The following is a 144,179-nucleotide window of genomic DNA, read 5'->3' as shown; positions in this document are numbered from 1 at the left end:
GTAAGACGTTTAGTTGCAAATGCTGTGACTTGAACTGTTTTTTTTTTCTTCCGAAAATTATTCTGGAAGTACTTCAATAAAACGTCGAGTTTGAGGTCTTGTTCTTGAGTCTTGGTGCTTAGTGAATGCTGAAACGCAGGGTCACGTGGCGTTGCCCCACAAAGGGGAGCTGGTCGGTGGGTTGTAAACGTAGCAGGCAACGGCTTCAAAACGCAAACTCTTTATTGTGGAAACTTGTGCATGTCCAGGAAAAGAAAGAAGAATCGAGGGTGCGAGAGCAACAAGCACCTCTGGCACTTGTGCGGACCAGAACGACCGAAACTCTTGGCCGCGTTCTAATTACATAAGGCAGAAATTTTGTAGACAGAGAGGGCATCGTTTTTCAAGGACATCCTTGAGAACGCGCTTCAGTCGCGGTCACTGGGGATGAAGCGAGCAGAGTCGCGGTAATAAATGACTCGATAAATTCTCCAGATGCCGTATGCTACAAGGATCCATTATCCATTTTGTTTTTATGAATCATTTCGTCATTTACGTCAGGTCATTATTGTTCGATGACGTTGCCGTGCCGTTCAAACGTCCGTGGGAAGCGACTTGACTATTGGCTCATTGGCGACCGGACCTCACTATTGGATGCACCTTGCAGCCCATATCGAACCAAAGCGCGCAACGAATGGCGAAGGCTATCGTCAAGGCGGGTATCTGCTGCTTTTCATTTCTGTGATTGGTCGACTGCTGCTTTCGTCTGATGATTCCGTCAGGCTTATTTCACGCGAAATGGAGCGGAAAATGGACAATGGATCCTTATAAAATGCGGCCCCAGGGGAAGCAATGTCCTGGAAATGCACTAGCCAAGTGAACCAGGTGATGATTTTCTGCGCTAGCATACATGATTGAAGTAGCCCGCGCAAGCTGCGACCGAAAATGCCAGTGGAGCCATCTTTCAGCAGGCGGAAAAAACAGCCTCAGAAGTGTGCCCCACCGATGTGTCACGCCGCACCCGCGGAAAGCATCGGGTGACCCACCGGTGGGCCACGACGCACAGAAATCAAAACTATGATAAGGGACTACGCAGTGAACGTGTTAAGGAAGGGCGAGTTGACGGAACTCTTTTGGCTAGCATCGTCTGTGCTTTTTCAGAGGTTGCAGGTACATCTGCAGATACATAATTTTTGTTGTTCAGGTACCTTGATGACACGGCTAATATCTGTACTGGTGGAATGATGGTGGAGGCTCTTTTCACCCTTGACAGAGTCGTCCGCAGACTTGATATCTCATCCAAATACTTCTGGAACGGCTTTGTTCGTGGTGTAAAGCCTTGGGAATTCGGCTCCCTCCCACTCCTCTTGGTATATGGGGGTTCCTGTGATGACCAAGATTGGCTTGGCACAGACTCTGTTAGGGGAGAACAGTGACACATGAGATACAGCAGAGACTAGCCAAATTCATGAAGTGTTTTCTTTTATGTTCGAACCAATCATGCTGACCTGTAAATATGAAGAAAGCTTCATATCATCTGCTACAAACAAATCACATGTATCTCAAGACTAGCAAGCCAATACAGCATATATAGCAAGCATTGTTATTTCTGAACCAGGTGTTGTTTACCTTGTAGTAGCAACCAAAGTCCACACAATGGACTTGTTCTAGCAGGCAGCAGATTCTCCTTAATGCGTGGAGTGTACTGCTTTATACTGGTGCCGTCCTCATTACTGCAAGTCTGGAATAGAAATTTTGACTGCAGCAGAAAATTAAGAAGCAGAAGTTTGCAATTTGACATGCGAAAAGGTGTGACATATATATTGTAATGGTTTGTGCCAAGAAAACGCATGCGAATGTGCAGTGTTTGTTCTTGGGCACTTAAGCAGCATGCTAAATAAATACTGCTACTCCCCATAAAATTGTTGTTGGCCTTACTACAATGCATGTCAACAGCTTAAGTAGTATTAAGATCACAAATGAGAACATTTCTGCGCTCATTTATACACTTGAAGTGATCACACTGCTGGTTTCATAAGCAAATGCATGAAAGACATGAACGTATTAGAAATCATGCATTCTTTTTCTGCATGAACGTAATGCACCGCTTCACTACTGCAAAAATAAATGCCGTCAAGTCAACCAAACTGATCAGCAAGAACGTTTGGAACCAACAAGTACGAAATATGGGTGAATTATCAAGCTTGCAACTGCTTAATACATTAAATTCAGGACTTCAGCTTCACTTTATCAAAGGGTTATCCGGTTCTGCGGACGAACGAAGTTGCCAGTGGACGCGACAAATATATACATATATGTATTGATAAGGCCCCTCAGTCACCCATGGCTACAACGAGACGAAAAATCTGACGCGCGTTCTGATATCGCTTTCCTTTCGTGAATGTGTGTATAATAATTGCCTCGCAACTAAAAGCTTATTTTGGAACCGCAATGGAGGGTCCTGACTTTCCCTATGTAATGCAGCATCTAGTTCGTTAACTTGTCTCGATCTGCGTGTTAAAAAGACGAATATATTACATAGCGATTGAAGCGGCGATGTTAAACGACTCGCCGGTATTGCCGTACCCAGACGCAGCAGGATCCGGCTCCCATTTCGATGCAGAGGTGTTCCACATGGCTCAAAACTGAAACCTAGCTTTCGGGCTCACACCCGAAGCTAAATAACGCGACGTATTGAAGCGCAGTAGACTGGTTTTAGCACGAAATAAGCGAGCGATGTACGAACCAATGAATCCGTACCTGCCATGCACCCAAACATACAGGTAAACATTTTAAGTCCAGGCCAGAGGTCATGTGGAAGGTCGATGATGCTGAACGCTACTTTCTGTTTTAATGTCAAAACAAAACAACAACAAAGTTAGTAATACAGAGTAAAAAGTAAAAATAATTCCGTATACACTTTGTCATGTAATAAAAACGCTTCGTTTATTGTTGAAGAAAGTTTGTAGGCGAAAATTGCCTTTCCTACAGCGCCTCTAGCTGGAGATATTGCGCCACACGGGGGAACCTTCTTAATCGGTCTATTATGCCTGTCTTTTTAGCAACGCCGCGTGGTCGTTTTTTTTTTTTTTGTCTTCTGCGGCCATTAGTCGAACTTGAGAGTGTGTGTGGCCTGCAATGGCAGAAACGGCGGGCACGAGGTGAGGAAACACGCGATCACGCCCTATATCCCTCCTCCGCAAGGAGCGGACGCCTGTAATCGGCTCGCGCTTTGCACTGCGTCTATTTCTTCATGCTTATGAAACCCCGCTTTAAAAGGCGTGTCTGGCAAACCGACAGTGGCTGAACAGTTGACGTGGTGGTCCCGCAAACCGGAGGTCGGCGGTTCGAATCCGCAGCCCCACATGCAAGTTAGTTTTCTAGCGGCTTGAGTATTTTGTGTGAGCAAACACCAACGCCGACACAACTCAGGCAGTACAAGCTTCGTCTGGAAGGGACACTGCTGTCGTGTCACCATTTCCGCATCAGTATGCCGGAGTGACACACAAACTATGTGTGATGAACAGCTGCAGCACACTCCAAATTACCCCCCATCGCAACTGTGCGACTCCAAAGCGGGCAACCTGATAGAGAATATTTACGCCGGTGCGTGATGAAGCGCCGCTACCATCTGAACGACATATCGCACTATCATATTATGCCGATATCATAGGTCAGGCTCACAGCACTTTCCTATGTGGCATGGTGTTCATTTCGACCATGATAAACTTGCGGTTACATAGCGCGCCTGGACGTGCACTCACCCAGACCAATCAACGCTATACGTTAAAGCCTTGGGGCAAATAGGGCAGAAAAATTACTCGTTCTGCATACCACTTTAATGCGAGCTCATACTCATGTAACAGGACCGTAACGACAGTTTCGTGAACTATTCATTTTAAGCGCGTGAGCGCACATTTATAAATCCTGAGGGTCTTTGCCGAGTGGGCGTTGCAACAACAGGCATGACGCCTCTTTAACAAACGGTTGATTATCATGCGGTCTTATGTTAACAGGCTTATATGCCTTTGGACGTTCTGATAAGAGCTCAATATATATATATATATATATATATATATCAAGGAAACGTTCTGTAGGTCCGGTGCATAGGTGGTTGAATAAACGAAGGAGCACACTTACGAAAATTGCATTTTTAATGTTTTAACGTGTAACGTTTAATGTTTAACGTTAAAACATTAAAAATGCGATTTTCGTAATTGTGCTCCTTCGTTTATTCAACTATATGTATATATATATATATATATGGGCATTACGTGGTTTATTGTTTTGTTCCGAAGAGAGCCGAGGTGCGCTCACTGACATGGCCCTGTGGCCCAGGAATTCGCATACCTAGTCCAACGTTGACTGCGTGTTTGTAGTGAGCCTGGTCTTGTCGTAGCAGTCGCACTGTCCTGCATCTGCAAACATTCTCCATGAAAACATTGTGGGACGTTTGGGTTCGACCGACTGTTCATATTATTAACAGGTTCAAGCAATATCAACTTTCCATAAATGTCTCTGCGGCTGGCGTCCACCATTTCTTCTGACGATGGCGTAATTTCAACATAGACGCGTCCCGCAAAATGGTTCGTGGCGTTTCCCTCGGAAAGGTTTGGCATTGAATCTCACACAAACATCAGTGCACCCACGACGCATCATCGGTCGTCATTGGCGAAGAACCTTTCCACTGTCACCACGAGCCACTGGCCGTATCTCATAGCGACCTTAAAGTGACAGTGACCTTGATGACCAAATAATGAAAGGAAAAAGAAAGCAAACGAAAGAAGGTCAAAAATAAAAGAAGTAAAAAGCATTCAGTATTTGATTAAAAGAACAAAAATCGCGAAAAAAAGCGAAATTCTTTGTGGCATATGCCTTCAATTTTCAATCAACATATTTGTTATCAGCATATTTATCACCATATATATGCAGCTCCGCTGGTCATCCACCTTCACAGAGAGGAATTGATTTTTTTTCTTTTTTCGCCGCAGAGGATCAGCTGTGGCTTGTCGCAGCCAAGGTAGGCAGCACCCGCATCTCTTCATGTGGCGCCCGATTTAAAAGCCAGCGCATTCAACAACCTTCGAAGAAGTTGTTCACCCGCGCGACTTGAGTTCTGCACCGATGCATGCGTCTCGCCGCTAATTAGAAATACGTAAGCGTGGCGCGCGCGCGCTCGAGTACCGTTTCTGATAGCGTCGATGCTTATCGAGGAGGCCGTTGGGGAACGTATACGTCGTGCTGGTTGACCCGAATGTCTCGTCAGCCCACAAACGGGAGCGCGCTCCGAGAAAAAATAAGACGAAAGGAGGACGCGGCACCCACGCAACCCTGACACACGGACTGGGCGCGGCGTATTCGCAGGAAGTACGGCTGGTGCTCCAGTATAGCCAGTGCAGCCGGTGGCGTCGTCGCTTTCAGATTCGTAACCGAGAGAATAGCATAAATATTACGTGCGCCGAAAGTGCAATCGGCGTTGTTATTCGTTTCTCTCTTTATATACCTTGCTGTGTGAGAGTAATGCCGCTCCTTGCTTTCTTTGCAGTGCCGGATACGTGCGCGGAGTGCGGCCTTGGAGCGTTGCAATCTTTTTCGAAAGACATGCAACGAACGCGTTGCTCGCGGCAGGAGTTTGCCTTGACGTCAATTGGGCGCGCATGCAGGGCCTGTGTACGAGCTCCGCGGAACGGAATCGCCCATGCGATTCTGCCCAACAGGTGCGGCACCAGCGCAAATGCGGTTCGCCCTTTTCTGCGCAGAAGAGCGGAAAGCGTTACTTCTTGGATCGCGTCTTTTCCACGCTGCTGCTTGACGGGTTTGAGGGGCGGCGGAATAACAGTGCTTCCACTCAAAGCGTAAAATGCCTCGAGCGCTCTGTAATAACGATGATTATCACCTTCCGTTTCTCCTAGGCGGCGAGACACGAAAAGGAAACCAAGATACCTCCTTGTTAATAACGAATAAATGCAGACTTTAAGCAAGGCTTACTCAGCGAAAAGCGTAATAATGCCCCAGAACTCTGTCGAGATGTTTATTTTCATCTATTTCCGACACTGCTACAAATTCGGTCGCTGCTGTCGCCCGTAGTAGAACGTGCGGCATTGGGCTCAGCTAGCATTCGTAACAGTTTCATAACATGCCGCCAGGAAAGTTACGCATAATATATACCTACGTTGATCAGATACCGAGAGACCTGTTTGCAGTAACTAGAAAGGAAAGTGATTATGCAAGTGTTACGAGAAGAACCCTTGAATCGCCGTTCTTTTTTATTCTTCTCATCTGAATGCATAGCACGATGCATATATGTATATACTCTTAAACGTATATTTCGCGCGAACGCTTCGTTCTAGTTTTGCACTTGCCGAGATTAACGGTATCGACGCGTCAGTTTGGGCAACACGGCCAGGAGATGGAGGCTGATCAGGCTGGCCGCGATCGAAAGGGCAGGTTGCGCGCCGCTCGCAGCGACGAGCTTCCTTGAGCCAGTTTTTACACGGCTCGTATATAAGCAGCGCGAGCAGTCCTTTCTCACTGCGGTAGGCAACTGTGTGCGGCGGAAGAATTCCAATGGCCGTGTGCATCCTTTCTTTCGCCTGTGTTTTTCTTTCCTTTTTTTTTGCATCGCACCGATTTTTCAAAAGTCAAACCCGGCCTTTATTCATTTATTATTTTGTTCTTTTTCGGTCTGCCGCTTAAGGGGGACAATACGTGATTTCTTGGTTGCTTCTTCATTTTCACATTAAATCAACATTTTATTTGTTCAATTTGCATCATTCATACAAAAGAGTGCTAAATTATGCGGGGGATGTTCAAGTTAAATAGACAAAGAGTGCATGCCAAAGGATGAACACAAGGACCAACGAAGCACCTGACTTTCAAGCAAATTTTTATTGGGCACAAAACAATACATAAACGACAGTCACACACCTCTATCAGTCTATGTGTGGACCGGCTGTCACACCATATAGAAAAAGGTAGCACAGAAGGCAGGAATTATAGTTCTGTGAGCAAAAAAGAAATTCACCGACGATTACGGCACACCAGCCCTAATGCGAAATTTCAGTCCAGCTCTATCATCATCATCCGCAGCAGCAGCAGCAGCAGCCTGGTTACACCCACTGCAGGGCAAATGCCTCTCCCAAACTTCTCCAACTACCCCGGTCATGTGTTAATTGTGGCCATATTTTCCCTGCAAACTTCTTAATCTCATCCGCCGACCTAACTTTCCGCTGCCCCCTGCTAATCTTCCCTTCCCTTGGAATCCAGTCCGTAACCCTTAATGACCATCGGTTATCTTCCCTTCTTATTACATGTCCTGCCCATGCCCACTTCCTTTTCTTGATTTCAACTCAGATGTCATTTACTCGCGTTTGTTCCCTCACCCAATCTGCTCTTTTCTTATCCCTTAACGCTACAGCCATCATTATTCTTACTATAGCTCGTTGCGTCGTCCTCAAATTAAGTAGAACCTTTCTCGTAAGCCTCCAGGTTTCCGCCCAGTACGTGAGTACTGGTAAGACACAGCTGTTATACACTTTCCTCTTGAGAGATAATGGCAACCTACTGTTCATGATCTCATAATGCCTACCAAACGCACCCCAGCCCATTCTTATTCTTCTGATTATTTCAATCTCATGATCCCAATCCGCGGTCACTACCTGCCATAAGTAGATATATTCCCCTACCACTGGGGCCTCGCTACCTATCGTAAACTGCTGTGCTCTTCCGAGATTGTTAAACATTACTTTAACTTTCTGCTGATTAGTTTTTACACCCACCCTTCTGCTTTGCCTCTCCAGGACACTGAGCATGCATGGCAATTGGTCCCCTGAGTTACTAAGCAAGGCAATATCATCAGCGAATCGCAAGTTACTAAGGTATTCTCCATTAACTTTTATCCCCAATTCTTCCCAATCCAGGTCTCTGAATACCTCCTGTAAACACGCTGTGAATATCATTGGAGAGATCGTATCTCCCTGCCTTACGCCTTTCTTTATTGGGATTTTGTTGCTTCCTTCATGGAGGACTACGGTGGCTGTGGAGCCGCTATAGATATCTTTCAGTATTTTTACATACGGCTCGTCTACACCCTGATTCCTTAATGCCTCCATGACTGCTGAGGTTTCGACAAAATCAAACGCTTTCTCGTAATCAATGAAAGCTATATATAAGGGTTGGTTATATTCCGCACATTTCTCCATCACCTGATTGCTAGTGTGAATATGGTCTATCGTTCAGTAGCCTTCACGGAATCCTGCCTGGTCCCTTGGTTGACAGAAGTATAAGGTGTTCCTGATTCTATTTCCGATTACGTTAGTAAATACTTTGTAGGCAACGGACAGTAAGCAGATCGGTCTATAATTTTTCAAGTCTTTGGCGTCCCCTTTCTTATGGATTAGGATTATGTTAGCGTTCTTCCAAGATTCCGGTACGCTCGAATTCATGAGGCATTGCGTATACAGGGTGGCAAGTATTTTAGAACAATCTGCCCACCATACTTCAACAACTCTGCCGTTACGTGATCCTCCCCAGCTGCCTTCCCCCTTTTATAGCTCCCAAGGCTTTTTTTTACTTCTTGCGACGTTACTTGTGGGGATTTCAAATTCATTTAGGCTATTCTCTCTTCCATTATCGCCGTGGGTGCCACTGGTACTGTATAAATCTCTATAGAACTCCTCAGCCACTTGAACTATCTCATCCATATTATTAATGATATTGCCGGCTTTGTCTCTTAACGCATGCATCTGATTCTTGCCTATTCCTAGTTTCTTCTTCATGGCTATTAGGCTTCCTCCATACTATTCTGTTCTGGAAAGTCTACTAATAACTCTCCCCTGCTATTCCTAGTGCCTATGCCACGTTCCCCCACTGACTTGTCCCCTGCCTGCTTCTTGGCTACCCTTGAAGTCGCCCATCCTTATGGTGTATTTTGTTTTGACTTTACCCATTGCCGATTCCACGTCTTCATAGAAGCTTTCGACTTCCTGGTCATCATGACTGGATGTAGGGGCGTAGATCTGTACGACCTTCAATTTGTACCTTTTATTAAGTTTCACAACAACACCTGCCACCCTCTCGTTCATGCTATAGAATTCGTGTATGCCGACCACTCAAGACGACGGAGACTTCAGTAAAACATGAAGACCTCTGTTAGCCGCTGAAAGCTGTAAATAGAGCAATAAAGCTTTTCCTTCCTTCCTAGCAGCTATATCCTTATTAATCAGGAATCCGACTCCAGCTCACGCCTTCGCCATACACTGCTCCTATGAGTTCCGCCGCATGGTTCCGCTGCACCTTTATACTCCGCTTTCCTCCTCCTCGCTTTCTTCCGTTGCGCTCCGCGTTCGCTCTTTCAGCTTTCGCTGTCGTGCTCGTTCGCTCGGTTAAGCCTACGCTCGCCGCAGGAACGGGCAAGACCTGCGCTCTAAAACAATCTCCAACTATGTGCCGAAAATTTAAAAGGGAGGACACTGGGTGACCTGACGTAAAGCGCAAGAGCATGTAGGGCAACAGAAGAGGAGAAAGACACAGCGCTAGGAGCGGATGAGTCGTTATTACATATGGTTAATACATGTACCGCGCTGTATCTTCGTCCTCTTCTGTTTTCCCACGTGCTACCTTATAAATGTATTAACAACAGTTAATACAAACGTGTATTAACTATGTGCAATAAAGCTTCAGTTGCTAGTGGCGATGTGTGTTCGACCTCTTCTGTTGTCCTACCTGCTCTCTTGCGCTTACCTGAGGCCATGCACCACCAGTCTAGTCTTTCTGGACATTGGCTTACGCAAGCGTGATAAGAAGCACAAACGAAAATTCACCGACGATTACGATACTCCCTAATGCGAAGCATCTGCGCAGCTCTATTCGTGTTTTCATTCCGTGATATACTGAGGCAAAGAATTTGACATAGACATGTTATAGAGTCCACACTCGTCGAAAATCTGGTCTGCGCGTCAAGCGCATTGGCTGTCATACGTGACACGTCGAAAGTTCCAGTGTAATCGCTGGTGCTGCTTGACTTCCAGAAAGTACTACACAATTCGCGCCGCTCATACAATCAGGTTAGAAAACAATCGCAAACCATGACAATCGAAACAAGCGCGAACGATACCAAATCAATCAAACCAAACAACTGCGAGCGAGAGATCACGCGAGCAGAAGATGGTACGTAACAAGCCGTCCGGCTGAGACCAGATATAAGTACGCATCGAGCGGTCGGGCGTGTCCGAATGAAACCAGTTTCCCTGCGCGCACGTTATTGAAGGGGCCGCTCTCATTGGTGTCCGCCGTTCGCGGCTCGCGTCTTTAATCTGCAGCACCGCGTTCGCTCTTTCAGCTTTCGCTGTTGTGCTCGTTCGCTCTGTTACGCCGACGCTCGCCGCAACAACAGGCCATTAAGAGATGCGCTCTAATATTTCGGGACTGCTGCCACAATGTGGTCTAGAAAATACCCCTTCTCCTGTGGTCATTGCTACGTGTCAACGACCACTTCAGAGGAGACGCCAATTTAATGAGGGAAAGTGAATGCACTTCCAATCTAGCAGCGCAATGCTCCTGATCTGGTTCTCGGGCCTTGTTTGATCAGTGCAAAGTACAAAGGCGTCATCGATGCCATTGTGCACGTCAGACGTGTGAGGCTTTCTGCACGGCCGGCAAAAGCAAGCGCGCGAAGCCTTTCCAAACTCTCCGCCATCCATTGGGCAGTAGACCCCAAGCGAGAGCTATCGAAGCAGCGAGCATTGCGAGCATTCTGTCGCAGCGCCGAAGGTGTATGGCATTCCGCTAACGACTGGCGAGCTGGGCGTTTCGACGGATGGCTGGGGCATAAACTCAAGCTGATGAAGGAACTTTAGCGTCGACGTACGTGAGTGGCCTGATCGGTCTGCACGGTCCAGCCACCTGTTGGCACAAGCTTAACCAGCCAAACAAAGCGCTAATATTGTTCTTACTAAGTGTAATACATTTTAAACATTTACAAAAATAACGTGTTGATGATTACAATCCTGCAAAAAATTTACACCAGCAGCAATGAAGAATACATTTTGTTACTGCTACTGTGTGTGGTTGAGCTCTGTGCCACCAGGTGGTTGCACCGTGCAGACCATTCACATTTGCGCTGCTGCTCATGCCGTGAAACGGCAAGGTATAATGGCCAGGCCGTGACCCCTTGCGCTTGCCTTTACCCGAATACTACTACCCTTATTGCGGTAGTGATCCTCCGGTGTAAAGTGACGGCCGCAAACGCGTAAATCCTGGCGCCGATAGGATAGTTACAGTACGATGCGTAGTAAAATATTTAGCTCGCACAATTGACAAGGACACAGTGAAGGGGGACACATGAGCGCTCGTGTGTGCCCCTTCACTGTGTCCTTGTGAATTGTGCGAGCTAAATATTTTACTATGAATTCGTACCAACTCGCCCAACTATCAGTTGATGCTGCAGTACGATGCGCTGCAGCCAGTCCGCTCATCTGCTGCCTTGCGGAGGGACACGATGTCGCAGCTTGACAAACTGCCAGTCGCTGCGTTTGCAGCCCACAACGCAGCAAAGTCGAATCATGGTGCTCGCGAAAAGACTGAGACCGACTCTGATCGATGAAAATGGAGCACGTTGTAATACAAGCAGACGACGGTGGCTGTGAGCCGGAAGTGCTTAAGTGTAGTGAGAAATTGTTCTTGTGCATTCTCTTTCTGTTACTTTCTTTTTATAGAAGCAAATTAACTAAGATTCCAACTATTGCGAACAACATTTGCTCACCATAAAGTTGGCCAAATTATTGATGACGCGCCCTGAGCAGCCAATTGGATGGCTCGCCCTACTAACGCATGTCCAGGAATCCTGGACATTCTCCTTCAGAACTTCACAGCAATGCACAAGTGCAACTCAATGGGCAATTTTTTTCAAAATTATGTTATAGAATATTTGCCGATGGTCAAAAAGTTTCAACTGATTACAACAAGAGGGTAGTCCCTTCTAACAACATATGCATTTTGGCACTTAATCGGAACATTGGTGGTGCGTTAAAGCAGTTAAAGGCGGTCAGACAGGGGCGGTGAAGTCCCGCGACAGGGGGAAGTCGTTTTGCACCCTCCCGGCAGAGGGCACATTGACTTGAAGAGGCGCCCAATTCAAACCATGAAGCGATTTATTGCACTTGGCGTTGAGACGGTAATGGTAGACACAGTGTCATGCAGCCCGTTAGCACGCGCAGATTTTTTAAAAGCAGCCGAGATGGTAGAGAGTGGTTATGCGTTTGCATGTCTTGAGCGTGCCTGGGTGTATGCGCGTGTGCGCTCTGTGTATGAGCGCGCGGGCATGTGCCTCCGTATTTGCGTTTGCATGCGCGCGAGTGCGTGCCTGCGTGGGATTGCGCGTGCGCTTGCTTGCAGTGCATGCGCGGGCGCGTGAGAACGTGTACGCGTGCTAACGTGTTATCGAGTTTCAGCATGCACGATTGCGAACAAATGTGTGCGCGTTTATGTGCTCATGGATGTCAGTGCGTACGTATTGTGTGTGTGTGTATGTGCGTGTGTGTTTGTGTGTGTGTGTCTGTGCGCGCACGCCTACGGCGGATAGATAGAGAGTAAGTGAGTGTAGGGAAAGTGCGTTTGTGTGCGAGGGAGGGAGCGCGCGTGTATGCACGAGAGAGAATGCGCGTGTGCGTGTGTGTGCGTGCAAGGAGAGAGTGTGTGCGTGCGAGGGAGAGAGTGTGCGCGTGCTGGTGCCTCCGTATTTGTCTATGCATGCACGCGCGTATGTGTGTCTGCGCGTTGGCTGCCTGTGTGCATGCCTGCACCTGCGCGTGCATGAGCGCGTGTGCGCGTGCTAGTGCATGTGTGTGTGCACTTGCGTGCTTCCGGTGCACGCATGGCGGCGTGTGAATGTGCACGTGTGCGACCGTGCGTGTCCGTGTTTCCGCATGCGCGACTGCAGACAAAAGTGTGCGTGTTTGTGTGCGCATGGATATCTGTGCGTGCGATGGAAAGAGTGTATGTGCGTGCGTGTGAGGAAGAGAGTGTGTGTTGGTGCGAGGGCGACAGAGTGCGTTATCTGAGTGCCAGCGTGTTTGTGCGTTTGCGGGTGTGAGCGAACATTTTCCTGCTTATACCTACTCTAGGAAACAAAAGTGATGCGGAGACCATTACAACCCGTATTTAAATCCGCGAGACAAGAACGAATGACACTGCATTTGTAGCACTTTTTTTTTATGAAAGCGAAACCGACATAAGAAAGCGCCTTTGAAGTAAATATTGCCGCCCTTGACTGACACGGTATCGTAAGAAGCTGCCAAGCGGTTCACCCTCCGTTATCTTGCTTCCGTCGACACCAGCGCAATGTCTTGAGGGCAATGACGCGCTTAATTTGCACCATGATTGAATCGTGCATCGTTTGTGTGACTAAGCAAGCTTTCGACAGCGCACGTTTGTTGCTACATTGACATTTCAACTTTAAACTGCTTCCCATAGGAAAAACAATGCGAATAAAAATCGACAATCGTCTGGTCGCAAGGAACATGCTCACGGAGCCGTATCATTCATGACAATATCTCAAAAGAGTGGAAGTAGTCAGGTCGATGCTGTCAGGCCGATATTTTCCCGCGTCAGTTACGCTTTCAGAGAGCGCTTAATTACAAAATGTTTGTTCTTAGATCTTACAGCAGCATGTTTAATAAACATGTCTCGCTAAATTAGACAATCTCAAAGACAACCACCAAAGTGCTCATTTGCTTCAGCCACACTAGATCAATTATTTGAGAGAATCAACATACCTTCGTCAATTACGCACACAACTGCTCAGCTTGCTGCGTATCCGAAAGTTACCATCTGAACACTCGAATGATAACAATAATGTCGGGAAGATTTACATTGATCTATTTCTTAAAATTTGGCGCCATTAAAAAAGACCGCCTGTATATTGATAGTGCACTAGGCATCTAATAAAGCAGGTGCGAACGCTCGGACAGGTTTTCTTGAGACAATTCAAGTTGATGAACTTAGAATGCATGCGCCCAACCGTGCACCTGTGTCTACAATGTATTCTCCTACATTCTACAAGTAACGCCTCAGCGCCACGGTGCATCACAAAAGGTGTGCGGCGCATTATTTGCTCTCCCTAATAGATTTCTGAGCGTTCGTGGCATCAGGCTTGGTTTCCTGGCGTCATCAGGAATGAAAGGAGCATACCTAAGGGGCCCAAGCAGGTAGACTAGTTCCGCCACTGGGTCGACGTAAGATTAGATAGATAGATAGATAGATAGATAGATAGATAGATAGATAGATAGATAGATAGATAGATAGATAGACAGACAGACAGACAGACAGACAGACAGACAGACAGACAGACAGATAGATAGATAGATAGATAGATAGACAGATAGACAGATAGATAGATAGATAGATAGATAGATAGATAGATAGATAGATAGATAGATAGATAGATAGATAGATAGATAGATAGATAGATAGACAGACAGACAGACAGACGGACGGACGGACGGACGGACGGACGGACGGACGGACAGACAGACAGACAGACAGACAGACAGACAGACAGACAGACAGACAGACAGACAGACAGACAGACAGACAGACAGACAGACAGACGGACGGACGGACGGACGGACGGACGGACGCTAGCGTTCTCGCATTTCGCCGCAGTGCGAATGCGGCCCCCTCGGCTGGCATTCCATCTCACGCCCTCGGGCTTAGCAGCGCAACGCCAAAGTCGCTGCTGCGGACGGACGGATGGATGGATGGAGGGATGGGTGGATGGGTGGGGGGATGGATGGATGGATGGATGGGTGGGTGGGTGGGTGGGTGGGTGGATGGATGGATGGATGGATGGATGGATGGATGGATGGATGGATGAATGGATGGACGGACGGACGGATAGATGGATGGATGGATGGATGGATGGATGGATGGATGGATGGATTCGAAACGGCTGAAGTATAGGGGATGGGAAACAGTGAAGTAGGGTCTGATTTACTTTGCAGGAGTAATTAACAAATCGCGCAACAGATGGTCCCGGGACTGATGTATGATGACGCCATTCTGCCACTGGCGGACAATGCATGTGATTTAGGCACTTGCGAGTATCTGTGGCACCGCAGCGACAAATCTAGGCCTTAAGTTTAGCACAGGGAAATCGGTGATTATGATCTCTAATGAAAAGACGAATAATTAGATTGTGTCTATTCAAAAGCAAGTCATACCCGTAGTCAAGCAATGTGTATATGCGCATATACAGGGGGTCCCACGCAACTTGAGCCAAACATTAAAAATATGCAAATGCAACGCAACTGAACAAACTCAAGGTAATGATGTTTGCCATTGCTTGGAGAAACTCAGATACTTTTTTTTTATTCGGTGTTATTAGATAATTAGCGTTAATTAATTATTTCATTTCTTAAATATTATAGTCGTATGAAAAGTGTCAATGAGAAAATTGTATAGCAACATGAAAACTCCCGATACAGCTTTCGCTACCTAAATACGTGCTACATTAAAGTGTTTTTGCAAGCGTAAAAGCATCCCACAAATACGCGGTAAATTGCCGCGCGACTGGCCGCTCGAGGCACTTTGCGTGTATTCGTGGGCTTCATTCACTTGCGGAAAAACACTCTTATGTGGCGGAGCAACACAAAGCTGCATCGGAAGTTTTTCATGTTGCTCTACGGTGTTCTCATTGACACTTTTCATATATTTACATTTGAGAAGTTGATTATGAAGACTAATTATCTAATTACGCCGAATGAAAAAACTATCTGAGTATCTCCAAGCGACGGCAAACAACACTAGTTTCGTTTTGTCCAGCTACGTTGAATTTACATATTTTTAATATTTGGCTCAAGTTACGTAAGATACCCTGTATATGCGGATAGGTATTTACATTGTTTGACTATGGGTATGACTTGCTGTTGAATTCACACCATGTACTTGTTCGTCTTTTGAAGAAAGATCATAATTAGCGATTTCTTGGTGCTAAACTTAAGGCCTAGGTTTGCCGCTGCATTGAAGAGTCGCTATGTTCTGCACCAATTAATGAATGAATGAATGAAGAAAATGGAGTACCGAGCACCGGGAGAAGCACATCTTAGAGCATTGCGAAAGGGGCTAGGGACATCAAGAGAAAAAAAGAGTCCTGGCGGCAGGCGGAGTCTAGAGAATACAAGAGGGCGTTGGTAAAACTAGTTGAATTCCAGTGTAGATATGCCATGTGGCGAGCAAAGGATTGCAGTCACCACCCAACATCTCTCTTTTGCAGTGCTATAGGCGCCCGCAGTTCATGGTAATAAACGCCTCCTGAATACCATTCTTAGAAATTATTTCGTCATCGGCCATACCTCGTTGCGTATTTTTTAGCTGCACGCGCTGTGAACTCCGTTGTCGTGACCACTTACAATTGAGAGAACAAGTCATATTTCTGACTCTTGCGATCGTGGGAATACTAGCAATATGGGTTCAGTGAAAGGCTGTTCCAAACAGGCAGTTTGAAATCGCGTATTTCGGCTTAGATACGTAGGAGAGATGCGTTACATATGTTAAACGTAAGCAACACAACCGCATGTTACTGTGCGCGTCCATTCAGGACTGAGTTTACTATACGGGAACGCCAGCATAAAAAGACGTTAGAAAACAGGGTGCGGTCCTGGATCTCCTGACAAACTTATTCAAGTCATCAAAATGCATTTGCAACCATCCTGTAGTTTCTACGCCGACGCGCCTCGTTAGATCTACGGAGGCTGGACACAACGCCTGTCGCTCCCGATCGGCTCCAGGAGCTCAGTATTAACCGCTTCAATGGCAGACTGTGCACGGAGAAAAATGTCTCAGGAACTTCTCCTAAGTACTAATAGATCCTCAAGGCCACAAATACTGACTGTGCTTCTCAAAAACGACTGCAGACTGCATACGAACGCTTGCGAGTGTTAGCGACAATGGTTCTTGAAGTTTGTCGACTCTGGCTATCCCTTCACTATTCTTGTTATTTTTCTTTTTTTGCTTATCTTTCCCTCGTTTTTCCTCTAGTTCGTATGAGCGTGCAAAGCAGGAACTCAAATGACTCATTTTGAAGTAGACAGATTTTGAAATATGCTAAGGATTTTCTTTGTTGAATTTCCCTTTCCTGCCGTCCGGTGAAACCAGAATAATAAGGAATAAAATTTTCTTTTGTCTTGAGACACCCTGCTAATATCCAAGTTCCTCTATTTTGCAATCTACTAGAGGAAAAGTTCGGTTGTTATTTATGAAATATTGTCTTAGAAGAGTAAAAGCAAGTGGAGCAAAAGTGTATGGTCCATTTACCCGTATTCACTGAATGAAAATATAGCATGTCTTTACTGTCACGCACAAGTGATAGTGAAGAACAGACCCAATTAAAAAATTGTGAGTCGTGAATCTAACTCCATATTTCACACATTTTTCCTCTGAAAATGAAGTAACGCTCAAAGCACAAGGATGGCGGCGCGCACCGTGTAGCTTTTACAGCGAAGCTGTATATGGCTAAAGTTCCGTGCATTTTTGTCCTCGGTGTACAAAAACTATCATCATCAATGGCGTATACCTCCGTAAGCATTCACACTCCCGTAAGCAAGCAAAAAATGCAATACCTCATGGCCCCGTAAGGCTGAGGCACACAGCGAAGTGAAGCGAACAGGGCCTAAATTTTTCCTAATCATGCGTAGAACATACAGGGTCTGTTCTCAAAGAGGTAGGACTCATTTAAAAAAAAAATTGTTTCGTGAAAATACTACAAACGATTAGCATTTTTCAAAGTAGCACCCTTCCACATCTACACACTGCTGCCAACGAGTTTTCCAGTTTTCGTACGCCTCCAGGAATGCCTGAACCGGAATGCTGTTTAGCTCTCTCGTCACGGCCTGTTGAACTGCCTCTACCGATCCGTGATGCTTCCCCTTGAGTATCGATTTTATTCTCCCGAAGAGAAAAAAGTCTGGGGCTGTAGGATGGCTGAGGCAGCGTTGCCACCGTGTGCTGGGCAAGATACTCCCCTACGCGGAACGCTGTGTGGCTCGGCGCGTTGTCACGCTGCCGCCGCCAATTGTTGGCGATGGCGGGGTGGAAACGAACAATGCGTTTTCGCAGTCTTTTAGGGACTTTCACGTAAAAAACTGCAATAACTGCTTGTCTGGGTAGTACGAACTCTTTCGGGATGACTACATGTCGATCGAAAAAGCAAATGAGCATGGACTTTTACTTGGATTTGCTAATTCGTGCTTTCTTGGGGCGTGGGGAAGAAGGGGTGTGCCATTCTGAGCTCTGCCGCTTGCACTCCAGGTTGTAATCAAACACCCACACCTCGTCACCGATCACTACATTGTCCAAAAAGTCCGAGTCCTCATTCACATGATGAAGAATATCCTGGCAGATTGCTCCTCTGACAACACTTGCGGCACGAACTTCGCGCACACTTTCCTCATGGCTAAGTTTTCTGTCACGATCTCAAAAACTTTGGTTTGAGGAATGCTCAAGTCATCAGCAGTCATTGTATTGCTCATCCTACAATCACAGTTCAGTAAATTTTTCACTCGCGACACATTTTTGTTGGTCTTGCTGGTCGAAGGGCATCCGGAGTGGTCGTCGCCTTCCACTCTTTGCCTACCTTCTCGGAACAGCTTGTGCCACTCACGAACACCTTCTCTACCCATGGCAGCAACACCGTAGGCCTCCTTAATCATGTGGTGAGTCTTTTTGCCCGTTTTACCAGGCTTTACACAAAATTTCATCGTGTATTGCTTACCCAGTAAACGCTCCATGATTCTCCGTGACGAGGCATTCCGACAGGGATTCACAGCACAAGCGACCTGCTCTCTTGGACGGCCGAGAGGCGGCCATTCCCCCCTTTACCGATCCTGCGAGGACAGACCGCCTCTCGTCCGCCCGTTCGCCCAGAAAAAAACCAGTCTTACTACTTTCAGAACAGACCCTTACAAAACAGTATCTTGAAAAAATGTCACCATCAATGGCTCATGCCCCAGTACGCATGCAAAAATGCAATGACTCGTAGTCCCGTAAGGTTCATCACTACTCACTTTGCGTGAATTAGCCACGATAACACTACCTCTGTTGTCGTTGTCGGTGGTTTCAATGTGTATGTGTGGGTAGCGAAAAGGCAGCGGCTTACGCGTTCCGTGTCGCAGACATATCCCTCGTGATGTCACACCGATCCGGCCCAACCGACTACCGAGCGGCGTACTTGCATCGATTTGACATTCTCAAAGAATGGCATTGCAATTGCGAATGAAATAATGACCACCCATCACGGCAATAAACGAGTTTGTGCCTTTGTCCAAAATTATGTGTCACCTCAGCGTCCTGTGCTAAACAGCTCCGCTGGTCAACCACCTTCACAGAGTGGAATGGCTCATGATTTTTTTCCTTTCTCTCTGTCTTTCTTTCTTTCTTTCTTTCTTTGCTCTCTATTTCGTTCTGTTGTTCCTTCTTTCTTTCCTTCGTTCTTTTTTGCTCTTGTTTCTTCATTCATATTCAGCCGTAGCATCTTTGTTTGCTTACGAGGGCACGATCCATTCCTGATTATGTCGTTCTTTTTTCGGGAATAAGCCATTGCTGCTGGTATTTTTTGTACCATCCATCTACTTTTTTGTATCACTCTTCTTCTTTGTATCACTGGATTAGACGCCGCTTTTTTTTCGGGTATGAGCCATTGCTACGAGCCACTTCAGGCCTTTGCTTGAATACAGCAATGTTTCGCGTGCCAATGCAGCCGTGCGGTTGGGGGCTGCCTCCACCAAGGGCACTAGGCCGGAACTCATGTTTCCCTTGTCTGCTTACGCATATGAGCATTAATTCTAAAAAAAATCGCGGTATTTTTTTATGCGTTAGCAATAGACAATTAAAAGGAGACTTTAGCTCGAGTGCTCCTATCTAAATACATGTAAAAGGAGAATTCGTTTTTCTCGGCAAGCACTGCACCAAACATGACAATGTTTGTTGCATTTAAAAGAAAAACTCAAAATCTAGTGACTGGTAATTTAGGATTTATGATTTAGGTCGTCAATTGTTTATTAAAAATTGGCAAACATCGAACGCTTTCAAAGAAACGAAACTATCAAGTTTACAATTCTGTAACTCAGCAACGAAAATTGATAACACAATGCCGAGAATTGAATCTAATAGTACATCTAAAGCGGACAAAATTGTTATGTTACACATGAATCTCAAAAAATTTAATAATATCGAAATACAGCTTTTGCAGAACCCTTGTAAACAACGTAACAAATTCACGTAAGGTATAAAATGACGTGTCGAATTTGTCCACCTTCAATGACATAATGGATTCCGTTTACCGAACCGCGATATCTGTTTTTATGCAGAGCTAGGAATCTGTCAACTTCGTGCTTCTATATTTTTCAGACTTTCAAATTTGTGACATTTTTTAGCGAAATTCAGGACCCAAATCGAAATTCTGCTACCAGCAGTCACTCGAATTTAACTTTCTCTCTCAAATGCAACAAATCTCATTAAAATCGGTCCAGGGTTATGTCAGAAAAATGTTTTTTTACGTTTAGATGTATTTGAATGGGCCGCGTCGGAGTTGGGCCCGAGCTAAAGCTTCCTCTTAATGTGTTAACAATAGCCAATAGGCGAAGATTTTTACCGAGCAACGCGCCAGTCTAGGAAAAAGCTACTTGATTTTGCTAAGGCATCGGGCCAGCCCTACTCAATACGGCTAAACAAGCAATTTTCGAACAAGAAGTGCTACGTTTATTGTTCTACCAATGACAATGTATGCGAAGTCGACATGCCACGTGCGACATGTCGAACCAAGGAAATGATTCGACATAACTAGCACATGCGCAATGTAATAACAGCACATCAGTTTTTTTCAGTAACGTGCGAAGTCTACTAAATAAACGTGGTGCAGTGTCCTCACTGATTGATTCATGCGCTGCAGACATCGTATGTCCCACCGAAACGTGGCTCTCTGCTCAGATAAAAAAATAGCGAAATTTTTTATTGTGAGAAACTGTATTCATGTTATCGCTATGATCGTGGTGTGCAGGTGGAGGTGTCTTCATTGCAGTTACTGAAACGCTCACTTCGAACACAGTTTCCATAGAAACACCACTTGAACGTCTTTGCGTGCGCGTTGTACTCGACAACAGAGATGTCATTTTCTGCACATGCTATGGCCCTCCAACTGCTTCGACATCATTTTGCGATGACCTTCATGACGCATTAAACAAATTAGTTGTCACATACCCTAACGTGCCCCCTTTTCTTCTTGGTGACTTCAACTTTGCCGATATCATTTGGCGTAACGACACGGCAACGTCCCAGTCTTCTGAGAGTACCCAGTTTATAAACACTTGTTTGGACTTCCACTTCACCCAGCTTCTACTGAAACCAACGCGTGTGTCTGCCTCTTCATCTAACATACTAGACCTGATTCTCACTACGAACCCTGACGCCGTTCCCCCAATTCTTTACTTAAAAGGCTTAACTGATCACCTTGCACTCACTTTTCATATCGACACACGGGCTCCTGCTAAGAAAACTACGAAGGTGATCCGCGATTACAGCAAAGCCGACTTGGCTTCCATTACCGCTGAAATTGAAAATTTCGCAGCTTCTTTCATCGCTAATTGCGATCAGCGCTGTGTTGAAGAAAACTGCTGCATTTTCAAAAATAAATTGTTCGCACTCATCCAACGTTTCGTACTGCAAATCGCTTGCAAGCCACGGTCCCCTTGGTTCAACCCCTTTTTGAAGCGACTTCGTAACAACAACAACAACAAAAAAATCGGTTTTTTCGTGGCGCAAAAGCTTCACGCAGTGACGTTACTTGGTCCGCTAACTGCCGCACTGAAAGTGACTACAACGCAGCCACCCCTAGTGCGAAACAGCATTTTTATTCGGTTACACTTCCGTCTTTATTGCAATCTAATCCTCGTAACTTCTGGACCATAATTAGCGGTACTCCAAGCAAAATAATCCAATTAACATACCCCAATGATGAACATGTTGCTCCTGAAAAATGCTGTACTGTATTTAATTATGTGTTTTCTTCCAATGTTACCGCGATGCCACATAGATTACCGGTTGTATCCAATTCAGGTTTTTCGCCCATGGATTCAATCTCTATTCACTGGGTTGGTGTTCGCCGCATAATTAACAATAAAAAAACGTCCTCCTCTGCCAGCCCAGACTGCCTGAATTCAAAAATTTTGAAGTGTACTAATGTATTTTCTGCTGTTATCTTGTCGTACATTTTCACTCAGTCATTACAGCAGTCTGTTCTTCCACACGACTGGTGCGTGGGAATGGTGATTCCAGTTCATAAATCAGGTAACACACACTTACCCAGCAATTACAGGCCTATCTCAATAACAAGCATTTCATGTAAAATTCTCAAGCTTATAATATATTCAAATTTGGCTGAGTTTTTAGAATCAAACTCCTTTTTCAACCCCTGTCAGCATGGTTTCCGTCAGTTCGTTTCCTGTGAAACACAGCTCTTACATTTACTAACGATCTCTTTGCAATTTCTGATCTAGGTACCCACATTGACTGCGTATACTTCTTGATTTTGCCAAAGCCTCGGACTCTGTGACCCATGATTTACGTCTGCTTAAGCTGGCTGAACTTAACTTGGACGTAAATGTATACTCGAGTGGATAAAAAAAAAATTCTTTCTAACCGGACGCAGTTTGCAAACACTAATAACTGTAATTCTCGGTTTTCTAATGTACCAGCAGGTGTCCCTCAAGGCTTAGTCCTGGGTCCACTACTCTTTCTAATCCAGATTAACCATCTTGCAAACTGCGTTGTTTCTTCTACCATAAAGCTTTTCGCGGATGACTGTGTTCTTTACCGTAAAATTACTAATCCTTCCGATTCCCAAGGGCTGCAGGACGACCTTAACCGCGTAACTGAGTGGTGTTCTAATTGGTGCATGCAACTAAATTCAAATAAATGCAAGGCCATGCGAATATCTCGTTACACTCGCACGAACACGTACTTTATTAATGGTGCATCTGTGACGTCACTTACCTCTTACAAGTATCTCGGCTTTCACATATCAAATAACTTTTCTTGGCACTCGCATACTGACTTGCTTCCTGTAGAGGTAGCATCTCACTAGTGTGGATCCGTACCTGACAAAATTGGGCACTTTGAGTCCATCGAAAAGTACAATGACCGATCCCGACATCTTGATGCGCTTGGCAGCCAGCGCAAGCGGGTTCAAGTCATGCACGATGTTTCTTGTTATCATAGCTTGCGAGTCTCTGATGTCCGCTTTTCGGATGACGCCTTTGTATGTAGCATGTGGTGCCTCTTCGTATCCATTTGCCTCGTATTCCGCTTCCAGAATCGTGAAGGAGTTGATTCTAACGTACTTCTGCTTCACCTGCGGAACGGTCGGGCACCGCTCTGATGTGTGTCCAACACCTGACTTTGTTCAGTGCAGGGGATGTAGAACTCGTAACCCAGGAGATGAACATGTGTGTGTACCTAAGTGTAAATTTTCTGAAGGCGATCAACCTACCGGCGACAAGAAGTTTTGTAAGCAAAGATTTCAAATCACTTACGTCGTACGACTTCGTCGAAGAGAGCGCAACAGGACTCAGTCGTCAACAAGAGTGCAGTCGCAAGTGCTACAGCTGGCGCCCAACCATCGCCCCGAGGACAGGGAGCACTCACGCTCCAGGAGTCGCACCAGATCAAGGCATCGTTCACTATCCAGGGAGAGAAGGCGCTCCAAGTCAAGGGAAGCGCAGGTGCGCTTCGTGCAAAGGGACTGAATACCTGGTGAGAAGACGACGCCAGGAACCACTTGGGCTGACAAAGTAAAAGGTATTGCGAGAGTTGCTGGGGCCGCCTCGGCTGCTGTGGGTGATGACAATGATGCCAGAATAGAGCAATTAATTAAAGAAGTAACTTCTTTAAGAAAAGCTAATGAAGAATTGACCAGGCAGGTAGTAGAGCTTCGTAAAAAAGAGCAGTCGAACCCTGCTAGAGTAGAGATAAATAGACCTGTAAGCAAAAGCAGCGATCCATGGGAATCCAGCTCTCCTGCCCCTAAAAAGAGGGCGGTGAGTTCCGAGGATGAGTCAGTCTTCTCAGCCCTCAGTGAAATAAAAGATACAATTAAAGCGATAAGAGAGACAGTGGAAACGACCAACTTTAAAGTGGACAAATTGTGGAAATGGATGCTAACGGCGGAGAAAAGACTTAGGAAAATTGAGACGCGAGGGGATGACGACGATGAGTAGCTGCCATCGGAGGCGGATAGTATAAAGTCCATTCCTGGATTGTCGGGGGCCATCACAAAGAGGAAAGTAGCGGGTAATAGAAAGGCAGCCTCACCTAATAACAATGGACAGTAATCATGGATTTAACGTGTGACAATGGAATAGTCGCGGGTTCCAACACAAAAAAGCAGCACTGCGACAGGTGATCAGGTCATCTGAGGCCAGGCCAAAAGTAATCATGCTGCAGGAAACCTTAGCGGACGAAATTATGCTTACTGGGTGCAAACTTATATGTAGAGACAAAAAATAACGGGGGAGGGGGTTGGCGACCCTCATTGACAAAAAGTTGCCATACATTGAGCATGATATTCATCTTAGACATTTCAGGTTTGAATTTATTCTAGTCGAGATAACACGTAAAAGGAACAGAGGTAAGACGCTAAGCATTTTCTGTTTGAATATTTACAGCAGTCCTAACGGCAAGGTTGCCAAAAACTACCCGCTCATTATTGCAGGGGACTTTAATGCTCCCAATCACACATGGGGATACACTTGGAACACAAAGAAGGGAGAGGAACTATGGAGTCTTGCCATGGATCTGGGGTTATGCTTGATTACTGTTCCGGCGTATCCCACCCGTTGTGGCACGTCCACAAGCAGGGACTCCACACCAGATCTTACTTTTGTAAACAACTCAAGAGGAGCCAATTGGGAAAATTCAACCATGGATCTCGGGAGCGATAATTACATCATACACATCACCATACGCATACCGAGACAGGAAACTAGAATCTTCAAATTCACTGATTGGGATCAGTTCAGAAAAATCAGGGCGAACAGAAGGAAAGTGGGGCCTCTAGATGCCAAGCAGGATCCCCTTCAGACGTGGGTCATCCAGCTCAGAGAGGACGTCAAAGAGTCCACTAAAGAAATCAGGACAGAGGAAAATATTGAGGCTATGGACGGCAGGCTGGCGCATCTGATTGAGGCCAAACAGTCTATATTACAGAGATGGAAAACACAGAGACTTAACAGAAGACTAAGGAAAAAAAATTGCGCAATTAACAGGGAAATTGTTGATCGCTCGAAGAGCCTCGTGAAGCAACAGTGGGATGAGATCTGTGATTCGGCTGATGGTAGATTCAAACATAGAGGTAGCTGGAACCTCCTCAAGTACTTGCTCAACGAGAATGAAACAAGGACAAGCAAGAGAACAGCTATATTAAGTTGGTTCATCAGGAAAGCCAAGATAAAACACAGAAGGATATCATGGATAGTCTCGTGGCGAAATATCTCCCACTTAAACAACCAAACGAAGAAGACGAGAGCCCCGAATATATGGGAGGCATATGTGAAGAACTTGACCGGGACTTCACTGAGAGTGAAGTGAGGGCGGCTCTTGACAGTCATAATAGTAGATCGGCGGCTGGACCTGACGGAATAACTAACAAGATATTAAGAAATCTGGATGAGGAATCAATTTCTTGTCTAACTGAACATTTCAATGAAGGTTGGAGAAAAGGGGTATACTCAGAGGAATGGAGGGTGGACAATACTATCCTCATACCACTCTGGACTCACTCACTCACTCTGGACAACCTCTATCCTATTTCCTTAACGTCATGTCTAGGCAAAGCTATGGAACATGTCATCCTAAATCGACTCACTAAATATGTTGAGCAGAACGACATCCTCCCATACAACTTGATCGGCTTTCGTCCCTGGCTGTCAACTCAGGATGCTATGCTGCTGATCAAACACCAACTTATACAGGCCAGCCCAGCGCATACGAAAGCTCTTTTGGGATTGGACGTGGAAAAAGCTTTTGATCGTATAAAGCATAAGGCAATACTTGGCGTCCTCTCGGAGATGGGGTTAGGTAAGAGACTTTTTAACATGATTAAGGACTTTCTCAGAAATCGAATTGCATAACTCATACTGGGTGAGCTTAAATTAGAGGCTAAGAATCTGGGAAATAGGGGCACTCCACAAGGGGCTGTGCTCTCACCCATGCTATTTAATTTCGCATTGTCCAAGGTTGCAAGAAATCTGGAGAAAATTGAGGGTATACATTATGTGGTATATGCCGACAACATAACCACATGGAGTGCCAAGGGTAATGTAGGACAGACAGAGACCAGATTACAGGAAAGTTTATATGTTGTAGAGAACACACTGAAAGACATGAGGTTGAAATGCTCGGCAACCAAATCAGAACTCTTGGTCATTAAACATCGCAGAAAAGGTCGCAAACCAAGAAGTTACATTCCGGAAGATGAGCCAAGAGTGTGCTTTTACACTCAAGAAGGATCCGCAGTCAGGCTAGTTGAAACAATCAAGGTTCTTGGGTATCACATAGACGGAAACAATGCTAACTATAGAACAATACAACATATCTCGAATAAAACAGATGAACTCATTAGGTTACTAAGGAGAATTACCAATAGACACAGGCTTAGGAGAAGACAGCGCTTTGAGGCTAATACATGCCTTTGCTCTCTGTCACTTCACTTATGTGGCTGGATTATTCAAATGGAAGCAGGCAGAACTTAACAAACTTCATGTGATGCTCATGAAGCTCGTTAAAGTAGCCTTAGGGATACCCAGTAACGCTGCAACTGACAAACTCATGAGTCTACGGGTGCACAACACAATGGAAGAAATCGCGGAGGCCCAACAGCTAGCGCAACACGAAAGATTGACAAAATCACGAGCTGGCAGGAAGATATTACAGACAATAGGTACAGAACTGAATACATCAAGGAGCCCAGTAGAGGCTGAAGGAGAATTAAGGACTGACGTTAGGAACAAGATCAGAACCAAACCTCTCCCCAGAAACATGCATCCAGAATATAATGTCGAAAGGAGAAAGGCAAGAGCTAAAACACTCTTGCAGGAAATAGAACAGCAGAACCAATTGGCAGCTATAGTTGATATAGCCTGGGTGAAAGGTAAAGAAGCATATACTGCCATTGCCTCAAATTATCAAGGGAAGGTGCAAGATGCTATCACCATTTTTACCAAGGAACCCATGGTGGCGGAACAAGTGGCAATTGCTCTAGCCATCAGGAGTAATAAGTGAGCCTGCATTTACAGTGATTCGAAATCCGGTATAAAGTGTTTTGATAAAGGCTACGTAGCTGGTGTAGCAGCTAAGCGTTTTGAAAACATTGGGATTATGAGAACTGAAATCCGATGGTTTCCTGCGCATATGGAAAACGTGGACGACACTCGGATAAACCTCAGTGAGGTTGCTTATGACTTGGCATGAGGACTTGCTAACCGTGACAGTCACATCGGAGCCGTTCACCATCAAGCCAGGGAATCTAGAGATCATTTAATAACATACAATGACATTACCAAACACTACTATTTAGGACGCAGGCAATTCCCATTGCCACATTCAAAACTGAACAGGGCTCAGGCAGTCTCACTGCGCTTATTGCAAACAGGCCCGCAAGATACTGCGGGGCGCACGAGCGCGTGGCGAGACGACCCTCCTCCTCCTCCGCCAGCGGGCTGGTGTCGAGACCGGCGCCTGCACGCGCGTCCCTCCGAGACCGACTCGGCGCTCAGTGCTCGCCCCGAGCGGACGTGCGCAACGAGAGCTCCGCCGAACTCTGAGAGCTCCCTGTCATCGCTGGGCGAACTTTGGCCCGCCGCACTGCGCCTCGCCTAAACACCGGCGGCCTCGGTCGGCCCCAGCACAGGGCCCCCCGACCCCGCGCCGCACTGCAGGCGCTTCGCCGCCGCCGCCGCCGTGCTAGGCATGGACCCGCCGCCCTCAACAGCTACGACTGCATCGCAGCCTGCGCAATCCACCACGCTGAACCCACAGGGCACGGACTTTGGTGACGCTTCACATGGAGCATTTACGTGCGTGACCCCTTCATCACCACGGCAGGACGAGGCCACCACCATAGTTGTGAAGTTGACCGATGGCTTCAACCTCTCCACAGTAACACCAATCGAGTTGAGCCTACAAATTCGTCGGGCGGCCCACCTTGCCAAGTTCGAGAGGCAGGACACAGTCGTTAAAATTCGAACTACCCAAAACCTCATCGCCATCGACACGTACCGTGCATCGGCCACCGCCAAACTACTCGCCTTACAGTCCGTGGATGTCTGCGGGAAATCGCACCCTGTGAGTGCATACTGCGCCAACGACCCACAGAACGCCCGCGCCGTCCTGCACGGTGTACCACTCTCCTTTTCTGAAGATGCCGTACGGGAAGAACTTTTTATTCCGGGCCGAAAAATCCTGTCTTTTCGGCGACTTGGCAAGACGGCGTCTCTCATCATCACGGTAGAAGGGCCTGAAATACCGAAGAGCGCCATCCTGTTTTCAGCGGTCTACCGGCTTTACCCACCCAAGCCGAAATGCCTTCAGTGCTGGCATTGTTACAGCCTGAAACACAGATCCGATGTCTGCCCCAACGCCTCGACATATTCGTGCTGTAGATCTTGTGGGCAACATTTCCCCCCTGGAACTGACACGTCAACTACTCCTCACGAGTGCGATATGCGCTGCTGCAACTGCGGGGGTGACCACCCGGCTACGGACGCAAACTGCCCACACCGCCGCGCTGCAGAGGAGGCACTTCGCCGGCGCAAAGCACCGACACGGATCAATCCAAATCACCGAGCAGCCCCCCACCTCTCACGACCGCCTACTCGAGAAGACTCCGGCGTGCCAACCAGCAACCGGTTTTCGGCACTCGACACCGACTGCAGCCGTAGCCGTAGCCGCAGTCGCAACCAGAGTCAAAGTCACAACCGCAATCCCAGTCAAAATGGGCCCAAACAAAAACCGAAGCCCGCCCACAAGCAGAAGATGGACTTCAGACAGAGCCAGCCAACTAAATCACAAAGTGATCAACACGATCCGCGCCGTCCTTCGTGGCAGCAACTACCTAAACCCAAGCCTGCTGCTGACGACCCAAACTGGCCTGCGCTACCTAACCAGCGACAGACGCAGTCTACGCCTTTAAAGGTGAGTGGTACAGCTCTCCCAGAAACTGCCCCCGCTCCGCAGCCCTCCCCATTGAGCTCAGACCTTCTGTCAGAGGAGTTAGATGCACGTATTCGTCGCATCGTGCAACAAGCGATCGAATCTACTATCGCAACTATAATTACTGAACAGATACAACGCGCCATTCTGACCGCTCTAACCCCCTTGTCAAACCAATTTGCGCAAATTTCCACCCGCCTCCAACATATAGAGGACACTATGCACCCACACAAACGCCCCATCCCCCATAACCCTTCTGAATCACAACATGGCCACTAACTCTAGGCAAACACCTCCGATCCCAACCCCACCATCCCCATCTCTCACGATATGGCAATGGAACTGTCGTGGTTTCAGACGCAAGAAACAACATCTCCTGCAACATATGTTATTCATGAAAACAGAACCGGACATTCTTGTGTTGCAGGAGGCCCACGGTGCCTTTCCCCTCACTGGCTATGAACATTTTGTTGCTCCTAGTATTACATACAAACAACGGGGCACGTCAGACCCACTTACTCCTACGGTGACGGTGACTTACGTCAAGAGCTCCTTGCCCACAATCCAACTCGACACTACGCATATGAATACACCGACTACTGAGCACGTGAGCACGAGGACAGACGTCCATGGTCACAGTCTAGATATTTTAAACTGTTATTGGACGCCAAACCAAAATATCTGGCCGTTATCAAGCTACAAGCCCTCCCAGCAACGCTTAACACCTCACCATACTGTCCTAATCCTCGGAGACTTCAACTATCGACACCCCTCTTGGGGATATGACCAAACATCAGCGCTCGGCCGCAAGTTAGACACCTTCATGTCAAACTACAAAGTCTCTCTCCTAAACGACATTACCACTCCCACCAGACTGGGGAACTCACGTGAGAAGGACACAAACCCTGATCTCACTTGGTCAATCAGCCGCTACAACATACAATGGGAGAATACCCAAGACACTCTGGGGAGCGATCACACTATTATTGAGATCCGGCTCCCCTTGCGTACACAAAGGTCAAGTCGGACACCCCGCCACAAAACCATCTGTCTCGTTGACTGGAACAAGGCGCGTAAACGACTCGAACTGGATGAGATTGATGAGAACACTGACCCCACAGAGTGGACAAACCATGTACTGCAGGTTGTGTCCCAACATGCTTCCCGCATTGCCGCCACAGAGGATCAACCCCAGGTCGACACTCACCTCTTAGCCCTCTGGGAACGACGCCGCAGACTGGTGAGCTGGTGGCGCCGTGCAAAGAATAATAAGACGCTCCACCAACGTATACACACCATAACTCAGGAGAGCCAGGAATACGCTGACCAACTGGCATCTCAACGGTGGTGGCAAACATGTGAAGACCTCAATGGCCAGCTTCACACACCTAGAGTATGGCAAATCTTTCGCACTCTCATGGGCCAAGCCAAACCTCGCTACGCCCTCCAACGATATCAAATGCAGTCCGGGCGCTCCACAGGAGAAATTATTCAAGAACTGCGAGAGACATTTTACCCGGAGTTCAACCCACCACCACTTGCACCCTTTCCGCAATCACTAACCAAGCCAGAAGGGATTGACTCCGCATTTACACTCCAGGAGCTGCGGTCAGCACTCATGCAGCTCCGACGCAATACAACTCCGGGTCCGGATGAGATAACATATACCATGCTCCGCAACTTGCCCGAAAACCACCAGAAGCACCTTCTACACCTCATTAACCATGCATGGGAGACGGGGAACATTCCACAGTCATGGAAGGAAGCTTTAGTTATTTTCCTCCCCAAACCTGGCAAACCTCCCAACACGCTTAAAAACCTTCGACCGATATCCCTCACATCGTGCGCGGGAAAATTGATGGAAAAGATGCCCCTGACGAGACTAGAATGGCACCTTGAGAGCCAGGGCCATCTCCCAGACACACTCATCGGCTTCCGCAGGCACGTATGCGCCCAAGACGTGGCCCTGCAAATTACCACAGATGTCTACGATCACCCTAGCTCGGCACAACTCCGGACAATTGTAGGCGTGGATATCAAACGTGCCTTCGATAATGTCCTGCACCAAGCCATCATTGACAACCTAGCAGCCACCAAACCCGGGGGACGCATGGTTCGCTACGTCTGCGGCTTCCTCAGTGCTAGGCAAGTGCGCTTCTTGGGTCCGGACACCCAGCCATCCATGTGCTTCCCTATAAACCGAGGGACGCCCCAAGGTTCCATTCTGTCACCGACTCTCTTCAACTTGGCGATGAAGGACCTCCCTGCAAAGCTCAACCTCGTTACAGGTTTACGCCATGCAATATACGCTGATGACATCACACTTTGGTGTGCCACCGGAAACCCAGGCGAACAGGAAGCCACACTTCAAACCGGCTTAGACATCGTCGACACCTACATACACCAGCTAGGCCTCACATGCTCCCCGGAAAAATCAGAGTACGTCGTCGTACTGAATTCCTCTACGCGCAAAGCAGCTGCTGAACGCGCCCACATCACCTTGACTATGACCGGCGAACCTATCCCGCGCAGAAAATCCGTCCGCATCCTCGGATTTCTGTGGCAAGAGAATGGACGTAGTGCGGAGTGGCTACGGCGCATTCTCCATCAGGCAAGTCAGGTCATACACATGATGACACGCGTAAGCAAGCGCCACACAGGCCTGCGTGAACACGAACTCCGTAAAATTGCTGAGGCAGCAATCTACTCCCGAATCCTCTATGGCCTGCCATACGTTGCACTTACACGCACCCAGACCAAACGACTCGAGGCTTCTTTGCGAAGATGTCACCGCATTCAAATGGGTGTTCCCAGGTACGCCCGTAGCATCGATGTTGAACGCGCAACCCTGCACAACACCTTGGATGTGAAGGTCCAAGCACACCGGGAGTCTCAGCATCTCCGTCTGAGCACCTCGTCCCAAGGACGCGCCATCCTGCGAATGTTGGGACACGACACTTCACCACTTCCACCTCTTTCCATCGACCCTCCACCATGGATAACTATCCCTCGAATCGAAGTCCGACCGATACCCCGGAATATGCACTCCGAACGCAACGCAGGCAGGCGACAGGCGCGGGCAACCCATCTAACTGACCCAGCGCATGACACCTACTATGTTGACGCCGCCTTCTCGCCGACCGAATCCAAGACGGCAGTCATCGGCCCTCAGGGTGACATCACTCGTTGGCATAGCGGAGTACCGTCTCCAACCGACGCCGAGATCCTTGCCATATCGGAAGCCATTACTATTCCCCCTCACTCCACGCCAACCATAACCGTTCGCTCAGACAGCCAGGAAGCCCTTCGTTCTTTCGCAAACAACCTACTTCCCCGTCATATTGGGGCATCCCTCGCGCTACACATGCAACAACATCCCTCACTACACGTCCTCTTGGAGTGGGTGCCGGGCCATCAGGGGATACAGGGAAATGAGCGTGCTCATTCCCTCGCTCGCGAGTCTAAAATACCGAGCGCTCCTATTCCATGGCCTGACGCCTATTGCGCCAGAATGCACCGCGCTGAACACCGCAAGCAAAGCCGCGCTAGGCTCCGCGAACTGCGCTCGTCTGCATGTACCCTTCCGGCCCCCGATCTCTCCTTCGCCCGCCACGACGGCTCCCTAATTCGTCAGGCTCAAACTCTAACATTGGCGAATGACGCCATGCAACACATTATTGAACAACGCCGCGGCCATCCGGCATGTCCGGTGTGCGGCGGCTATCCCGACGTTCGCCACACGTACTGGACCTGCCCCCGTGCACAGTCCTCGCCTTACTATCTCCCCACCTCTTCCCTGAGCCCATCTATTCCTTACTGTTGGGAGAGCTGGACCACTCCGCCTGAACCCCACCGAGCCGCTTTTTGGTCGCTCCTTGTGCAACACATAAGGCACGTCCAGGGCGCCACCACACCCCCCGCTCCGGGTGCTACTACATGATCACACGGCACCGAAGCGGCGGACGGCACGGACGAAGAGCCGTTTCAAATAAAGTTTTATTCATTCATTCATTCCGAGACTGCAAGCGTGCATGCTTCCGCGCTTCCTCCTTGCGCGCCGGCGATATCCGAATGCAGCCGCGAGCTCTTGCGATTGGCGCTGTGGCGGCTTCGACGGGCACAACTATGTGAAGCCTGTTTAGAAGCTTGCGCGCGCCGCTGCGGCCGCTTTTTGTCGAGTCACGAGCGCTGACGCATAGGGCCCAGGGGTGAACACAAGTATTTTTCTTTCTGCGCTGCAACTTTTCGTTGCCAATCTTCGTTGTTTCTTTCTTTATAAGAACGGGGCGTTCTCCCGCAGACGAGCGTGGCAGAAAAGGCGCTCTATAGAAGGAGACAGGCTAGACGAAAATCAACTCTTGATTCCTATTGTATAAACCAAGTTTTGCCCGTCGAAGCCAGCATAGTGCCAATCGCAAGAGGGGCACCTCGCGGCTGCATTCGGATACCGCCGGTGCGCAAGGAAAAACCGCGGAAACATGCACACTTGCAGTCTCGGAGGGACTCGCATGCGTGATTGTGTTGGTCTCGACACCAGGGGTTCCCCGCTAGCGGGCGAGGAGGGTCGTTTCGCCACGCGCACCCCGCAATATTTTTTGAGCGAGTGTACATATCCCACACCGTACACCATTAATAAAATATATCCAGAGAGGGAGATTAAGATGGACTGCAACGATTGTAATGGCATCATTAGAATCAGAATTAGAATTAGAATCAGGCGGGGTGTCCCGCGACTCTCCCCAACCTCGTTGAAGAATGGACACAGTGGGAGAAAAGGATTCAAAGCCCATTGTTTCAGGACCAACTAAGGGCCGTCCATAGGGCCCATGATGTCGCTGAAAGGCCTTGCCTGACAGTGCCAACGTGGGAGCGGCCCGCCTTGGCTTAAGAAGTCGAGCTTCTTACATGCGCCGTAATTTTAGCTTTGCCCATTCTTCCCTGAAGCTAACCCTTTACAAAACTTTAGTTCGCTCCAAATTGGACTATGCTTCAGCCATTTTGGATGCGACTCAGTGGTCATTACTTTCAACTCTAGAAAATATTCAAAACCATGGTGCACGTTTTGTCTTATCTAATTATTCTCGCTATGCAATTATCTTTTCAATGAAACGAACTCTTAAGCTACCTGATCTTTCGTCACGCCGCAAATGTTCACTTCTCTTCCTTTTTCACAAAGTTTTTAATTTGAACCCCCTTTTAGAAGAAAACCTTCTAGCCCCTCCGTCTTATATTTCGGCCCGCACTAACCACAGCCTTAAAGTCGGGGAGCCACTGTGCCATACAAACCGGTACAGTGACTCATTCATCCCTAGGACAAGCACGGACTGGAATCGCCTTCCCGCATCAATCGCACTCATCACCGACTCTACCAACTTCAAGACCGCTGTTCAGAATGCCTCTTGTTAATACATTTTGTTAATACTTTTTCTTTGTGTTTTTAGTGCATTACTCTTGTTTTCGACTCCACTCCTTTCTGTAACGCCTTCGGGCCTTGAAAGTACGAGAAATAAATAAATAAATAAATAAATAAATATATTCCGCAAAGCACTCATCCCAATATTTCAGCACATTTTGTTCTAACACACACGTGCGCGCTACTCGATTTGATACAATTACTCAAAAAATTGTCCATTGCTTTCCGCCAGGCAGCTGGCTTTATTCTTAATGACACCAAGAAACCGAGCCTGATGCCACCAACCCTCATATATGTAATCGGGAGCGCGCACAATGTTCTAGCACACCTTGTGTAATAGGAGAGTCCATCGTAAAAGCAGACATGTAATGTTGGGCACATGTGATGAGCGTGAATTGCACCAGGAAAATCCGTCCAAGCGTTCGCACCTGCTTTATCAGAAGCGTACTGCAGCATGAATATCCAGGCAGTTATTTTTTAACGGCGCCAAATTTTTGTAGAGCAATGTAAATCTTGCTGACATTATTGTTTTCATTCGAGTGTTGAAATTGGTAGCATCTAGATAAGGAGTAAGTTGAGCAGTTGTTTGCGTAATAAATGAAGGTACGATAAATAAATTGTTGATAATTGATCTTAGGCGGCTAACTGAAATGAGCATCTTGGAGCAAATCCTCGAGATTATCTAGCTGAGCGAATAATTATTAAACATGCTTCTGTTTTGCACATATGTTTTGCAGATAAACGCTGAAAGCATAACTGATGCTGAAAAAGAACGTCTTTAAGGGCGACCTCACCGAGCCCAGTCTTTTGTGATAATGCGATCAATAGCATCGCTCCGTGAGTACGTTCCTTGCAGCCAGTCCGCTTTCCATGTACATTAGTTGCTTTTTTGAAATCAAGCAGTTTAAAGCTTTAATGTCAATACAACAGCGAACGTGTGCCGCCGAAAGCTTGCTTGGTCGAAGAAGAGATGCGCGGCGCAATAATGGTGCAGATTTAGCGCGTTATTGCCGGGAAGCGAATGGGCTGGCCGCCGAGGCAAGGAAACTAACGAACGCAAACCTCTAGCATCCCCTCGCGGAACCATGCCGATTGTGATGGTGCTATCGAGACAAAATACAGGGCAGCAATACTGACTGCACAGGCGCTTTCACAGCGAAGCTGTGTACCTCTGCCCCGAAATGTATTTGTCGTGAGAGGGAGCGAAAATGTGGGCCGATCCCGTAGGTTGTGCAGCAACGGGCCGTCATGCGGCGGAGGTGAAGCAAGCTTCAAGTTCTCCGGCCATAATAATAATAATAATAATAATAATAAGAAGAAGAAGAAGAAGAAGAAGAAGAAGAAGAAGAAATAAAGATGCATTGTTTGATGTTGATGGGTATGGTGGAATCGTTTTAGAACCGCACATCGCCTCACGTGCAGAAGGCATTGCCATATATGCAGAGGAGGAAATGTATCTACGACCATATAACCTTGACTCGTAAGAGGAGAGGGGCACCGACTGTGGGGTTGTCTGTTCCGTACAAACGAAAGACGGAATTATGATATCCACTGTCCATATATATTCAGGCACACCCAAGTGTGGTATCGCGAAGTTCATCACCACGCACTTTGCATTGGTTAGCCGCGATGATACTATCCTTGTGATTACCATCGGAGACTTCAATGAGGGCATTTCAAAACCAGAAAAGAAATGGTTCACTGAGTTTGAGGAAAAATTATTTGGTTTGAAGTGCTACACTAATCCAGGTAATTCAATTAAGTAACAACGGTCGTGTATAGATTCTACTTTGGCCAAGATTCTGCCTTAGGTTGTAACCGGACCAACCTGTAGATATCACAGCGATCACAATGTTATCGTCACTACCATTACCAAATAGTGAAAATAAATACAAGACCCCTTGTCTAATCCTGTGTGATGTGTTACAGCTTAGTAGGTCATCCATCTTCACCGAGTGGAATGGCTCCTATTTTTTTTTTTTTTGCGCAGGTTTCGCTTTCAGAAAGTGGTAATGGTATAAAGGCAGTGCAATTCGTTCTTGTTTCTGTGGATATAACTAATATTCAAGTAAACTCTATATCCGCGCCACGCTTTCTTAGTGTCTGTGGTGCTCGGCTGCTAAGAACGACGTCGCGGGATGAAATCCCCGCCACGGCGGCCGCATTTGAATTGGGGTGCAATGCGAAAGCACCCGTGTACATAAATTTAGGTGCAAGTTAAAGAGCCCCAGGTGGCCGAAATTATTCCTGAGTCTTTCACTACGGTGTGCCTCATAATCACATTGTGATTTTGACACGTAAATAGCCCATAATTTTATAGGCTATATTTAATTTGCATTCGAGAGTAGGTGCAAGTAAGGAAATGCTACCTTCTCACACATACCTGTACACACAAACAGATATTCACCGCTCTCTCTCTCTCTCAAGCATACAGACACACAGATAACAGGCACGTTCACCTCTATGTAAATTTACACGCGTCCACGCATGTACACACGAAGAAAAAATGTGCGCACGCACGCACACGGAAATGCACGCATACACAAACGCACGTATGCTCGCAGACGCATAAATGCGCTCGTGCGCACGCAGATTCAAATACGCAGACAGAAGCACGGGCGCACACACAAACTCAAGTACACGCGCATGCACACTCAAGACGTGCGCATGCATATACACCCCATCTCCCTCCCTGCTGCCTCTCAAGACGCTGCTGCGTGCAGAGTGAATCACACTTGCTCTGCAATTACAGTTCTAACGCCAGCTATAATAAATCGCCTTACGGTTTAAATTTCCTGCTTATTGAAGCCTGTGTTTTTATCTACATTGGCTAGAAGAGTGTAGCTGGTGTAGGAAGTCGCCATTTTTTTACTTGGCGTAGAATAGTTTAGCTCCGTCTACCTACACGAAATCATTTTTATAGTCATTTTTTTTATAGCGTAAAAACTACACTTTCTACACTGCGCTTTCTGTGAATGCAGGCAGCGCACGTCGAACAATATTAGTGATATAGCGACGATAGTGAATATTCGCTGCAAACACGGTAGCGAAGGGCTTGCGTGACCATGTGTCACGGAAGGAAGTAAGGTAATATTCCGAGAAAGTAAAACTATCTTACTAGTGGATGGTGCAGGCTGTTTCATACTCGGCGGTGTCTTCGTGCACTGCGCACGAAGGAAAGTTGTACACTGGAGTTTAGTTTCATGGTAGCGTGATGCCGGTAGTACTACGATCGTCCGCGTCGTCGTGAGTCCACGATACCAGCGTGTGTGACGGCGATCCCTCCTCCTGCAAGGGAGCAGCTCGAAGCTAGATCCCTGCTCGAAGCGACGCTCCATTACGTGTTTTCGCCGCTAACACTGATATATGCAGCCGGTAAGTGCGAAGTCAAAGTGGTAAGTGGGAGACAAGGTAAGTGCGAGACAAAGCCGGCAGTATCATTACTAATAGGGATGAGATAGTTCAAGCGGCTGAGGAGTTCTATAGAGGTTTATACAGTACCAGTGGCACCCACGACGATAATGGAAGCGAGAATAGTCTAAAGGAATTTGAAATCCCACAAATATCGCCGGAAGAAGTAAAGAAAGTCTTGGCAGCTGGTGAGGATCAGGTAACAGAACATTTGTTGAAGGATGGTGGGCAGAGTGTTCTAGAAAAACTAGCCGCCCTGTATACGCAAAGCCTCATGACTTCGAGCGTACCGGAATCTTGGAAGAACGCTAACATAATCCTAATCCATAAGAAACGGGACGCCAAAGACTTGAAAACTTATATACCGATCAGCTCACTGTCCGTTGCCTACAAAGTATTTACTAAGGTAATAACAAATACAATCCGGAGCACCTTAGACTTCTGTCAACCAAAGGACCAGGCAGGATTTCGTAACGGCTACTCAACAATAGACGATATTCACACTATCAATCAGGTGATAGAAAAATGTGCGGAATATAACCAACCCTTATATATAGCTTTCATTGATTACGAGAAAGCGTTTGATTCAGTCGAAACCTCAGCAGTCATGGAGACATTACGGAATCAGGGTGTAGATGAGCCGTACGTAAAAATACTGAAAGATATCTACAGCGGCTCCACAGCCACCGTAGTCCTCCATAAAGAAAGCTACAAAATCCCAATAAAGAAAGGAGTCAGGCAGGGAGATACGATCTCTCCAATGCTATTCACAACGTGTTTACAGGAGGTATTCAGATACCTGGATTGGGAAGAAATGGGGATAAGAGTTAATGGAGAATACCTTTGTAACTTGCGATTCGCTGATGATATTGCCTTGCTTAGTAACTCAGGGGACCAATTGCAATGCATGCTCACTGACCTGGACAGGCGAAGCAGAAGGGTGGGTCTAAAAGTTAATCTGCAGAAAACTAAAGTAATGTTTAACAGTCTTGGAAGCGAAGAGCAATTGAGGATAGGTAGGGAGGCACTGCAAGTGGTAAGGGAATACATCTACTTAGGACAGGTAGTGACCGTGGATCCGGATCATGAGACTGAAATAATCAGAAGAATAAGATTGGGCTGGGGTGCGTTTGGCAGGCATTCTCAGATCATGAACAGAAGGTTGTCATTATCCCTCAAGAGAAAAGTGTATAACAGCTGTGTCTTACCAGTACTCACGTACGGGGTAGAAACCTGGAGGCTTACCAAAAGGGTTCTACTTAAATTGAGGACGACGCAACGAGCTATGGAAAGGACAATGATAGGTGTAACGTTAAGGGATAAGAAAAGAGCAGATTGGGTGAGGGAACAAACGCGAGTTATTGATATTTTAGTTGAAATCAAGAAAAAGAAATTGGCATGGGCAGGACACGTAATGAGGAGGGAAGATAGCCGATGGTCATTAGGAGTTACGGACGGGATTCCAAGGGAAGGGAAGCGTAGCAGGGGGTGGCAGAAAGTTAGGTGGGCGGATGAGATTAAGAAGTTTGCAGGGACAACATGGCCACAATTAGTACGTGACCGGGGTAGTTGGAGAAGTGTGGGAGAGGCCTTTAACCTCCAGTGGGCGTAACCTGGCTGATGATGATGATGAAGTGGGAAGTCAGGTGCTTTTCGTCTGTTGATGCTGAAGACGACACGCAGTCTGCTGTGATTAGCTGCAGCCCAGCGAGCCAAGTGTAGCACACTGCGTCATAACCTCTGCGGAACACTACACTTGTCTACACGAGCCTGCACCGTATCCTGCTTTTCTGGACACGAGGGTTTAGTTCGTGTGAGTGCCATCACGTGGCCTACTGACCTTACATTTTCAAACTTCCCGCGGTGACGCCTGATGACGTCAACAAAACAAAAGTAAAATAATTAGAAGCTATCCCTGCGCATGGAACCTCGCCACAATGCTTGTCCCACCGGCGTTATGAGTGTTCTTGATAAAGCGTAGCCGCTCGTCGCCTAAAAATGACTTATCATCCTAAGAGCGTTTAGTCGCGACGAGCGACGATGGATTCGGGGCTTTTGACACGGTTTTCTTTTTCTTTTCCTTTCTTTTGATACTCAGGAGTAAACAAGCTAGTGTAATCGTCGGAAGCGTCCCGCAGCAGCGTTTCTTCGGCACACATTCTTAATGTCCGAACATCGAACAACGTCTACGAGAGACGCCGTCGTGGACGGCTTTTGATTTTGACTTATTCATTTCGTTAAGCTTCCTCCAATTATTTCCCTAGCGACTTTGCTATCCGCACTGACGGGCTACCGCAGCAGCTGCCAATCGAGATGTGCATAACTATTTAGATGGATAAATGGATAGTTAGTTTTGCACCTTGAGGCAAAAGGCACGAGACAAGAATTGTAGAAACTGTCTCTTTGTGGTCGTCCGTTTACATGCTGTGGCCGTAGCTGCTAACAATATTACGTCACATTTACTGGCCACCGGGCCAGGCACACCTTTGGGCATTACATATACAGTACTTCCTGCTAGTTGTGAAAGTACTGTCCTGTCAGGGTTATCCACGTGCGTGAAAGAAGACCATTATTTAAGATTATTGTCAGTAATATATGCGGGATTTTTCTGTTCTATATAATATAGGCGTAATGTAGACTAGCAGATATCGAACGCCGAAATGGCTACTCACATACTCAAAGACCTCGCGCACAACTCCTGACACTTACTTGTATTCAAGAGTTGTGCGACTGTCACGTATGTCCTTAACGTATGTTACATAAGAAATTATGGAGTTTTACGTTTCAAAGCCACGATCTGATTATGAGGCACGCGGTAGTGGTGGATTCCGTTATAATTTGGACCAGCTGGTGTTCTTTACCGTCCACCTAAATCTAAGTACCACGGGTGTTTTCGTATTTCGCCCCCATCAAAATACGGCTGCCATGCTTAGGATTGGATTTCGCGGCCTCGTGCTTAGGAGTCCAACACTACATCCGCTAAGCCACTACGGCGGGTAAGGAATGTTGGCAGTTCGGGGAAGGTGACAGTCCGCACGTGAGACAATTTGTTTGCATCGTCATGGCGCGAGAATTGGTACGAGCCGTCAGAGAATGACCGTAGAGTGCATTGTATTTAATGTGACGTAATGTGATGTAACGTGAAATTTCATACCAGAATCACCCTGTGACTGACGACCAGGCATCTCGCTTATATGCGCAGTAGCCTGACAGTTGCCAGGCGCTGGCGTCGGCCAAAGGACCTACTTGACCTCTCTACAACACTTGCCGATATTCACGCCTTATTTCGCACCATGGGGTTTCGGCTGAACTCCTTCAACAGCCAATTTATTTGTCCGCAATATTGGCTACCAACTTTATGGGTTTTTTTCTTTATTTTTGAGTCATCTTTTATAATTAAGCTAGTACTGTCCTGAGATTTCCAGCAGGTTCACCTTTCCCAAAATGCCTGCAGTTTTGTCGGCCGCTGTTCATATTTTGGGGGTATTTTTAATAGACGTTGAAACCATAATGCGGCCCCCTTACCATGCTCCTCAAAAAGTCATTTTATTTTCCTGAGTTTTTTTGTAAGCTTATGTCTTTTTCCATTCATCAACTTCCTTCACTTCACTTCACTTCACTTTATTACCTTAAAGGCCCCCAGGATTGGGGGTATTACATAAGGGGTGGGTAGCTATTAAAATAAATTATATACACAAGGGAAAGAGGTTTAGGTACAAGTTTGCTCGCTGGTAAATATGTTAATTATACAGTTTAAAAACGTCGATGGGCAGGTGATTGCGGCGATGTCGTGTGGAAGGCCGTTCCAGTCCGAGGCTGAACGTGGGAAGAATGATGTGGCAAAAGTGGTAGTGTGCGTACGTGGACGGGCGACTTGAAAGGGATGACCAATGCGGAGTGAAATGCGTGCAGGAGGACTGATGTTGGGTGGATGATGAAGTGAGCTGTAAAAAAACCTATGAAATAAGTACATAGTAGCGATACGACGCCGACAAGTCAGGCTTGTTAAGCCGGATTCTGCTTTTAACGATGATATACTGACATTATATGAATAGCATGAATGGATGAATCTTGTGGCACGATTCTGCATTGATTCTAGACAGTTTGTTAGATATTTTTGTTTAGGGCTCCAGATGGCAGAGGCATATTCCAGCTTAGAGCGTACGAGTGACTTGTATGCAAGCAACCTTAGGTTTGGTGGCGCTAGACGTAGATGACGTTTTAGGAAACCAAGGCTTCTGTTAGCAGATGATATCACTCTAGTGACATGCGCGTTCCAGGTTAGATCGTTAGACAACGTTACGCCTAGGTATTTGTAAGACTGTGTTAATGCTATCGTGACGTGCGAAATTGTATAAGGGAACAGGAGAGGATTACGTTTTCGATGAAATGACATGAGTTTGCATTTATCGGGGTTTAGTTCCATGAGCCATTGGTTACACCAGTCCTGGACGCAAGTTAAATCTCTTTGAAGAGTTAGCTGATCAGAGGGGTTACTGATTGTGCGATAGATAACACAGTCATCGGCAAAGATGCGAATGTTACAGGAGACCTGTGTTGGTAGGTCGTTAATATATATTAAAAATAGAAGGGGACCAAGGACTGATCCTTGCGGGACGCCTGATGTTACTGCAAGAGACCTAGAGGTTTGATTATTAACGTGAACAAATTGGGTACGGTTTGCCATAAATTCTTTTATCCACTGCAGTATGTTATGATGCAAATTTAACCAAGAAAGTTTTAGTAGCAAGCGCTCGTGGGGAACCTTGTCGAAGGCTTTCCCGAAATCTAGGAAGATTGAGTCAGTTTGAAGGTTAGAATCAAGGGCCATGTGCAGGTCATGGACAAAAATAGCTAATTGCGTTTCACAAGATAGGTTTTTACGGAAGCCGTGTTGAGAAGGATGAAAGAAATTAATAGAGTCGAGAAAGTTCATTATGCAAGAATAGATTACATGTTCCATGATTTTGCATGGCACACTTGTTAAAGAGATGGGGCGATAATTAAGGGGCGATTCTTTGTTACCTGATTTGAAGACCGGAGCGACCTTCCCCACCTTCCAATCGCTGGGTATGCTACCTGTGGAGAGTGATTGTGTGAACAGTAATGATAAGTACACTGAAGAAGCATGACGAATGTTTTTTAAGAGTTTGCTGGTGATTTCGTCAGTACCTGCAGAAGATGACATCGTAATATTTTCAATGATACCGGTGATGCCGTGTGCAGCGAATGTGACTGGTGGCATGAGCGATCTTGGTTGGGAAGTTGGGACAAATGTTGGCATATCAGTTTCGTTTGTGAAAACAGATGAAAATGCAGTGTTAAATATATTTGCACACTCAACGTCGCTCACTTCCTCGCCATGCGTGTCGGTAAGTGTGATGATAGGCGCATAATCAGGGTTTAGAACTTGCCAGAACTTTCTGGGATTATTGCTTAGGATCTTCGGCAGGTCAGTATGAAAAAATGCATGTTTGGCATTAGAAATGGACCGCAAATAGGTTGACTCGGCCTCGTAGTATTTATTCCATGCGCATTCGCTTGGGTTTAGTTTTGCTGCACGGAAAAGTCGTTTTTTCTTGTTCTCGAGCGCTTTTAAGGAGTTTGTGAACCATGGTTTATTATGATTGGCACGAAATGTAATGGTGGGAATGAATTTGGATGTTAGTTCGGCAAGCTTGGTTTTAAAAGTGAGCCAGTTGTCCCCAATTGATCGGTCGTGAAAATCTCTTTCGAATTCTGGAAAAAAAGCAAGCAATTGGTTGTTCATTTCATTGTAATTGCCTTTGTCGTAAAGGCGAATTGTTTTGTGGAACATTTGGCGCGATTCCGCGACGAAGGTGAAAGTTGCATGTATAATTTTGTGGTCGCTAACTTCGCGGAGATAAGTAAGATTCGCTAAACTTTCAGGGTGATTAGTTAGTATAAGGTCCAAGATGTTTGACGAATCACGTACGACGCGTGTAGGTTCTTTTACTAATTGGGTGAGATTAAAATTTAGACAGACGTCAAGGAAGTTAGTTATTTCTTCATTGCTTGTTGGTGTGAAGTTCTGCCAGTCAATAGACGGGAAGTTAAAATCGCCAAAAAGAAGAATGCGCGCGTTGGGATGTGTAGTAGTAAGTTGATTTAGGCTATCATTTAGGTAATAAGAAAATTGTGGATAGCTGTAGGGGGGTCTGTAGCAGACACCTAGTATGACGGTTTGAGGTGCGGAACGGCAGATTATCCATAGTATTTCAAGTTCTGATTGGATATTAATAACAGAACAAGGCAATTGTTGGTTAGTGGCAATGAGAACACCTCCTCCTCTGGAGCCCTTGCGGTCCTTGCGGAAAACTTTAAATTTAGGTAGATTGGCAAGAACTTCCGTATCAGTGACGTCATCTGTTAGCCACGTTTCAGTTAGTACAAGTATGTTGCTGGAAGATGATGAAACAAGATTACAGATGTGTTCACGTTTGGGGAGGAAACTGCGTATGTTTGTGAAAATAATAGAAAAAGAAAGATTTGGAAGTCTACCACGAGGGCTGCTACCAGGAAGTTTAGTTACACGACGATGAACCGTATGCTATGAGATTTCTTTTACTGTCTGCGATGATTCGTCGAATGCGTACTGTTTAGGACCGATGAATAATGTTTTGTAGCGCAAGAAAAATTTTGTGTTTTTAGTTTTGGCAAATATAACTAGATTCTTTCGCGCATCTCGGACAGGGCGTGAAAAATCCTCCCCGACGCTGTAATCAGTCCCTTTTAACTTACGGCCATTTGAAAGAATTAGCTGTTTGGTTTTAAAAAATGTCAGTCTGACTATTATTGGGCGAGAGCGCCCAAAAGAATGGCGCCCAAGACGATGAGCCCGTTCAATTTCTTTTGGGTCAATGGTTAGACCTAAGTGATCACGGCAGAGGCGCAGGACAGTTTCTTCAGATTGGGCGTAGTTTTCCAATGCATTGTTATCTGTGATATTATAGAAAATTAAATTGTTTCGTCGCGAGCGATTTTCGGCGTCATCCAGGCGGGCTCCTATTCCTCTGATATCTTTGGCTGTTTGGGTGGTGTTAGTGGAGATCGCATTCATGTCGGTGCGTAGTGTTACCAGGTCTTGATAGCGAGTTTCTAGGTTGGATAATCTGTTGCTGAGGTCAGATATAGCCTGTTCAGTAGTTGTTAGTTGGTTTCTAAGGCCTTGAACCTCGGCGAGTAGTTGTGACTGACCAGTAGACAGCTTCTTTAGTTCTGCGAGTACAGTGTCGGGACCTGGGTTTGACTCGATATCACCAGCCAACAGCAACAAGGTACGTACTACATTATAACGTTCAGCAACAATCGAAAGGCAGCACTGTGGGTTCGGTAGCTGCAGGAGACAGTAGTTACTTCATTTTTTTGTGAAAAGACAATACTGATTACCGACCTGCGCAGCGAAGGCGAACGGCTTAGATGAGTGCATCGTGGCACAGCGACCGAGCCCACAGAGTGCCGCGCGTTGGTGATGGTCTTTTATAGATGGCTCTTCGGTTGTTGTCGATGACGGTGCGTGAATCCAGGGGCAGTTGAGGCACGGCAGCGGTGGCGCTGCCGGGCTATCTGTAGTAGCAGACAGCAGACAAGGGCTGGCGGGCCACTCGCAGCGAAGTGGTTCGCTGGGGCCCGTGGCATCAGAAGCGGCGGGAACCAGGGCCAGGATGAGTATCCGGATGATTAGATGGGCAGACACCTGCGCAGCGAAGGCGAACGGCTTAGATGAGTGCATCGTGGCACAGCGACCGAGCCCACCAATTTCCCTGTCACTTATATCCCATTTTGACGACTGCGATCTAACGGAAGTTGGCAATGATGTAATGGCCGTGGGATTGAAGCCATTCTACCGTGGACACTACAGCCGCTTTTCCTCACAGCGAACGAAAATACTGTATTGATGAGCGCCAATCTTAAGCAAATAAATTCACATTCAATATTTCATAAAAAATTATGCGGATCCCACGCACTGTGGGAATCGATGTAAGCGAAGATTTTGTGTTGTTTGCTTTTATTGACGATAATTAGCAGTATAGCTGACTGCGAATGTATAATTTCTTCAGAGTTTAGTGCAATACGAAAGTAGCGAGTTGATAGCAAATGTTACCTTGCGTGCACCACTGCTTTTCGTCGGCGTAGTAAACAACTTACAGCGATACGTGTTTGCTTGAGGCGTTGTTGTGCGCCATTGTTTATAAAATTTGAGAGGGTTGAACATTGTAATCGTTTCATATGGCACATCGCATAGCGGCATATGCGTTGGCAGAACTATGAGGCTCTACGTGCTAAAACCATAGTAGGATTATGAGGAACGCCATAGTGGCGGACACCGGATTAATTTTCACACCCTGGTGTTGTTTAATTGGCACCTAAATCTAAGACCACGACTGTTTCTTTTATTTCGCTCCAGTCGAAATCTAGCTCCCGCGGTAGGGATCGAAACCAGGACGTCCAGCCATGCCATATAGCCGCACAGCTACCGCGGCGGGCACAGAAACGTTCATTTGACGTGCGACCGCTTCCTTAGTGTTGCATAGGCCCTACGGTGATTTAATGTGGCTCTGCATCTGCACGCCCGGCGTCAATAGTCCGCTTGACGAATTTGTATGGTGTTTGTTTTTGAAAATAGCAGACACGTACAGTGCCGTACCTTCCAGTTGGCCCAACTGTTTTCGTGTCTATAGTAGTAGCGTTTCCTTATCTTCGTTTCGTTAACGTAGCCTTTTCCCTGTCACGACCTTCCCTCCTGTACGGGAACTGCGAGCGAAGAGTGGTAAGGCTGTTATTCACTCCTTTCGCGATTGCGCTGGTTTTACCCGTTCTCTGCCGCATCTCCTTGCTCCCTCTCTACCATTCTATTTACTTCTCCTCAGGACTTGTACGTTAGTAGACCGGTAAGCACTGCAGCTTTTGCAATGCTTTGCGGGGGGTCACAGATAATTACAGCTGTAAAGAGGCTAGTGTAACGCCGCCCAGGGAGCTCCAGAGAGCGCTGTGCACGTGTGACGTGATGAAAAGCTCCAAACGAGTTTCTCGCGTCGACATTCCTCTCTGCTCAGTTCCTTCAATGTATATGCAGCTCCCACCCCCCAATGTGGCGTGCAAGGCAGCAGCAGCAGCAGCAGTGGAAAATTCGAAAGAAGAGGCAAGGAAAGCTTTGCTTTAAAAAAATGGCTTTATGTCTTGGCGTAATGTCGTGTGTCGTCGTGGCGTTATCGCGTCCTTTGCGGGGTTTCTTCACTACGAGAGCCAACTGTCCGATTTGCCCACTAGACTTTCCGCCTTCAGGAGTGACTTGTATCCCGTTGCCAAGACGCGAATGGTCTATCCAGTTTACTACTGATCTACAAAACTTTTTTTTTACTATGTACATTATTTTCGTCATCCACAGGTATACTGTGGAGGCAGTTGCTTTTTACTGCACTGTAATAATGAGTGAACTTGTTTTCGAATTTTATTCTCTTATAATGCGGTATTCTTGCGATGATTGTCGTACGTAATCTCCAAAGAGTACTCAGGCACCCTCTAATGCTTTCCTTACGTCCGCTATAGTAATGCAAACTAACATACCTTGAACTCATTTTCTCAGAGATGAACGCTGAATAAAACACTGGCGTGATGCTGAACAAAATCAAGAAGGGCCGTTGGACTCGATGTTCTATGTCCCTGTTCGTAAGCTCCTTTTTTCAGGATGTGATCTTGTATCGTAGAAATGTCCCTCGGACGTCTCTAATGCGCTCGTTTTTATTCTCAAGCACCCAGTGCAAACTGTCATCGTCGTAACTCCATGATGAACTGGTGGAAAGCAACCACGGTGTGTCGCGCAAGTATGACCACGCTGATTCGTTTGGGTTGGCATATTCTATTTAGCTTAAAAAGGCCGTCCATCTAACGTGATGGTCTTTTTCAATCTCTTATACACCGCACGAGTTCTCTAATTAATCTAATTTTCAACCCACTCGGTCCTATTCCTCCTTTCGTTTTCGCAAAGTGCGTGTCTATGGCTGTGGTTACCCAATACGCCGAACGGTATGCTACCGCTCAAGCCTTTCTGGCGACCTGAGCAATTGAAGTCGCAGGCTTTCTTCAACGCGGCGCTGATGTTCAATATGGCTATCCTCAACTACTTTTCGCGGACTTCGCTCACACCGCTTTCACTTCAGTGTGTTAAAGATAGTAGCGATCCACAGGTCACAGTGGTTTGATTGAATGCAATTTGGTTTATTAAAGGAAAGCTGAAACGGTTTTCAAAGTCCATGAATTGCTGGGGTTGGGAAAAACAGACCTATTAATTTACGGTTCTGAATTCTTTTTCTTCGTTTTGTTAATATAAGGGGCGGAAATCGCTTTCTAAATCACCCCCCCCCCCCTGCGGACACGCCCCCGTCGCTTCCCGGGGTGCCGGATGAGGAGGCTGCCGGAGGAGAGAACCGGCGACAGTGACGTGATTCTCGGGGAGCGTGCCGGCGGACCGGCGTGCTGGCATGTGCTGGCGTGTTTCTCTCCCTCCTGCGCTTGACTAAACGACGCTACGAGACATCTGCCGCCGCTGACGTTTGCTTTCTTTTGCGATTTTCGTGAACTGTGCTTCCTTTCTGTGCTGCGTGACTGTCTAACGCCAAGGGCGCCCAACATGCCTTCACTCTGTGCAGCATTCGGCTGTGCGAACACAGGCGGGCGAGACGATGTGGTGTTTCACATGTTCCCGAAGGACGAGAAGCTTGCAGCGCAGTGGGTCAGTGCGGTGAAGAGAGAAAATTTCGTGCCGACGAAATCAGCTGGGCTGTGCTTGGACCATTTCCGCGACAGTGATTATCATCAGAGCTTGGCAACGATGCAATAGGTATTCCAATTCCGGTGCCCGCATTGATGCACTCGATAAATGCGAACATTTGCAGCCATGAACGTCTGGTAACACACTTTTAGCGTAGCCGGATAGCCTTACGACCAATGCGGATGCGCGTTGTTGCTAGCGTTCGACGTATGGTTGCAGTTACCTTAAAGTTACCATGTTTACCACACGGCGGTGCTAAAACTGCCAAATATCTGTGAGTCAACACTAGCATGCAGCACGCATACCGATTCTTGATCGAGCTACAATCGCAATGTCGTCGCAAAGTCGTCTTAATATTGCACATATAATCCCCTGGCCATCTCGATCTCGATGTGTATGATAAGCAATTTCCATGACTGTACCTCGCAGCACTCTATGTGCGCACTTTGAAACGCGGTACTTATGTTCGCGATCGTCTATCAACACGCAAAAACCACCGAACTTTAGACAAGCAGCAGCAAGGTGCTTGACATCGCGGAATTGCGCCCGTGTTTACAATCTAATGAGAAGTTAGTGCTTCGGCATTCTTCCAGCAGCGAGCTCCCAGTGACACTTTAGCGCATTTTTTCTGCTGTCATTGCAACGTGCAGCTACATGAAAAAACATATGTACCAGCTAATATTTCCAATGCGCGAGAAGGTGCACACATCGTTCTCGCTGTTGGCATACTCAACATCGTCGTTGCCGGCATCGTTTTCAGTATTGGCTGTCGGTTCGAACATGTGGGCGAAAATACAAGCTGTCCGAGATAGCGAGAACGTTCCACAATGCTTACAACACATCTGTGAAACCAGACCAGAACAGCGTGTTACGCTCTGAAACAGCGGCGCCAACCGGTGATCCCCGTGAATGACGTCACAGCGGTCCCGACCAATCACGGGCAACAGCGGCGTTCGCGCGATGCCTTGAGGCGCTGGTGCCTCAGGGCAAAAACAGCCGCTTGCGTTTGTTTCCGCCCTTTTTAAACTAGATATTCGTGTTCAATGGACTAAAAACTGTAGAATGTCGAAGTGAACTCATTTTTTTTTCGACTAGTGCTTCAGCTTCTCTTTAAGGGAACAAAAAAAGAAAGGAAGAATGCTCACAGGGAGAAACGCAGGGGCTCAAGTTTGCCGCACAGGAACTTAGCGCCCGTCGAACACGCACACGGCCTCTCACACTCGCGTAGCCTCGTCGTCGCACGATCGAATGCGCACTTCTTCCGAACATATGATCCCACCGCCACTTAACGCGTCTCGGCGGCAGATCGTGGTGTACAAGTTAGGGAGCGCTTGCTAGCAGCTTGTGAAATAGCCAACAAGTGTCCTCTCTTACACTACTCGCTGGTGCTACACGCAACACATACACACAACGCGCTTAATGAAGCATCACTTACACGCTAGTTGACATGCTGTTGATGTACACTCCCTCTAATTACCTCTAATTACCGAGATAGGAGCGCTATCCTGTCTTTGGTGACATTATCGGTCTACAACCTCGCTGAATTACAGCGCTCGTTATTCATCACTTTTGTTTGTCGATAGGAGCATGCTGCATTTCCTCTGAATATACTTTCGGCTCTGTAGATGCGACTTTGCACGCCCGCGTATTCTGTTACGCTGACAGCGACCGTTGTCGTCAGGCCGTCGCCTCATCCTGAACTTCGTCATCACCAGAGAGCACAGAAAGGTGTTTTCACAAACAACCCACGTGATTCGAGCCCCTGTATCTGCAGCGTTCTACATTTCGGAGCTGGGCACGCGAACCACTACGCTACGGCCTTCCCCCGCCACCTTCGATTTATCGGCCTTCCCACTTCGTTTTCGCCATAGACCAGGCAGAATGGACGCAGAATGGACGCAGAAGCGAACATAAAGTGAAGATTGCGTGAGCCGCTAGGTAACACGTGACTAACTTTGGCAGGCTACTCTCATCGGAGCGCATGTGGACTTGCGGCTGCGTGCAGATCATCGCCTTACCTTTATTAAAAATATTTTTTCACCGAGTCTTTCCGGTTAAAACTAAAATACTGGGCGAAAATGAGACATACCGTTGTATTAAAGCGTAAGGCTTTAGTGGCTCGTGAGTGTCCGGGCGCAGTCCGTGATGGACGCTTGAAAGCGGTGATCACCGGCGAGGGAAGCAAGGAGGGCAGGCGCCATGCTAGTAGCGCTGTGCGAGTGGGGGAGTGGGCCAACGCCTCCTAGATAACACAAGGCCGGTGCACTTCGATCCGTGACGTCATGCTACCTTGCCCGACTGCCATAGTATCTAATGGGGACGCTCCCGATCGAGCCGCGGTGGTTTTGACGTCATCGTCTTCGTCACGCTGGGCTTGGCAATGGAAATTTCGGTCTAAGTAGCATGATGTCACAAATCGGAGTGCACCGGCCTTGTGTTATCTAGGAGGCGTTGAGTGGGCGCGTGGGGGTGCGCGCACATCGGCAACAAACCTCGCAGCCATTTGGCTGTGATTGCATCCCATGCTCGCGGCCACGGCAGCGTCTGTTCGGAGAACAGTTCAGACAACAGCAGCAGAGGCAGTCATAGATAGGCTTTTGGCTATCTCAGCTTAGCTCAGCAAAGTGCCCATAGATTCTTTTGCTTATTTTCTAGGTTTAAATCAAAAACGCTCATTCCAAACTTTACAGTAGCAACAGCTTCATTATCAGCGACTTGAACGCTAATTTAAACAAATAACGATTTTTTAGGAAATGGCATAAAGATACTATATTTCGAGGTCTTGTCGCTGTCAATACGGGCCGGCACACACTGCCGATCACGCTGCCGATGCACGCAGTAGCTTAATGAATGATGAAAACAGAAATTACGACTGTTTTTCAGTTCTCGCAACTTATTAAGCACAATGCACCTGCCACCATGATACATTTCTTTTTTCTACAACAGCGACGAACAACGGCGGACTGATATTTATATATCATGTACTTCTTAGATAATTCTCCAAGGGTGTTCAATTTTAGTTTTCATCGCGGAAATGCAAGTCAAGGGAGCGCAGCGCGTACACCGCGGCCACGTGTATGCTGGAGCCGCGCTCTTTTTCTTCTAGCAATATGGCCGCCGGCGGCTTCACGCACTCCCGTAGGCGGCGGCTGGGACTGGCGCTCCAGAAGTTTAAGTATATAACTTCCTTGCATAGAAACGACAGCATTGTTGCTAATATATTGTTGGCTTGGATATGTTTGGCATGGGGCACGAGACGGCACCCTGTTTTCTAACGCGCTCTTATGTTTGCGTTCGCGTCTTTGAGCCACCGGGCACAGCGGGCCAGCGTAGACGCCACTGCGCATGTTGTACCACGCATGGTCACCGGCGTCTACGCTAGCCCACTGGGCACGCTGATCTGCTGGCTCGCTGAGCTATAACTCTCTTTTGTCTGGATGAGACGCGAAGCGAACAAACTGCAAAGGTGCTTGCGTTGAGCGGATGTAAGGCGAGAAACGCTGTTCTAAACTGTCTGTTCTCTAACCTGTGCAATAAACCGATGTTTATAGTATTCCCGCAAACGCAAGGGTAATCATTAGAGAGCTTTAGCTTGTCCGGAAAGCCGCCGCGTTAGCGTTGGGGCGTTTTACCGGGTGCGAACTGCGCATGCGCATGACTTTACCGGATACCGTATTGCGTTACCGTATTGCCGGATCCCGGTACCGTCCGCTCCGACCCAGGTGGCCAGATTACCGCGTCTACACCGACGACCAAATAAGCCGAGTCAAGACAAGCCAAAAAAAAAAAAGAAAAAGCACTACAAAATGGCTGTCCCTCCCGTCGTTCGTTCGCGCAGGCGATTCATGCCGAGCGACGACATCATTATATTAGAAGTCCTTGCAACAAATCCGTTCGACGATCCCGCAATGTGGGGGAAAATAACCGAAAAACTTTGTGACCTCACACAAGTGGCTCGTAATGTACGAAGCATGAGGGAACGGCTGGACCTCCTCCTGGCGCAGTTCTTGCGGGAGGACATAATAAACTGGAAAAAGTAAGTGTTCCAGACGTTTATTACTCGTAGACATCCTAAGCTAACACGTTTCGGCCAAATTTTCTAAATGCGCCTGTTTGCTTTACTAGATCAGGGACGGAGGAAGATTATGAGGTGGTGCACAGGCTGCTACAGCAGGTAGCAGACCTGGCACGTGAGTGCAGCTACCGCCCGCCAAGATCAGCGGTGCGGAGCCACCGCGGCACTAAGGCCAGGCCTGTCTGCGCTGCTGCGAGCGCCGCACGGGCAAAGCAGCGCCAGCCCAGCACCCGCAAGACAGCTGCCTTGGACAGCTTCACTGCCTCTTCTACTGATTGTGGTAGGAGACTTGTTACTTCACTTTTTCTTTTATTCTTCTTTGGGGGGACGGGGGGGGGGGGTGACGGGCATGAGTTGAGATGTTAGCACTTAACTTGATTGCTAAATACAATGCTGCGTGCCCTTCTGCCATACCATATGTATTGCTATCTTTATTCATTTCACACCTAAGATTGGTCGCTATATGGCTTCCTGAAAGCTTGCATTCAAGTATGCATACCATGTTCATTTTATTTAGCCGTGTAGCTGCAGTTTTGAATCATGAGAGCCAAGTAATTACTGTAATTATGATAATCTAAACGCCTCAAGCCTGCTATTTTTTATGGGACTGCATTTTAAAATGTGTAAATCATGTAGAACTGTGCTGCTGCTTCCTCTTGAAAGTGCAGTTTTCTCCCACAAATTCTTTAGGCAAACATTTCACCACACGCGCCTCCCTATGATTGAACTGTTAGGAACCAGTACAAGGAACCTGCCCTAAGTGTTAGCAAAGCTACTGTTTTTGTTTTAAATTTCATGAAATTTTATGCTCTTTTCTATCTGTAGGGGAGAACAGCGACGTGCACGTGTTCGAACCGGAGCCGGAAGAGGAGCCCGACGACCCAGGCACGTGGGCCTCAAGTGGATGGCCTGCGTCGCCTGAGCCATGTTGTCGTATGTAAAAGTACCTTATTCTCAGTGCATATGATAAAAGCCCAGTAAAATAGTACCGCTTGTATCGATTCTTCAAGTAATCTGTTACCTGTTGTCTTGAGGAAGACATTGTTAATGTGCTCATATAATGGGCGCCACTTCGTGGGTTTCCGCAGAACTCATTTACTCTATCAGTATCCTGGTGCTTTGAATTGTCAATTAATCCTTTCTCATCCTGTCTTCTGGTTAGCTTAGTCGGTGGAGGAACTCTCCTGGAAAGGCATTAGTCCAAGATTCCAAGGCCAGGATGAATTTTCTTGGAACTGTGCAGCTTTCTTTATAGAAAAAAAGGGGGGGTTTCCTAGTAGCTGTAGGCTACTTTCAGATGGATAACACAATTCTTCCTTTTCATGAAACTTCCCCCACAGTGCTGATTTCCACAGAACAGTGCATTTGCTCATACTGTGTACTCATCAAACTGTTCAGTAGTGGTAGTTCACCAGCCAGTTCATTGAATGGGCTGGATGGACAGCATTTGACCATTGTGAATTCTTTTTAGGTAGTTTGTGCTATTTCTGGCTGTAAGGTTATTTTGCTATCACGCAAACTTTTCAGATGCTTCTGGGCCTACATGTAGAAAGCTGCATTGATTGTTTGACCTTAACATAAAAATTCACGGTGCACCATTACATGGCAATCTGGAAACGCAATCAGCATGATTTTTATTATTTCAGCTTTTTCTCTGCAACTTCAGCTTGGTGTACTTGTAAATTCGTCTCTTTGCCGATGACAACTTTACCAAAATGTATTCTGTAAACTTAACCCTTCCAATCGATGCAACATTGTTTATGTTCTTAAACTTTTGCACAGGAGTCATCGGTTTTCACACCATCTTGTTGCAAACGTGTCTTTTCCAAACGTTATGTCATAATCTGGTGAACATACAATTTTCCCCCAAACAAGTGCTTCTGCCATCATTCTAGCGGTCGTTTGGCAGTCACGGAACGCAAGAGAAAGTAAAGAACCAAGGTTTCCATTTCGCACGAGGTGGAGTGGAATCCATATCTTGCATCGTCCTAGGGGTCTTCAAGGCCTTCCCCCAAAAATACTGGATCCACTCGAACACAGACCTTTCCTTTAGGGCGTCATTTCCATGCGCGTCTTCCAACTTTTCATGAATTGCTTCTCCATTCTTGGCCAATTTTGCAAGTAGCTTGACATTCATTCTTTGGATTCATCTGCTCTTCAAACTCAATTTCAACAACAAAAAGAGCGAGTTGGACAAAGAAGTGCTCACACAAAACTCTTGATGGTCTTACGCGGTTTAGTTCGTACCAGAGGTCCACAGGGTGTTTTTGACTGGAGAGAAAAGGAGCATGGTGCCACTAAATGCCGTCTCCCACTTTGTTAAAGAATGTGTTGCTGGACTATCATGTTTTCGTGACTTTATGCTGACTCACTGCATGAACTTTTGTGATGGCAACGCAAAGCACAACACAAAACAAGTTAAACACACAAATTTCATAAAGCCCTTATATTTTAATTTTGTTGTCAGCCAATTTAGATGTGAACATTACCACGGCGTTGCAGCGTGTCAAGACTCGCATTAAGTAAGAAGCAGATCTAAGCAATGCCCAAGCAGCATTAGTAAAATTGCCTTTGTTATGAAGAGCTCGCTGGCAAGCTTGTTTTTATAAAGTCTGCCAGAGTGATGGTTTGTTGGCCATTAATGCAAGCCGAAATGAAGATTGAGTGTAGCATGTATGTACATAGCCCCTAAAAGTTTGCCAATGTGAAGAAGTATGACACGGCAAAGATACAGCTCAAGGAATTCCATGTTACAAGTTTGAAACATTTTAACCCTCTAGCATTTAGCTTGCTTGTATACATTGCTACAGGTGGAAGGACATGGTTGTAGAATATGTATGGTTAAAGGCACCATACGAGGAGAATAAAACATTTCCAGGAGTTAGACCATGAAGTGTGACAGTGTGTATATTATTGTAATATGCAAGCCTGTGCATTGTTTTTGTATAACAGTGCCGTATTCTCATATTTCTTAAAATGTAAATTTATTCCAAGTTATGTTCAAGCAATGTGGATTGAGTTAATTTTCACTTAATGATGATTTTGTTTTGAAACTCAGTCTGAATGAGATGTCACTATGTGCAGGGTTATTGAAATTCACTAATAATGTTTAAAATAATAGTAATCTTAAAACACGTTTGCAAGAAGATTGTGCATGTTTTTAGTCCTCAGGGATAATTGCCCACAAACTTTCTCATCCTTTACTGTAGTTCATTGCAGAGCTCATGCAAGTACCATTGTTTACTTGTATATAGGTTGACTCCTACATACTGATTTCACTGCAAAGAAATAATAAATTGACCAAAGGGAACTCATATTTTTTTTTTTAAACTAAGAACTTCGAGCATGACACCCCTTTCTTTACCGTAAGTTTGGCTACTAAATCTTGGTAGTCGATGCCTTAAACTGCATCCTTGTTGGGACTGCCGGAGAAGTCATCCGCATTGTATAGTTCGCAGGTATCCTCAGCACCCCAAATAACGTACTCATTGCCATCGAGTTCGTTGGATAGCAGCATTTCTTGAAGCTAGTCTGGATAATCTCCAAACTGACTTTATGGCCTGCGCGTCGAAGGAACTCCATTAGCAATATTGTTAGCTTTTTCACGAATGTAGATCAAAATGTTTTGCATTGAGTATGAGGCAGTAGGTCATTTTGGATACCATTCCAGAAAATAAAGGGTGACCTATATTGAAATAAATACGGTAGTCCCGCATAAATGAGAAAATTTGCCAGACACTGCAATTATTAGTTGTCAGTCAGTAACATAGAACTGCTGATGTGAGGGGCAGATTTAGGACTTCTGAAATATCAGGGAACAATTTTTTAGACCCTTAAACATGCAGATAACACTAAAATGTTAAAACATTAAACAATAGAAACAAACAACATCGATTATATTCCTGAATCTATGGAAGCCACATAGAGAGTTTGATTGTACTCTGCAGATTTGTCAATGACCTGATTCCCATGCGTAAATCTTGCACTCCATTTTATTACACCTCAAGGGCAGCCGGCAAGTCCCAGTGACTTCACACGTGAAAACCCCACACAGAGGTCACCAGTGGGCACAGGTGGCAATGACGCCCGTTTGCCATTGCAAGGTAACTATCTTATTCGTTTCACTCCCTCTTGCACCATAAATAAGGTATATACAGTATATATATACTGTATATACAACTGCTTGTATGTATATACAAGCAGTTGTGTGTACAGACTCCCTAAATGTCGTGAAAGCCTTGTTGTCAATCTGTAAGCATAAAAATCCCGTACTTATTAAGCTCTATTCCGAGCTGTGTAAAGCTTATCTTGCTAACCATCATATCATTATATGTTGTGTACCCAGCCATAGCGGAATCAAGGGTAACGTTCTGGCGGACCAGATGGCCACATCAATTGCATCACATGCTGTTAATCCTACCGCTGCTGTCCCTGTCACAGATCCGAAGCCTTTCTTACGAAGGAAACTGCGAAACCACTGGCAATGCATGTGGAACATAGAAACAAATAATAAACTGCAGGTGATAAAGCCATATAAGGTTCTCGGCTCTCTGCAACAAAAACACGGCGAACAGATTTCCTATTCTGTCATCTCAGAATAGGACACACATTTGGGACCCATAATTTTATACTTTCTAGAAATGAACCTTCAACCTGTGGTAGATGCTGGGAGAGGGTGACCGTCCTCCACATCTTACTTGAGTGTCGGGAAGCCAAAGCTGAGACAAAGAAACATTTTCCTCTGGCATAGCGCTATTGTATCCCGCTTCATCCGGCTAAGTTTCTTGGCAAAGAACTGCATTTTAACGCCAGAGCAGTCCTCAGTTTCTTCAATGATGTTGTCCTACAAGTTATTAGTCCCATACATTCGTAGCACTCCCTATCTCCAGAGGATACCGCTGTGATAGCAGCATTGCATAACACATGCCTCCAGGACCTTGTGTCTCAAGGGCTCTGGTGAGGCCATAGTGCTGCGGCCAGTCTTTGATTCTGACATGCTTTGTATATCATCATTTTCGTAATGTACTTTAAGGCTGATAGTACACGTCGTTAGCCATCGCCATAATCTTACTACACATAGATTTTACGGACTTTAGAGCGACTATTTTTAAGACCCTTTACAGCCATGTCACATCAACTTCGTAGAATGTATCACTCCACTGCGAAATCACTAACACTGGCATGGCACTCTTTGGCCATACCTGGCCCGTGCGCCAATAAAAACCACACATTCGTTCATTCATTTCCCTCTTGCACCACAGAAACGCTGTATACATTGTGGTACTAGGAGTACAGCCAGTAATAGGAAGGTTAGCATTTTATGCTTCAATAATATAACTGATTGGATGCTGCCAACTGCCTACTTAACACATTCCTAATGCTTTCTGTCAGCACTTACATAAATAATAATCATCAAGTGAGGCCACATTGGTAATGATGGTAGTTTTTAAACACACTATTGGTGTTTGTCATATAACTGTCCCTTTGCCTATAAAAGTATTGTCACACCTATATGGTCATACTGTTTGTAGTATGCACAATTCAGCAAAGCTGCATTAGTCCAGTGAATACTGCATGTCTGAAATTCAAGTGAAAAGCCAATTTTCAGAACTGGTTTACTGCAGTTAGTGCCAGTACTGCCTGACGTTACAGAATTCCTAAATGCACACACAGGCAATATTAAATTTTGCGTTTTAAGAGCTTCCTGCAAATGCAACTGGCACCAGTCATGCGACCGTGCATGGCAACAGCAGCAGCAGCAACAGACCATTGCCACCTGCTGCCCCTGTACTAGCGACCCCTCGTGTACGAAGGACACCACTGAGAGGTAAATAACTTTCTTCACAAAGAACCTGGCGTCACAAGCGCTTGTCTGCCTTACTGAACAAGTCTGGCAGTGGGGTGCAGTGGAATGCAGTGGAGGGCTTCATGTTACGCTCATGTATGTTTTGCGCACTGTTGTAACCGCAGTCTTCGGTTCCGATGGCCACTGCAAACTCGTCAGTTGGATTGGCGCATAGCGTAGGCTCGTGAATTGCGCAGTTCGGCACTTGTTTGCAGATAGTTGCATATTCCGACCATGGTCGAGCTTGTGGTTCTGCAGTGTTACACCGGGTGCGAACTGCGTGGTGCTTTCTTTTGCTTTCATTGTAGCAAGTGTGAAGTGTTATTCATATATGAGTGGACAATTCTGAAAATTAGTGTGAATGCATTAAAGATTGGGCCAGTTCCATGACATGACTGTTTGGTTTTCTGCATGCTGTGCACGAAGGAGCTGCCACTCAAAAAATTGCAAACGAGAGCAAAACCGAGCCATGCAGCAAGTAAGGAACATAGAATCATCACGTAGTTATCGTTTGCGACCTCAAGAGGAAGGTTTAGCTCAGGAGCTTCAATCTAAATCCACAGAAAATGAGATATCATTTTTATTAGCAACCATTGCACCGAATTTGGTGAAATTTGTTGCATTCCAAAGAAAAAGATTAAATCTAATGACTGTTGGTAGTAAATTTTTTATTTACGCTGTCAATTTTAAAAATAAAAATGGCTTAAAATCCAAAATTTTCTGAACTGGTTACCGTGAAGTTTACAGCGATGTAGCACAGTAAGGAAAAATTATATAACTCTGTGAATTGCATCTAACTACATTTAAAGCGGACATAGTTGACATAGTATGCATGGTTCTGGAATAGACCACTAACATGTGAGTAGGACTTTCGCAATACTCTTATAAACAATGTAGCAAATCCACGCACAATATAAATTGATGTCGAATTTGTTTTGAGTGCTGTAATGGGCTTAGCTTACAGAACTGCGCATCTGTTCTTGGTGCAGAGCTACAAAGTTGTAAACTTCGTGCTTTTATTTTTTTGCAAACTTACCAAGTTCTCGAAAAAAAACAACATTCAGGCCTTAAATCATAGTTTCGCTTCCAACAGTCACTAGACATTTTTTTCTCTCAAATGCAACAAAATTAATAAAAATTGGCCTAGTGGCCGATTGTAATACATGGTTTCAATAAGCGTTCCTGCGTTTCACGTTCTGGGACCACGCTAAAACTTCTACTTTACATTTTTGGGTGAGCTAAACAGTGGTTACTGGCCCGATGTGGCTTCTGATGCATTCAGAAAGGGGTGTTGTATTTAGCATGCGACAGAAGGAGGGTGGTGGGGGTTTGTACACCCAGATCAGGCTGTTCTATTATTTTTTTCAATACGGCCATTTATTTGTTTTTAATGGCACCTTCAACAATGTTGCACGTCGACCCCATAACGAACTGTACACGAGGCATCAATGCATCTGTTGTGCAGGTGCCAGTATGTCGTGAATATGTGGCACGGGGCACCTGTCGGGCATTGTGACACTGTTCAGCCCTCGATAGTACCCGCAAGGACGCCAGTCACCGGATGATTGCTTAGGAACCATGTGAAGGGGAGATGCCCAAGGACTGGAAGATGGTTGGATGATACCCAACTCCAACACATGGTCGAATTCCTGTCGTGCCACCACCAGTTTCTCGGGCGACAATCGACGTAGCCGAGCGTAAACCGGTGGTCCAGTAGTGGTGATGTGGTGAAACACGTCGTGTTTTACTGGGGATCCCACTTGGCGCTGGTGTGTCTGGTCAGAAAATTTGCTCAGTATGGAAGTGAAACGAAGAGGGCCTGCTGGCTTGATCAGCATAGGGCTGAGCAGCGTATGTCTTGAAGGCTTGCCTTTTACATCGCTTTGTGACACAGGGTCGTGTAACTTCCGGTTATGCACGTCGACTAACAGTCCGAAGTGGCGCAGGAAATCCGCCCTGAGAATGGCGAATTTCACGTCGGCTACTATGAAAAACCATTGTAACGTTCTCTGCAGGCCCAGACTGACAGTTAGGGAGCGGTTTCCATACGTGGCGATAGCTGTGTTGACTGCTTGCAGAGGCGATGTGTTCGGGCGCTTGCGGTCTGCGGGCAATGCTGGGAGTACGCTCACTTCAGCGCCTGTGTCGACGAGGAAGCGGAAACCGCTGTTGCGGTCGGTTAGGAAAAAGACTGCTGAGCGATGTTCTTGCATGACAGAAGCGCTGGTCACCCTCAGCGCCTGCCCGGGGCATTTCCCGAGAGCTTGCAGGGTGGTACGCATTTGCGTGCAGCATTGCCACTTGCAGTGGTACCAACATAGCTTTTGGCGTTTCATAGGCGACTGCAGAGCACTCTGACTGGTTGACCGTGACGCAGTATGGAAGGCGGCCACGGAATCCACGAGACGCGAGATTTCGTTCTTCATCTCTTGAAGCTGCTCATGTTGAAACTGTTAGCTTGTGACGGCCGCGACCGATGTGGGAGCTACCGCCATGAGCTTGTCGGCTAACTCGGCCAGTTTGGATAGATCGTTCTCATTTGAGGTAGTCATGATCATTCTGACGTTCGGGGGATTTTCTGTAGAAATATTTCTCGGAGCAGCAGGCTGTCAAAGCCATCCACTTTGCTGCCCAATAATTGCTGCATATGACGCAGCAGCTAACTTGGTGTTCTGTCGCTGAGGTTGGCTTCATGGAGAAGCTGTTGTAGCCATTGGCTTTCAGAGGGCGTGATCCTGCGAAAGAGTGTTGCCTTCAACGCCTCGTAAGCGTTGTCTGCTGGTGGGAAAAGCAACAGGTCTTAAATTTCGCTAGTGGTTGACAGAGGCAGACTGCTCACCACATAATGGTATTTCGTGGAATCTACTGTGATGCGCCGTGCAGCTAACTGTGATTCTACCTAAATGAACCACAATGCAGGATCCGCAGTTCAAAACGGAGGCAGCTTGATGTCGGCGCCTGAGAATGTTGGAATTTCGGTGCCTTGAGGGGAGATTCCATAGCACTTGCTGCGTCACGCCCGGGTCACCAATGTTGTGCGGGACGCGAGCGCGGCTGGAAATCACCAGATAGAAGTGAGTAGTGCGTACCTGAAGAACAAGCAAAAACTGACTTTATTTTGTGATCGTCCAGCCTCTACAGCTCGGTTGCGCACCCTCGCACCACTTCTCTTTCCCGCGCACAATGCGATAAGATTTTACAGAATCAAAAAGGGGAAGTGGCAAGCGCTCCGGGCCAGTCATATTGGCAGCTAGAAGCACAGTTATCCTTTGCTTGCACTTCTTGCCACTTATGTGCGGGTCCCCTTTGAAAGTCCCCGTCTTGTCGGGCAGAGCTCTGAAAAATAGAGCAGATTCGTCTGTATTGAACTCGTCGCTCAGGTTCATATGCAGCAATGTGCTCAAGCAGCTTCACATTTTTCCACTGGGTGGTCACGCTTTCGTCAATGCTGGCCTTTTCGCCACACACCCTTCTGAAGCCCTGAACGATTCAACGTTCATCATTGCAGCGTACTTGTCACCTTTTGCCATGATGAGAAGTCCGCTCAAAGGCAGATGTGCGTTGCAGCAGTCAGTAACCTACTGGAGCAAAGCTTCTTTGAGCTGGGGATAAGCTGCGGTTCGCAACCACTTTCTTGATGCTTAAAGCTCTTCGCTTTCGAAGGCTTGAAGAATCTGTTCATTTTCACGTACGTTCCCAACGTGCTCTGCTTCACGTTGTACTTGGTCATTATGTGGTGTCGTAATTCGCCGTTCTTCAAAGCCTGCAAAATTTCCACCTTAGTCGCCAAGTTCTAGGCTTCGTACTTCTCCCGCTTTGCCGGCGTTGCCATCACCGTAGCACAGGATGGTGGTGGCACGCAAAACATGGTCACAACGAAAAGAGACAACTCCGCAAGAAGAGATGATGCCGACTCGACAACACAAGGAAAAATGGCATCGAAGGCGCAGTGGAGCAAAGAAAGAAGGCACTGACATTCGGTGACGCTGCGCTGCTTTACCACACTTTTGTGTAGCGGCAACCGTCAGCATTTGTCTGAATTAAGCTGTGCGGGGCCAAATTCTGACAAATTAACGAAGGTTTGGGCCCATAGACTACCATGCACTTTGGCCGGGACCAATAGAGCCATCCGAATTACCCAAATTTCCAAATTAACGGGTGTCGCACTAATGAGCTTTTACTGTAGTGTCCCTGAGTACAAGACACACGTGTGTGTTCTTGTACTCAATGCTGCGTTTGTCGCCTTCAAAAAAGCGCTGCTTGTGCTTCAAAGCATGAAGTACAGAAACGCTTCATAACATTTCTTATGTTCCTTGTTTGATTTGTGCAGGCACACGAGGGCATAATGAAGCCACCCTGGCGTATCTGGAGGCCCGGTCAGACCAAGAAATGCAGATGCGCATGCTCGGTCATGGACTTGACCGGGAGAGACTGGCCCTCCAGATACGCCAGCACGACGACAAGATGCAGCTCCACATGCGCCAGCATGACGACAACGTGAGGCTCAGGGAGCAGGAGCTTGAGCTGCGAAAGACTGAGCTGGCCGCACTTCTTGAGGAAAGACGGAGCAGCCAAGTGTACCAGAGTGCCCAGCTGGAGCTGATCAAAGCTTTAACGGAAAAGCTCCAAAAACGGTGTTAATCATACCTGATGCTCCAGTGTCTTGTTCAGTGCTCTTTTTTCTTTATTTTCTTACTCTCAATTCACATGCATGACGCTCCCATCTCTTGTTCACTGCTCTTTTTCTTTCTTTTCTTAATCTCGGTACATACAGATCATGGTGCACTATTTTAAAACAATTAAATTAGGGGGTTTTACGTGCCAGAACCAATATTTGATTGTGAGGCACGCCGTAGTGTGGGACTCCGGAAATTTGCACCACCTGGGATTTTTTAACGTGTACCTAAATTTAGGTACACAGTGTTTTCGCATTTGGCGCACTGTTTTAACATGCTCTGATCGGATAGTGAAGGGTACACTACCTTGTACAAGTTGAGGTGTAGTATCTTTGCTGTGAAGGTTTTAAGCCATGAGAATGAATGCTCGGGTTTTGTGTTTAATTCATGTGTTCCTCATCAGCCACACTAATTCTGCTCATTTAGCGATGATTTATTTAGTTGCCATAAGTGTTCAATGTTTTGCTCACGCATAGAGGATGCCTTGTCTTCAGAATGCACGATGCCCCAATTTTTATTCAATATTTCTTTTCTTTTTCTTTTGTTAGTCAGTTCTTACAGATTATGGTGCACTGCTTTAACTGGTTTAGTTTTAATAGAAATCGTTGATGCGCCACTTTGTCAGACAATTTTTCATAGTCTAAGAAAATGGCATCAGTTTGTATGTTGGTGTCAAAGTTAACATGCAAATCATGAATGAAAATGGACAGTTGTGTCTCGCATAAGAAACCCCTTTTGAAAGCCACGCTGGGATGAATGAAAAGTATTTTTATCGAGAAATGCCACGATATGAGAGTAAATGACATGCTGAATGATTTCGCACGGGACACTTAATGACAATCACCACCATCAAGCAGCCTATTTGATGTCCAATACAGGACAAAGGCTTCTTCCTGTGATCTCCAATGACCCCTGTCCTGTGCCAATAGATTCCAGCTAGCGCCTGCGAATTTCTTTTCATCATCCCACCTAGTCTTCTGCCGGGCTCGGCTGCGCTTCCTTTCTCTTGGTGCCCATTCTGTAACCCTAATGGTCCACTGATTACCTAACCAAATCATTATATGGCCTGCCCTGTTCCATTTTTTTTTTCTTAATGCCAATTAGAGTATTGGCTACCCGTTTGCTCTCTTCCTGTCTCTTAACGTTACACCTAACATTCTTCATTCCATAGCTCTTTGTGCAGTCCTTAACTTGTTTTTGTTTGATTGTTGTGTTCATATATATAGGAGTTCATATAACTTGTTTTTGAGCTTCTTTGTCAGTCTCCCAAGTTTCTGCCTCATATGTCAGCACCGGCAGAATGAACTGATTGTACACCTTTCTTTTTAATGACAATGATAAGCTTCCAGTCAGCATCTGACAATGCGTGCTGAATGCGCTCCAGCCCATTTTTATTCTTCTATGAATTTCCTCCTCATGATCAGTGTCCCCTGAGTAATTGACCTGGGTGACCATACTCCTTCACAGACTCGAGAGGCTGACTGGCGATCCTGAACTCTTGTTCCCTTGCCCAACTATTCATGATCATCTTTGTCTTCTGCATATTAATCTTCAGCCCCACTCTTATACTTTCTCTGTTGAGGTCCTAAATCATTTCTTTTAACTTGTCCCCAGTGTTGCTGAACGGGACAATGTCATCTGCAAATCGAAGGTTGCCGAGGTATTTACCATTGATCCTTGCTTCTAAGCCTTCCTACTTTAATAGCTCGAATACTTCTTCCAAGCACGCAGAAAATAGCAATGGAGAGATTGTGTCTCCTTGTGTGACCCCACTCATTATAGGTATCTTCCTACTTGTGTAGGATAAGGTAGCTGTGGAATCTCGGTAGGTATTTTCCAAGATATTTACATAAGCGGTCTGTACTCCTTGATTACGTAATGCCTCTATGACTGCTGGTATCTCTATGGGATCAAACGCCTTTTCTTAATCTATGAAAGCCATATAGAGAAGCTGATTGTGCTCTGCGGATTTAACCTGATTGATGGCATGGATACGATCCAATGTAGAGTTCATGGAACCTGCCTGTTCCCTTGGTTGACTGAAGTCCAGTGTTGCCCTTATTCAATTCGAGATTATCTTGGCGATTACAAAATACTGGAGGTAAGCTAATGGGCCTATAATTTTTCAATTCTTTAATGTCTTGTTTTGTGGATTAGTATAATATTGCCATTCCTCCAGTTCTCTGGGACCCTTGAAGTCCATAGACAGTCAGATAAAGGGCCGCTAGTTTTTCAAGCATTATGTCTCCTTTATCGTTGATTAAATCGACTGGTAGTCCATCTTCTGCCGCTTTTCCCCATTTTATGTCTTGCAAAGGCCTTTTTAACTTCTAATTATATAGGGCAGTACTTTAGTGGGCAATCTTATTTTGCCATATTTGAAAATAGGATCGACCTACTGCACTTTCCAATCATTTGGCATGTGACCTACAGAGAGTGAATGATAAAAGAAAATACACAGATATGTAGTAATGGTATGTCTGGTGTCCTTTAACAGCTTGGAATTAATATCAATGGCGCTTGTCGATGAAGAAAGCTTAGTGTTATATAACAAAGATAAAATTCCATCATGAAATATTGCGATAGTAGACGAAGTTCTGGCCGGTGGCGTAGGCAAATATGTGCTAAAAACGATGTTAAAGGTGTTATCACATTCGAGATCTCCATTGGTTTCTCCGAAGTCGTCAGAGTGACAACGTGATGCAATAGGGTTGACGACCTTCCAGAATTTCCTCGGCTTATCATTTAACAATTTTGTCAAATCGCACTCGAAAAATTTGCGCTTAGCCTTGCTCAGGGCAATCAGGCAGGAATTCTCAGCAGTATAATACCACTGCCACGCATTAGACGAGGCTCTCAGCTTAGCAGCACAAAACAAGCGCTGTTTTCTGCCTTCTAATCTCTTTAGTGCCTTAGTGTACCATAGCTTTTGGTGGTTTTCATACAAAATAAATTTCGGAATGAATTTGTTGGATGCTCACATGTTCTTAAGGATGCCTAGTCTTCAGAATGCACGATGCCCCAATTTCTTGTTCAATTTTTTTTCTGTCTCAATTCATACAGATCATGATGCACACTTTCAGAATGCACGCACAGGGCAGCAAAGTGTACACTACCTTGCACAGGTTGAGATACAATATCGTTGCTGTGATGTTTTCAAGCCACGAGAATCAATAGCCACATTTTATGTTTAATTCACGTGTTCCTCGTCAACCACCCTATTGTAATTCTGCTTATTTAAAGATTATTTATGAGTCATCGTAAGTGTTCAGTTCTTTGCTTACGTGTTGAAGATGCCTAGTCTTCGGAATGCACGATGCATCAATTTTTCATTCCCTGCTTATTTCTGTCCCCTCTCTTTTCGTAATCTCAGTTCACGCAGATCATGGTGCACTGCGTTAGAATGTTATGGCAGTTAAGTGCACAATGTGTTGCACAGGTTGAAGTACAATATCTTTGCTGTGATTTTTTTCAAGCCATGAGAATGAATAGTCACATTTTATGTTCAATTTTATGTTCATCAACTGTTACTCCAGTTCTGTTTATTTAAGAATTGTTTATTGTGTCGTGTGTTCAGTGCTTTGTTCATGCAAATTATGGTACAATTCTTTAGAAGGCAGGGCAGTGAAGTGTACACTGCATTGTAGTTTGAAGTGCAATATTTTCACTGTTAATTACATCTCTATTAAAATATTTGTCTGTGTATTCTTGTCCGTTGTCGTGCTGTCATGTTGCCAGGAGGCTTAGTTTTCATGACATGCGAAGTCCATCTCTTGTTCTCTGGTTTTTCTCTTTATTTTGAGTTTGTACAACTAAATGTAAAACACGCTACCTTGTAGTCCTTGCATGTCACAGATGCTACTAACATGTGGGGCACGAACGAAATAGCTCATTAGCGAAAGTCGTGTTGGAATCAATCGTTATATTTTCCTCTGCAGATTAACATGTTACTATGCAGCCTTCTCTGTGTTAACACGCCTGTGAACCTTAATTCTAATCAATTTCTGTGGACACAATACAAGCAACATACGGCATTCAGAACTTTCTTGCTACTTCTGTGTTGCAGATTATGAATGTTTCAGTAACTTGCCGACATTCACTCACCTAAATTCAATTTAGCTTTATTTTCATTTGAGACAAAGGTTTCTGGACTAAAAGTTGCTTTTTAGCAGCTTCACTAGGTCCAGAAACACAGGCAATGCACAACACAAACGTCCAAAGAAAAGCCACACAGTAAACACAGTAACACAAAAAAAACATAATACGCAAAGGGTCTCGTCCTATACATGCCGAAGTGCATCATACACAAACAACAAAGAAAAAATTGTACATATTGTTACGGGGTTAAAAGCAGTCAGACGTATATTTACAGGATATTAACGATAATCGTAGCGGCTGACAAGATGGTAGACAGCGCGCGAAGTCCAGAGCATCGTCTTCCGACCAAGCTGACATCTTCGCCAGCGTGTCACATGATCCCCGGCGGCGGAAGCACCGGCTCGGTGCTGGTAATTAGGAGGCGGGCGAGTGATACAACTTAAGACGTGCGACATGGAGCACGTCGGAGCGATGCTGAGCCACGGTTGGCTCAAGAGGGGTGATTTTGTACGTGACATCAGTTACTTCACGCAAGACACGGTAAGGGCCAGAGTAGCGTGAAAGTAACTTCTCAGAGAGGCCAATGCGTCGCGACGGTGACCAAAGGAGAACCAGGGTGCCCGGTGTGTAATAGACGTCACGATGGCGGGCGTCATATAAGCGCCGCTAATTGTCCTGCGACTCCACAAGTCGACGTCGGGCAATTGGCGTGCTTCTTGAGCTTTGCGTATGGCTTCACGGGCGTACTCGGACGTGGAATTCAGGCTAGCAGGCAGAATGGTGTCGAAAGGTAGCGTAGGGTCGCGGCCAAACAACAGGAAGAATGGACAGAAGCCGGAGGTATCATGGCGAGATGAATTATAGGCGAAAGTAACGAACGGCAGCGCAACGTCCCAGCCGCGATGGTCAGCGGAGACATACATGGACAGCATGTCAGTAAGGGTGCGGTTAAGGCGCTCGGTTATACCGTTCGTTTGTGGATGGTAAGCAGTAGCAAGTTTGTGTTTAGTCGCGCACAAGTGCAGAATGTCGTTGACAACTTTAGAAAGAAAGTAGCGGCCGCGGTCAGTGAGGAGCTGTCGAGGGGCGCCGTGGTGAAGGATGACATTCTCTAGGAGGAAGTCGGTGACATCGGTTGCACAGCTTGTCGGAAGAGCCCGTGTGATTTCATATCGGGAGGCGTAGTCTGTTGCTACAGCAATCCACTTGTTTCCCGAATCAGACGTAGGAAAAGGGCCTACAAGATGAACACCTACAGGGAAGAATGGTTCTGATGGTACGTCAAGTGGTTGAAGGAGACCAGCAGAGAGTGTGGTGGGCTTTTTTTCGTCGTTGACAAAGGTCACACGCAGTGACATAATGGCAGACGTCACGGTATAGACCAGGCCAATTGAAGCACCGACGGACGCGGTCATAGGTCCGTGACACGCCCAGGTGACCGGCAGTCAGGACATCATGAAGCTGGGCGAGAAGAGTCTGACGCAGATGCTCAGGCACAACGAAGAGTCGGGCAGGGCCGTCCGGGCGCATGTTAGAGCGGTACAATATACCATCTTGGAGTTCAAACATGCGAAAGCAAGGATCGGGCGTCGTTGAAGTGAGCCGTGGAATAAGGACTTGTAAGGAGGCGTCCCGACGTTGTTCGGCTCCAATATCGCGAAAAGCAGCCAGAGAGAGAACGGTGACAGGTATGCCAGCTGCAGAAACGTCAGGAGGGTCGACAGGATGGCGCGACAAGCAGTCCGCATCTTGATGTAACCGGCCGGTCTTGTATACAACTGAGTAGTTGCATTCTTGAAGGCGCAGAGCCCAGCGGCCAAGGCGCCCTGAAGGATCTTTCAGGGACGAAAGCCAACACAGAGCGTGCTTATCAGTGATGACTGAATTGGCAGCCGTACAAAGTCGCATCATTTAACATGCGAGCAATGCAACAATGGCAGGCACGTTACGTTTTCAAATTTACAAATATACTGCAGCAGTCATTCATTTGTGAAAACTATTGTGTGATCATACCCAGTCAGAATAAAAGAATATTAGGTTGTAGTGACTGAAATTTGCAACTAATTCGAAAGTGCGGAACGAAACACGTTCCTTGTTTATGTGTGCACAATTTACTGCTGTGGTGCTAAATTCAATATGGAAGCTAGGAATTTCATAAATTTGAGTCGCAAAAGAAAAAGTTCGCACAATACGAGAATAGAGAGGTTTAGCTTGTCCGGTATTTGGGTAAATGCAGGTGGGCGTTGGGGCGGAGGCGTAAACGTGAGCGGCCTGGACGGTGCAGAGCTCAAACAGACAAAACAGCTAATATTGCCTTAACCAAGTGTATTCCACTTCGATGCTGGTGCAAATTTTGGGCACTGGCATAACCGTGTTGCTGCCAAAAATTTACACCCGCAACAATGTAAAATACACTTGGTTGCTGCAATATTAGCATTTTCGTCTGTTCGAGCTCTGCGCTACCAGGTGGCTGCACCATGCAGGCCGCTCCCGTTTCCGCCTCCTCGCCAACACTCCGTCCACCTGCGTTTACCCGAATACCAGACAAGCTAAACCTCTCTAATAATATCACTGTTCTATTTTTGTAGAAAAAGAATAATTGTGCACCGACTAAACATGTGGGTAAAAAAAAGGGCGTTGTAAACGCAAGGGAAAATGGCTCGGTGTCTGACTTCTTGTGTGAGCTCAGTTTCCTTATATTTTCGAGGCCGAATACCCCATGCACAACACTACGTTCCTTCACACGATTCAAGGGACCTAATACTCGACCACTTCACGCTGCGGGTGAGAGGATCAAGAGGCCGACGAACACTCCCAAGCATCACCAAGGAAGCCCGACGCCTGTGTACTCACAGCTGAAGAGTTTCACTGATGGACCATCTAAAGAACAAGCGGGCAGCTCGACATGCCCAGAACAGCAAGCAGCTGCAGAGGGGTCCAAGTGCTGCTCAACAACTGCAACACTGACATTGCCAATCTCACACGTATTCTTCACTGCCTGAGTTGCAGCAATCTTGAAATTCAAGTCTTAATGCCAGTATTCAAGGGCACGTTCCCGACAACGAGCTTGAGGCAGAATACAGCACTGCAGCAGATTACGACAACCAGGTCATGGTATGCTGGCCGAATTGCTCTGCCAGACCGCCACTTTGGAACGACTTGAATGCGACCCGCAGTGCAGTTTCTGCTCAACCTTATCTGGCCGCAACTAACATGGCATTGTCGCATTTAGGATTATGACTGCTTAAGCTTGGCATTCCCATTTTTAGAGGAGACATTCCCCAATAAGCAGAATTTTTGGAACAGTCTGAAGAAAACTGTCCAACGCAGTGCGACATTATTGCAAAAGACCAAGTTCGACTACTTGTGGAATTACCTTGTAGATAAGGCAGCAGCGTCGATTGCTGGTTTACTGACCACAGAATGTTATGTGGATGCCGTCGAGTTTCTTGCGTAAAGGTTCGGTGACCAAAAGAAGACTGAACAGTGTCACTTGTCAACCCAAGAAACTTTTCGCATGTCATGTCGGGAACACGATGTAAGGTCTCCAGAAGTTGTATGATGCCACGTAACTGCATATTCATTGCCTTACTGCATCGAACCTACCAGCCCTTAGTTTTTCGGGAATGCTGGCAGACGTCATGCGGAACGCCTTGTGATGTAACATGTACTTGATCTCCTGCAAGAGAAGTGCAGAGAGGCGCTAAGGGGACTTAGCATTGCCAACCCTCTGGGAAATGTTTCGGGACAAATGGTAGCAGCCAAGTTGAAAGAGCAGCTCAACTTTACCAGGGTAGAATTAGAAAGCCAGGTGAAGTGCTTCACATAAGCGGCATGCGTTCGGAAGGTGTACATACATCGAAAAGTCACGAGACCGCAGCACCACTTTTGCATAATGCGCCTTCGGTGAGAAGTGCATTTCTTCTGCTAATCAAAGAACCATTCCACACGAACTTGTGGTGCTAAGCTCTCTCTGGCTGAGAAATAGGAACAGCTAGTTTAGGACAATTGTTGCTTCAGATGTATGTCACGAGTTCACCAGTCTTGTCATGTAAAGCTCACTTAGTCTCGCAATAAGGTTACGACCGAAGGTTGTTGGTGAGGCAAGAATCGCTTTCAACACTGGTCCGTGCGTTTCAGCACTCCATCAGGCACTGAAAGGCGTAGAATCGTGAAAGTTGCTTTGCGTAACTAGTACAATGCCCAAGTCTGCACAGTGCAAGCAATCATGGTGCCATGTGCCACTACGTTTCTGCACCATCCATCGAAAACAACTTTGTGGGACAACTAAGACTTAAAGGCAAATTTCTTGCAGATAAGCGGCGTTTCTTTGAAGCAAATGCCAAATTGGGACTTTGTTTGGTCATCGGGTCAGAACATCTCTGGAAGGTATTGACCGGAGAGCTTGAATGGAGCACAGATATCCAAGGATTAGTCGCAGTAAATTCCACCTTTGGATGGACACTCCAAGGACCAAGTCAAAGCAAAGCATTCATCGAACGCAATACGAACTTGATGGTCTGTGCACTGTAAGTGGCAAGTCTTTCTGACCACGAAACGTTACAGATGTTGCAGACCTTTTGGTGACTGACTCGAAGCAATGGGTAGCGCTCAGCAAAGCGACTCAATCACTTACAAGTCTCTAGAGCTATTTGACGAGACTAACAGCAAATCTAATGGCAAATGTATTGTCGCGCTACTGTGGGAAGAGGGCAAGAATTTATTCAGAGATAACTGTGATACAGCTCTCACTTGCCTTAGTAAGCTGGTTAAAATGCTATCGCAACTTGACACAACTACAGCTTGAACAAGACCTCACATTGAAGAAAGCAGTACTTTGCGGCAAGCAGTTTGAGGAAGTCCTTAAGCAGCAACCGCACATTCATGCTGCCGGCTCATCGGAAACCATCGATCTCTGCATACAACTCGCCCAACGCGAGGTGTCGACAGGAAACGCAAAACAGTTGAGCAACCTCAGACTAGCATTCCTGTCACTGGTGTGGTAGACAAGGAACACACCCCAAATAAGAGCCCAGCATCAAAAGTGCTGCAAAAAGGGACGTTTCACCACTGTATGCTGATCATCACGCATGCTTCATCATCTGCAATTAAAGGCACACTAAAGGTTACTATTAAGTCAACGTGGACTGTTGATATACCATCCCAGAGGCCTCGAAACGCTTGTTTCCTGCCAAGGAGAGACTTATTTTAAGAGAAAATACGTTCTGAAGCGTCCGCGTACCTCTAGCGCAGTTCAAATCGCCCGCCCTCCGATCGAGGAGTACTGACATCATGGTCTCTTAGTGACGTTGCGCCGTCGGTGAGTAGAACGGCGTCCGCAGACGGTGCTACGGCTTTTCTGCGCAAAACGCAAACGCGCGGCCAGAAACAGAGCCAAGAAAGAGCCGACAGCAGAGCGAAAGCGGGAGTATGGTGGCTGGCGGAAAGGTAGAAACGCGCGACCATAAGCTGGTACTTCATTCTATGACGTAAACTTCGACGCTCGTCGCAATGGACCCTGACAACGACAGATTGTCTCGCGATGCTGGGCTCAACTTCAGCGATTTGAGCACAGACGAGCGCGACCTGCTGCTGAGGGCTCGCGCTGCCGGCGTCGTTGCGTACTACGACGGCGGCCTCGACACCGGCTCTCCGGAGCGGGAAAGCAACGAGGGCTTCCCACGACATCACATGGACGTGGCATTCTCGCTGCTTGTTCCAAATGAAAGTTTCGCGAGCCAGCAGAACCCGCACAGCACGCCGCGATAACGAAACTACTGAAACTCCAAAGCGTGCGCGGCGCAGAGTCGAGCGAAAACGAAACCTTTCGACCACCCATACTACTGAAGGGCGTCAAAATGTTATTTTTTCTTAGAATCGAATAGACGTAGACAAGTAGCATTTTCTTCCGTCTTATAATGGAATGAAATATTTTTAATACAAGTAGTTGAGTATTAGTAACACAAATTATGAGGAGTGCTTTCGTCATCGGGCTAGTACCGGAATGTCGCTGGGGGTCTCAAATCGTGTCGTGCATTTACCTCAATTTCTCGGTTACTAAAGCTCTGTTCGCCATTATAGTGATGCCTTAGACGTTCTAGAACATTGCTCTACCACTTTAACTTGACTTTCTGGTAACCTTTAGTGTCCCTTTAAGCACATCTCCGGAAAGTACAAGCTTCCTGGGAGCGATCACAGATGGCGCAACAACTCCGTGGACATAGAAGCCATCGCTAAAATGGCATGAAATGATAGAGCTCAAGCACTTCCAGAGGAGGACCGACTTCCTATTGGTTCATTCCAAACTTCTGTGACACCGCACACCCGCTGATGGAGCACTCGCATAAATCCAACCCGCATTTCATTTGGGATGCCACTCAAAAGCAGGCTTTTCAACAAATTAAGAAAGCCTTGACTTCACAGCCTGCCTTAGCTCTCTATGACTCAAGGTGTTAACTAGACTAGACTTTGCAGGACCGCTCCACATAAAGCAAACAGACCATCAGCGCAAAGGATGACACACACACTACAGAGCGCTACTTGTAACTATTGTTTTATTCCCCCGTCAATGGAATAAATGCAGGAAGATACTGGGGGGAGGGGGGGGGGGGTAGCGACTAAAAACAAATAAACAAACAAAAAATTTACAAACATGGCCATCTACCAATGCCAAGCCGGCTTTGTCATGTGACAATTTTTTCTGCAGTCAACATCCCAATAAAGGAACCAGGATACAAAATTTCAGATTAGCGAGTGAGGAAATCTATTTCCTTTGCACTAAGGGAGGCTGATGGCATGCTCACGCACATGCTTCCCAAACGCGCAATCTCAGCGGCTTTGATTATCTTTTGCGTCATTTGCCTGCCATCTTTGCTCACAATCTTGCATTTCTTAAAGAATGCCCGACATCTGCAATCTCTACAATGTATCCGAAGGTGTCTGGCAACTGCTTTTGAACGAAAGATTAAAAGAGCATGATTATAACTTTTCAAAAGCAGTAGCCGGACACCTTGGGATACATTGTAGAGACTGCGGATGTCGGCCATTCTTTAAAAAATGCAAGATTGTGAGCAAAGATGGCAGCCAAATGACGCAAGAGATAATCAAAGCTGCTGAGGTTGTGTGTTTGGGAAGTATGTGCGTGAGCATGCCATCAGCCTCCCTTAGTGCAAAGGAAATAGATTTCCTCACGCGCTAATCTGAAATTTTGTATCCTGGTTCCTTTATTGGGATGTTGGCTGCAGAAAAAATTATCACATGACAAAGCCGGCTTGGCATTGGTAGATGGCTATGTTTGCAAAATTTTTTTTGTTTATTTGTTTTTAGTCGCTACCCCCCCCTCCCCCCTGTATCTTGCCCCATTTATTCCATTGACAAGGGAATAAAACGATAGGTGCAAGTAGCGCTCTGTAGTGTGTTTCTCTTCTGTGTGTGCCGTCAAAATGTTGCGCAATCGAACCTGTAATACACTATCTCGGGCAACTTATTCGGAAGGTACCAGATATCCTCTGAAGGAGGGTGGTGCAATGCCAAAGTATGTAGACACTTGACTGCCATACATGCAAGTACGGCAGTTGGACAGCAGTGTTGCAACTTTATACATTCGCCCCACCCTCTGCTGAGTCATTTTTTTATTTTTGTGGAAATCAACGAATGCGAAGTCCGCTGCCACCTTGCCAAACCCCCATTCTACAGCCTGCCGCACAGTGCTCATGCGCTTGTTGAAATGAGCCTCGTAGGGCTGCAATGATGCACCTCCAAAAGGCTTAAGGAGCAGGAACCGGAGTGGATAGGCTGGGTCGCCATAGATAACATATTCATGGCCTCAGGCGACTTTCTCCAGGTTCCGGTAGAGGGCCGTCTTCTTCAAAATTCCTGAAACAAGGTTACAGATCTTGTGAGAGTAGAAGTAAAAGACTCATGCAAATGCACTTGTTTTGCACAAACAGAAGCAGTGCGTGAGCTAAAGAAAAGTTAAGGGACCTTATTAGGGTATACATTTTCACCATTAAGCTGGCAAGGTGCTGGTAGCTTTGAAATGGGTGAGCAGAAGGCGTCTCTTTGAAAACAATTTGTTTGTGAAAAAGGTAACCGTGCACCCTTGTGAACTTCATGCGTCGTCCATGACTGAAAAATTTAGCTGAAATGTTCAGAGGAGTGTATGCTATCCGCTGACTGTGTTTTTTTTCCAATGCGCGAGGGGTGGTTCACGACCTCTTTAATTCTCGGTCAGACATACCTAAGTAAGTAAGAAAATCAAACAACACAAACATGTATAGTTTGATATTTGGTGTAAGTGGTCCTTTAAGTGTAAAGTGGTTCTGAAAATATGGAACACGCCAGGGCAGGACATTCATAGGCAGCTTGGTAGCAATTATAACATTGAATATTACCATACTAGATTTGAGTTATTGAAGCTAATCGCCATGGCGCATTAGAGAAGCAATTAGAGGCAACCTCACGCACCAGCATCGTGGCGCCGACCATGAAATGGTCCATCCATTTTGCATATGAAGCCATTGGGGCACATCACGGCTTGATATTTTTGCACGTGATGCCGTTTGTGGCCAGAGAAATGATCCTGCTGTCCAACTGATGGCCTGCAAATTCGTCGCGCTGTGCCATCAACGAAGCCGCAGCAGTTCTTCAGTGGAGCGCGTTTCCTGTGAATGGACTGATAAAAAAGAAAAAGAAACAGCGGTAAACAGCTATCTATAGCAAGAAACTCTTACGTATTGAGAAAAAGATCATAATAGGATTAGACCACAGTGTAAGATACACTCTTTAGGTGTGGACATCGTGCCTTGCTGGAAGAGCTAATTATGTCCCTGTTTCGAAATCGTGCCAGAAGATGTATCTCTGACCATACGCGTGTCACGTCAGAGGTGGCAATTCTTGTATAGTAGAAATGTCCGCTGTTGTGGCGTCGTTTCATGCATGCACTTGTGTGCAACAAACAAATTTACTTGACTGTTCTTTTGCCAAATCTTCGTCATCTGCACATGGTTACGCGCGAAGTACAAAAACAACTATTTTAGAAGGTAATGAAACGACACACTTCTTCATAACTATTACACACAGTGTGCACTAAAAAACACGGATGAAGAATAGACAAACACGAACGCTGACTCACAACTAAAAGTTTGTTGCATTTAAACTCGTAAATATCTTCTTGGCTCACTATTTTGTTTGCCACAAGTAATGAATACCACCCTGCCACTGATCAGGCAGAAATATCCACGTTGGTCCTGGGCGTGATAAGAGAGCGGACTGTGTACCAGATACCATGGCAACAAGACCATTTCCTTTCACTCTTCTTTTTGCTCGTGCAATGTACCGGTTTCTCACCGGATGATGCTTTGACCGGTATGCACAAGCGCAACATGAAGGTACATTAGCTGGGAGCGCTCGTGACTACATTCCTAGTCATGTGCACACACCCAAAGAGTGTATATATGCCTTACAGCGTGGATTAGAATTCATTGCTCAACCAGCACTGCTGCTCAAGATGCAACAAGCATACCTCTGCCTGCAGTTTTGACATGACTTCAAAACTCTAGCACCACTACAACAGAATAAAGCAAGGTTCTCCCTCGTTCTCTTAAACACAAACCCATACAAGCACACAACATAGGTGAAAAAGCATGCATATCCCACATGCTATGGCAATCAGTTGAAGCAAAGCTTACTTCAATTCTGGCACTGCCTGACCATTAATTAGTGCCGAATTTTTATGTTCACAGTTTTGTGAAGTTTGACAGTGTGGAAATGATATTAAACATTATCTTGGGTGCAAAATGTGTTTGTCTACGCAGTAGACAGAATACACAGTGAGATGTTTTATTGCGGTTTGTCCTGCACAATTTGTATCCAGTGGGAAGTTGTGTACTGTCACCACCTCACACAGCGCACTGCATCGTGGCACAACTGTTTATGTGCTGGACTGCACCTTGCACATTAGTGTCACCTTGATGTCACGGTGTGGTTGTGAGCAAGGGCTGTGTAATGGAAAAGTATGGAACATACTGTGTGAGGTTTAGCATTTAAGTACCCCTTGTGAAAACAATGATCGTTACCACCACTAGCTCTGAATGTAGGCAAAGGTGTGTTCAAGTGTCAGTGCACAATGTTTGCACCAATGGCCTCGTCCATAAAATTCGGCAGCCAGGACATTTCGGCTTTCCTTAAATACAATTTCCTTGCCGTCCATTAAGTTAGCACTGCCCAGTGCGCATCTTAAAATTAATACTCTCACAGCTCTCATTTCCGATGAAATGAGAGCTGTGTCGAATTCTGAAATCCCATAAAGGACATCCAGATGACACCCATATTCACTTGCTTTGAAGCATTCATACATTTGCAGTTTCGCCTTGCAAACTGCCGTGAGCAAAGAGCAAAGAGGCTGTTCACTCATTTCATTACTACATAGTTGAAATTGAGGACCACACTGATCACGTGGTGTGCCTGTTCGCGCCATAGTACGACACGTGTTAGCAACGGTGACAGGACAAGCGTAAGACACACACTGTTCACCTGCAGCGGTCTCATACGGCTGGTTAAATCCTGTATGGAGGCAAAAGCTGTAGTGCAATGTTCTTTGGGATTACTAGAGCGAAATTTAGAATAAGGCTTTCCTTTACATCCATAAGCTATCAGGTTCCTTTGCTGAGAAAGAACATGGCATACCTTATGAAGCTGTAATTTTTCTAGTTCTATATGGCATGTGGACAAGCCGCATTGTGCATTGGCACGACGACGTCGACTCGCGATGTATGCAGGCATACTTCTGCTCGTCGACAGCGAATTCGTCAAACCCTAAAGCCTTCAGCCATATGTCCCCGAGCTGCTTGCTTCGAGAAGCTACCGCGTTGCATTTTCCAATGTTGTTGGTTAGGTCGTTTCGTTACCCGTTTTCAGAACAGTAAAAAAAAATGCGTCGCTGGCCTAACTGAACATGCATATTTTTTTCCCCTTTAACTGAAGAGACCCCATACAGGGCATGCTTCCTGGCGTCGCCTTTGCCCCTCTAGCCTGCTGCTCATGTGTATTCTGCATGCTCTCGGCTATCCCCGCGGGAATGTCGAAGGAAGAGCAAAGGTGGCTTCGCTTAAATGAAAAAAAAAAGTACGCACAAAGGAAAGTGGGGGTGGGGGAACAGGAAGGATGTGTATTTTACACTTCTGCTGAAAGCGTTCTCTTACCTGGGAAAACAGCTGCAGGTTTTGTAGGTTGAGCCACCTGTGTTCCGTGAGGTCCGCTAGGAGGCGTCCAAAGTAGTATTCAATGTGAGATAAAACTTTAGACACCACACTCGATATCACCGAACTGTGGCGGCTGAAGAACACCTCAAGATCACACAGGCGGTTGGGATAGGCGAGACGCCGCAGCGTCATGCACAGCGCCTCGCGGCCTGGAACTCGAACCCGCTGAGCGCTCTCTACCTCTTCCGGAATCAGGAGGCCGGTCACAAGATCGTCCAGGTCCGATTTCTCGAACCTGAACGACCGGTAGAACACCGTGCTGTCCATGGCATCCAAATTAAGCAGGCCATGCTTCCGAAGATCCCGTCGTGGTTCCACTGGGAGCAAGTGCACATCTTCTAATTCGTCCCAGTGCAGAGATCGCAGCAGCAGTTCGTCGTGAAGCACGCTATACGGCATCGCTGATGAACGCAGACACAATTGTGAGCACAATTCAAAGGCAAATGACCGAGAGTGTTTGCTTATAGCCTGGGTAGGTCACAAAGGAGCACTCAACGTTCAGACGCGGCTCAGGCTTGTCTTGACAAGGCTTCATGTTGGCTACTTTGGCGCGTAGCAAACGCAAAACAAATGTTTGTTTATTGCTTCGTTCAAATAATAAAGCAAGCAAATTACTTACTTCATAAAGAAAAAAACACGACTTAACATGGCTTATTGAGTGTCAGTTTTTGGCAGTAAATCTGAGCTAGGAACGTAGCTACGCGGGCGTTGGGTCGTGCGGGCGTACGGAAAGCATGCTAAAACTCGATTGCTCGCTTTCCTCCGGCAACCCGGTAAAACGGTCACCGGGAATCCGGTAATACGCCCACGGGGCTGCTTTCCGGACAAGCTAAACCTCTCTATTATGGCAACCGTAACCGCAAGAGTCAAAGTTCGGTCGCAAGTTGTCGCGACAGCGCAGTGGTAGCATCCCTGTCACTAAGGGATACGCGGCGAGGTATGGCCGATGAATAAGTAATTGCCAAGATTTATATTTGGTAAACGTTAATCACCAAAAACGGCGGGTGCTTATGCTGCCGCAAAGGACATATGCTGGGCGGTGACTCTAATCATTTGCTCGCTACATCACACATCTAAGCTGAAATTAAACCGGTTTCAGAAATTCCCGCTTATATTCTCTCGACCTTTAACTGCGACTTCGCCTGCCACCTGGATTCCATTTTTTTTTCTCTTTTTGTACGTCGCTCCTTTCCCAATGTACGAAGTTCCATCGACGTTGGGTTCTCCTTTTTTATTGAATTCATTCACTCATTCATTTAATCCTAAATTGCCGCAGAACATAGCGCCTCTTAATCTCCATAATCATCCTCTGTCTCACCTGGAATCTGCCATCGCAAAACAGTGCTGCTGTGTTGCATATGGCTGGGCGTCGCATTACAGTTTTCAAGGAATGTTCAGCAGCGCGCATGCAATTTTCGTTGGGTGATGAGACAGTATAGAACACCTTCTCTGCCACTTCCACACTCAGCGCTCTGCTCCGTGAGCAACTATTACCCGGTTCGAAGGCATACCACTATCGGAGAAAAATATCCTGCGAACTTGGTCGAAGCATTATTCGATTCACAAGGCCATAAAAGACCAACTGTGCTTCTTGAAAGTGTCTGCACTTTGTTTACTGCAGGGTTCACTCTCGCTACTTCATTCTTTTCCCTGATATCTCTGTTGATATTTTAATGCATAACATTACGATTTTTACACTGCAAAAAAAGTGTACGCGTGTGAAGTTTGGCAAGCTGATCCCATGGGACAGGAAGGAGATGGGACCGCTTAGAAGAAAAGTATATATATATATGCATGGTGGTATGCTCCAGACCCCACCGTCAGTTACACTTCGCTCTTAGGAGAGACAGGACGTGTGTCGAGTGAGGTACTAAACAACACTGCCATTCAGTAAACTTGGCATAAATCATGGATCCGGGACCTCACAGAGGTGCGACGCAATGCTTACCTCATTTCTCTCGCATCTACCACTACATCACCAATAAATTTTTCCCTCCCCATATCTACGGTAGCCAACCAGGCACGTCCATGGTTAAACTCCTTGCCTTTCGCACTTCCATTATCTGCCCTTTTCTTTAGTATGTTGCACTTTTTTTTTTGTCGGTGGCCTGCCTCATCTTTCACAGGACGAACTACAAAATGAAAGAAACCTAGCTGCGCTAGTCGAGGGCAGCTTTTTTCAGATTCCTGACGCGTCGATTTAAAAGATACATTTCCTATCCAAGCCTAAATGACAGCGATACAGGTGAGGTGAGTTGCGGTAGCTCGTGTGTTTGGACTAAGGACGCCACTCACGCAGAACTTTCGCCTTTTTCGTGGTTGCGAACCGGAGTGAAAGGCTGGAGGGTAACACGCCTTCCCGAAATGAAAAATTAGGAATGACCCTTCGTTCAAAGGTTGACCGTACGTCAAAGACCCGCAATACGAAACACCTTCAAGTGGGTATCAGCTTACAAAAGGGGAACTCAAATGAAACGTTTTCAACTGGATAGGCTTTAATTTATCCTAAGGGTATATTTATTAAAATTTCCTTCCTTGCCATCAGCCGAAAGCAGACTAATAAGCATTTAAATTTTCTTTATTCTTAAGACCTTCTGTGAGTGTCCAGGGTACTCTCATTTACAGCTTCTTAGATTAAAAAGTCAGTTGTGAATAATAAATTATTTGTATAAATAAGTAAACGGACACGCAACAAACATCCTAGTCTATTTCTCTGCATTCACTCAATGAAGATGTAGCACGTCTACACAGTCAAGTTCTAGTGAAGAACAAGGCTGTTCCAAAAGAGTAAGTCACGAATATAACTCATTATAAGGGGAGCTTGCGCTGGAAAAGAAAATAACAATCAAAGCACAACGATGGCGCGCAAAATAGTGTTTCCTCTGAATATGATCTACGAATCAGGACATCGGTTCATCAGATTGGAATGGTCGTACATTGCAGCGCAATCGCTGGCGCTGAAATGTGACCGAGAATGTATACGACGCCAGTACTCGCTGGACGCGCGCAATCTGATTAGATAACTCTCTTTCGCTATTGAACCGGTGACGGCATTCTGGATACTTGAAATACATGCAGGCGTGTCTTGAGCTAAGCGATAACTTTGGAACGGTGGGGAGACACTAAAGGAAGCTCACCCGTAAAAAAAAAATAATGTACTGTTGCTTCAAATATTAGCTGAAATATATTGCGCTTGGAAAAGAGGGCCTCCAAGACTGCACAGCGGCGCAAACATACCAAAAATTCCATAGCTAAACACTTTCAGATTACTGGTAGTTAATAAAGCAGTATTTCGTGCGTCAATGAAGCCCTGTAGTCCATACGCCAGTTCCATCACGGGCAGTGTGTCGGAGCTCAAATTTCACGTTACTTTACATATGTCAGTAATAAGTGTCACAAAATCACGGTATTTACTGTTTTAGGTCTTAACATTGGACAGCCAAAATATATGCCGCAAACACTCATCCAATACATTAGTACTTTTCATTCTAACGTACATTCAATTTGCCTTGGACTTCCCAGATGTGCATCCACGGCAGCAACAATAGCCATCGCGCATGACCACCCTATCGATACGTATCTTCAAGTCGACGCTTTAAGGATGCATATCAGGCACTTCGCGCGACTTCCATCGCATCATCTCGCCTCCCTTCCTGCCGCTCGTCCTCGTTCAGCGTTCAGCAGGATTATTGCCGCTAACCACGGAACTTTACCATCAAACTTCACGCCTGCAGCACGACCATCTCTGCCGCTCTGGTGCCTCCATCCACTCCAGGCTCTTCTTGTTATGCCCGGTATCAAAAAGAAAACGGAGATGTCACCTTTCGCCCTCAAACAAACCGTGCTTTCATTCCTACATGACAAACACAAAGCACGCATCCACGTTTACACGGATGGTTCTGTCTCCTCTAATAGTTCAGCTGGAGCAGTGGTAATTCCCGCAGAGTCTGTCACCCTCAAGTTCAAGACGTCTCATATTACATCATCGAGGGCTGCAGAACTCGCAGCTATCCGTGCTGCTCTAGAGTTTATTTGTCACAAACCGTCACAGTCATGGTCCCTCTTATGTGACTCGAAGGCAGCTCTCCAGTGTATGATGTCCCCTTTCAACCACGGACCAAATATGCAACTAGTGGCAGACATCCGACTACTCCACCATCACGCAATCAACAAGGGGCACAACATCATCTACCACTGGATGCCGGGTCACTGCGGAATTTCGGGCAATCACAGTGCGGATGATGCCGCCCGATTGGCCCACGATGGTGCCCACGTTATACCCATATCGCTGTCAAGAAAAGACGCAGCCACAAGTATTCGCTCCCTGGCACGCGAGCTTACGCTAACTCTGTGGAACCCCAGTGAATGCACGAACACACGCCTTCACAGATTGGGTCCAAGTTTGCAACTCCCTCTTCCACCAGGGTTGCCACGAGCGGAAGCAACACTTCTGTGCCGCCTGTGGCTCGGCGTGGCATTCACGAACTTCTATTCATTCCGCATTGGAATGACCGACAGCCCTACTTGCGACACCTGCGGCTGCGAGGAGACGATTGAGCACCTCCTTTGTGACTGCCCCAGCTACAATGTGCCAAGAACGGTGCTCGTGACCGCGCTCGAAAAACTGGACAATCGTCCCTTTACAGAGGAAAAAGATCTAGGACACTGGTCCAGACGGGCTTCGGCACTCAAGGCCTTAAGGGCTTTGCTGAAGTTTTTAAGGACATGCGAATTGTGCGATCGCTTTGAGTGTTGTATCGCGTACTATCGCGTTAATGCGTGAATTTTCCGATTTCTCTTTATTTTTTCTCCTCTTCTTCTTTCTCCTTTTATTCCCTTTAACCCTTTCCCCAGCACAGTGTAGTCAGCCGGTACTTACACTGGCTAACCGTCCCGTCTTTCCTCCTCTTTGTCTCTCCTCTCCTTCTAACGTACATGTCCGCGCTGCTTCATCTGTTGCAAAGTATACTGAAGAATATATACAACGCTTTCCCCCAGGCAGCTGTTTTAACGAGAAAGCGTTAAGGGCCTCGTGTCTCAGAAAATCTCGCGTAGGCGGTGTTGTCAGTGAGCAAACATTTTCGTACATATTTCGGCACATGTATATGCCAGGCCTTGCTAGATCGACAGTGCGTAACTTTTATGTTAAATCTTCTAAGACTGAGAAAACGGGCTGTGTTTTCTGACTCAAAACCGGCATGCAGTGCACGCAGTCAGTTCTCCGACGCGGTTGTTATGAACAGCTGACATACGAAATCGTGAAACTTCACCATCACGCCAAAAAAAAAAGGTCACGAGGTTGTCTTTCAATGGGTACCTGGCCATTGTGGAATCAGTGGCAATGATTGCGCTGATAACGCTGCTCGCACATCACTTCAAGAAGAGCACATCGTTCCAATTCCTCTTTCGAGGACAGACGCCGCAAGGCAGCTTCGACACCTGACACGCAGTCTCTCACTGACCGAGTGGAACTCGCCAAACTTAAGACTTACACGAGTGGATCGATTAAACTCCTCACTGCACCTCCGACCTCCATTCAGACTTCCTCGACGTCACCTTTGGTTAGGAGTTGCCTTCACAAAGGCATACTCTACATTAATTGGAGTGACCGACAGTGCAGCATACGAGGTCTGCGGCACCGAAGAAAATATCGACCACCTGTTGTGCCACTGTCCACGATATGCCCCGAAAGACTGTGTTTTTGGAGAGCTAACGCTCTCCAAAAACTGGACAATCGGCCGCTTTCCGTGCAGGAGCTGCGGAAACACCGCCTCCATCGCTCATCAGCCCATAAAGAGGTGAAGGCGCTTTTGTGCTTCTTGAGGACGACGGGCTTGTGTGAACGTCTGTGACTATTAGTGCAATTACTATTAGACCACACGCATCAGCGAACTCACGGCTAATTTCATTCTTTCCATCCCTCCTTTCGCTCCCTGGCATCTTTGTTTACCCCTTCCCGATTCCCCCGTTGTAGGGTAGCCAAACGGACATAATTCTGGTTAACCTCCCGGCCTTCTGCTTCTCTTTTTCCTTCCTTCCTTTCTTCTAAAACTGAAATATTAAAAGTGCGAAACAAAGTTAGATACCTGAAAATGATGCAATTTTCTTGGCTGTGCACTACCTCCGGGATCGGAGGACGCAAGAGGCCGCCACCAGAACACTCGCCTTCGTGCATAGCGTTCGCCGCCAGTGTTTTCCGGTAAACATTACATAAGCTGCAGTTGCCACGAAGCGGGAGCAGCAGTCGGGGATCTTCGAATGCTATCGCGTTCCAATCTTAAAGGCAAAGCTCAAGCGTCCCCCGGCTTTTTATTCCTAATGACACCAGGAAATCGAGCCTGATGTCAGCAACGCTCAGAAATGTAATCAGGAGCGCACACTATGTTCTCGCACATCTTCTGCGATGTACCGTAGCGCTGAGGAGCTTCTTGTATAATGCAGAAGAATCCATTGTAAAGGCAGAAGTGCACGGCTGGATACGTGCGTTAAGCTCATTTACGCCAAGAAAACCTGTCCATGCTTTCACACTCTAAAACTGATATAGCGCCACATATAAAGGAAGAAACAAGCCGAGCAGGCCAGATACAGGAATAGAGCGCTGACATCAAAATGTTTCTTCCTTTCTATGTTGCGCTGTACACGTTTTAGAATGCAATACCAACTCGCCCAATCCTCCACCTAGTGAACATGCTTTCACACTTGCTTTATAGGAAGCCTACTGCACCAAATAAAAATACTAACCAATATAAGTCTTGGTGAGATCATTTTATCATTCGAGTGTTCATATTAGCAACCTATAGATACGTATAAGTGGAGACGTGGTGTGCCTAATTACCGAAGGTACGTTAATTATATTTTCAAATATTGATCTTAAATGGCTAAATAAAATGAGTAGTTCGGAGCCCGTGGTCAAGATTATCTAGCCGAGCGAAGACATTTTGATTAAACATGCGTCTGCAAGAGCTATGCGAACAAGAATTTTCCAATTAAACGGTTTGGGAACGCGTAACTGACGCAAAAAAGAAAGTAAGTAAAGTCAACCTGACCGTACGTAGCCTTTTGTGATGTCCATAGTAGGGCTCCGTAAGCGTGCTCCTGGTGGACAGTCCGCTTTCGATTTTTATTAAGAGGAAGCTTTAGCTCGGGCCCAACTCCGACGTGGCCTATTGAAGCACATGTAAAACGCAAAAACGTTTTTCTGAGATAACCCCTAGACCGATTTTAATGAAATTTGTTGCATTTGAGGGAAAAAGTTGAATTCTAGTGGCTCTTGAAAGCGGAATTTCGATTTAGGGCCTGAATTTTATGAAAAGAATTCTCAAAAATTCGAAACTTTGAAAAACATAGAAGCATGAAATTTATAAAATAATGGCTCTGCATCAAGAACAGATAACGCAGTTCTAAAAACTCTATCCACTACATCATTTAAAGCAAACAAATTTGATGTGTCATTTGACATCTTACGGAAATTTCTTACGTTATGTACAAGGGTTCCGCAAAAGCTATGTATACATATTCTTAATTCCTTTAGATACGTGTTTAACAAATCATTTTTGTCTGCTTTAGATTTACTATTAGATACAATTCACATATTTGGTACATCGTTTTTCGTTGCTGAGTTAGAGCGTTGTAAAGTTGATAGTCTCGTTTTCTGAAAATTTTCGATTTTTGCCACTTTTTAATAAAAAATTGACGGCCTAAAAAAATTCGAAACCAACAGCCACTATATTTTAAATCTTTGTTTTAAATGCAATAAACCTGCGCAAATTTGGTGCTGTGGTTGCCCAGAAAAACGAATTCTCCTTTTACATGTATTTCGATTAGAGCACCCGAGCTAAAAAGCTTCCTCTTAACGCTGTTTATTCCAAGGCAAGTAGTTCACAGGTTTAATATCATATACCAGCGAATGTGTGCCGCCGAAAGCTTGGTTGGCCGTAGAAGCAACGCATGATGCAATGATGGTGCAGGTTAAGCACGTCGCTGGCTTGAAGACAGTGAGCGGCCGTAGGAAGGAAGATAGTGAAGGTGAACAGCTAGGTAGCGGCTCACGGAGCCGTGCCGATGGTGACAGTGCCATCGTGACGAAATCTGGAGCGGCGATATTAACGGCGCAGGCGCCTTTTTTTTTTCTTTTTTTGCCGTGATTTCGCTTTCAGAAAGAGATAGTGCCATAAATGCAGAGTAATTCGTTCTTGTCTCGTAGATTTAAATACGGGTTTAAATAAACTCTATATCCGACTCATCCTGGAGAGTAGGCGTAAGCAGGGAAGTGCTCACGCACACACACATACACATGGACGCACACACGCACATGCACGTACACACACACACACGTACGCACACACACCCGCATGCACACACACACATACACGCACGCTCGCTCGCTCACATGCACACGAACGCGCGCACTCGCTCACTCGCACACACATGCACGCACGCACACACACACACACACACATGCGCGCACGTACGCGCACACACATGCACGCACGCACACACACACACACACACATGCGCGCACGTACGCGCACACACATGCACGCACGCACGCACACACACACGCTCGTACGCACACACACGCATGCACACAAGCACACACGCACGCACATGGGCGCACGCACACACACACACACATACGCACGCACGCACGCAAGCACGCGCGCACACACACACAGAGAGAGAGAAATACGACACACTGTCGCCCGCATTTACATTTATGCGCGTCCACGCGTCACACATGCAGAAAATGTAGGCACGCAGGCACACGGAACTGCAGGCACACACAAATGCACATGTGCTCACACACGCACACTCGCACTCGTGCACACGCAGACTCAATAACTGAGACACAAACATGCGCACACACGCAAATGCAGTTACATACGCACGCACGCTCAAGGCATGTACACACATATACACTCCCTTTCCTTTCCTGCTGCCTCGCAAAAACATGCGCGTGCCAACAGACTGAATGACACTCGTTCTGCAATCACCGTTCAAACTCCAGCTGTAATAAATGACTTTATGGTTTAAATTTGGCGCTTCTTCAAGTCAATGTGCCCTCTACCCATAGAGTACAAAACCATTTGCTCCTGTCGTGTGACATAACCGCCCATCCCCGACCGAAACACTGCTTTAACGCACCACCAATCTTCTGACTAAGTGCCGTAAATGCATATTTATTTATTTATTTATTTATTTATTATACCCTCAGGGCCAAAGGCATTACAGAGGGGAGTGGGTAATATAGGTTACAAAGACAATAAATACAATACAGTGAATTTTGTTAGAACATAATTTCAACATTCTCCAAAACAAACAAATGTTGTAAGTGCATCACGAAATCGTTGATTATCCTCAATGGCTGCAATATCGGGAGGGAGGCGGTTCCATTCGACAGATGTCTGGGGAAGGTATGACTGAAAACAAGCTTTAGTTTTGCACTTTTGGATGCCAACCTTGTGCCGATGATCAGTGTGATGGGAGATGTATTCTGGTGGTGAAATAAGATCGTCATGTAGCGCGACGTGATGATATACCTTGTGGAATAGAGTGAGGCGACTGATTTTCCGACGAGATTTTAAAGATGGGAGAGAAAGGTTAGTTTTCATGGCTGTGATACTTGCAGTACGGTTGTAATTTGAAAAAAAAATGAAGCGAACGGAGTTATTTTGTATAAGTTCAAGAGAATATATAAAATTTTTATGCCCAGGGTCCCATATAGATGACGCGTATTCAAGTTTAGGTGGTATTAGTGATTTATAAAGTAGGAGCTTTAAGGACGAAGGAGCAGCAGAGACGTTGCGACGTAAATACCCTAGCATGCGATTAGCGTTATTGGCAACATATTCAGTATGGGCATTCCATGTTAAGTTTCGTGATATATGTACGTCTAGATATTTATATGACGCGACGGAATCAAGAGGAATGCCATTAAGACAATAAGAAGAAGGGGGAGTGTTAGAGCAGCGAGAAACACGCATGAACTTATATTTGTTAATATTTACTTCCATTTTCCAAGTTTTACAGCAATTAGAGACCAAATTAATATTGGTCTGGAGAGTAATAATGTCGTTGAGGTTACGTATCTCACGGAGAATTACACAGTCGTCAGCAAAAAGGTGGCTGGCAGAAGATAGGGTGGACGGAAGGTCATTAATATAAATTAAGAATAGAAGGGGTCCGAGGACGGATCCTTGTGGTACACCAGATAGTACGTTAGTAAGCGGTGAGGTTGTGCCATTAGTGAAAACAAACTGCCAGCGGTTGAGAAGGAAAGATTGAATCTATCTAAAGACATGTGGATCAAGATTAAGATGACTTAATTTATAAAGCAACAATTGATGGCATACTTTGTCAAAAGCTGTCGCGAAATATAAAAAGATGCAATCGGCGCAAGATGACTGGTCAAGAATGCAATGTAATTTATCAGTGAATGAGAGTAACTGCGTTTCGCAGGAGTATGTTTGACGGAAACCATGCTGCGCAGAAAAAAAAATACAGTTATCATAAAGAAAGGTGGCGATGTGCTTAAAAATTATATGTTCTAGTAATTTGCAGCATGTGCTAGTGAGTGAAATGGGACGATAATTTTGAGGCAAGTGCTTATTTTGAGGCAAGTCCGTGAGGCAAGTGCTTATTAGACTGGCTACGGGATCTGTGCTTCAGCTTGAAGGGAACGGGCCCTGCAGGCTTCCGGGCTCTCAAGGGTTACCAGGCCCTGGCCCAGTCATGCGCCGAGTTCCTTTGGAACACGCGGCGACGGAGTTTACCCAAGGCCCCCAGAAAGCAGGTTGGTGCTGTTCCGGTGTTATACCTCGGAGGGGCGGTGGTTCCACAAGAAGTTGAGAGTGTCCTCAGCAAGGGACCGAAGTTCAGCCTGGAAGTCCCTCTGCGCAAGCACGAGGCTTTGGCGACGGCGCATAGGATTGCTGACAAAGTTCAAGGCGAAGAGAAAGAACGTTGCCATTTAGAATGCGTTGATGTGATCCGCAATACTTTCAAAGGCACGAAGAAAGGAAATTCCATGGTGAGATCGGTGGCAAGCTTTTTTAGGAACTCAGATCTCGCTTTGATGACGGCCGATAAGGAAGGAGGCTTTGTGGTCTTACCCCAGAAGCTTTTTAGCGATAAGGCCATGCCCGCTGTCTTAAAGAACTTTAGGATTGTAGATCTGAAACCGTCTAAAGTGAAGGCAAAGGCGGTTGCACTACTAAGGGATCTGAAACTCGATCGGCTAAAAAGTGAAGTGGTGAAAAACAAGGTCACTGTGCTCTCAGTGTTCTTCAGTGCCAAGAGCCACAAGATGGAGTGCCCTTTCAGAGCTATTGTCACGTGGTGGTGACGTTAAGAACACAGTGGCAATACTGTGAAAGGCAAAACTAGATTTTATTGGGCGAACCTGTGCCCACAAAACAGGCTACACTTATAGCACAACGAAAGCGGCGAACACAGTCGGCGATCGTCGAAAATCTGATCAGCGGGTCAAGCGCGTCGGCTTTTATACAGAATCGTCGAATGTTCCAGACTAATCGTTGGGACCCGCGTGCCTTCCACAAAGTTCTACACCATTCGCGTCAGGCGAATAAATCAGATAACACAAGGTTCCGCGACAACAGACTGCGGATAGAAGCATCGATAACTTTCCAGAAACTTCGGATACATGCAAGCGCGTCCCGCGCTGTGCGATAAGATTTGTTAGACGGCGAAACGTGGTCGCCCGATAAATATAAGTACACGTGTCAATACCCCCCTCTTAAAAAGCATCGTCCCGATGCTACAAATATAAGAGCGAAACACAAAAGGACACTTATTAAACATAATTAACAAAACAACGAAAATAAAGCAAGTCCAAAGGTCAGTTACGCGAAGTCCCAAAGTTCGTCAACGCTGGTGGTACGGCTTGAGTCGCACAACGTGGACAACTTCAGGTCGTGAGCGGCGTCGCTGTGACAGCGAAATGCCGTCTGGCACGACCTCATAGTCCAGTGCGCCAATACGTCGGATGATCTTGTACGGTCCGAAATAGCGACGCAAGAGCTTCTCGCTCAGTCCTCGTCGGCGTATAGGGGTCCAAACCCAAACGCGGTCACCGGGCTGGTACTCGACAAAGCGTCGTCGGAGGTTGTAGTGTCGGCTGTCGGTCCTCTGCTTGTTCTTGATCCGCAGGCGGGCGAGCTGTCGGGCTTCTTCGGCGCGCTGGAGATAGCTAGCGACGTCAAGATTTTCCTCGTCAGTGACGTGCGGCAGCATGGCGTCGAGCGTCGTCGTCGGATTCCTGCCGTAAACCAGCTTAAACGGCGTGATCTGTGTTGTTTCTTGCACCGCCGTGTTGTAAGCGAATGTTACGTACGGCAGGACGGCATCCCAGGTCTTGTGTTCGACGTCGACGTACATTGCTAGCATGTCGGCGAGGGTCTTGTTCAGGCGCTCCGTGAGACCATTCGTCTGCGGATGGTAGGCAGTTGTCCTCCTATGACTTGTCTGGCTGTACTGCAGAATGGCTTGGGTGAGCTCTGCTGTAAAAGCCGTTCCTCTGTCGGTGATGAGGATTTCTGGGGCACCATGTCGCAGCAGGATGTTCTCGACGAAAAATTTCGCCACTTCGGCTGCGCTGCCTTTCGGTAGAGCTTTAGTTTCAGCAAAGCGGGTGAGATAGTCCGTCGCCACGACGATCCACTTATTCCCGGATGTTGACGTCGGAAACGGCCCCAACAAATCCATCCCAATCTGCTGGAATGGTCGATGAGGAGGTTCGATCGGCTGTAGTAACCCTGCTGGCCTTGTCGGTGGTGTCTTGCGCCGCTGACAGTCTCGGCATGTCTTGACGTAACGGGCGACGTCGGCGGTCAGACGCGGCCAGTAATACCTTTCCTGTATCCTCGACAGCGTCCGGGAGAATCCGAGGTGCCCAGCGGTTGGGTCGTCGTGTAGGGCGTGCAGTACTTCTGGACGCAGCGCTGACGGTACAACAAGAAGGTAGCTGGCGCGGACTGGTGAGAAGTTCTTCTTCACGAGCAGGTTGTTTTGTAGCGTGAACGAAGACAACCCGCGCTTAAATGCCCTAGGGACAACGTCGGTGTTCCCTTCCAAGTATTCGACGAGGCCTTTTAACTCCGGGTCTGCTCGCTGCTGTTTAGTGAAGTCTTCCGCGCTTATTATTCCAAGAAAGGCGTCGTCGTCCTCGTCGTCTTGCGGCGGGGGATCGATGGGGGCACGTGATAAGCAGTCGGCGTCGGAGTGTTTTCTTCCGGACTTGTATATTACCGTGACGTCATATTCTTGTAGTCTGAGGCTCCACCGGGCCAGCCGTCCTGAAGGGTCCTTTAAGTTAGCTAACCAACACAACGCGTGATGGTCGCTGACGACTTTGAATGGCCTGCCATAGAGGTAAGGGCGAAATTTTGCTGTAGCCCAAATGATGGCGAGGCATTCCTTTTCAGTCGTAGAATAATTGCCTTCCGCTTTTGACAACGACCGGCTAGCGTAAGCTATCACGTGTTCATGACCATCTTTTCTCTGGACTAGCACGGCACCGAGCCCTAGGCCACTGGCGTCAGTGTGGATTTCGGTATCGGCGTGCTCGTCGAAGTGCGCAAGTACGGGCGGCGACTGCATGCGTCGTTTGAGTTCTTGAAATGCGTCGGCCTGCGGCGTTTCCCACTTGAACTCGACGTCACATTTAGTTAGCTGTGTCAGTGGCTCAGCGATACGTGAAAAGTCCTTGACAAAGCGCCTATAGTAGGCACACATGCCAAGGAATCTGCGCACTGCCTTCTTGTCGATTGGCTGCGGGAACTTTGCGATGGCAGCTGTCTTCTGCGGGTCAGGGCGTACTCCAGATTTGCTGATGACGTGGCCTAGGAATAGAAGCTCATCGTAAGCGAAGCGACACTTTTCCGGCTTCAGAGTGAGCCCTGATGACTTGATGGCCTCTAATACCGTCGCGAGCCGCTTAAGGTGATCGTCGAAATTTCCGGCGAAGACAACGACGTCATCTAAGTAAACAAGACACGTCTGCCACTTCAATCCTGCTAACACCGTGTCCATCACGCGCTGGAACGTTGCAGGCGCCGAGCACAGTCCAAATGGCATAACCTTGAATTCATAGAGGCCGTCTGGCGTGATGAAGGCGGTCTTTTCGCGATCCCTTTCGTCGACTTCTATTTGCCAGTAGCCAGACTTGAGGTCCATCGATGAGAAGTATTTAGCATTGCAGAGCCGATCCAATGCGTCGTCTATCCTTGGGAGGGGGTATACGTCTTTCTTCGTGATTTTGTTCAGTCGACGATAATCGACGCAGAAGCGTAGGGTTCCGTCCTTTTTCTTCACTAAAACAACTGGAGACGCCCACGGGCTTTTCGACGGCTGGATGATGTCGTCGCGCAGCATTTCGTCGACTTGTTGTCGTATAGCTTCGCGTTCTCGCGTCGAAACTCGGTAAGGGCTCTGGCGTAGTGGTCGAGCGCACTCTTCGGTTATTATGCGATGCTTTGCGACTGGTGTTTGTCGAATCCTCGATGACGTCGAAAAGCAGTCTTTGTATCGTCGAAGCAGACTTCTGAGCTGTTGCTGCTTAATCACGGGGAGACTTGGATTTATGTCGAAGTCTGGCTCGGGAACCACGGTCGTCGGGGTAGATGCAACAGAATCCGAGATGACAAAGGCATCGCTGGTTTCCTGAATTTCCTCGATGTATGCGATCGCCGTGCCCTTGTTGATGTGCTTGAACTCCTGGCTGAAGTTTGTCAGCAACACTTTCGTGTTTCCTCCGTGCAGGCGAGCGATCCCTCTTGCGACGCAAATTTCACGGTCGAGCAGCAAACGTTGGTCGCCTTCGATGACGCCTTCTACGTCAGTGGGTGTTTCGGTGCCGACCGAAATAACAATGCTGGAGCGAGGCGGGATGCTCACTTGATCTTCGAGCACACTCAAGGCGTGGTGACTACGAGGGCTCTCCGGCGGTATCGCTTGATCTTCCGACAGCGTTATTGACTTCGACTTCAGGTCGATGATTGCGCCGTGTTGGTTCAGGAAGTCCATGCCGAGAATGACGTCTCGTGAACACTGTTGCAGGATAACGAAGGTGGCGGGGTAAGTCCGGTCATGAATGGTAATTCTTGCCGTGCAGATTCCACTCGGCGTGATGAGGTGTCCTCCAGCGGTCCGAATTAACGGGCCTTCCCATGCAGTCTTAACTTTCTTCAATTGGGCTGCGATGGGTCCACTCATGACGGAGTAATCGGCTCCTGTGTCTACTAAGGCGGTAACTGCGTGGCCGTCGAGAAGCACGTCGAGGTCGGTGGTTCTTTGTCTTGCGTTACAGTTAGGCCTCAGCGTCGGATCACGGCTGCGTCGAGTTGACCTGTGGTTGGTACGTGGCGTCGTCAAGTGGTCTTTCGTCGGCGTGTTCTTTCCTGCCAGACTTCGTCGGGACGGCGGTGTGACGTCGTTGTTATGTCGTCGAGGTAGTCTTTTCGGCGTCTTCGTCGGCGGCGGAGGATCTTCGTCAGTTCGACGAACAGCAACCGCACCTCCATCGGTTGCTGCTTTTAGTTTTCCGGATATGGGCTGACGGACCGACCCCGGGCTGGGCCAGTGTATGGTCGGCGCTGTGGCGACAGGTAGCGGCCTGGTGACGGCGAACGGGACGGTCGTCGAGGGCTCCACTGAGTAGCGGCGAGGTAGTCGGCGATGTCACGAGGGCGTTGACCTTCCCGAGGGCGCGGTGCGTCGACGGCGAACCCTCGCAATCCCAGGTCGCGGTATGGGCATCGGCGGTACACATGGCCGGCTTCTCCGCAGTGATAGCAGAGCGGGCGGTGGTCGGGGGCTCGCCAAATGTCCGTCTTCCTCGCGTAGGTACGCTGGGCGACGGGTGGGCGTGCTGGCGGCGGCGGCGGCGGACGACGGAATTGCGTCGTTGCAGGGCCCTGGCGTGATCGCGGAGGGGGACCTTGACGGCGTGCGACGGCGGCGTATGTCATCGCTTCTGGCTGGGGCTGCGGTAATTGTGGTTGCAGCTCGGGAACTCCAAGCGATCGGTGCACCTCTTCTTTGACGATGTCGGCGATCGAAGCCACTTGGGGCTGCGACGAAGGCAGGACCTTGCGCAGTTCTTCGCGCACAATGGCCCTGATGGTCTCCTGAAGGTCGCCGGAATCCAGTCCTTGGATGGCGTACTGCGGCGTGAGCCCCTGGCGGTTATATTGCCGGGTGCGCATCTCCAGAGTTTTCTCGATCGTCGATGCCTCTGCCGAAAACTCAGCTACGGTCTTCGGCGGGTTACGAATAAGTCCTGCGAAAAGTTCTTGCTTGACGCCCCGCATCAGGAAGCGGACTTTTTTCTCTTCTGACATTTCCGGGTCGGCGTGCCGGAAAAGACGGGCCATCTCTTCCGTGAAGATCGCGATCGTCTCGTTTGGCAGCTGCACTCTGGTTTCTAGTAGTGCTTGGGCTCGCTCTTTTCGCACGACGCTTGTAAACGTTTGCAAGAAGCCGCTTCGGAACAGGTCCCACGTCGTTAAGGTGGCTTCTCGATTTTCGAACCAGGTCCTGGCGGCGTCTTCCAGTGCGAAATAGACATGCCGCAGCTTGTCGTCGCTGTCCCAACTGTTAAACCTAGCGACCCTCTCATACGTCTCGAGCCAGGTTTCCGGGTCCTCAAATGTTGATCCGCGGAACGTCGGAGGTTCCCTGGGCTGCTGCAGCACGATGGGGGACGCTGGGGCTGCCATTGGGGTTGCCTTGTCCACAATCTTCTTGGTCTTCTCAGGTAGAAGTCCGTGCTCCGGGGGCAGCTGTTGAAGACGGCGGCTTGCTCGATGCTCCGGGACTACGTTGGTGTGCTCTTTGCGGTCCGGGCTTGGATCACGGCTTGTCGGGGGCGTCCGGTACATGAACGAAAAGCACCTCCACCAGATGTCACGTGGTGGTGACGTTAAGAACACAGTGGCAATACTGTGAAAGGCAAAACTAGATTTTATTGGGCGAACCTGTGCCCACAAAACAGGCTACACTTATAGCACAACGAAAGCGGCGAACACAGTCGGCGATCGTCGAAAATCTGATCAGCGGGTCAAGCGCGTCGGCTTTTATACAGAATCGTCGAATGTTCCAGACTAATCGTTGGGACCCGCGTGCCTTCCACAAAGTTCTACACCATTCGCGTCAGGCGAATAAATCAGATAACACAAGGTTCCGCGACAACAGACTGCGGATAGAAGCATCGATAACTTTCCAGAAACTTCGGATACATGCAAGCGCGTCCCGCGCTGTGCGATAAGATTTGTTAGACGGCGAAACGTGGTCGCCCGATAAATATAAGTACACGTGTCACTATCGTTACGGAAACTGGTTCTTGGCAAGCTGCGGTCAGTCAGTACCTTCTGCGCCATCTGGGAAGTCTGGCACCTGACGATCCGTACAAGGTCAGCGGCTCAGACCATGTGGCGCAAGTACTAGGGGATAACCTTTCTGCTGTTAACTCGGGCTTCTCGGTTAACATTGAAGAGCTGTTTTATTCCCTCCCCCACGAAGATCTGTTCTGCGCAGTCCGGAACTGTATTGAACGATCCGGCGCTGTGTCTTTCCAGAATGCGTGTGGTATTTCTGTGGAAGGTTTTCTAGAGTTGCTTAAGGCATATCTTTCTTCAACCATTGTGAATTTTCAGGATAAATTTTATGTGCAAAAACGTGGCATTTGTATCGGGTCGTGTGTAGCCCCTGTTTTGTCTGAGATTCTTTTAGCCGAACTTGACCGCTCGCTATCGCGGGTACTTTCTGACGACCGCATCGTTCGTGTGTTCCGATACGTCGATGATTTTTTAATTCTTTTAAATTTAGACCACAACGACAACTTGACACTGGTGGCATCGGAGGTTTTAGCATCCTTCAAGTCTGCTTTTGCCAGTTTTAATTTTACTATTGAACTTCCTGAAAATTCTTGCTTGCAATTCTTAGACTTAAAATTATTTTTTATTGACCCTGACCACCTCTGCTGGGCTTACATGCCTAGGTCGAAAAAAGCACTTCTACCCTTCAACTCGAGCCATTCGAAGCTGGCCAAGAGGGGGATTGCGTCAACGTGCCTCAGGGCTTCGTTAGTGGAGTCCTGCCCTCATAAGGTTCAGTCCAGTTTTGATGCCCAAGCTGATCGCCTTCGGTCGGCCGGTTTTCCGTTGGCCCTTCTTCGGGCTGTTGCCGAGTCCCTGTTGAAGTCCTGCCGATTAAGTTCAAAGCCTCGTGGGGCGGACCCACAGGAGAGGAGGAAGTATGAAGTTATGCCCCATGTCCACAGGGTCTCGCACGGCCTGAAGAGGGTCGCGGGTAAATTCGGCATGCAGGTTCTCTTTTCGGCACCTTGTAAGCTGTAAGACCTGATAGGAAAAAGAAAATCGAGTGCTGCACTAACCACAGGAACAAGTTTGCGCCCTGTAGAGCGAATGTCATCTATGAGATTCCGCTGAGTTGTGGCAACGTGTACGTTGGACAAACAGGCCGCTGCATTAATATTATATGGTTAGAACATACCAATTCCCTAGATGATTCTAGAGGACAGCATCTTCGAAAGCATTGCAAGACCTGCAGGCATGACGGCAATGCTTGTACCCCACTTTTCGGCAGGACTAAGATTATCGGACGCGCAAGGGATAAGAAAGAGCGTGAAGTAATCGAAGCTTTAGAAATCGCGAGATTAGGGCCTGATAAATGTGTTAGCGAAGCTTCCACACATTTGTACCACAAGGAGTTGGCGTTTCTAGGCTTGACCACATGATAGCGGCATTGGTCTTTGTGGCTGGTGCGCATGCGTTCTGTTGTTGGTGGGAAAGAGGCGTTGGAGCATTAAACCAGTTGTTAGTCTGCGCCCGTGTCGTGTGGTTCTTTCCTTGTCTTGTTCTTTTTTGCGCAGTTTTTCTTTGTTCTCATAAAGTGCTTTTTACCGGATTTGTGAAGCGGGACCACCTTCCCGATTTTCCAGTCGTTAGGGAGGCTTGATGAATCGAGCGACTGCTGGAACAGTTTTGTTAGTATAACTGAACTATAAGCGCAGGTACTCTTTAGGAATTTACAACTAATTTCATCACACCCCGGAGATGAATCGTGCTTCAAAGACTCGATTAATTTAGCACTGCCAGGAGCATCAATAGTTATTGGTGACATAATGGAAATCTGTGATGCGGCATATCTGGAAGATCAACTGTCGTGCGCAAGGAAAAGCTTTCAGTGAATATTCTATTCAGTATGGTAGCACAAAAGTTATTTGGGATTATGTTGCCGGATGTATCTTGCAATGTAATTAGGGGTCGTGTGCAGGGTGTATAATGCGCCAGAACTTTTTAACATTTGTTTTCAAAATAGATGGTAAAGTAGAAGACAAGAAATTGTTTTTTGCAAGTTTCAGGGTTCTTACGTATGTGTCGGAAGCAGTCTTGTATGTCGACCATCGCTCAATAGAAGGTGAAAGTTTGGCAAGACGGAACAAACGTTTCTTTTTGTTAGATAGTCGCCTGATGTATGAATTGTACCAGGGTGCTTGAGGGTTAGAGGTGACGACACGCTTAGGAACATATTTGTCTGATAGTTGGTGTACCTTCGTTTTGAACAGAAGCCACTTTTCTTCGACAGAGCGGGTATCGAAATTAAAAAGAAAATGATCAAGAAATGTAGATAGTTCATTATTAATAGCGGCAAAGTTAGCCCGTTTGTAATCTAGGATGGTTTTCTTTATTTTATTCGTTTTAGGACGTGGCGTAATAATGACGAAATTGAGCACAAGGTGATCACTGATACCTGGCAGATATGTTAGATCTGTAGCTAGCTCTGGATTTGTGGTTAGGATTAAATCTAGAGTATTTGCAGTACTTGTTACAGTCCTAGTGGCTTGCGTTACCAACTGTGTTAGCGAAAACAAAGTACATAGATCTAAGAATTCTTTAGTTTGGGACAAGGGCGGCGATGAATAAGGTGGATGAGCAGTCCACAAGATAGTTGGAAAGTTAAAGTCTCTGTGTATAAAGAGTGGTGATGTAGGATAGCGTATGCGAGCCAAGTTTAAAGCATCATGGAGTTCGTTAGTAAATGTGGAAAAATAGGATGGAGGGCGGTAGCATACACCAATGATTATTTTCAGATGATCGATGACTACCAAAGCGAAAACTAGCTCCAACTCGCTGCAGATTTGAATGCATGTAGAAGGAATATCTTTTGGAATGGCAAGCAGACCACCACCGCCACGTCTTGCCGTCCTATCGGAACGATACATCGAGTAAAGATGAGCGTCGTGAGAGATTTCAAAATCCGACACGTGCGTTGGGAGCCAGGTTTCTGTTAGTGCAATAATGTGAGGTGTACATGTATCAATGACGGAAGATAAGTTAGTGTGTTTATTAAGAACGCTTCTGACGTTGGTATAAGGGACAGACACATTAGATAACTTCCCACTGCCCTTCGCGATTCCCTATGATACAACTTGCGATGCAGACTCGTTATGTAATCCACTGGCTTCGCCACGTGTGACATCCCCATTGGCAGTGTCACCGGTCACTGTCCCCTGCACACCATGTTCGCCACGTGTCACGACCTCGTCGACAGTACCGGTGATTGCGTTATACATAAAGCATCTGTTATTGAAGCAAAGCTTGTTGTATCGCACTTTAAAAGAGCGAGGGCCAGCGTGGGTGCTACCGAATTCAAACAGCTTTTTTCGAGCCAAGCGTGTTGCAGGCGAGAAATCTTCACTGGTAGTGATGCCTTTTGATTTGAATTCATTACGCAAGGAGAGTATCTTTTCTTTCATTTTTGATTCGGTGAATTTGGCTATGACAGGACGACACTTATCATGTGAAAAAATGCCCAGGCGGTGTGCACGCTGGATTAAAGTACCAGAGCACGAGTCGACGACCTCAGTCAATGCTTCCAATAGCTTAGATTCGGTATCTGCCCAGGACTCCTTAGCATCTGATATACCCCGAGAGATTAAGTTGTCACGGCGTGATCTATCTTCAGCTTCGTCAAGACGAGACTGCAGAGAATTATTTCGATTGTGCTGTTCATCCATTGATTTCTTTAAGCATGAAAGTTCTTGACAAATTTCGTGGCCCTCTCATCGATTTCATCCAGCCTCTTGTGCATGCCAGCTAACTTTGATTCGACGTTCTTTTGACTATTTTTAATAGCTTTTATGTCCGCAGTTATTTCCGCCTGACCTTTCGAGGTTTGCAGCATACGAGGTTTGCAGCATACAGCGTACCTCTTTCAGGAGCTGAAACATAACCTTCATTTCATCAGGTAGGCTATCTGCATGGTATCTACATTTCATGGTAGGCTATCTACATCTAGAACGACCTCGGAGCGAGTTGTAGGACCCGTGTTCGACTCAATGTCACCCGAGCGCAATAGCAAGAGAACCATCGAAAAACAATCACAAGCAATATCACAGCAAACCCGTGGGCACAGGAACAGTAACAAATAGCGATCGTCGCTCCTTTTTGTGTGTAAAGAATACTGCGTACAGACCTGCACGACGAAAAAACGAAGTATTGGAGCCATGCCGTTGTCACTGCTCCCATGCCCACTGAAGGGAAAGCAGGCGCGTCGGCTTCTTAAATCCGGTGCGGGTGGTGATGGCATTGTCGATGACGCTGGCTGGCTGTGGACGAGCCACTCGGCGAGCGGATAACCACAGCCAGACGTGCAGAAGCTGTCGGTGTTGGAAGTTCCGGGAAATTCAGCAGCCGGGCCAAGGTCAAGCGGCGAGCCACAGGGTGCAGCCGAGGATGGCATCACGATGTTCGACAGCACTGCCTGCACGATGAAAAAACAAAGTATTGGAGCCATGCCGTTGTCACTGCTCCCATGCCCACTCCCATGCCCAATATGTTGTTACAAACGACAAACTATTGGCGCAGATAGTTGAAGCTTGTTGATACTCGGCTATTATATTGAAATAAAATTCTTTAAAATTTTGCCCACTCAGTTACGCATGTGCATTGCCGTGAAGTTCCACAGGATGGTGAAGATGAAATGTCCAGAATTCCTGAGTATGTTCACGCTACAAGGCACGATAGTATCGTTTTTTAACGTAACACAAAGACATGCGCATGCTTCTTATTATGTTGTCCAATGAATAAAATCTGATAATAAAAGCGATGACTTGACAAAATAAGCAGCCTATTAGCACGTTTTAGGAATCAAAAATAGACAATATAATATTTGAAGGGCCTCCTGAAAAAAACAAAACTGAAACCAAATCTTGAGTTTTGTGTTAATGCCATCTGGTGGAAGACTGTCGAACTGAGTCCTACGCGTCGTTAAAAAGAAAGGAGTATCACGCAGTACGGCATCCAACTACTGCCAGCATGACGCAGAACGACAGGCGCGAGCGATTAAACGACTCGACCACGGCTACCATCGTTTCATCGAGTGATACGCTCGGGTTTTTATAGATACCACGTGAACTTGCAGGACTGCGTTTCAAAAATTGCTTTCGGGAATAGTGTTACTCCATGTGTAGAGAGTCGAGACAGACATCAATCGAAAGCTAAGTCTCCGGACTACGTACGTTGCAGTGACTTTTACGATAGACGCCGTAGTTTTATCACAGGTGCCGTTTTTGTCTCAAAAATTGAGCACAAGTTTTCGTCCTTTCCATAGGCCTCCATTGCAGAATATTTAACCGCTCTGGGAACAGAATTCTTCCTTGCTGCAGAGTGATCACTGCATTTGGCTCGTGTAGATTGTCTTCGAGAACATGTCTGTCACCTGCCTTTTTCAATAATCGACATGCATCTTTTGTTATTCGCGAAAAACCCGTTCGTTCCATTGAAAACGCGCTAGCTTCGTGCCGGGGCCGCTTGGGGCGCTAGTTGGTACGCGTCCAGAAAAGCTGGATATGCGAAGTGAAGGTAGAAAAAAATAGGCCTAGCTTTCCCTCTGCCAGGAAGGTGCAAAATAATTTGCTCTTGAAGCATAATGTGACTTCACCGCCGATCCCTGGCCAAAACACCGCTTTAATGCACCACCGATGTTTCTACTTAGTGCCATAAGCGCACATGTTGTTAGAAGAGGTTGCAACGCCGACAGTCATCTCGTCGCATTCCTGCGACCCAGGAACGGTTTACGGGATGGACAATATTGATGTCAATGAGCAGCTCCAAATGTACAAGAGGATCAGCGCCCACAACAGGTGGTACAAAACTGTTATGATGGCTGACATAATTTTCTACATGAAAGGAATGGCATGGCTCTGGTTTCTAAACCACAAGGAAGAACTGACGAGCTGGTAGCAATGTAAGCAAGAGCTACACGAGTTGTTCGGGAAACCTGTTGGCCGTCAGCGAGCTGCGCAAAGGGAACTTCAGTCCCGCGTAGAGGCGTCGACCGAAACATGTGACATACATCCAGGGAGTTCTCGAGCTTTGCGGCAAGGTTGACGAGAGCATGTCAGAAGTAGGCAAAGGAAACCAGGTACTGAAGGGCATAGCAGGCGACGCTTGTAATCTTTTCGCGCATGAGATTTTTTCCACCATAGCCGACGTCATTAATGAGTGTCGTCGCATCGCACACCAGTCGATGCGTCTTCGAAATCGGCTGCTACGTCTTCGTGCCAGGACTTTAACTCCGCGCAATAGCCGTCAACGCCTGAAAGCCTCGTCCGTATCGTTAGCTGGAAGATTGGAGCCGCGGCAATGGTTGCCTTCCTGACCTCTTCGAACCAATCTCGACTGACGATTTCCCTTGTGCAGTCTGTTGTGCGCGACGAGTTGGCGAACCTTGGAATTCAGTGTGTCTATTCCGTCAACCGAGCAGACACCCACATTTTCCTACGATCTCTTCTTCGCGAGGCCAGTACCCCTGTCAGCCTTTTAGCAACTCAGCGGAATGGCGAACATCCGATGACCAGTCGATATGTATCAAGTGCCGGCGCGTTCGCCACATTTTCCTCCACTGCCGCAATACCTGGACGTCAGGCAAATATCAGTCTGCGCTCCAACCTTACCGTCACTCGTCAGGTACTTGTCTATCAACTCTACTTGTCTAACAACTCTCCGTAGGCGTCCTCATCTACACGGCAAAGTCGTTCACCCTCACCACGACAACCCCTGTCTCGCCCACCCACTATTTGCCGTTCTGCGTCCCCCATGTACCTGCACTCTATGGGAAACTGACGTGCATGGGCAGCTTCGGGAGGTGACGCTGCTAGAACGACCGGGATCGCAATTGCTCTACTGACCTTACCGACGGAAAGGAATTTACTTGATGTGACGTAGATGGTGTCCCTGTCGCTGCTCTGCTTGATACAGGCGCTCACATCTATGTGATGAGCGACCAGCTTCGTAGAAAGCTTACTTACGTCCTAGCACCTGCGGCGTCCTGTCTTGTGCGATTCGCTAGCGGAACACTGGCCACGATAGGAATGTGTGCCGCTCGTGTTGGTGTCTCTGGCCGCCAAACATCTGTTTGGTTTACTGTTCTTTAAGAGTGTCGCCGTGACGTTATTCTAGGCATTGATTTCCCATCCGTTCACTCCACCCTTATCTACTGCTCCGCTGGACTTCTTCCCCTTGATTCACCTTCTCCTGACCCTCCTGCGGAAGTTCCCAGCAGGCTCTTCTTCGCTGAGCACATTCGACTCGCCAAACAAGCCATGACCAGCGTCCTGCTTTATACAGCTCCACCTGTGCCTGATAGTGGCTGTGTTGTGTCTCCTCTCGCGGAAGTCCTCATTGCTCATCACGTTGCTCTTCCGCAAACCGTCGTCAGTATCACCAACAACTCTGCCAGCCTTCATCTCGTCAACTTCGGAATGAGCGACCACGTCGTACCACAAGGCATAGCCTTAGGTACGCTGTCTTCCTCCCAAGTTTGCCTGTTTTCAGCCTCGTCTGCTTATATTACGTCATCTGCCGTTGACTCTTCTTCTTTGCCGGCTGTCCTTCTTCAGCTCACAAACGTTATTGTTCCGGGACTTCCGCCTCACCACGCCAACTACTTATGTCAGCTGCTCAGCGGGTTCAGCGACATTTTTGACCTGGGTCGCCTTTTAGACCAGACCTCTCTCATGACACACTATACTGACATTGGTGGCGCACAGCCAATTCACAGGCGACCATACCGTCTGTCCTTGCACGAACAAGTCATTCAAATGGATGTCGAGAAGATTCGCTCTCGATTAATCGTTGAACGATCATCCATTCCATGGGCGTCCCCTGTCGTTCTAGTTAAAAAGGACGCCAGCTGGTGCGTATGCGTGGATTACCGACACCTCAACAAGATGACCAAGAAATACGTTTATCCTCTACCACACGTTGATGACGCCCTCTACTACCTCCACGGTGCGAAGTACTTTTCTTCCATCGATCTTGTTTACGGTTACTGGCAGACTGCGTCGACGATGTGGACTGCGAGAAAACCGCCTTTATAACACCCGATAGCTTATACAAGTTCAAATTTATACCCTTTAGTTGATGTAATGCTCCATCTACTTTTGAATGCATGATGGACAGACTCCATCATAACCTCAAGTGGTCCATCTGTATTTGTTACTTCGATGACGCCGAGTTTTTGCTCCTACATTAGCCACGCACCCGGAGTGCCTCTGGTTCGTTCTTGCTGCTTTTCGCAATGCTGGCCTTGAACTTAATTCGTCTAAATGTCACTTCGGACGCCGCTAAATTACTATCCTCGATCGTCTTGTTGATTCGTCTGGTATGCGCCCAGACCCGCGCAATGCTCGTGCCGTAAAGAAGCTTCCTGTGCCAACATGTGCTAAAGATGTCCGGAACTTCGTGCGCCTGTTGTCGTACTTCCGCTGCTTCATGCACAATTTTGCCTAGGTCACCCGCCCTCTGCAGATGCTCCATTTTCTTGGGGACCTGAACAAGCAACTGCCTTCACGAAGCTTATCTCTCAGCTACCACCTCCGTTCCTTCTTGCGCACTTCAACCAGACTGCTCCAAGAGAAGTGCGCACTGATGCCAGTGGTCATGGAATCGGTGCCATTTTTGCCAAAGTCAACGACGCCACGACAGCGTGATTGCCTACGCCAGCCGACTGCTTGCTCCAGCTGAGCGGAATTATTTCATTACTGAAAGTGAGTGCCTTGCACTTCTCTAGGCAGTGGCGAAATCTCGCCCTTACCTACGTAGTCGGCCCTTTACATTCACCACAAACCGCCATGTGCTCTGCTGGCTTTCGTCCCTCAAAGACCTTACCGATCGCCTAGGTCACTGGGTGCTACGCCTACAGGCATAGTCGTACACAGTTTCTTACAAGTCTGGCCGTTTATAGAAAGCTGCCGACGGCTTGTACCACAAACAAGACGATGTTCCTGCAACCGATGATTCTGCTCTTTATTTTCGCTAACTACTTAGCTGACCTCGCTACCGAACAGCGCCGAGATCCAAGCACACCTGGTATCATGGAAAAGTTCACATCTAGGTCATGTGGTCCTTCTCTTGGCATGTTTCTATATACTCAAGGACGACACTTTATATCGGCGCAGCATGTACCCCAATGGATATAAGATGGTGCTGGTCATTCCCCGGCATCTTCGCCCCACTATTCTGCCCAAGCTGCTCGATTAACCAACTTTTGGTCACCTCGGGGAATCAGTACGTACGACCGTGTCCAGCGACTATTCTTTCGGCCTGGTCTGTACAGATCTATTAGCCGCTACGTCGCGTCTTGTGAGTTATGTCAACGCCAGAAGAAGCCACCTGTGCTTACTGCTGGTTTACTCCTACCTCTTGCGGTTCCTACCGAATGCTTCTATCGCGTTGGTGTAGACCTCTTGCCACCTTTCCCCACATCTGACTGATGCAGCAAGTGGATCGCCATCGCAACAGATTATACAACTTGGTTCACGTTCACCAGAGCCCTTCCAACAGACGTAGCCTACTACGGCCTCAGTCGGCGAAATTGTCAAAGAAGAAGTCCAGCGATCGCTGGGAGTTCCCGAGGTACAACCACAATCACCGCAGCCCCAGCCAGAAGCGATGACCTACGCCGCCGTCGCCCGCCATCAAGGTCCCTCTCCACGACCGCGCCAGGGCCCTGTAACGCCGCGATTCCGTCAACCACCGCCGCCGCCACCAGCGCGCCCACCCGTCGCCCAGCGCAGTTACCCGAAGAAGACCGACGTTTGGCGCGCTCCTGACCACCGCCCGCTCTGCTACCACTGCGGGGAAGCCGGCCACGTGTACCGCCGATGCCCGTACAGCGACCTGGGATTGCGAGGGTTCGCCGTGAACGCACCGCGCCCTCGGGGAGGCGAAAGCCCTCGTGACATCACCGACTACCTCGCCGCTACTCAGTGGAGCCCTCGACGGCCGTCCCGGTTGCCGTCACAAGCCCGCTACCTGTCGCCGCAGCGCCGTCCATACACTGGCCCAGCACGGGGCCGCTCTGCGAGCCCATATCCGGAAAACTAAAAGCAGCAACTGATGGAGGTGCGGTTGCTGTTCGTCGAACTGACGAAGATCCTCCGCCGCCGACGAAGACGAAGAAGAGACCATCTCGATGACATAATAATGACACGCCGCCGTCCCGACGAAGTCGGGAAGCCAAGACTACACCGACGAAAGACGACTTGACGACGCGGCGTTCCAACTTCAGTTCAACACGACGCAGCCGTGATCCGACGCCAAGACCTAACTGCAACGTCAGACAAAGAACCACCGACCTCGACGTGCTTCTCGACGGCCACGCAGTTACCGCCTTAGTGGACACAGGGGCTGATTACTCCGTAATCAGTGAACACATCGCCGCCCAGTTGAAGAAAATTAAGACCGCATGGGAAGGCCCTCAAATTCGCACCGCTGGCGGACACCTCATCACGCCGACTGGAATCTGCACGGCAAGAATAACCATTCATGAACGCACTTACCCTGCCACCTTCGTTATCCTCCAACAGTGTTCACGAGACGTCATTCTCGGTATGGACTTCCTGAACCAACGCAGCGCAATCATCGACCTGAAGTCGAAGTCAATAACGCTGTCGGAAGATAAAGCGATACCGCCGGAGAGCCCTCGTAGTCACCACGCCTTGAGTGTGCTCGAAGAGGAAGTGAGCATCCCGCCTCGCTCCAGCATTGCTATTTCGGTCGGCACCGAAATACCCACTGACGTAGAAGGTGTCATCGAAGGCGACCACCATCTACTGCTAGACCGTGAAATTTGCATAGCAAGAGGGATCGCTCGACTGCATGGAGGGAAAACTGAAGTGTTGCTGACAAACTTCAGCCAGGAGTTCAAGCACATCAACAAGGGCACGACGATCGCGTACATCGAGGAAATTCTGGAAACCAGTAATGCGTTTGTCCTCTCGGATTCCGCCGCATCTACCCCGCACCTCCACCAGATGTCACGTGGTGGTGACGTTGAAGAACACAGTAGCAATACTGTGAAAGACAAAACTAACTTTTATTGGGCGAGCCCGTGCCCACAAAAGAGGCTACACTTACAGCATTACGAGAGCGGCGAACATGGTCGGCGATCGTTGAAAATCTGATCAGCGGGTCAAGCGCGTCGGCTTTTATAGATCAGTCGTCGAATGTTCCAGATTAACCGATGGGGCCCGCGTGTCTTCCACAAAGTTCTACACTATTCGCGTCGCGCATACATGCAATCAGATTACACAAGTTGCGGTGAAGGACAGTGGACGGAACCATCGATAACACTCCACAAACTTCTTTTACATGCCGGCGCGTCCTGCACTGCGCGATATTATTTGTAGGCGGCCAAACGTGGTCGCCCAATAAAGATAAGTACACGTCAAAATACTTCCCCTCACGTCATTAACGTCAGCCGCTTAAAACGCTACCTGTCCTTTTCTGCCTAAAAAGCAGCGGTACGACGCTTGCCCGCCAAGTAGAAATATGTTGCGCAGCTCTGTACAAAGCTGAGCAAGATGAGCACGAGCTTAGGTCTGAAGAAGTGAACGCTTCAATGACTAGCCTTCTGTAGGCTTGGCTTTGTCAATTACTGTAAATCACTGTACATTCTGTAACTAAAAAAATAAAAAAAATGGGGTTTTACGCACCAAGACAACGATCTGATTATGATGCACGGCGTAGTGGGGTAATCTGGAAAATTTCGACCACCTGAGTTTCTTTAACGTGCACTTAAATCTAAGTACACGTGGGTCTTCGCATTGCGCCCCCATCAAACTGCGACCGCCATAATGTAAATACGCTACCCGTCTTCCTTATTCTCTCAGCACCAATATTTTTCTAAAGCTAACTTAACGGGAAGCTTTAGCTCCTACATGGGAAATGAGCAATCCTTTCTTATGACAACCACTGCCCGGCAATTCGTGAGTTATGTTGAACTTAAAAGAAACAGTTAAAATGAGATTTAGGAAAGCGAATTTTTATTTAGCTTCCACTTTTTTAAATCCTAATAAAATGCGAAATTTTAAGAAACAATACTGGAAGTATACGACTCTGTACCTCAGCAACTAAAAACGATATCGGAATTTTGTAAGCTGGACCTAATATTTCATTTCATTTGGACAAGAATGATATATTATATGCCACCCTGAAGTACGCCACTAAGTCCTGAATATGGCATTCGCAAAATTTTTACAAGCATTGTAACAACTTCACCTCAGTTATAAATTCATACATCCAATTTGTCCGATTGAGATGCTCCATGGGATGAATTTTATAGGGATGCGATATCAGTTTTTGTTCCGAACTAACAGATTTGTAAACTTCGTACTTCTTTTTTTTTCAGATTTACCGATTTCCGACAATTCTTGTCAATAATGCCATCACCTAAATCAAAATTATTCTTGCAGCGATCACTGTGATGTGACATACTTTATTGAATGCAACAATTCTCATTCAGATCTTTTGAGCGATTTTCTCATAAAATCGTTGATGCGTTTCGCATGTATTTGAGCAGCCGTCAGAGAAAAAGGGCGCGAGCTAAAGCTTCCTCTTACTGAATCACACCGGTTCTTAGGAAACCCACGAAACATAACGCTGACTATACGGAAGCCCGCGGCCAGAGTCGTGCACAAATAACAACAAAAAACAATGAAGATTGGAAACCTAACGGAAGCTCCGCAGGAGCCGTTATCTCGGCCAGACATCTCACCCGGGGTGCCGATGAGCTGTCTGGCAAGGTGTGTAGCAATATCGTCGATTGATTGCCAGTCGAGCAAGTAGCAAGTTGTCTTCAAGATAAGGCTGATACATAAGCGCGTTCGTTTCCAAGTACCGAGGTGAAGCAACAGGCTCAGTGTGTGTGTGTGTGTGTGTGTGTGTGTGTGTGTGTGTGTGTGTGTGTGCGTGCGTGCGTGCGTGCGTGCGTGCGTGTGTGTGTGTGTGTGTGTGTGTGTGTGTGTGTGTGTGTGTGTGTGTGTGTGTGTGCGCTTCTTTTTATTATGTTTGCTTTAGTGTTGCGTTGTGGCGTACGTCATGGCGCGAATTTCAAATCTTTAAGGTGGATACACCACGTGGTGGCGGAAAAAGAAACTAAACGCATGTCCCGAATTCTTAGGTATGATTGGGGTAAATGACGTCAAATTGGTAGGGGCGGCTTGAAATTCAGCCGAGCGATGTGCTGCGATCGGTAGCGATGTACATTTTTTAAACCTTATAATAAATTACAGGCTTTACGAGGAGCACTTAGATGCGTCAATTAATGATCAGAAGGACCTACTCTAACGATTCGGTGCGTTTGTACAAAATCGTAAATATTTGACGATTTTAACGAATTTTTAACGATGTTTCTATAAAAAGAAAGTAACAGAAAGAGAATCAACAAGAACGATTTCTCACTACACTGAAGCACTTCCGGCCCACAGCAAGCATCGTCTGCATGTGTTACAACGTGCTCCATTTTGAAGAGAGCTCCGCGGTCATAGTCGGGCTCAGTCTTCTCGCGAGAGCTATGATTCGACTTTGTTGCGTTGTGGGCTGCAAACGCAGCGACTGGCAGTTTGTCAAGCTGCGACATCGTGTCCCTCCGCAAGGCAGCAGATGAGCGGACTGGCTGCAGCGCATCGTACTGTTGCTATCCGGTCGTTGCCAGGATTTGCGCGTTTGCGGCCGTAACTTTACACTGGAGGATTACTACCGCAATAGCGGTAGGAGTATTCGGGTAAACCCAAGCGCAAGGCGACAGGGCCTGGCCGTTTGACCGTGCCGTTTCACGGGATGAGTAGAAGTGCAAATGTGAATGATCGGCACGGTGCAGCCGCCTGGTGGCGCAGAGCTCCACCACACGCAGTAGCAGCAACGAAATGCATTCTTCTTTGCTGCTGGTGTAAATTTTTCGTAGCAGTGTAATCATCAACACCTTGTTTTTCAAAATGTTTAAAATGTTTTACGCTTGGTTAGACAATATTAGCGCTTTGTTTGGCTGGTTAAGCTTGCGCCAACAGGTGGCTGGACCGTGCAGACCGATCACACCACTCACGTACCTCTACACTAAGCTACCTTCATCAGCTGAGTTTATGCCTCCAGCCATCGGTCAAAACGCCCAGCACGCCTATGGTTACCGCAATACCAGAGACGTACGGTGCTGCAGCGGAATGCTCACAACGCAAGCTACTTCGATAGCTCTCGCTTGGGGTCGACTGCCAAGCGGCTGGCGGAGAGTTTGGAGAGGCTTCGCGCACTCGCTCCTAGGGAACCGGAAGTCGTCGGCACGACGTGCCATCATGACGCAGAGCCAGTGAAGGCGGAGCTTAGCTCCGATCACTCGGTGAACGAGTTGAGGAGAAAATGCATGACTATGGAGGGTTATAACTTGTAATCATCCGTACTCTCTTAATATGAGACGCTTCACACAAATTGTGGTGCGGACGATTAACTTGAGGTGTACCATACACGTCTACAAAATTTTCCCGAACCGTTTCAGGGGCCGTCTAAAGTAAATGATGGCCCCCATTTATGAGTTCGGCTTTTTGATTTCTGTTTTTTTTTATAATTCTCCTGCCACGGTTTTTTATTTTGCCTTGTAGTTCGCTGCCATGGAGGAAGGAAACTGAGGAGACGCCCTACCCCCTCCGCGCGCTAGGAGAAAAGTGTGGAGGAAGTGACGTAGTAGCTTCTCCTCTTTTTTGCTGATTTTTTATTTCTTTGCCGTAGCGGCCACGCCTTTCGGGTGACAATGGCGGCTCTGATCTGGTTCTGTGCGCTCACACGTGTTGCTCCGTAGGTTTCGTACCGTGGCAAAGGCGCCGTGCGGGCAGGTTTGCGTTGGTCTCCGTGTTTTGCTGCGCTGCCTTATCTGGACCATGCTCTCGCGGATGTTGCTGTGGCCAGGTAGGACAGGAGGAACTAAAGTTCGTGTAATGAACGGGCATGCAACGCTGTACGCAATGTACCACGCCACGGCAATGGCAGCGGATGAAGGAATATCCGCGGGAAATGTTGCCCTCTTTGGCGGAATCATGCTAACGTGCCAACGATTCTTTACTATTGCTGCGGAGCGCTAGGGTCCGAGCAGCACGGTTGCGCGCAGCGCGGCGCGGTTTCGCGAGAAATGTAAACAAGAGAGGAGAGCTGGCCCGATAGGCGGAGAAACGCCATGAGCAACGCCAACTTCCGGCTTCACTTTAGCTTCACAAAGAGTGATGTCAGGGCCTCCCCTGAGTTTCCTTCCTCCGTGTTCGCTGCACACTTATATATTGCGTTGTGCGCCATAAAATTTGGCAACAAGTCAGCGCTCCGTCGGTTTTCTTTTGCTCATCGTGTCTTCTCTTCATTCCTTCTCCCGAAAGAGTAGGCAGGCGTCGTGCCCCTCTTAGCGGCAGCTTGCTCCCTCCCTCTTTCCTTTGTGTGCTTGTATGTTTCCATATCTCAAAATAATAATAATTGCTCTTCGTGTCTCACGCTCTGCTTTCATCACTGATAGCGCCCACACAGGGAAAGTTGACAGTCGCTTTCCCATAGGCCAAAGAGGACGAAGGAGAAAGTCTGCGCGCTCACGATACATTCATTAAATTACTTTGACATTCTCATTCGAACGCGTTGTTACTTCCTATTCTTGTTGTCTCGTTATTTGTTTTTCTCTTGTTTTCATTTTTGGTCGCCTACACATCGTCACTGGTTCTGCAGGGTTAATGGCACGTTAAAGCGATCGTGACTAGCCTATGAAGACAATTAAGACACAAACGCAGGTTCACTTAATGATTTTTATTTTATTTTCACACTCTAATCGACGACGGTAGCGACATGGGCTTGTATATACGGCGTCTTCTACCTTCCTGCAGCGCAGGCAGAACTGAGAGGGCCGCGGAAAGGCCCATTAGACAAACGCACAGCGCGAACGTTCCACGGCAGAGTTATTTCCAGTTCTCGCAGGCGTACGTATACTCCCCAGACCGCCATAAATTAAGACACGCACGTGTACACTGTTTGGCAAAGAACAAAATAAAAAAAACACACACGGAGACACTTTTGCGGCCTCGCTTATTATTTAGAAAAGTGTCCGTTCAACGCAAACACAGATAATCGAGCTCTTTCATTGACAAAGAAATTCTAGCGCGTGCGCATGAATTTTGGTGCCATAACGCCGGAGAGTAAATTTTTCGACCCTTTACCCATATAAGGCTTTCACCTTAATAAAATGAATTCTAGTATTGACGTACCAATACAAAGATTGGATTCTAAAGCACGCCGGTGCCGCAGCGCTCCAGGTGGTTAGATGGGATTCATCTGGCCACAATAAGGCGGCACAGTGAGCTTGAGCAACTTCTGTTAGGCATATCTCGTTGGCATTCATATACACCAATTTATATACACCATGTGCACCAATTAGTTACACCATTTCATGGCGTAACCAGGAGTCGACGGTGACTTGACGGTACAGAACAACGCGAGGATTAATGTTGCGACACTGTGGTGACGGTGGAGAGCACAGTAGGAAAACTGAGTTACGCAACGAACTTTTTATTTGGCGAACTTTTGCCCCTAAAAGGAAGTGGCCCTCAAATCACAACGATAGCGGCGAGCACAATCGCCGATCGTCGAAAATATGATCAGAGGGTCAAGCACGTGGGCTTTTATACACGAGTCGTCGAATGTTCCAGAGTAATCGCTGATGCCCACGTATGTTCCAGAAAGTACAATATTCGCGTCTCGCATAGAACCAAAATGCGAAAGAGTGGAACGCTCCATGAAGTGAGCTGAAATGCTTTTGTGCATCCGCCCGTCGTAATTTTCATTTCTTTTGTGACTGGGGGCGCCTACTCGCAGTACACCGATGCCAACAGCAACTCTGGCGTGACTCACAGCCTCAAGTCAAGAAAATCGGACGACGGGTTTTCGTGTAGCTGCGCCGAAACCAATCCGGTAGGGAACGAATACATTGCACCGTACCGCAATTGCCGCAGCGCCTACGCTTGTATTCATATTATTCCTATTTAGTCGTGCCCAATACGAATCGAAACATGGTTCGGAAGTTGAAATGCATCAACTAGAGCACTCGCCAGCCGCCCACATCAAGTTCGAGCCGGGGTCGATTGCGCTCGGTGGAGCTTAGCCGCGTCGTAGCAGCCAACTTCCTGCATTTGCCAAGGTATATACAGATTGTCCAACATAATTTGCGCCAAAGTTTTAAAAGTGAAAGGCACTCCGGACGCGAGTTGAACCGAATGCATAATGTTGGCACTTGGCAGGTTGTCTTTTATTTTCCCCTTAACTAAGGGATTAGTTATGTTTAATTAATCAACTTTTTAGGTATTGGCTGCAGACCCCTAATGTGATACGCAGAGTTATAGAGCAGCTTGAGAAACCTCTCAATAAATTGTTTCCAACATGATATATCTCACGTGGTCCTTTTTTTCTGCGTTCAAAAGAATACTCGCGAAATATGAAAAGATACCACGTGATGGGGCGCTTGCACACTGTTATTGTGCTGCTCTCAAGCGTGCGATGGATGAAGAAGGTCGGCTGCAGCGATACTGCCCGTGACAGGGCCTTGTCCCTGGTGTAGGTATCTGGGCATGCGGCTCTTATCGCATGACGGTGCAAATGCATGTTGCTGGGCGAGCGTTGCTGAAGCGATAAAGAGTCTTAGACGAACGAGAACAACAACATAGCTTTATTCTCTGATGCATTAAATGGGCAAGAGCTGGCCGACTGCCGACGGAGTGTAATGGGGTTGGGTAGGGAGGCGGTGTTAGGGACGGAATGATTTTAAAGTGACCTTCAACACAAAACCGCCCTTTGATTATAATGCCTGTTCGAAGAGGTCGCCATCTGCTGCAATGTACAGAGTGCAATGTGCAGAGAAAGCCTACCGAAGCCGCTTCATCTGCTGCGAATAAACCCAACAGTGCGAGATAGCATGGGCAAATATAAAGAGTGGGTCGCGCACTGGCATTCCAATGACCTGTTGCGCACGGATAATTCCCGAGTCCAGCAGACGAGACGCAGCAGCGATCCCTTGCCTACGCGTCATCGTGGTCACGCGACAGAAAGAACAAAATGTATAGGGCCTTCGGCTTTAAGGTGGTAGCCGTCAGCTGCAGCGTGAGCTGGCGCAGAGAACGATCGCACCCCCGACAACCCATTGCGGCAGCGCATCAGGCGTTGCGGCTGCAGCGGCGTCATCTGGCGCTGCTCCCTGCGATTAAATGGCGCTCAGCCGATGCTAAGGGTTTGGAGAGCCTGCGAGCTAAAAGGGACGCGAGAGCAGACGTCTCGACACCAGGCGCCTTTTTCACTAGTTGGCAGTGGTCCGCGTTTTTTAACCGAAGCCATGCTTCATTTTATTGTTTCCGCGACTGCAAATCGCCGACAAAAAAAATGTCGAGTTTTGGTTCCTTCACAGCGCTGCGGTTTGTTGCCGGCGGCCGTCCGCTAACTGCGCGACAACGCAAAGTGGTCAACTACTGGCGGTTCACGCGCCCCTTCGTCCCGACCGCCAGCAGCAGAGCAGCCGATCGCCGCACTAGATATTTATCAAGCATGACAAGCACCAGCGCGAGAGCGAGGGAGCGGAGAAGTTTAGGCTGTTTCACATGCTGCGACTGCAACGACGAAAATCGGTGCTGTCGCACGCGTCGCAATGCGATTTTTTGAGGGCTCATTTCACATGATTGCGATTTCAACATTGCGACTGGTGCGACGCCCAGGGTTGCTTACTGCCAGGCTTCGTGGCACACGCTGCATAATTCTTTATTGTAGTGAATAAAACTTTTACACTATAATATTAGTGACTTCTCTTGATTACAAGCAAATAATATGTACGTTTACTAATTTAAAAACGTTAGTTAAGATTTGTCTTGGGGTGCGCGACGGCGGTTTCTGTAGTTCAGTGCGACATGGCGCACGTAAACAGCTGTTCGCAGGTCGTTCAGCGCTATTTGTTGTCTCATCTACATTCTATGACCGTTTCGTTCTGCCTGCGCTACAACAATCTACAAGATGACCTATCGACAAGTTCATATAGCTACCCTCACCGTATATGCAGTATTCGGAATTCGGCTGCCACAAAGTCGTCGTGTCAGCCCAACAAGATCCTCGCGCTACCCGTGCTCGGCGTCAGCTTCTGGAGAAATGATGCGTGTATATTGCCCGTCATTGCGCATATGTGGTGCCTGCTCCTAGCCATATTCATACGCCAAACGCAACAAGAAGCACCAACCCGAACGCCCGCGTGTGCCCCTGAACGAAGCCTCAAACGATCTGTGTGATTACGACGTGGAATGAAAATCGTGTTGTGAAATTCAACCTTAGCGCTAGCCTGGTTCGTCCATCGCCGTGCTTGCGCTGCGAATAAATATATGGGAGCCCTCCATAAATATTTCTAAAGGCGCAAAAGCCGACGCATCAAATGTTTCGAGCAGTTACCGTCACTTTTGTAGAAACCTGTACGTTGTAACATAGCATTCTAAAAGACACGCTTCTCGTCCACTTTGTTGTCCCGTGTCTCGCGCTGGTAGTATACTCGGAACTTCTAACAAGAAGACCATATCAATACGCGCTATTCGTAATGCAGGATCGTAGGCCCACGGCAGGCGCACTTGCCGTAGAATTTTTCAGCTTTCTGCTCAGCCTCGCACGCCTCTCACGGTTAGCCTATTTTGTGGAAATAAATATTATTATTATATTATTAATGTTATTAGATATTATAGTTTCTTCACTGTAATATATAGCAATCATCCAGATTTCTTAAGGTAGTCATGCATTTAACCTGTATTAGATCAACATTGTTTAGACATGCTTATGGGAGTCATTGCAAACTAGATTGCTCAGCCAGAGAAAGTACAAATGCAAGCCTCAATGTTTATTCCAATTTGGTATTCCTAAACAGATTATATTGGCAGAATTTTATGCCTGCTTGCATTTCCTGCAATTCAATGTTCAGAGCTGGAAAAACTGATTCCTTTTCTAGCTGTCGAAAGGCTGCTTCAATGTCGATAGCAAGCTATAATTATTCATTTCGAAAGTGTGAAGCAATGACTATATGTCTAAGCTTATCAATGCGTTTTTGTTCCACGCACAAAATGAATGCATGACGTGCTTATGTACTTATTTATTTATATACCTCGCAGGCTGCAAGGTTGGAGTATTATGCAAGGGGGAATAAAAAAGTTGTTACAAAAGGAAGAAGGGCACAACATTAAGAAAAAAACCAGCAAAAAAAGCAGTACCAATACATTGCACCAACTCGCCCAACGTGTTTTACGGGCACAACATTATACAATACTTAACAAACAATAACAGAAAAAGTTACTGCCCATGCACCCTGTAGAGACGGTGAACCAGCAAAGCTGAAATGTGCAGCGCCGGTGTTTATCACTGGGTTAATTCCAATGGTTTATTCAAGTCTTTCTATATTATTGGTTATGTCTGCGTTTCTTAATGAGGTTATGCACATGTTTGGCTTGGGTTTATCACATTCTTTATTTGGAATGCCACACATTGCACTTTGCAAGATCACCATCATAGAAAGTGCAATGGAGTGGTTCATTGTGTTAATCCAGCGGGTCCATCAAAGTCTTTCTGAATTATGTTTCGCACTTGTGTTTTGTAATGCGTTAATCATAATGTTTATGACTCAGGTATGCACTATAGTTACGAAGTGACACACTGGGGCTGCACATTTCATTTAATTAAATGCAGGGACACATTTTCGAACCTATTGGGAAGTCGGAGAGACTGCTGCACGCGCGCTCTGCTGCTAGAGAGAAACGACGTCACTATCTGTCTAGCCAATGGCCCACCACACCTTTGCTGTGATAATAATGACATCATGATCTTGTCTTAACCCCATCCCCCTCTGTGTCCCATCCCTGCAATATTACGCAGATAAATGTATGTTTGAAATGCATAAGCATTTCTATGTCTACCCAACAAGAAATGTCTCCGTCCATCATGCAAGACGAATGCAATGGCTCATACCCCTACACTAGGGTTTTTGGGATCGGACCATGAGTGTTTCGCCTAGGCATATACAGCTTCACTGTAAAAAGAATGAACGCCTTTCTGCTAGAGACCAAGACAATCATGAGGTGTATTAACAAATGAAAGTTTGTTGAACATGCCGAGTAAATGCTGTTCGACAAGCAATAAATCGAATTTACACAAAAAGCAGAAGCAAGATCTGATGTGTGTCCATACTGATCCCAACAGGAAACGCATCCATCTCTGAAAGTGTAACAGCGGCCATGCTGACACAAGATTCTCCCAGTGTATTTGCATCTACAGCATCCATAATTTCTCTAGGCAGCCGATCTCCACAGAGTGCTAGCTTCTTCCTCTACAATGCACTCTCCACATCTGAGCGTGCATTGTAGAGGAAGAAGCTAGCATTCTGTGCAGATCGGCTGCCTAGAGAAATTACGGAAGCTGTAAATCTAAAAATGCTGGGTTAATCTTGTCAGCACGGCCTCCGTAAGAAATGGATGCATTTCCTGTCAGGAAACGCACATGAATTTTTGCTTCTCCTTTTTGTGTATGTTCAGTCTATTGCTTGTCAGCGAGCATTTACTCGGTGTGCACATTAAACTTTTGGTTGTTAGATCATCTCGGTTTTCTTGTTCGTCCTATGTGTTCTCTGGTGCCATTTGCAGCCAGGCTATTCATTTTTTTTTTTTAGACTGCAAGAAGTCACTTTAATGGCCCTCATGATACCTTATAAAATCTTTTATTTGGCCAATGTAGCAAGAATGTACAGTGTGAAGCAGTAAGAACAGGGTATGCTAACATCTAATTAAAAGGTTTATTGTGAAAATGCAGTGATCTATAAAGGTTACCACAAAGTAGTACAGCAATAAAACCTGATAAAGACTAGTGCTTGATGAAACCAAACATAAAAGCGGGAAAAGGAGAAAATACATATAGATATACAAGTCCAGGGGAAAAAAAACATTTTGATCACCAAGTGTGCATGTGGCTACCTTCCAGGAAACTCATTTTTTTCCCAATGGCATGGAACTGGAAAAATGTGCTTGCATAAGCAAGCTGTCAGTCTGTCTATTGGAATAACAACAGTATTTCTTTAAAGGTGCCGGCATGCAGGATTGGCAATTGTAATGATTTTTTCCTGCACTTGGAATTTTTGTTTATTTTCTTTCTGTAGCATATTTATTTATGTTTGGCTGCATCAAGCACCAATTTTTATCTATCCTTCAAAGATGTCTTTCTTTTTCTGGGGAAAACTCGGGGAAGGCAGGAGATGGAAATTCAAGACGATGAGCAACACGAGAACAAGGTGAAAGTAGGAGCCAACGTTTCCACACGTGGACCTTGAAGAAGACAAGTCCACTTGTCGAAACGTTATATGGGGTTTAAGTTTATGTAGTGTCATGCTACTGTTACACTGCTATTGCCAGATCAGTGTACTATATGTGCCTCATGTTTGCTTGCATCTTCATGATTAGCAACCTCCTCTGTGTGTTTAGCAGTTGCATACAGTCTCCTGGCCTAATTGTTTGCCCCCATATTCCACGGTATGGGCCTGTTATGTTTCAAGTTCAGGTACTCCCGAGGTTGTTTCTGAAGGGAGGGGTAGTCGTCTTTGCACCTCATATGCTAGCTGGCATAGTATCTTGGGACAAGGTTCTGAGCTCTTGAGACAAAGAATTTGTGCTGCAGGCTGCAACTCTACTCTGTCTAGGTGCTGGTTCGTTAGCTCTTTCTCATAGAGGTCTTCAAGCATGGTACAGTTGGAAAGACCTGTTATTACTACCCGATGGCTGTATTCGATGAGTTGTCTTTTTTGTGTGCTGCTGGTAATGCATACCGTACCACACCTTGGACACAAGCACAGCATCTGTGATTTTCTATAGTATCCACTCGTCCACCCCCATTATTTCGAGATTATTCTTTTCACCAGGGGTGGAAGTTGAGCCCAGGCATTGCATAATTGTTTCACCCACGTGCTGGCTCTGCCGTCATGGGCTTACACTAGCTGAGGATTTGTGGATGTTGACTTGCGGGCATATTTGTCCAGCTATGTGGATCACAATGTGCAATCTGGGGTAGTTCTTGATTCTAGTCTTTCTTTTTTTTCCAACGTCGATATGAGCTGACTTATCAGAAAGCGAGAGGCCAGACTGGCCAAGAAAGTCTGCAGTGTTGTCGAGGGCTTGTTGCATCATTCTTGATTTCTGTATAAGATAGCTTTCCCATAGACTGTAATACACCCTAGGCTGTAGTGTTTCTTGTAGTATGCCTGTGTTGTTGGTGTGTGTGGGCCTAATGTACCTCCAACTCTCACCTGGAATTTTCTGTCTTTCAGAAAGTTACTGTTTAAGTGTTCTACCAGAAATGTTTTTGCTCATCGTTCCTCTTATTAGAGCAGCATGAGCTACTGCTGTTAAAAGCCTCTTCACTCTCTTCATTCTTTCATAAGCGGTATTACACAATGTCCTGCAATAAAGTTTCTGCTGCTTATGGCCCACTCATATCTGCCAGAAGGGACAACTCTTTAAAAAGGTTTTGTTTGTGCTATGTGTGCGACGTAGTATGAGCATTCATGCCTTGACATTTATACATCTGTAGAACCACCTTCCTGACAGAGTACTTGCTATACCTGATCATGCTTATTTGTGCAGTGCTGTTGAACAATACGTATTGATGCAATGAATATTTACACACTCGAATTATCACGAAAGATGGTTGTTTTACAATTCTGCCCTTTGCTTTCTATTGGTGTTAGATTTTGCATAAGCATGCCCCCTATGCAATAGCATTTTGAAGTGTAAGGGTTCAATAAATGGTGAACTAAACCTAAGTGCAAGAGCTTTTTTTCTCACCTACGACTCCCATCGAAATGCGACTTCCATGGCTGGCAAATCAACCCCTCGCCTTGTGTTAGCAGCAGATTGCTATAGCCACAGTAGCAGGTGAACAAATTGAAGAACAATATTTCTGTCTATAATTTTTTTTTCTTCCCTATATGTAAGTAAAGTTTGGAATAAGTTTGTCATTGCAAAAAAAGCCCAATTTGTGGTCTTTTATTGAATAAACAACATATTGTGTATAGTTGAAATGCAGAAATTTGTTCTAAAATCCTCGGGTGATGTATGTTCTTGCAAGTAGCATGGTATTTCATTACTTCTAAAGATAGTAATCACAGCGGATATCGTTATATGGGTTTACACACTAATATATGTGATCACAAACTTATTAGAAACTTACTAGAAACATGTAAGGCATGAATGTTTCTGCACACTTGATCAGCTGTGAACATGCAAGAACTGCTTGTACTGGCTGACTTCACTGCACAGTTTTGATTTACTTTTCTTCAGCGTGTCGTTTTATACTGGTTTATCCCCACAAGAACAGGCCGTTTGCCTGCTTTTCGCAGTGTTTCACGAGTTCTACATAATTGTGCAGGAGGGTACGTCGTCACTTTGCTACTATAGCAAGCAATTTAATTAATCTACTAGCTGTACAGTTAATTACCTTGCAGAGCAAGTGTTCATACAGATGCAGTAAGGATACAAAGTCCGCAACATAGTCTATGTTTATTGGTTTCTGTGCAAGAAAAAAAAAATTCTCCAGAGAAGAGGTGCAACTTAACGTGCATGTAATATTTTATTCAAGCCACGGATTTAATGCTATCGTAGCAAATTCATTACGATAGCCTACACTTTTGCTCTGTCAAATTTAATAAGAGGCACGATAAGCTTTCAAGATGCATCGGGAAATTCATGCTTGAAAACCGACAAGAAAATGCAACTGAACGGTACGGCGTTCAGCGCAACGTTGAAACTTCGGGTACTTTGCTGTCTTGTCATTTGCCCTTGCCGAGGTTGAAATAATTCAAGCTGCTCCGTAAGCGCGATTTTACAAAAGAACATTGTGACGACCTCGTCGTCTGCTGGGGATCGAACACCTCCTTGCACTGACAACTCGCAAAGGCGTACGAAGCAAACGTGAAAATGCACTTCATTTGCTGTGTAGCGTGTCAACAAACGCATAGCAATCGGAGAATGCAATCTGCGGTACAAGTTTTTTTATTCTCCCTTCGCGTACGTACCGAATTCGACGATCCACGTCTCCGCGCATTGCACTTGTCGTACGAGACGCCATTTTCCAAAACAAACCGGCGAAATAGCTCCGTTGACAGCTCTCCGCGCAATTTCGACGGAAAATCGCAGCGATCTGTGCGACCAACCGGTTGGTCGCAGCCGAAAATCGGGGGGTCGGCACTGCGACTGCGATTTTCATCGCAAACGACGGAAATCGCACTTCCGGTGCGACGAAAATCGCATCATGTGAAACAGGCTTTTGACGTCACTCGGGATACTCGAGTCGTGAGGCCCCGCAGCCGCTGCGGCCGCCTCCGCCATGGTCCATTTTAATTTGTTCGCGACTGTATATTTGGCACTTCATAGGCACATATTCCGAAGCGTTCTTGACATGGTATCAGGGATGTCTTATTTTCCCTTTAAAGTTCTCTGATCTTTCGCTTGGTGCCCAGTATATTTCATTCTTGACGTAGTCCCAGACAAATAAATCAAGGGGATTTAAATCTGGCGACCGTTCCGGCCAAGCAATATACCCATGCCGTCCAATCCACTGCTTCGGGAATACTTCATGCAGCCATTTGCAAGCTTTGTTGCTGCCGTGTGCGAAAGCTCCAGCATGCTGATACCAAATATCTTTCGTATTCGTCAGGAGGGGCCACGAAAGACTTGTCATCGGCGAGTGCTGTGGCACTTGGCGCTGCGGGTGCTGCGGCGCTGGTCCCTGCGTGTAGCGTCTGATAAATACGCTGGCCCTCCACCCCCAAACAACGCAAAAGAATAGCCTTACGTTGCTCCGGCTTGAATGTGGCGGCTCCGGATGCCAGCAAGTGCGCGTTGAACATCTGCTCCCATGGCAATGACGGACGGCCGGGCGTCGGAAGGAAAAACGGTGGCGGAGCAAGGCCGGTGAAGCTCATGGTGGGCGGATACGGACGGCGCAGATGGGCTGGGGGTACGTTCACGACATCCTCGTCGCTAATGGGCTATTGACCGAAGATGGAAGTCAGACTCCAGGCGTCCCGAAGTAAAAAGCCGTTTATTCAACATGTACAACCAATATATATAATGAAGAACAGAAGCGCCCCCTGGGGAATAAAGAACTGAAATGAATAACGAAACTGAATACAACACAGTTGTCCTCCTGTGGCTTGCTTGACTGTATTGTAGAATGAATTGGGTGAGTTCCGCTGTAAAGGCCGTTCTTCTGTCCGTCATGAGGACTTCTGGGGCGCCATGTCATAGCAGGATGTTCTCAACAAAGAATTTCGCCACTTCGGCTGCGATATCTTTCGGCAGAGCTTTCGTTTCTGCGAAGCGGGTGAGGTAGTCCGTCGCCACGACGATCCTCTTCTTTTTAGATGTTGACCTGGGAAAGGGTCCCGAAAAATCCATCCTGATCTGCTGAAATGATCGGCAAGGAGGCTCGATCGGCCGTGAAAATCCTGCTGGCCTTGTCGGTGGTGCCTGACACTCTCGGGCGACGGGGACGTAGGCGGTCAGGCGCGACCAGTAATACCTTTCCAGTATCCTCGATAGCGTCCGGGAGACTCCTAGATGTCCAGCGGTCGAATCGTCATGTAGAGCGTGCAGCAGTTCTGGACGCAGCGTTTAGGGAACAACAAGAAGGTAGTGCCCACAGACGGGTGAGTTCTTCTTTACTAGTAGGTTGTCTTGAAGCGAGAACTGAGACAATCCTCGTTTAAAAGCCCTAGGGACAACGTCGGTGTTCCCGTCGAAACACTCGACGAGGCATTTTAACTACGGGCCTGCTCGTTGCTTTTCAGAGAAGTCTTCCGCGCTTACTATTCCAAGGAAGGCGTCGTCATCCTGGTCATCTTGCGGCGATGGGTCAATGGGGGCGCCTGTAAGGCAATCGGCATCAGAGTGTTTTCGTCCGGACTTGTAGATTATTATTGCAGTCTGAGGCTCCACCGCGCCAGACGTCCTGAAGGGTCCTTTAAATTCTCTAGCAAACAAAACGAATGATGGTCGCTGACGACTTTGAACGGCCTGCCGTATAGGTAAGGGCTGAATTTCGCTGTAGCCTAAATGATGGCGATGTATTCCTGTAGCCTTCCATTTTTGACTGGCTAGCGTAAGCTGTCACCCGTTCCAGTCCACCTTTTCTTTCAACAAGGACGGCACCGAGGCTTAGGCTACTGGCGAAAGTGTGGATTTCTGTATCTGCGTCCCTGTCGAAGTGTGCAAGTTCTGGTGGCAACTGCATGCGTTGCTTCAGTTCTTGAAATAAGTCCGCTTGAAGCGTTTCCCACTTGAACCCGACATCACATTTAGTTAGGTGTGTGAGTGGCTTAGCGTTGCGTGAAAAGGCCTTGACAAAGCGACTGTAGTAGGCACACATGCCAAGGAATCTACGCACTGCCTTTTTGTCGATGGGCTGCTGGAACTTTGCGATGGTAGCTCGCTTCTGCGGGTCAGGTTGGACTCCATTATTGCTGATGACGTGGCCCAGGAACGTGGCTCATCGTAAGTGAAGCGGCACTTTTCCGGCGTCAGAGTGAGCTCTGATGACTTCATGGACTCTAGTACAGTCGAAAGCCGCCTAAGGTAATCGTAGAAATTTCCGGCGAAGACGACGATGTTTTCCAAGTAAACAAGACAGGTCTGCCACTTCAATCCTGCTAACATCGTGTCCATAACGCGCTGGAACGTTGCAGGCGCCTAGCAAAGTCCGAATGACATGACCTTGAAATCGTAGAGGCCGTCTGGCATGATGAGGGCGATCGTTTGAATAGCATAGCATGGCAGTCAGATAATGCCTCACTCACAGGCAACGATGCCCTCGAGCAGCACAAGCTTGACTTGGGCGCGTTGGGGTAACATACTTGAAGAAAAAAGGGCGCTACAAAGACGCCGACTAAAAGAAGGACATGTACAACGGACAGGTGCCTGTCCATCGCACACGTTCTTCTTTTAGTCTGCGCCTTTGTAGCGCTGTTTTTTCTTCAAGGATGCCCTATACAGACGCAACACCAACGGCCAGTTTGGCGAGCACGTGTACAATACTACGACTTCAAGGCACTGCTTTGAATCCACTAGCGCCAATGTTTCTCTTTTTTTTTAGGTAAACGCAACCTTCAATACACAATCAAACTCAAAACGTACAGCAAATTGTAGCTACTCGGCAGACGTAGAAGACGCAATCCTAGGTCTAGTCAATTGGCGAAACAATAGAAATCTCTTGCAGCCACCGCTTGGACGCTCAGTCGCTCACTTTCTCACCGAACAGCAGACACTGTAGAACGCTTCCTGCCGCATCGACTACAGCGGAGTCCTGTCTTGTTGGGGCAGGCAGTGGAAGAACTGCGCATGCGCGCTATGCGAGCCCTCACATCGTTTGCTACAGCCATTGCACGGTCGCCCGTTTGCTCATCTTCTCAGTCTCCCTCTTCAAATAGTGCGAATGCGTGTGGCGTGATAAACGGTATCTCTCCATTTTCTCACTACAGGCATAGTACCGTAATTATGGCAGGAAAGAATGCGTAAGAACGGGGACTTTTTACAGTGTACACCTCGAAACAGAGCCCCCCCCCCCCACCGAGAAAGCTGGAGCCCACAAAGGGCGCAATCCTCGGTCAGATTCGGATGGTTCACAAAACTCCCCATCAACCTTGTGTGGCCAAATGACTAAATCACCAATAGGCTCTCTCCTGCAACGAGTTTGAACTGGGAGGTCCGCACACTAGAAGGCATGGTAATTTCAGACTGTCCCCCCTTCGCGCCTTATGCGGTGGGAATGGAGATGTCGAGCACTTTGTCTGGTTGTGCCCACAGTCCGAAGCGATAATCGGAGTCACTTCACGGTCTGGAGAAGGAGGGCTCAACCACGCGCAGTCTTTCTTGACGTCATCATCATCATCATCATCATCAGCCTGGTTACGCCCACTGCAGGGCAAAGGCCTCTCCCATACTTCTCCAACAACCCCGGTCATGTACTAATTGCGGCCATGCCGTCCCTGCAAACTTCTTAATCTCATCCGCCCACCTAACTTTCTGCCGCCCCCTACTACGCTTCCCTTCCCTTGGAATCCAGTCTGTAACCCTTAATGACCATCGGTTATCTTCCCTCCTCATTACATGTCCTGCCCATGCCCATTTCTTTTTCTTGATTTCAACTAAGATGTCATTAACTCGCGTTTGTTCCCTCACCCAATCTGCTCTTTTCTTATCCCTTAACGTTACACCTATCATTCTTCTTTCCATGGCTCGTTGCGTCGTCCTCAATTTGAGTAGAACCCTTTTCGTAAGCCTCCAGGTTTCTGCCCCGTACGTGAGTACTGGTAAGACACAGCTATTATACACTTTTCTCTTGAGGGATAATGGCAACCTGCTGTTCATGATCTGCGAATGCCTGCCAAACGCACCCCAGCCCATTCTTATTCTTCTGATTATTTCACTCTCATGATCTGGATCAGCAGTCACTACCTGTCCTAAGTAGATGTATTCTCTTACCACTTCCAGTGCCTCGCTACCTATCGTAAACTGCTGTTCCCTTCCGAGACTGTTAAACATTACTTTAGTTTTCTGCAGATTAATTTTTAGACCCACTCTTCTGCTTTGCCTCTCCAGGTCGGTGAGCATGCATTGCAATTGGTCCCCTGAGTTACTAAGCAAGGCAATATCATCAGCGAATCGCAAGTTACTAAGGTATTCTCCATTAATTTTTATCCCCAATTCTTCCCAATCCAGGTCTCTGAATACCTCCTGTAAACACGCTGTGAATAGCATTGGAGAGATCGTATCTCCCTGCCTGACGCCTTTCTTTATTGGGATTTTGTTGCTTTCTTTATGGAGGACTACGGTGGCTGTGGAGCCGCTATAGATATTTTTCAGTATTTTTACATACGGCTCGTCTACACCCTGATTCCTTAATGCCTCCATGACTGCTGAGGTTTCGACAGAATCAAACGCTTTCTCATAATCAATGAAAGCTATATATAAGGGTTCGTTATATTCCGCACATTTCTCTATCACCTGATTGATAGTGTGAATATGATCTATTGTTGAGTAGCCTTTACGGAATCCTGCCTGGTCCTTTGCTTGACAGAAGTCTAAGGTGTTCCTGATTCTATTTGCGATTACCTTAGTAAATATTTTGTAGGCAACGGACAGTATGCCTGACGTAGTATGCCTGAAAGGAATCGGGAATAATCAGGAAGCAAATTGTAGACCCGCTGATTGGGCTATTTAATGGCATCGTGTTAATTAATGTTTGGTGAAACAGCCGTGATAATAGTGCGAGAGGCTCAGGTGGAACAATTGCCAGGCAAGCGTACGAAGCTAACCCCGCCTTTTGCACAAGCACCACCATCAGCATTGTTTCGAATTTACACCCCGAATTTAATTTTACGGATTATTTAGTTCATTTCGGCGCATGGTAGCTTGATGATTGAATCATTTATGTATAGACTGATTGATTCGTCGAGTTTCGCTGATGAATAAAACAATATATAAATAAGAAAGTTGATCCAGCTTCTCAGAATGCGAAATAATTTGCGGTACGCCCCCTAACAATAGATTGAAAAAGAACGTCAGAGTGCAGATTCTATTATCCTAAACAGCCACTACTAATTAAAACTGAAACAGTTTGAAAGCTGATCACTGGCGTCAAATTGGAGCACATATTGATTTTTCATCCATGAGTCTCTTTAATGTGTGTGTGTGCGTGTGTGTTTAAAAATAAAATTCGAGGAAAAAATTACGCTATGGTGACGATTTCTTTGCCTACTTTTCCGTGGTTGGCGTGGCTGCCTGACTGTTGTTGTGTCTGTCGCTATATCGGCAGATATATATATATATATATATATATATATATATATATATATATATATATATATATTGTCACGAGCTCTGTCAGGAACCACGGCTGCCGCGCAGGCAACCAGGTGAAAGAAAGAACGACGTTAGCGAAGCTGCCTCGGGACCGCTCTCGACAACGCGCCTATCAACCAGATTCATCTGGTTTTGCATTGAACACCTCGTGTGTAACAATATAAAGGTCCCAGCGAAATTGTCGCAGGAAATTGTTTCACCTTGGTTTCTTCCCCAAAATTTACCATCACAGCACGAATCTTAAACGCGAGCTCTTTTCGGCACCTTCATACCTACCTTCACGTACTGATCATGCGCACAAAGTAAATGTTTCTTTCGCCCGTGGCAATCCATTATATTACTCGTTTCTTGTGAAGATGTCTACAGAATGGAATAACGTGCCGTCCTCTATTGCAAATCTTGCCGATAGTGCTGCTTTCAAAACCGCTGTCGAGCATTTCTTTGTATCTGATTAACCGTGTTTCTTTTTATTTTGTATGTTGTAAAATTTGTGTGACGTGTTTTAGTTTCCATGACTGATTTTGTGCTTTTGCTGTCATCGTAATTATCAATTTTCTCTGTATTTTACCAGAATTGTTTTATTCCGTAATATGTTGGTGAACATCCACTCTCTTCTGTAACACGCTACGGGCCTTGAAGGTATTGAAATAAATAAATAACGAAATAAATAAATAAATAAGTGGTTAAGTAACCCTTAAATAACTTAAATAAGCAAGTATGGACACCTCGGTTCGGTATAAAAAGTGTTAAACTTACTAGATATAAAACCTGCGCACATGATGTCTACTCACAGGCATCTCTAGAGCACACCATCTCTTAATAAAATTGCTAATGCTATCACTCTTAGCACGGTAACGTTTATTAAAGGGGCATATTCTCACAGATTTGTGCACCTTTAATTTATGAGTTAAACATCAACCTTTACAAATTTAACTTCTATTAAAGGTAAGTAGGCGTGCACCTCAACTAGAGGTTACAACACTTTAACTTCTAGTATAGGCATACAGTATTGAGCGCCGTTGCCTAAATATAAAGGTTACTTTTACAATATGCCGGTTGAACGATTAAAATGTTTACACAAAGCGGCTTGCAGGAGGTCCCAGATGGACACCGTGCTGCGCATGCTCTGTATATAGAGCTGGTGTCACCTAGCAACGGGGACGCGGCTCTTCTTTCTTTCGGGCTTCTTTCTGCGCTATGCTTCATAAAAGCCCGTTGCTCTGCGCATGCTCCGCCCAGGCAGTTGTCGCCTAGCAACAGAGGCGCGTCTCTTTCTTCTTTCGCGCTTCTTTCTGCTTGCGCCTCTTCTTTCTCGCGCGCTTCTTTCCGCGGTCGGATTAAGCAGACTACAACAGTGCGCGGAGAAATGTGAGCCTTCGCGGAGGACACCCCTCGGCCAGTCCTTTCCGGACGCTGCCTTTACATGCTCTTGCGTTTCGAAATAGTTCACCTGCCCACCTCGTGCGGTTTTCGGGACAAAGGCTGTCCCTGTGTGTCTCTCAACCTAAGTGAAAAAAAGAAACATTGCGTTTTGCAGGCAACCTAGACCTTACGCATACCGTAACATCTCTTGTTTGACCTAAAAAATATGAAGACAAAATGCCACCTACTACCCCAAAAAGCACAACAAAGGTGAGTGCGGGAGCCACAGAAATTTCTTTACTTTCGAATAGTATATTGTAAGTGACATCATATTCTTTTGGGTTACAGTTCTGTAGCTGCTGATCAATAAATGAGGCAAATTTTCGCTTTGCCAACGACAAGTGTTCAGACCTTTGGCTCGCGCTGTTGCGGTTTTTATACTCATGCACATGCGTTTGTGTTTACTCGGTGGATTGTTCCTAAAGTATCATTTAGCATGCGAAAATAAAAAAAAAATGAATTTCACCTGACTGATTTTCCTTTTTAATTTTTGCATGCTGAATTATACCCTCGGTACAATCCACACAGTAAACGTAAATGCATGCGCAGGAGAAAAACAGCAACAGCACGGGTAAAGGGTCTGAACACTTACCGTTGTTCATAAGCAAAGCAAAAATTTGCTTCATTTATTGCTAAACAGCTACACGATTGTACCCCAAAACAGTATGCGTATGTCACTTGCTATGCCATTCGTAAGTAGATATCTGTACTACCGCGCTCCTCGTTGTTGTGCTTTTTGATAGCTAGAGCATTTATTGACTAGATATCGTTGCAGTCGAAGAGATGTTACGGCTTGCGTAAATTTCCAGCTAAACGCAGTTTTCTTTCCCTTTTTTTTTTTTGCTTAGGCTGAGAAAGACACAGGGACACCCTTTCCTGTGGAAACCACACGAGGTGGACAGGTGAACTATTTCGAAGCGCAAACGCGTGTAAAGACAGTGTCCAAAAAGGACTGGCCGAGTGGCGTCCTCCGCGAGGGCTCACGTTTCTCCGGGCATGGTTGTCGGCTGCCTAATCCGACCGCGGAAAGAAGCGCGCAAGAAAGACGAGGCGCAAGGAGAGAGAAGCGCGCAAGAAGGAAATGACGCACCTCTGATGTTTGGTGGCAGCCGGCACGGTGTACCATGCGGAGATTTGGCCTTTCTGGTACAAAACCCATGAGGTGGCGCCTCCCCGTTGCTAGGCCGCACCCGGGTCGTCGGACCATGTAAAGAGCGGGGCTCATATGAAATTCCCTGAAAAGAAAGAAACGCTCAGCTGAATGTGGTATCAAAAGTTTACTTCCATTTCAGTCATTAAATGGTTGTATTTCAGCCAACAAAGGGCTACTATGATACTAGTATACTAGTATCCCTTGGGATTTCTGGCGAAATGAAGCTCCCCGTGCGACATATTTTGAGCAAATATGTAATGGTAATGTTCCCAAAAATACAGTTCAAAACACGATTTGAACGCCTGAAGTGGAGGCACCGTTAGCTTGTATAAATAATTTGAGTATAAACCGACAGTTCCTCAGGTAGTATAAGGTTAACTTCAGAATGCAACATTTTTATTTGCATATACAACATAGAATACACAACAAATACAGAAGGCCTTGCTGGCACATGACTAGATCTGAAAATTCAAGAGAATACTATCACTTGCATCATATCACTGTGTTTCAGCCATGCATGTCGTCAATAAATTCGTGTTAACTGTCCATGTAAAAATTTGTACTGCTGTCAGGAAACAAGAAAACAAGGCAAAGGTTAAATATATGAGATTGCAGGAACAAAAACTGGACACTTGTGTTCAGATCCACATTGGACACTACATAAAAAAAGTTTTACACATCCTGTGCAGCATTAGAGCAGGTCAATAAAAACGCTGCCAATGCAATGTAGCCAGTGCAAAAAATATACAAAGTATTGGCTATAGGTGAAACAACCTAAAAAAGAAGACTGGACCACAAGGCCATGCATGCATGCAGCCCATCTATACCTAAGCAACGTTTCCTTAGTGTTAGCATTTGCCACCACTGGCATCCAAACACAACTTGTTGCTCTTACAAACATCATACAAAGCTTAACAAGGAGATGTGCAAAGTGCTGGCTTGTAGGGCCAAATGACAAAAGGCTGGAAGTGTTGATGCTTACAGCATAGTGAATTCTCAGTTTAGATCCTTGTGACAATACGAACATGAAACGTTTTTTTATTAAAATTACTACAAGACATATGTTACTGTGTAGCTAACAATGTCAAGGATGGGATTCAAACTTCTTGAATGCACTACCTATTTAAAATCAATAATGAAAAAGGTCATTTGGACACTGCTATGCATAGTACTGCACAATTACTCTATCATCTAGAGGCTAGAAGTTAGAATAACTCAGTGACAAAATAAGGCCACCATAATTCACATTGCAGGAATTTAAGAATTTTGAGCAGCTAAATAAAATACTTGTGCCCAATACTTAGTGCCACTTGCATGAATGGATGTATTACCACAGTAATTTTCAATAAAACAGTTATAAAAACGCATGCAAATGTAATGCACAAAATGATGCATCTGTTCACCACTTCCTGGCAACAAGCGAACATTAATGCAAGCTGAAAATTGTTAACTAGACTTTGAGTCAAAGCACATTCTTTTTCTTCAGAAGGGCAAAGAAACACTTTCATCTGTTATTAACGAGCCCTCTAGGCACAACATTGCTGGGAAGCACCAGTTTCTACATCAGCGCCAGGAATGGTGCAAATGCATATGGATAATCGAGGTTCTTGATGTAGTAGGTTAAAATACAACAAATTACAGCTAGCTCCAGGCTGCCGTTCGAGATCCAGATTATTTCTTGCCTGCTGCCAGCATAAACACACGTATGCTCACTGCATGTGTAGACGTTGGGAGCTGCAATCTGGATATCACCACTGGGCAGTGGAGCCTACAAAGACAGTTAGAACTTATAAACATTCGCCTATCAAACATTAAATATGCACAGTATAATGTGAACTGATGAAGTAAAATTTATCAAAAACGTGCAGTACTGCAGAGCACAACTCAACCCCAAAGAGCCCAACCATTCTACATCAAGGAAAATTAGAACTAGGTCACCTTTAGCTCTCATTATAGTAAGCATGCAGGAAAAAACAATCAGATGTTATTTTATTAAAAGTAATCAGTATAATACTAATTTTCGTTTGTTTGCTGAACTATATACAACTGAAATCTCACTCAAGGATAATAGGAACGCTCCTGGAGGCTTTTCATAAGTTGACCACCATTAAATCCTAATTTTCGCGTATCCAGCCAAGTGTAATAAAGATATGTTTGAGCCTGTGTAGCTTATTTATACTTTCATTTTAAGCGTACACTAGTTAGAGTGCAATTTACGGTTACGTTGTTTAAAGCCCAAGTCGTACAATGCGGGCCTAGCTCTGTGCAAGGAACCTTATGGGACAAATTTTCTTAGAGGGCTGCCACACGAAGGCACATTTTATGCCTTGAAATTGAAAAAAGAATACATCTTATTCATTCTTGCATATTTGTGACCTTTAGCTCCGCACATCAGCTTTAAAAAGAAAGTGAAAAATTATAACAGGAGCATGCAACAGTTTGTTCACATACCTCAATGATCAATGTGTAGTCAGAGCAGCCTTGCAAGTGCTTGCTGATGTCCAGCAACGAACACGTTCGCTGCTCCTTCTGAGAAAACACTTCAACAGCTGCTTTCAGCTAATTTTCGAGCTTCCCAACCTTGCATGCAAAACGAAGCTCCATTTCAACGCAGAGCTGGAAAAGAATAGTCATAAGATAAACTGAATCTCAAAACCACTAGCAATAATTACTGCAAGGTCACATTAAGCAAAGTAAATGTTCTAAATCATGGGTAAGTGTACTGATGCTTGCTGGAGCACCAAAGAGGTTATGCAATAAGTATCGCACCAAAACTGCTCACTCATACCTACAGGTTTACATTACTTGTTGCAGGAAATATGAAAGTGTAGAAGCAGTCATATGAAACTGTTTGCACCATGTATCCAATGGAAAAGCGCAGCTACCAGGTAGATACTTTCACTTTTATGACAGAAGTGAAATCAATACTACGGTGCAAAAAAAAATGAGAAAGATACACAGATATGCCTAACACGCCTTTGGTAGCCAAATAAACATCACCTTTGTGCAATACCTCCTGTTAGCTGCACATACATCGCTTGTATACAGGCACTATGAAGAGGCATGTTGGAAAGCTTATGTTGCCGAATCGGAATTGTTGCATGCACCTAATTCAATGCAAGCATATAAGGAAGGTACTCTTGTGGCTATGCCCTTGCTTCCGCCTTCCCCATTCCGCTTTATTGTTAATGTTTGTGCATGAGTACAAAGCATAGGCAAAACAAAAACAAAAACGAAGTTATTATCATTTACTAGGCGCAACCACCGTATTCCAACTTCGTACGTAATATCTAATAACATAATTGAACTTACAACTTCATATAAGTACCTTGGTGTTCACTTACAGTCTGATCTAACGTGGCATCATCACATCCGCCTGACGTTGGCATCAGCTAACCGCTCTTTAGGCATCCTCAAACGCAACCTTAAGCATGCTCCAGCTAAACTACGCAGACTAGCATACATCACATTAATACGCCCCAAAACCGAGTATGCATCAGCTATCTGGGATCCTTTTCAAACATATATCACCCAAGAAATCGAATCATTGCAAAACCGCGCGGCTCGTTTCATTTTTTCTGATTATTCACCCTATACTAGCATTTCAGCACTAAAAGCTCGTGCTCAGCTTGACGACTTATCCCATCGCCGCAGAATTGCCCGCCTGTCGCTGCTGCACAAACTTTATCATCATCCGCACCTTCACCGTATCTTCGAACCAGCGACAGCCTTGTTTCCACGCACAGACCATATCTTCAAGATAAAACGCATCAGTTGTCGCTCAGCTAACTATGCTAACTCCTTCGTTCCCCGAACAATTGTTGCATGATATAACCTACCATCACACATTGCTACTCAAACCGATTTCGCCACCTTTCAGGAACTTTTACGCAATAGTTACTTGTAAATATTCATCATGTACTGTTTCTTCATACGTTGTTCAGTGTATATATTGTTTTGATCATTTGTCTTACTGTTCTGCGTGCACATTGTACAAGTGTATTTCATGTCTCATTTATTTGTTAAGGTGACAACTGACGCAGTTTCCAGCAACACCTCGTTTTACTTCTTTTACATTGTGCCTATTTAATTCCCTTAATTTGTTTTCTCAGGCAGTTTTGTATATTCTATCTAAGTTTCACTTGACTAATGTATTTCGTATATTGTTTTACTTGTGTATTTTGCTAGGTATCGTACTTTTGTATAACTTTTGTGTTTTCTTTTGTAAAAATTTTGTATAACTTTTGCGTAATTTAGTTGTTTTTTCCGTAACGCGCAAAGCTCGCATTTCTTCATGTATCGGTTCCTCCTATGTAATACGCCTTCGGGGGCCTTTAGAGGTATTATGAAATAAATAAATAAATAAATAAATAAATAAATAAATAAATAATTAGGCCTCAGAGTTAGTGCCACCAACAGCATGAGTTATTTGTGCTAATTTTCAGGGCTTTATTCAGCACATGTATTGAAATATCCAAAAATGTATACTGAAGGACAGCGCCTGACATATATAAAACCTCGCTAATCCGTATCTGCTTAAAGCGCACTAACGGTCAAAATGAAGTTGCGACGAATTGTCGATCCAGTCTTCATAGAGCCAAAATCGGCTGACCGCTTAAGCCGTAGTAGCTTGTCCTATGCTTCCCGATTAGAGCGTACTAAGAGTACTCTTTCTCGCATAAAGGCACCGCCTTATTTCGCGGTGTCGCTGATGCCATGATGTGCCGCAAAAGACGTCACGCCTTTTCGGAAAATGTACAGACTAGTTTACCAACGATTCTGACATAGGCGCGAGTCATACGATTCCTATGCAGATAAATATTAAAAAATGCACCGAAACATGGTGGAGACCTCAGCCGAGAGTAAACATAACCACCGACGAGCGCGCCGGTATGGGTTATCGCCTCGGACACTATCGCGTAAAGCATCTTCAACTATCTGCTCGGCAACGCGCGCGGTGTAGTGCGTAGCGCCGTTGTAAGTGTACTGCACGCTTTTAATAGGCGATAACTGAAACGCGCCACCGTTCTCTGCCGCCTCTCTTAGGCCTTCAACTGCGCCGCAGTTTGAACAAGGAAGCCTTCGCCACCGCTGGCTCAAGCAGATAGGCGCGGCCAGGAACGGCGCGGGCACAAAGTAACTACTTTGGACTCCCACGATACGTGGCTGCAGGTTTGCCGGCTAACACACACGTGTACGGTACAGCAACGTTCCCGGCACAGTGACGGTGTGCGCGTAATGGTCGAGGCGCTGCACAAAAAATGCACGGCACGATAGGCAGGACACGGCATCAGGAACCGCTTGTAAATGAATCAGCGCCGGTTTTCCCTAATTAACAAATCGATCATCAAACGCGCACACAGGCATCGAGGAAATCGGTAAGACATTTGCTCCATCTTGTTGTTTACATCTGCGTTCTCTGCCAAAGTTGCTTAATTCTCATTGATGTCACCTTAGAGATAACGCACCGTCTTGCGAGAACGCGCACGAATTTTTCAGCGCTAGACAAAGGAGCAAACAAAAAACCCTGTAGGATGGAATTGTGGCATTCCATTTATTTCTCTGTTGGTAACAGTGACGCACGTAAAGAGAGGCATATTTTACATGGCGGTTAGTCCGTGGCGGTTAGTCCGTTTAGCGCGTAATTATGCCACGTTCCCACAAGATAAGCATTAACGAGATTTCACCAAGTAAATTGGTGCAACATCGCACACTTCATGAGCTGGCTGTGTGTACGTTCTGTCCGGCAGGATGTCTTTTACGGTTTTTGCTTACCTCACCTTTATTAACTTTCAAATGCAGTAAAACACATTTAATTTAAATTGTGAAGTATAATTTATCAATTTCATCTAATTTCATCAATTTGTTCCTTCTCTACATTCTGTGCCTTCATGTGTTAATTATCCTGCAATCAAGTTAAACGGAAGGAGTGAATAAAAAATAGCACCAAAAGACTACCATACCTCAATTTAAGCGCATATAAAGTATGAGCCATCCCTAAATCCTTAGTATAATTTCAGGCGAAGAAAATCTAAGGCGACAGCATTAAATTGTGTAGTGATGCTCCGCTCGACTCGCACCACTGACCAATACAAATGATAATGCTACAATATAAGTACTGAACAGGGACACAGATGTGAGTACAAGTAATCACAAGGTGAATACAGAGAGCTTTCTAGACAATATGTGAAAAGTTTACAAATGAATGTAATATTTAGCATCGTTACATTTGAGATGTTTTCCTTATGAACTAGTAAATTATCTTTCACATTACACACCTTGGCCGCATTCAGTATCGCAGATCTCTGTGTCCATCGCAACCACTGGGCTGTCAATTGGGAGCTCTTCCACATGGGGCCACGGTGCGGAGTCTAAAACAAACAAGTGATAACAAAGCACCCAGTGAAACCAATTATTTCCTGTATGCGCTATGCATTTACCTTTAGAGCAGCCAGGCTGTGATTTTGCACAGGCATGCCGACCGATTCATTTTCTATGGAGGCACCCACTGGGACAGTCTTCTCTAAAGCAAAAAGAAAATATATAGATGTCACGCACTGTGGGAATCGATGTAAGCAAACCTTTCTGTGCTGTTTGCGTTCAGTGGCAATATTTGGCGGTGATGTTAACGGCCTACGACAGTCGTGATGCGATGTTAAATGTTACCTTACGTGCACCACTTGTGTTTGCCTACGTAGTACACCAAACAGCGAGGCGTGTTTGCTCGAGGCATTGTTGTGCGCCATTGTTCGTATGCTGCAAGGAATTTATCACTGCCATTCCTCACACGGGCGCATGGCGTCGTGGCTGAAATGTTCATTTGCTCGACAGCTGCTTGCGTGCTGTCGTCTTGACGCTACGGTACTGAGTGCAGCTTTGCATCTGCACGCCTGCATCAGTTGTCATCATGTACAAACTTGCAGGGTGTTTATTTTTCAGAAATAGCAGAAACGTGCCGTTTCATTCTTAGACTAACATTTTTACAGTTTCTTCGCAAATGTTGCCATGTCTAGTAGCGACGTTTCTTTTACTTAAGCGACCCCGAATGAAGCATGCTTTCTGGTGGCGTCTTTCCCTTCGCCCGCGATCATACTATGTATGCAAGGCGCCACGAGCGAATAGCAGCTATTATTCATCCGTTTGGTCAGGGCGTTGGCTTTACGCATTCTCTGTATCCTCTTTCCATCGACTATCTCCCCTCTGGAAATTTGCACGTGAGTACAAAAGCGCTGCAGCTTCTACAATGCTTATACCCCAGGCTAACGCGTAATTACAGCCCTCCAGAGGATATTGTGTCGATGGCCGAGGACCTCCAGAGAGCATTGTGACAACGACTAAAGAGCTCCAGAGGGCATTGTGGCGACGCCCGCGCAGTTCTTGCTGGAAAGGGCTCACAGACGCCGCTCCCGCGTCCCTACTATGTACACGTACATTGTAATTTCTCGTAGATTGCGTACATTATATACATTACGTACTCAACCACTTCCCGACGCGGCGTGCAGGTCAGCGACAGCAGTGGAAAAGTCGAGAGAAGTGGCAAAGAAAGCTTCGCTTTAAAATATTTGATACACTAGGCAATCAAAAAAGCTTTGGCTAACATTGCACATTATACCAACCATATTGCACTGAGGAGAGACTAGATGTACAAGCTTCCATGGTTTCATCTGACACTGAGGCCTCGAACACGGTGCCTGGCACATTGCATTGCGCCTTTGCCTCGGCTGCATTTTTCGTTTCTGCAATTATAGACGCAACGAAAGAACGCAATTAGTGTTCACAAAGTAATGCAGAGCACATTGCAGAGCTCTTGGCGAAAAAAGAAAGACGCGTACATAAGCAAAATTCGTGCGAAAGCTATACAACATGTATTCTCCGGAACAACGCTGTATATAATTATATATCATTGTGCGAAATTTGAATGCGAGATGTAAGAGAAAGGGTGACGTTGCGGTAAAAAGAGACTTGTGTATTCTTCGCAGTTAGTCAATGCTAACCACCGATTCCCATGTTAAATTATTGGCCCGTTTGAGTAAAAGAAAATAGAAAAAACACGCATTTTCACCCAGAAGGCGAAGCACTAATATCGATAGCAAAGCATTAGAGCACTACTCAAACTAAGGTTCGTAGTTTTACCTGCAGTAACAGTAAACATTAGCTTACTAATAACCATGGTGTCACGCGAGCACAGGCACAAATGAACATATCTCACTCGATGACCGCGAACAATCGCTTGAAATTGGCTCGAAGAACGCAGAGGGGAGCAAACGTTTCTTTTGTTGCTCCCTTCAACGCGTCTCCGAGCTTTTGAGATTACGCGACCTCCAGCACTACGCGCACCGAAAGAAAGCGGAAATGCAACCACGAGCCACCTCGGCTTGCCCGACCTCTGCACACACCGGCGATTACCTCCAGGCCAGGTCGCGGGCAGTCAGGCACCACCACAGCATGGCTAAGGGAGGGTGCGCGCGGCGAGCTGTATAATACTGAACAATTTCTGTCAACTACATCAGCCCAAAGCACGGTGCCAGTACAAGAAACGTATTGTTGAGGTCATTTAGTTGCACTGACACGATTTATCCCGCCGAAAAGCTCAATATTTGAGAAAGGTCTAATCCAATATTTGCACAAAATGACAAGATCGAATTTAGCTCAAAGTTAATCGAAGAGCATAAAGAAGCAAATATATCAACAATCACTTCTTTCAGAAACACTTACGCGCAGCGAGAACATGTACTATGTCAAATGTTGAATTGCGAACTATAAAGAATTCACGTACTATCCACCTAAAAATAATTAAAAGCAAAAGTTCTGCTTACCGAGGTCACATATTTTTCCGTGTGCATTTGGGACGTGGTCACAATAGTCACACCTCACCCGGTTGTGACTTTCCGACAGGCGCAGAATAGTGTATCGCTTGCAGTCACGACCCGGCTCGTTGCAGCGACCGCGCAACACACCGAAAAGGTGACTGCTGCACAAACGCATGAGGGGCCAGCGGATGGCGCAAGTTCCCAGAAGAAGCGGTAATAACTACGGCAGGCTACAAGTGGTGGCAGCAGACAATGGTGATCGGATGGTATCCAAAGAAGTCAAACATAATGGCCGTCTGGTGACATCAGAACATCAACTGCAACAACGACTGGACGACAGCTCGCTAACCACTCCCGCCGGCTCGGAGCCTTGGCCGGACTCCCGCTTCCGCTTAAAAGCTTCCCAGCGTGCAACTCGAGTTATCTCGATTGGACCGAGGAGGAGAGATGATAGCACGGTGGATGTCCGCACTCCAGTGTGGCTGATGCCTGCTCGCGTCCGCCATGTTAGAAAGAGGCGCTTAAAGGCAAAGCAAAAATGGAAAAAAAATAAAAACAAGCAATGAATTACAGAAATAAATGTCAAAGGTGCCAGTGATGTTATTGGTGTGATGGTGGAAGCATTTTGTGTTTGGACAGTGACAAAGATTTCATTTCTCAGTTGGCGGCTTCACTCATTTAAAGCTCTTTTCATCTGTCTATGTCTCCTAAAAAGACAGCGGAGCGGACGGCGCTCGCTTTTATGTGAGCGTAGCGGCATCCTGTTGATTTCACTAAACGTTTGGCGCGTTTCGTGTCTGCTGTAACTTAAATTTGCTGTCGTGGTAGTGCCAATCTTCGGAACAGCTTAAAACGCCCAAAGAAAGCTGGCAGTGGAATCATTTGCTACAAGTTTTATTAGAAAGCATCATACGTGCAATGCAGAATGGTTCGCCGACATGTAGGTTGTTGTCTATTTCCGCGCCGGTCGACTAGCGCGTACCGCATCCCCAGCTCATACGCCGCGCGTTTATACTTATGTACGCACGCTGCCTAGCTGGTACCGCGTGTCGGCATGGTTTTCGTAGGCACGCGCTTCTTGCACGCTAACTATTAAACTCAACTTGAGCGCTTATGGTTGAAGCATGGGAAATTTTTGGTTGACAGCATCAAGGCAGTGCAGGGCATGAAACGAACCCGGTTAAAGGCAGAAAATGTATGCAGACAGCTGAAATGTTCTGCACAGGGACATTTTAGTATACAAGCTGTATTATATTGATATATCTGATAGAACCATCCAATGTTTTCAACAAACTTTTGCTGAAAGACCCATTGCGTTCGTGTGCTTTTCTTCTACTGCTCTTTCTCGCCTCGTACATGAAATTTGTTAAAAAAATATTCATTTTTCTAAGGAAACTCGCCCGCTTTTGTTTCTCGTGTTGAAATACCGATGTTCCATGCCTGTCTCATGGTGGCTAGAATGCGTTCGAGAGCAGGGGGCTTCCGTCACGTTCGACCGCTCAGTTTCGGCAGGCAGTGCACGCCACATCATTCGATGACACAGTCTTCGTTGCTGATATTTCAAATAAAGCTGTGCGCCAAGTATGGAGGGTCGTTAAAGAACAGCGCGCAGATGAACTTGCAAGTGCGATCATGCAAGATTTAGTTTTTGTTTTTATATCGTGAAAAATGTAACTGCTTGGCTGACAGAAATTAGGACCGTATGCAGCCCGCACTGCCGAAGTCCTACCTATGTAATAACCAGATCATAAATGTAAACACGAACACTTTAGGATATATTTAAGAAAAAGAAAAAAACTAGGGTCATCCAAGACTACGGCAAAGCAGACGTAACTGGAATGAATGGGGAATTTCAGGTCTTTGCTGATCGGTTTTTCGCCGGTTTTGAGCAGCGATCGGTTGAGGATAACTGGTTGCTTTATAAAAACAAACTCTTGTCTCTTATTGATCGTTTTGTACCTAAAAGGAAAGTTTCATCATGTACTCGCTCACCATGGTTCAATAACATGTTAAAGCGCATGCGCAACAAAAAGAAGCGGATATTTCGACGCGCAAAATTCACAGCCAGAATAGACCACTGGTCTTGCTATCAAACATTTAACAGAGAATTCTGTACTGCGCTCTGAAAAGCCAAGAAGGAATTCTTTGATAAAACTCTTCCTTTGCTACTTCGTTCTAATCCCCGTAAATTTTGGAGCATTATTAACGGTACTAAAACGACACGTATTCAGTTAATCCAATCTGATGTCCCAGTAATTCAAAGCGAAGGCTGCAATGTTCTGAACGATGTGTTTGTTACTCATTTTCATAAGAGCACTCCCACAGTATTTCCGCATATGCCAAAAACCAACTTCTTCCCAATGAATTATATCACTATTGATGCAGTTGGTGTCGAAAGGCTGATTGTCAACTTAAAAGTGTCTTCGTCGGCCGGTCCAGATTGTATTTCATCAAAAATGCTGAAATGTACACACGTTTATTCTGCACTGATATTGTCAAAGCTTTTTCAACAGTCATTACAGGTGTCTACACTGCCCTCTGATTGGAAGATAGGGAAGGTGGTCCCTGTGCTTAAATCTGGTGATGTACATTCCCCCTATAATTACCGCCCCATATCATTAACATCCATTCCAGTAAAAATCCTAGAGCATATAATATACTCGCACCTCATTGAATTCCTCGAGTCCAATTCCTTCTTCAGCGTTTATCAGCATGGATTCCGTAAAGTAGTTTCGTGTGAAACGCAATTGTTATGTTTTACTAACGACTTGTTTATTAACGCGGATCATGGCTTTGATACTGATTGCATATATTTAGATTTTGCTAAAGCATTTGACTCCGTTTCACACGATCTACTTATCTTCAAGCTTAATCAACTTCACATAGACCCCAATGTACTTGCATGGATTAAGGAATTTCTGTCTAACCGTAGTCAGTATGTGACGGCTAACGACTTCTCTTCACGTAATTCTGCCATAACATCTGGTGTCCCGCAAGGGTCAGTTTTGGGCCCTGTGCTCTTCTTGATTTATATTAATGATCTTCCTACTTGCCTTTCTTCCTCAACTGTCCGACTATTTGCAGATGACTGCGTGGTTTACCAGAAAATTACTAACCATGACGATTATCTCAATCTGCAACGTGATCTAGATAGGGTATTTGAATGGTGCAGTCAATGGCTCATGACACTTAATACAACTAAATGTAGAAGTATGCAGGTTTCTCGCCACAGCACTAATCATTGTCCGCGTACTTACCGCCTCAATAATATTCCATTACCATCTGTTGACAGCTATAAATACCTTGGTGTTCACATTTCTTCTAATCTATCGTGGAATACGCATGTAGAATTTGTAACTAACAACGCCAATCGCATGCTTGGTTATCTGCGTCGAAACTTATTTGATGCCCCATCGTCCCTGAAGTTAACACTTTACGAAACCTTGGTACGTTCTAAATTAGAGTACGCATGCGCCATATGGGATCCTACTCAGACTACACTCATTCAAACTCTTGAAGCCATTCAAAATCGCGGCGCACGTTTCATCTTGTCGAATTATTCACGTCATTCCAGTGTCACATCTATGAAGAAAACCTAAACTTGCCTGACCTTTCGATGCGTCGAAAGTCATCTCGCCTTAGCCTTTTTCATAAAATCTATTATTATAACAACGAGATGAAGGACGTTTTGTTCCATCCACCTCATTACATATCTTCAAGGACCGATCATCGCTTCAAGGTGGGGCTACCTTCTTGTCGCACAAAATTGTGTAATGACTCTTTTGTTCCTAGAACAAGTGTCGCATGCAACCACCTTCCCTCCACAATCGCCAGCATTGCTGATGACCACCAGTTCAAGATCGCTTTACAAGACGCCTTGTAATACTTCTGTATGTTTGTTTGCTGCACGCCTTGCCATTTCTTCCCCACTTCTTTCTGTAGTACCTTTTGGGCCCTGAAAGTATTTTAAATAAATAAATAAATAAATAAATAAACAGTAAACGTCCAATCCATGGTGTAGGTCTCCTCACCGATGCGCTGCAGTGTTCTTTAGAGGTTAAAATCTAAAGGTTACAAGGCGCTTTGCGCTGAATTAACCTTTAAATCCGTGAATTTTGACTCTTGTAACCTATAGATATATGTATACGTAACAACATTTAATTAAAACATCAACATATTTTGCATGTAACCTTTATTTTATAAGTTACTCGTGATTACAGGTTACCATAAAAGGTACCGTGCTAAGAGTGATTAATGAATTCTTCGAGTTTCATTGATTTCGCCATTCCTTATGCGCCACTGCAAGTGTGACCGTTCTTTGTCAATCCTTCAGAATGCATATGTTCCACAGTGACACGAGAGGCACAGAATCCCAAAATGTTGCTCGATACGCGTCGTACTTTACAGTGCATTATTATACGCTTGTCATGGCCATTCTTCCCTCAACAAGCGCCATACACCGCCTTCGTCCTTGTGACATCGCTGTGTATACATGGCACACTGATTTGGAGCTAATTCGAATGAAAACGCAAGAGACAGGATCGACAGAACGACAAGGACGAAGCGCTTCTGTTTGTCCTGTCTTTTGCGCTGTTATTCGGTCGGGCTTCATCATGTATCAGCCAGCCCAAATTAGCATCGTGAATTGGAGTTTGCATTTCGGCATACCTTTTGAGCGATGCGGTGCATAAGCATGAAAAACATTTCATGACAATATAGTTGGGACCTCTTGGGTGGATGAACACAAACATTCCAGGAGATTACACGTTGCATAGTAAGAAAGGAAACAAAATTGTACCCATCGTCATTATTTGTAAAGCATACTTGACTTCGCTTAGATTCCAATGTTCGCGTTGGATCTGCATAATTTTTTTAATGCTCGCCACATAATTGAAGTATTCAGCCACGCGTAGCAGTAGCAGAAAATTAATATATTATTCGGTCTTGTATTACCTAGTTTATTATATTAAACTATTTATTTTCTAACTATTTCATGCACGATGAACCTGTTGGGGTCCTCATGCACGATGACGCAATTGAAGCTGTTAGGGCCCACATAGCAAAACGTGAGGTTATCGCCAGTTGCGGGATATTAGTTATTGAGCATACACTCATATGCATCGACAGTGCATTAGGTTTTATTCCACCATGGAAAACTTTCTGAGAAAATATGCAGAACAACCATCTATTTAATATGGATTTTTTGGATGAATATGCTGATATTGGGGGTCTTGAGATCTTACCGGCCTCAGGAGGCGCTGAAGTAACAAATCAAAGCTTTATTAATACACAATAATTAAAGACAAATAATGGCGATTATCCCGCAACTTATAATGTTCGTCGCTGCCATGAATATTTCTTCAGAAAGAACTAGTCTACAGCCCTTTTCTGTTCCTTAGGGGACCACGGAAATAGAACGGACGATCCAGAAAAACAAAACAACCAGATGAGCTCGCGAAAGCGCTACAGCTGTGGCAAACGCTTACTCTCACACAAATCTTCATTCGAAGCTGAACAAAAAGCCGGCCCGCTATTGAAAGCCCACTAAATAAAACTCACTATTGCTGTGTTCAACATTAAACACTTTTGGATTGGTCATATCGTTATTTACACTAAATAACCTTCCTACAGTTCCAGTAAACGAACGATTTCTATATAATTGTTGACTACGCGCGCTTGTCTGCCTATAC

The 144,179-nt window shown here is 46.4% G+C and overlaps 1 protein-coding gene and 1 pseudogene across 1 annotated transcript; both read right to left on the bottom strand.

Annotated features, from left to right (window-relative positions):
- Positions 1-74,665: 74,665 nt before the first annotated feature.
- Positions 74,666-103,593, bottom strand: LOC140213107 (uncharacterized; annotated as a pseudogene).
- A 25,486-nt stretch (positions 103,594-129,079) lies between these two features.
- Positions 129,080-139,150, bottom strand: LOC129381767 (uncharacterized). The gene is made up of 6 exons (XM_055064867.1): positions 138,496-139,150; positions 137,296-137,415; positions 136,120-136,202; positions 135,958-136,050; positions 132,131-132,295; positions 129,080-131,447 (listed from the first exon to the last, which is right to left on the bottom strand). The coding sequence occupies exons 1-5, from the start codon at positions 138,662-138,664 to the stop codon at positions 132,239-132,241; spliced, it is 522 nt and encodes a 173-aa protein (XP_054920842.1). The 5' UTR covers positions 138,665-139,150; the 3' UTR covers positions 129,080-131,447; positions 132,131-132,238.
- Positions 139,151-144,179: the final 5,029 nt, after the last annotated feature.

Source organism: Dermacentor andersoni, chromosome 1, assembly GCF_023375885.2.
Source record: "Dermacentor andersoni chromosome 1, qqDerAnde1_hic_scaffold, whole genome shotgun sequence".
In the NCBI taxonomy this organism is placed as follows: Eukaryota; Metazoa; Arthropoda; class Arachnida; order Ixodida; family Ixodidae; genus Dermacentor; species Dermacentor andersoni.
The sequence above is the reverse complement of the archived record's forward strand: the minus strand, read 5'-3'. Positions and strand labels throughout refer to the sequence as shown.

What these genes read in the sequence shown, in the direction of transcription:
- LOC129381767 (XM_055064867.1), bottom strand. Translation starts at nt 138,664, where the DNA reads ATGCGTTTGTGCAGCAGTCACCTTTTCGGTGTGTTGCGCGGTCGCTGC. An exon ending in ACAGCCTGGCTGCTCTAAAG is followed by an intron (nt 136,051 to 136,119) that starts GTAAATGCATAG and finishes TGTTTGTTTTAG; the next exon opens with ACTCCGCACCGTGGCCCCAT. An exon ending in CGATACTGAATGCGGCCAAG is followed by an intron (nt 132,296 to 135,957) that starts GTGTGTAATGTG and finishes ATTCTTTTCCAG; the next exon opens with CTCTGCGTTGAAATGGAGCT.